Below are 144179 nucleotides of genomic sequence, written 5' to 3'. Positions count from 1 at the left end.
AAGATCACACTGACTGTGACATTCTTTTTGAGATTTGGCCTGTACTTTATCACTTTGTAGATCATTTTTCAGAAATCTAGGTTCCAGGGAAAGAAATAGCTGTAGATAGGTCTTTGGTCCTGTTCAAGGGCAGTTTGTTTTTTAGGCAATACATTCCTTGCAAGAGGGCATGTTATGGAATTAAGATGTATATGCTGTCTGAGAGTAGGACTGGATTTGTCTAAAAGTGGATGGAAAACTGTGGGGGGTGGCATTAATGGAATCCCTCCCAGTATACACCCTGAAAATATAGTTAGTGAGAAGATTGTGTGTGAACTTGGTAGAGGATGTGTTAACAAAGGTCACCATTTATATGTAGATAACTTCCACACTGGTGTGCAGTTTTTCAGGGAATTGGACAAAGTGGACACTGTTGCTTGTGGTACGATCCGTTCTAACCGTAAAGGTTACCCAAGAGAGCTTATTTGTAAAAACCTTGAGAGGGGATAGTGCAGTGTTTTGTGTAGTAATGAACTTCTAGCTTTGAAATAAGTAGACATGAGAGATGTGTACATGCTGACTAACATCCATGATGAAAGTACATCACCTGTGACTGTTTGGGGTCAGGTTGCAGAAGTGTGCAAACCCGTGTACATTTTACACTATATTAGGCACATGAGTGCTTAAGTATCTGCTCATGGAATATAGGGGGCCTTCAATCAAAGCTGGAAGATGCAGAGGTCATCAAATTCCTGGGCTCCTTCGATATCATAATGCTGCAAGAAACATGGGCACTTAGGAATCTTCCGTTAATTGGCTACAAGGAGTTTAATAAACCTGCAGTTAAACACAATATGTTTGGAAGAGCAAAAGGAGGTTTATCAATTTATATCAACTCTATGCTCGAGGCGAAACCGTCTGGAGGACAGATGGGAGATCAGCCCTTTCTATTTGTCTGTTTGGATGACTGGGCAAAAACAAACATGACCCCTGATCCTAGTCAATGTGTACATCAACCCAAAAAAGAAAAAATTGGAAGCCAACATCCTGCTAAAACATCTGCTACATAAAAAAAAATGCATACAACTCTGCCCATTGGGTAGTTTCCGTAGATTTTAATCTTAACTTATTTCACATACCAACTGAGGACCATGTACAATTACCGGTTCCACTGCCCATTCAAAGTCTATCACCCCGGAGAAAGCAAGATAAGGTTGGTGCTAAACTAATTAAGTGCTGTGAGTTAGCAGGCCTCTTTGCACTAAATGGGCAGCTACTGTCTGATACACTTCCGGCCTGGACAAGAGCCACGGAAAGGGTTGTCTCATATATAGATTATACCCTGGTAAATGCCCCCCTATTCAAATTTATGAGAGACTTTAGAGTTCAAGATCAATCAGAAAGCGACTATAATCCACAAATAATTACGATCCGGAGTCAATTGCCCATCCAGGAATAAGCAAACCTCCTCAACGGGGAACTTTGTTCCAAAAATTTAAAGCAACTAAAATGGAATTTGTTTACAATCGCAGCTCAAGCAGAGGAAGCTATTGGGACACTGGAAAATATGGCTAATGATCCACTAAGGGTAGTTGCTATATGGGAGTCATTCACAGAAAGTTCCATCAAGCAATCTTCAGGGAGGGGCAGGGCAAGGGGGGCATACCTGGGACATAGAAAGACTATTCTCATGCCACAGGCAATACGTCTGAGGAAATCAGTAGTAAATAGGCCTCAGAGACAATTACAGAAACATCCAACTGATTAATTAACCTTAAAAACTCTACGGCAAGAAAAGAAACTACTAAAGAGGGACATTTGGCTTTTTAGATAAGCAAAACAGGAGACATCATGGGCAAAACTACACTATGCATCAACATTGACAAACACCAGTCGGTTCTGGAGCCTGATTAATAACATAGAGAAAGGCCCCAGAGCTGCAAATAATGCAAATGTCACAGAGGAGACATGGGTGGGGCATTTGAAATCCTATTTTAAAGAAACATCATCGACAGATACCAGTATAACTCAATGGGAGACAAGCAAGGATAATAGGGAACCTAAGGAGTCCAGTACATTCAGTCCTCTTGAAATAACCAAGATAATAGAAAAATCGCGCCAGGACTGTGCTCCCGGCCCCAATGGCCTACCACAGGCCCTATTTCAACAGTGTGCATCAAGGTGGGCATCCTTTTTCGCTATAATGTTTAATTGTATCTTAATAACAGGTTCTGCCCAAGAAAATTGGAAGGGCTCGAGATCCACCCCATACACAAGGGTGGGGAAGGCTTCCTCACCTTCCAACTATCGTCTAATCGACCTTTTAGATGCAGACCTAAAATATTTTTTCCATAGGAATTCTGCAGCATTTAGAACAGTGGGCCATGGACAAAGGAAGACTCCCTATTAACCAAACAGGCTTTACCAAAAAACAGGGCACGCTAACAAATCTCATGGCATTAAGGGGGTCATTACAACCCTGGCGGACGGTGTTAAAGCGGCGGAAAGAGCACCAACAGGCCGGCAGTAAAAATTTTGGAATTACGACTGTGGCGGAAACCGCCAACAAAGACAGCCACTTTAACACTCCGACCGCCACGGCAGTACAAACAAACAGCGCGGCGGTCACCGCCAACAGACAGGCGGAGGACAATGTACCGCCCACAGTATCACAACCTACCAATCCACCACCTTTTCCGGGGCGGATTCACCGCCGATAAAAAAAACCCTGAAACAGGAATTTCGAAGGGAAAACGCTCACCTCTACACACTCCACGAGGAATTCCGACGCCACGGACCCGGAACTCCAAATCCTACCTGCTATAGTCTTCCTGCTATTGTACCAGGAGCACCAATGCCGGCGGCGAAGACCACGGTGAGTACTGCACCTACGACACAGGGGAGGTGGGAGGGAAAGACAGGGACACACACATGCAACACCCCCACCCCCACCCTCACCCACTACAACACACACACTAATACATATCTATACATTATAGTTACACCCCCTAACCCCCCCGGAAGAATGCAAAGACAAAAGGAAATGAGTGTAACCATTGTAATCTATTAAAATCCAGTAAGCAAAAATATATATACACTATAAAAAAATATATACACCAAGAATAGTAGTCCAGGTATTGCACCATTCATAGTCCGTGGACCACTGGGCCCAAAATGCATGGGCGAGGCCCACACTCGATACCAGATCAAAACAGAGAGAACACTGCAGGGGCATCAGATAGAAATACAACAGGCACCTCAGGGGGACAGGAAGGGGGGGCACCTCAGCCGGATGAGTGCACAACGCCAGATCCACGAGGGGGCTCCATGCCCACTGCTGTATCCTGGGGAGTGCAAAGCCGCAGTCTCTCAAGACAGTGGGTGGGTTGCCCACTGCTGTATCCTGGGGAGTGCAAAGCCACTGTCTCTCAAGTCTCTACAGTGGGTGGGTTGCCCACTGCTGTATCCTGGGGAGTGCAAAGCCACAGTCTCTCAAGTCTCTACAGTGGGTGGGTTGCCCACTGTTCACTTCTGGGGAGTGCAAAGCCACAGTCTCTCAAGTGGATAACAGTCTCCACTGGTTCTGGAGGGGGACTGGTGCCCAGAGTGCTTCATCCTGTTAAAGACAGAGGTCGTGAATGCATGTCTCCACTGGTTCTGGAGGGGGACTGGCGCCCAGAGTGCTTCATCCTGTTAAGGACAGAGGTAGTGGATGCATGTCTCCACTGGTTCTGGAGGGGGACTGGTGCCCAGAGTGCATCACTCACCCCGTGACGGTCCCTGTTGCGTCAGTGCCCCAGCCGCTTATGGGCTAGCGATGCTTGAATTGGCGGTGCCCTGTTCAGCGGTGCTTGTGCTGGCGGTGCCCTGTTCAGCGGTGCTTGTGCTGGCGGTGCCCTGTTCAGCGGTGCTTGAGTTGGTGGTGCCCTGTTCAGCGGTGCTTGAGTTGGCGAAGCCCTGTTCAGCGGTTCTTGAGTTGGTGGTGCCCTGTTCAGAGGTGCTTGTGTTGGCGGTGCCCTGTTCAGCGGTGCTTGTGCTGGCAGTCCTTCATGGCCCAGAGGTGCTTGTGCTGGCGGTCCTTCATGGCCCAGCGGTGCTTGTGCTGGCGGTCCTTCATGGCTCAGCGGTGCTTGTGCTGGCGGTCCTTCATGGCCAGCTGGGCTGTGGCTGGCGGTGGCCTCCTGGCCAGCTGGGCTGTGGCTGGCGGGGGCCTCCTGGGCAGCTGGGCTGTGGCTGGCGGTGGCCTCCTGGACAGCGGGGATGGGACTGGCGGGGCCCTCCTATGCAGCGGGGATGATGGTGGTCTTTTCCGCCGTGCTGCCCTTCCCAGACTTGCCGGGTTTCTTGTGGCCCTTCCCCACCTTGGGAGGTGTCAAAGCTGAGTCCACACTCCCAACGGGACCCCTGTGAGCGGCTTTGGTGGCTGGAGTCTTCCCCCTCTCCCGCCGGGCACTGGCCAACCTCTGGTGCTTCACAGTGGGGGGACTGGCTGTGCTGTGGCTCCGTGACACACTGGCTGTCCTGGTGGTCGGTGCACTCCACATACCTGTGACTACAGGCACCACTGGTCCCGGAGATGTTGTGGCTGAGGTGCTAGTACGGGACCTATGAGATGGACGGGTGGGGGAGGTGTAGGAAAAAGGTCAAGGCTGGACAGGAAAATTATTTTGGACATACTGGGACGGGTAGGTGGAGGGGGTTTGGGAGGGGAGGAAGAGGTGGTGGTAGTAGGAGGTGTACGTTTGGTGACTTTGGGTGCAGGTGCATGCGCTGGAGGCTGTTGTTAGGTGGATGGCTGTTGGGTGGGTGTGTGCCTGCGTTTGTGTATCTTGGGAGGGGGCGTCACAGACACACTGGGAGAGGACACAGGGGACTTGTGAATGGTAGTGGGGGTGGTGACTGCACGTGAGCGGGGTGTGGTGGTGGGTGTGCTGGTGAGGGACGTAGTGGCTGTAGAGGTAGTGCATGCAGGTGTGTGTGTAGACGAGACTGGGAGGGAGGAGGGAGACGACGACGAGGGGGACACAGTGGAGGCAGTGGATGTTGGTATGTCTGCATGTGTGTGATGCTTGCGTGAGTGCCTGTGGGATGTGTGGTGCTTATGTTTGCCTGAGCTTCCCTTGTGTGGTGAGGTGTGTGCAGGCTGGTCTGATGGTGTGCTTGGGATAGGCAGAGGTACAGGGGATTGGGTCTGGGTGGAGGAAGTTGGAGGGGGGAGGCTAGACACAGGGACAATGGCTGCCATCAGTGCTGAGGCCAGAGTTTGAAAGGCTCGGTGAAGGGCCGCCTGACCAGAATGAATGCCCTCCAGGAATGCATTGGTTTGTTGCAACTGCCTTTCTACAACCTGGATGGCATTCAAAATGGTAGACTGCCCAACAGTGAGTGACCTGAGGAGGTCAATGGCCTCCTCACTGAGGGCAGCAGGGGTGACTGGGGCAGGGCCTGAGGTGCCTGGGGCGAAGGTGATGCCCACCCTCCTTGGTGAGCGGGCACGGGGCGAAGGCTGAGGGGCTGCTGGGAGGGCGGTGCTGGTAGGGGGGGTGGCGGCTGAATTCAGAGTCTGTAGTGTGGCCCTCCATGGCCATGTGGGATGCAGCTCCCTCGTGCTCCGGTGCCACTGCTCCTCCGCCTGATGATGCTAATGCACACAAGAACAGGGAGACCACAAAAAGGGAGGGGGGAACAGAAGAAAGACATGTTGAGTGCATGGATTACCACTACCGTTGGCAGACAAGACAGACACAGAAGCCCCCTGCACTACGCTGCGCTCCTGGGCTTTACAGTGCAATTCCTGGGAAATGGCCTACAAGGCTATGGACGACATCTGCACACATAGATGACACAAGGGCATGAATAGCTGTACTTGGCACTCTACAGAGGTGGGGTGGGGGGCCACAGGGCCATGCCTTACGGAGGGGCCTAGCCTACGGAACTCGCCCTGGCCTAGGGTAACCCACAGCCCTCCTCCCCCACCCAGACAACTCTACTGCGTGCAAAGTCAGCAGAATGATAGTGTACTCACCCCCTTGTGGCCGCTGTGATGCCCTCAAGCGCCCATCCAACTCCGGGCAGGCCACCGCCAGGATCCTGAACATCAGTGGGGTCATGGTTCGACGGGCACCCCTCCCACGTTGGGAGGCCATCCCCAGCTGAGCCTCCGCCGTCTTCTTGCTCCAGCGGCGAATGTCTTCCCATCTTTTCCGGCAGTGGGTGCTCCGTCGGTGGTAGACCCACAGGGTCCGGACGTCCTTGGCGATGGCACGCCAAATATCTTTCTTCTGGTGGGCGCTGACCTACATGAAATGTACAGGGAAAGAAGAGAAGCCATTACCAACTGCACCGTCAAAGTGAGTGGCCCCCATCCCTACCCTTGCCATGTGGCACATGCACCCACGTCTTTCATGCACGCAGAACTCTGCCCCCTTCCTACTTACATCTAGCCCTCTCCACACAGGCATAGCCCATACAACATGCTCCCTGTGTACTTACCTGTTTGTCTGGAGGACCGTAGAGTAGCGTGTACTGGGGGAGGACCCCATCGACGAGCTTCTTCAACTCCTCCGATGTGAAGGCAGAGGCCCTTTCCCCAGATGCACGAGCCATTGTCTCTTCCAGACCGAGGTCACAGCAGCACTTGCAGTGTAGGTCCGCTCCTGTCGAAGATCAGGTATCGAGTGATTAAACAGATAGAAAATGGCGGTCACGTCCGCGGTGGTGCATACCATCACCGCCGGCGTACATCGTCATTGGCTCCTGGGACCCATAGGGTCCAATGTTAACCAATGCAGCATTGTGCCGCGGTCTCCGACCTCCTACCGCGGTGGTGTACAATGCCAGCGCAGTTACCTCACATCCCATTGTCCAACTTTAGAGGTCAGGCAGCCGCCATTTCAGAGGCCCACATGGCCTAATTTCCAACTGCGTCACACATACCTAGGCCTAGTCTCAACACACATACAGTTCACATTTTGTGTAAGATTGGTGTTCTGTGTAAACTGTGGGTACGTAACTCTGAGTTGTTTGACTCTGTGGTCGCTGTTGACCTTCATAGGCACCGTCGGCTGGGACATGTGAGGAGATGGCGGAATCCTCCAGTGTACCGACCGCTGGTGGACCTGTCGACAATGGAGGAGCGACATTTGATCATCACCTACAGGTTTGACATGCCACATTCCAGGAACTGTGTACCCAGTTGGAGCCAGACCTGATGTCAGCAATCCGCCATCCCACAGGAATCCCCCCTCAAGTGCAGGTGCTATCAGTGCTCCATTTCCTTGCAAGTGGGTCTTTTCAAACAACTGTGGCCATGGCATCAGGGATGTCCCAGCCTGTTTTCAAACTCATTATCCAGAGTGTTGTCTGCCCTGCTGAAACACATGCGGAGCTACATCGTTTTCCCTCAGGTGGAGGATTTGCCTACAGTTAAAGGTGACTTCTATGCCCTTGGTCATACCCCCAACATCATAGGTGCCATTGATGGGACCCATGTGGCTTTGGTCCCCCCCCCACAGGAGTGAACAGGTGTACAGAAACCGAAAGAGTTATCATTCCATGAATGTACAGATGGTATGTTTGGCAGACCAGTACATCTCCCATGTGAATGCCATGTTCCCTGGCTCAGTGCATGACGCCTACATCCTGCGGAATAGCAGCATCCCTTATGTGATGGGTCAACTCCAGAGGCACTGTGTGTGGCTATTAGGTGAGCCCCTGGAAGTAAGACATTGGGAATGGTTGTCTGGGTTTGTCCCTACAGGTTAGTGTGTGTCTAACAGTTGTCCCTCGCCATTTGCAGGTGACTCTGGCTACCCCAACCTGTCATGGCTACTGACCCCAGTGAGGAATCCCAGGACCAGGGCAGAGGAACGCTACAATGAGGCCCATGGGTGAACTAGGAGGGTGATCGAGCGGACCTTCGGCCTCCTAAAGGCCAGGTTCAGGTGCCTGCATATGACAGGTGGATCCCTATTCTACTCACCAAAGAAGGTGTGCCAGATCATCGTGGCCTGCTGTATGCTTCACAACTTGGCTTTGAGACGACAGGTGCCTTTTCTGCAGGAGGATGGTCCAGATGGCGGTGTTGTGGCAGCTGTGGAGCCTGTGGACAGTGATGAGGATGAAGCAAAGGAAGAAGACATGCAGAACAGGGACTCAGTGATCCAGCAATATTTCCAGTGACACACAGGTGAGAATACATTCCTGCCTACTACATGTACTTTAACACTACTACCTCTCTCCTGTCTGTCGTTTTCACCCAGTGTATGGTCACTGAGTTGTCACTTTCCCTTACGGTTTCACAGATGTGGGTCCCAATGTGTGTCATCTGCTTGGATTCCTCATGGACTAGAGCTGTGTGACATAGGTATGTTGACATTACTATTTCAAGAACATTTTGTCACTGTAATTGCAAATACACTATTTCGAAATCACAGACAGACTCCAGATCTTTTTGTGCTTTAGGTGTGTGTAGGAGGCTGGACTGGCTTGTAGTGAGTACCAAGGGGTACTTGCACCTTGCACCAGGCCCAGTTATCCCTTATTAGTGTATAGGGTGTCTAGCAGCTTAGGCTGATAGATAATGGTAGCTTAGCAGAGCAGCTCAGGCTGAACTAGGAGACGTGTGAAGCTACTACAGTACCACTTAGTGTCATATGCACAATATCATAAGAAAACACAATACACAGTTATACTAAAAATAAAGGTACTTTATTTTTATGACAATATGCCAAAGTATCTTAGAGTGTACCCTCAGTGAGAGGATAGGAAATATACACAAGATATATATACACAATAGCAAAAATATGCAGTATAGTCTTAGAAAACAGTGCAAACAATGTATAGTTACAATAGGATGCAATGGGGAAACATAGGGATAGGGGCAACACAAACCATATACTCCAAAAGTGGAATGCGAACCACGAATGGACCCCAAACCTATGTGACCTTGTAGAGGGTCGCTGGGACTATTAGAAAATAGTGAGAGTTAGAAAAATAACCCTCCCCAAGACCCTGAAAAGTGAGTGCAAAGTGCACTAAAGTTCCCCTAAGGACAAAAGAGTCGTGTTAGAGGAATAATGCAGGAAAGACACAAACCAGCAATGCAACAACTGTGGATTTCCAATCTAGGGTACCTGTGGAACAAGGGGACCAAGTCCAAAAGTCACAAGCAAGTCGGAGATGGGCAGATGCCCAGGAAATGCCAGCTGCGGGTGCAAAGAAGCTTTGACTGGACAGAAGAAGCTGAGGTTTCTGCAGGAACGAAAAGGGCTAGAGACTTCCCCTTTGGTGGACGGATCCCTCTTGCCTTGGAGAGTCGTGCAGAAGTGTTTTCCCGCCGGAAGGATGCCAACAAGCCTTGCTACACGCAAATCGTGCGTTTGGCGTTTTTGGACGCTGCTGGGGCCCAGGAGGGACCAGAAGGTAGCAAATTGGACCTGCAGAGAGAGGGGGCATCGAGCAAGACAAAGAGCCCTCACTGAAGCAGGTAGCACCCGGAGAAGTGCCAGAAACAGGCACTACAAGGATGCGTGAAACGGTGCTCGCCGAAGTTGCACAAAGGAGTCCCACGTTGCCGGAGACCAACTTAGAAAGTCGTGCAATGCAGGTTAGAGTGCCGTGGACCCAGGCTTGGCTGTGCATGAAGGATTTCTGCCGGAAGTGCACAGGGGCCGGAGCAGCTGCAAAGTCGCGGTTCCCAGCAATGCAGCCCAGCGAGGTGAGGCAAGGACTTACCTCCACCAAACTTGGGCTGAAGAGTCACTGGACTGTGGGGGTCACTTGGACAGAGTCGCTGGATTCGAGGGACCTCGCTCGTTGTGCTGAGAGGAGACCCAAGGGACCGGTGATGCAGCTTTTTGGTGCCTGCGGTTGGAGGGGGAAGATTCCGTCGACCCACAGGAGATTTCTTCGGAGCTTCTGGTGCAGAGAGGAGGCAGGCTACCCCCACAGCATGCACAAGCAGGAAAACAGTCGAGAAGGCGGCAGGATCAGCGTTACAGAGTTGCAGTAGTCGTCTTTGCTACTATGTTGCAGGTTTGCAGGCTTCCAGCGCGGTCAGCGGTCGTTTCCTTATCAGAAGGTGAAGAGAGAGATGCAGAGGAACTCGGCTGAGCTCATGCATTCGTTATCTGAAGTTTCCCCAGAGACAGAGACCCTAAATAGCCAGAAAAGAGGGTTTGGCTACCTAGGAGAGAGGATAGGCTACTAACACCTGAAGGAGCCTATCAGAAGGAGTCTCTGACGTCACCTGGTGGCACTGGCCACTCAGAGCAGTCCAGTGTGCCAGCAGCACCTCTGTTTCCAAGATGGCAGAGGTCTGGAGCACACTGGAGAAGCTCTGGACACCTCCCAGGGGAGGTGCAGGTCAGGGGAGTGGTCACTCCCCTTTCCTTTGTCCAGTTTCGCGCCAGAGCAGGGCTAAGGGGTCCCTGAACCGGTGTAGACTGGCTTATGCAGAATTGGGCACATCTGTGCCCAACAAAGCATTTCCAGAGGCTGGGGGAGGCTACTCCTCCCCTGCCTTCACACCATTTTCCAAAGGGAGAGGGTGTCACACCCTCTCTCAGAGGAAGTTCTTTGTTCTGCCATCCTGGGCCAGGCCTGGCTGGACCCCAGGAGGGCAGCTGCCTGTCTGAGGGGTTGGCAGCAGCAGCAGCTGCAGTGAAACCCCAGGAAGGGCAGTCTGGCAGTACCAGGGTCTGTGCTACAGACCACTGGGATCATGGAATTGTACCAACAATGCCAGGATGGCATAGAGGGGGCAATTCCATGATCATAGACATGTTACATGGCCATATTCGGAGTTACCATGGTGAAGCTACATATAGGTAGTGACCTATATGTAGTGCACGCGTGTAATGGTGTCCCCGCACTCACAAAGTTCAGTGAATTGGCTCTGAACAATGTGGGGGCACCTTGGCTAGTGCCAGGGTGCCCTCACACTAAGTAACTTTGCACCTAACCTTTACCAGTAAAAGGTTAGACATTTAGGTGACTTACAAGTTACTTAAGTGCAGTGTAAAATGGCTGTGAAATAACGTGGACGTTATTTCACTCAGGCTGCAGTGGCAGGCCTGTGTAAGAATTGTCAGAGCTCCCTATGGGTGGCAAAAGAAATGCTGCAGCCCATAGGGATCTCCTGGAACCCCAATACCCTGGGTACCTCAGTACCATATACTAGGGAATTATAAGGGTGTTCCAGTAAGCCAATGTAAATTGGTAAAATTGGTCACTAGCCTGTTAGTGACAATTTAAAAGTAATGAGAGAGCATAACCACTGAGGTTCTGGTTAGCAGAGCCTCAGTGAGACAGTTAGGCACCACACAGGGAACATATACATGCACACCTATGAGCACTGGGGCCCTGTGTGACAGGGTCCCAGTGACACATACATATAGGCCACAAACCTATGAGCACTGGGGTCCTGACCAGCAGGATCCCAGTGACACATAACAAACATACTGAAAACATAGTGTTTTCACTATGAGCACTGGGGCCTAGCCATCAGGATCCCAGTGAGACAGTGAAAACAGTGACAAACATCCTGACATACACTCACAAACAGGCCAAAAGTGGGGGTAACAAGGCTAGAAAGAGGCTACCTTCTCACACAACCCCCCCCCAAACGAAGGACAATAAGGCTAACCTTGGCCAGTTGAGACTTTATTGTCTAAGTGGTGATAAGTAGAGAGTAGCTCTGCAATAGACTGGTTACTCCCTTTATCATCCACTATATGGTTACTTCCCTGTGGGGATGTAAACCACCCTGTTTGAAGTTTTTTAGCTAAGCAACAATGTGAAGATGTATTTTCAGAGTTTCTATCAGTAAGTTTTAGTTTAGAGCAGTGGGAATTGTCCACTGAACCTATTTGTAGTGATGGAAATGCCAGACAGGGATGCTGTCTCAGAAAAGCCATAGCTGGGCAAAAACTTTGTCCATCTGGCTGGAAGAGAGAACAGGGATGCTGTTTCTCTTGAGTTGGAGCAGGGCAGGGATGCTGTCCTATGAGCTCCACACTAGGGCAGGGATGCTGTCCTAAGTGTTGTGAGGTAGTGCAGGGTTTCTGAACTAAAGTTTCTCTGGGAGGGTTGGAGGGATGCTCCATGTTAACTAAAATGGTGCTGTTTTTCTCACCAATGTTAGTTATCCCACAGAGAGGTACTTCCACCTCAGGGAGTCCAGCTTTGCCAGCTGATGATTCCCTTGGAACAGGTGCCACCCCAGGAGAGGTTTCTCCCACCACAGGAATAGTATCCTGAATGGTAGGGTGGTTAGGGGATACTGTGATACCCTTTTTACCTGTTGATGGAGAGGGATCCTGAGTTTTCAGGCCTTCTCTCCTTTGCTTTTTCATTTCACTTGAAATGAGAGGGAACAATTCCTCAGGGATGCCCAGCATGGCTGCATGGGCATAAAACTCTACATCAGCCCAACCTGAGGCCTCTAGGTCATTACCTAAGAGACAGTCTACAGGTAAGCTAGGTGATACCACCACCTGCTTAGGGCCAGTAACTCCACCCCAACTAAACTGAATTATAGCTAAGGGAAGAAACTTAGTGGAGTTATGGACATCAATAATCTTATACTGTTGTCCAATGATGTGTTGTTCAGGAGGCACTAGGTTTTCAGTCACCAAAGTGAAACTGGCACCTGTGTCCCTGTAGGCCAAGGCCTCAACACCATTTATTGAAACTGTCTGCCTGTACTTATTCATTGTAAGGGGACAAGCAGCCAGTGTGGAAAGGCCAATACCACTAGGTGTGACAGAAACTGTCTTGGGACTGATTACATCAGTTTCCACTATGGACCCATAAGTGAACCCAACTACACCCTTTGCTTGACTGTTGCCAGCAGTCCCACCACTAGTACCACTACTGCTAGGGGCACTAGAGCTTGATGTATTAGTGGTGGTAGGCTCAGGGGGTTTACCTGGACAGGACTTATCCCCTGGCCTATGGCCTCTATTTTTACACACAAAGCACCAAGGCTTTTTAATGTGTGCAGGTTGGGAAGAAGAGGAAGAATTTGTTTTATCCCCACCCTCTGAAGAGTGTTTAAGATTTGAAGTGGGATCTTTGGTTTTACCCTTATCCCCATGCTTATCTTGAGATTTTTCACCATCTTTCTTCTTATTGCCATCTTTGTCACCCCCTGTATGAACTTTTCTGTTCACCCTTGTTCTGACCCATTTGTCTGCCTTCTTTCCCAATTCTTGGGGAGAGGTCAGATCAGAGTCTACCAGGTACTGGTGCAACAAATCAGACACACAATTATTAAGTATATGCTCTCTCAGGATTGTGTTATACAGGCTTTCATAATCAGTAACTTTACTGCCATGTAACCACCCCTCCAAGGCCTTCACTGAATGGTCAATGAAATCAACCCAGTCTTGTGAAGACTCCTTTTTGGTCTCTCTGAACTTTATCCTGTACTGTTCAGTGGTTAAGCCATAACCATCCAGGAGTGCATTCTTAAGAACTGTAAAATTATTGGCATCATTTTCTTTCACAGTAAGGAGCCTATCCCTACCTTTTCCACTAAATGATAGCCATAGGATAGCAGCCCACTGCTTTTGAGGGACATCCTGTACAACACAGGCCCTCTCAAGTGCAGCAAACCACTTGTTAATGTCATCCCCCTCCTTGTAAGGGGGAACTATCTTGTGCAGATTCCTGGAATCATGCTCTTTTGCAGGATGACTATGGGGAATACTGCTGCTGCCACCATGGGTATCTAAACCCAACTTCTGTCTTTCCTTCTCTAATTCTAAAGACTGTCTATCCAAATCCAGCTGTTGCTTCTTGAGCTTCAGTCTGGTTTGTTCCACTCTCAATCTATTGAGCTCCCTTTCTAACAATCTGTCATCAGGGTGGGTGGGAGGGACATTTCTAGATACAGAGGTATGATGGGAATGAACAGAAGGAGACCTGTCCCTTACAGAGGGCACCCTAACAGCTTGGCTACCAGTATAATGTGAGAGCACACCATCAGTATGGTGTGATTCAACCTCTGTACCAACTATGCTAGACTGTCTAGTAATGGGCAGGCTGTGAAGTTTCTTTCCTGAACCTTTTCCTGGGGGAGTCCCTGGATCAGATTGAGAACCATTAGCTACTTTTTCACCAGATTGGGCACTTATGGCCTTATCCTGTACTCTAAGCATATTAATTAACAGTTCTAAGGAAGGATTCTTCCCTACACTCAAACCTCTCTCTATGCAGAGACTCCTTGCTCCTTTCCAGCTAAGGTGATCATATGCAAGTTTGGACAGTTCAACATTTTTTCCTGTGCCAGACATTTTTTAGAGAGAGTTAAAGTGATAGAAAAAGAGAAAAAAGTTTTCAGAACTTTTTGGAAAGACAGAAAAAAACTTTTTAAACTTTTAAGAACTTTTTGAAAGTTTAGAAGTACTTTTCAGCACTTAGAAAAGAGTGAAAAGAGGAAATGCAAAACTTTTTGGCTATGTGTATATACACTGACCTTGTTTTGTATATTTTTCTCTTATGAAAAGTACAATGACAAGAGTGGTAAGTAGTCTCAAGCACTTATCCCACCACTGCACAACCAATGTAGGAGGCTGGACTGGCTTGTAGTGAGTACCAAGGGGTACTTGCACCTTGCACCAGGCCCAGTTATCCCTTATTAGTGTATAGGGTGTCTAGCAGCTTAGGCTGATAGATAATGGTAGCTTAGCAGAGCAGCTCAGGCTGAACTAGGAGACGTGTGAAGCTACTACAGTACCACTTAGTGTCATATGCACAATATCATAAGAAAACACAATACACAGTTATACTAAAAATAAAGGTACTTTATTTTTATGACAATATGCCAAAGTATCTTAGAGTGTACCCTCAGTGAGAGGATAGGAAATATACACAAGATATATATACACAATAGCAGAAATATGCAGTATAGTCTTAGAAAACAGTGCAAACAATGTATAGTTACAATAGGATGCAATGGGGAAACATAGGGATAGGGGCAACACAAACCATATACTCCAAAAGTGGAATGCGAACCACGAATGGACCCCAAACCTATGTGACCTTGTAGAGGGTCGCTGGGACTATTAGAAAATAGTGAGAGTTAGAAAAATAACCCTCCCCAAGACCCTGAAAAGTGAGTGCAAAGTGCACTAAAGTTCCCCTAAGGACAAAAGAGTCGTGTTAGAGGAATAATGCAGGAAAGACACAAACCAGCAATGCAACAACTGTGGATTTCCAATCTAGGGTACCTGTGGAACAAGGGGACCAAGTCTAAAAGTCACAAGCAAGTCGGAGATGGGCAGATGCCCAGGAAATGCCAGCTGCGGGTGCAAAGAAGCTTCGACTGGACAGAAGAAGCTGAGGTTTCTGCAGGAACGAAAAGGGCTAGAGACTTTCCCTTTGGTGGACGGATCCCTCTTGCCTTGGAGAGTCGTGCAGAAGTGTTTTCCCGCCGGAAGGACGCCAACAAGCCTTGCTACACGCAAATCGTGTGTTTGGCGTTTTTGGATGCTGCTGGGGCCCAGGAGGGACCAGGAGGTCGCAAATTGGACCTACTAAGAGAGGGGACGTCGAGCAAGACAAAGAGCCCTCACTGAAGCAGGTAGCACCCGGAGAAGTGCCAGAAACAGGCACTACAAGGATGCGTGAAACGGTGCTTGCCGAAGTTGCACAAAGGAGTCCCACGTCGCCGGAGACCAACTTAGAAAGTCGTGCAATGCAGGTTAGAGTGCCGTGGACCCAGGCTTGGCTGTGCACGAAGGATTTCCGCCGGAAGTGCACAGGGGCCGGAGCAGCTGCAAAGTCGCGGTTCCCAGCAATGCAGCCCAGCGAGGTGAGGCAAGGACTTACCTCCACCAAACTTGGGCTGAAGAGTCACTGGACTGTGGGGGTCACTTGGACAGAGTCGCTGGATTCGAGGGACCTCGCTCGTTGTGCTGAGAGGAGACCCAAGGGACCGGTGATGCAGCTTTTTGGTGTCTGCGGTTGCAGGGGGAAGATTCCGTCGACCCACGGGAGATTTCTTCGGAGCTTCTGGTGCAGAGAGGAGGCAGGCTACCCCCACAGCATGCACAAGCAGGAAAACAGTCGAGAAGGCGGCAGGATCAGCGTTACAGAGTTGCAGTAGTCGTCTTTGCTACTATGTTGCAGGTTTGCAGGCTTCCAGCGCGGTCAGCGGTCGTTTCCTTATCAGAAGGTGAAGAGAGAGATGCAGAGGAACTCGGCTGAGCTCATGCATTCGTTATCTGAAGTTTCCCCAGAGACAGAGACCCTAAATAGCCAGAAAAGAGGGTTTGGCTACCTAGGAGAGAGGATAGGCTACTAACACCTGAAGGAGCCTATCAGAAGGAGTCTCTGACGTCACCTGGTGGCACTGGCCACTCAGAGCAGTCCAGTGTGCCAGCAGCACCTCTGTTTCCAAGATGGCAGAGGTCTGGAGCACACTGGAGGAGCTCTGGACACCTCCCAGGGGAGGTGCAGGTCAGGGGAGTGGTCACTCCCCTTTCCTTTGTCCAGTTTCGCGCCAGAGCAGGGCTAAGGGGTCCCTGAACCGGTGTAGACTGGCTTATGCAGAATTGGGCACATCTGTGCCCAACAAAGCATTTCCAGAGGCTGGGGGAGGCTACTCCTCCCCTGCCTTCACACCATTTTCCAAAGGGAGAGGGTGTCACACCCTCTCTCAGAGGAAGTTCTTTGTTCTGCCATCCTGGGCCAGGCCTGGCTGGACCCCAGGAGGGCAGCTGCCTGTCTGAGGGGTTGGCAGCAGCAGCAGCTGCAGTGAAACCCCAGGAAGGGCAGTCTGGCAGTACCAGGGTCTGTGCTACAGACCACTGGGATCATGGAATTGTACCAACAATGCCAGGATGGCATAGAGGGGGCAATTCCATGATCATAGACATGTTACATGGCCATATTCGGAGTTACCATGGTGAAGCTACATATAGGTAGTGACCTATATGTAGTGCACGCGTGTAATGGTGTCCCCGCACTCACAAAGTTCAGTGAATTGGCTCTGAACAATGTGGGGGCACCTTGGCTAGTGCCAGGGTGCCCTCACACTAAGTAACTTTGCACCTAACCTTTACCAGGTAAAGGTTAGACATATAGGTGACTTATAAGTTACTTAAGTGCAGTGTAAAATGGCTGTGAAATAACGTGGACGTTATTTCACTCAGGCTGCAGCGGCAGGCCTGTGTAAGAATTGTCAGAGCTCCCTATGGGTGGCAAAAGAAATGCTGCAGCCCATAGGGATCTCCTGGAACCCCAATACCCTGGGTACCTCAGTACCATATACTAGGGAATTATAAGGGTGTTCCAGTAAGCCAATGTAAATTGGTAAAATTGGTCACTAGCCTGTTAGTGACAATTTAAAAGTAATGAGAGAGCATAACCACTGAGGTTCTGGTTAGCAGAGCCTCAGTGAGACAGTTAGGCACCACACAGGGAACATATACATGCACACCTATGAGCACTGGGGCCCTGTGTGACAGGGTCCCAGTGACACATACATATAGGCCACAAACCTATGAGCACTGGGGTCCTGACCAGCAGGATCCCAGTGACACATAACAAACATATTGAAAACATAGTGTTTTCACTATGAGCACTGGGGCCTAGCCATCAGGATCCCAGTGAGACAGTGAAAACAGTGACAAACATCCTGACATACACTCACAAACAGGCCAAAAGTGGGGGTAACAAGGCTAGAAAGAGGCTACCTTCTCACAGTGTGTTTATTTAAATGCAAAATATTGGAGGGGGAAGTTAAATGGTGAGGGGTGATGGCGGAGGAGTGTCCATGGCAGAGTCCAGTCTATTAGTCACACAGGTGCAATTCCCATATGGGCATAGGAAGTGGAGCTGGGGCAGTTTAACTATGGACAGGGTGGTAAAGTGGGACAGTGGGATGACAATCAGGGTGGTCTCATTTCTTGGCGGGGTCTTGGCATCGTGCTCTGTCTTGTTCCTGGACCTCAGGGACCGTTTGCGGGGTGGTTCTCCGTCTGCAGGGGGTGGGGTGCTGGTGTGGTGGTCCTGTGGTGGGGCGTCCTGTCCACTAGCGCCGGCGGAGGTGGTGGGCAGTTCATAGTCCATGCTAGTGTCAGGGGCCCCTTGTAGTGCCACAGTGTCCCTCCTGGTGTTGAGTACTTCCTTCAGCACCCCTACGATGGTGCCCAGGGTGGAGCTGATGGTTCTGAGTTCCTCCCTGAAGCCCAAATACTGTTCCTCCTGCAGGCGCTGGGTCTCCTGAAACTTGGCCAGGACCGTTGCCATCGTCTCCTGGGAGTGGTGGTATGCTCCCATGATGGAGGAGAGGGCCTCGTGGAGAGTGGGTTCCCTTGGCCTGTCCACCCCCTGTCGCACAGCAGCCCTCCCAGTTCCCCTGTGTTCCTGGGCCTCCGTCCCCTGGACCGTGTGCCCACTGCCACTGCCCCCAGGTCCCTGTTGTTGTTGGGGTGATGGGTTATCCTGGGTTCCCTGTAGTGGTGGACACACTGCTGATTGACGTGTCCTGGGGACGGAGGTATGGGCCCGCTGGGTGGGTGCTGTGCTGGTGTTTCCAGAGGGGGGAAGGTCTGTGGTGGCCTGTGCTTGTGTGAGGGGAACCAACTGTCCTGAGGCCCACGATGGTCCGGGCTGGTCATCTAGATCCAGTTGGACAGAGGTGCTGTCATTACTGTGGGCCTCTTCTGTGGGTGGAGTGGACATGTCTGGCCCTCCTGTCTGGTGACGTTGGGTAGTGGTCCTGCAGGCTGGAAAGGCATGATTATTGCATCTGTGTGTGTCATGGTGTGCAATGCGTGGGTGACCGTGTACCCCAGTGCTGGCATTCCTGTGTGGGAGCTTGTGTGATGATGGTTTAGGGGGCTGTATGGGTATGTGCAGTGGGCATGCTTTAGTGATGGGTGTCCATGCTTTGTTGTTGCATGCAGGGCTTGGTGTTGGGATGTGCGGTTTGTGATATTGGTACATTTGTGAGGAGTTGGAGTGATAGGGGTGAGGGCGAGGGTGGGGGTATGTGATTGCATGCAGGTTGGGTGGGGGATGTAATAGTTAAGATTTGACTTACCAGAGTCCATTCCTCCACCAACTCCTGCGAGGCCCTCAGGATGCAGAATCGCCAAGACTTGCTCCTCCCATGTTGTTAGTTGTGGGTGAGGAGGTGGGGGTCCGCAGCCAGTCTGCTGAACCGCCTGGTGGTGTCTTCAGACCACGGAACGCATCTTCCCCCGTAGGTCGTTCCACCTTTTCCTGATGTCCTCCCGATTTCGTAGGTGTTGTCCCACTGCGTTGACCCTGTCGACTATTCTTCGCCATAGCTCCAGCTTCCTTGCAATTGAGGTGTGCTGCACCTGGGATCCAAATAGCTGTGGCTCTACCCGGACGATTTCCTCCACCATGACCCTGAGCTCCTCCTCCGAGAACCTGGGCTGTCTTTGGCGTGCCATGGGGTGGTGTAGGTGATGTGTGGGGTGGTGTGTGTGGTGATAAGTTTAGTGATATGTAGTGGTGTGTTGTGTGAGGTGCGTGGAAGTTGTGTGGGTGATGGTGTTGTGTGCCTGTGGATGCTAGTTTGGTGATGGTGGTGTCTCTCTCTGGCCTTCGTTCGTGAATTTTGGTCGTAGGGGTTTGTGGGTGATGTGGGTGTGAGTTTTATATTGTATTGGGTGTGTGGGAGTGGTGTGTGTATGTGTCTCATGTGAGTGTATTTCGAATTGTCCAATGTGGTAGTGTTTTGTAAGAGTGTGTGTATTTTGAGCGCGGCGGTGTGTACCGCCAATGGAATACCACGGTTGAAAGACCGCCGTGTGGATTTGTGTGTTGTGATAGTGTGGGCGTATTTCTGTTGGCGTGACGGTGGAGGTTTAGTTTTCACCAGTTTATCACTGACCTTTGGTGTGGCGGACTTGTGTGGGTGTCTGAATTTTGGCAGATTCCGGCCAGTGGGTCATAATGACCGTGGCGGAATTCCGCAGCGGTGTGTTGGCGGTCTTCTGCACGGCGGTAAGCGCCTTTTACCGCCAATGTTGTAATGACCACCTAAGTCTGGTAATGAATAGAGCAAGGGCTACAGGGACACCCCTTTACATGTGTTTCATGGACATTAAAGCTGCATTTGACTGTGTCCCCAGAGATAAACTAAGGATAAAACTACAGCAGTGGGGGCTGCCGGGGAATTTATTAAATGCTATTATTATGCTCCATTCCAATACTTGGGTTAAAATCAAATTGGGAGATGGCTCCTACCAGTCCAGGCCTCTTAAAACCACTGTCGGTCTGAAACAGGGCTGTGTACTAGCGCTGCTTCTTTTCAATCTCTATATATCAGATCTATCCCCAGGCCTGGATAAGCAACCAGCCTATCCACCAAGTTTAGGGGGTCGTCAACTATCCTACCTACTCTATGCAGATGACCGGCTGTTGCTCAGTAACTCCAGAGTAGACTTACAGAAACTCTTGAACTACTTAGGAGGATATGCGCTAGCTAATGACTTAGAAATTAACTATGGGAAATCTAACATAATCACCTTTACCCACAAACCGACCTAACGCCATAAGTGGTTCTTGAATGGCCAACATGTTGAGGAAGTAGTAGCATACACATACCTAGGGTTCAGGATTGACTCTAGGGGTACATTTGCAGCCCACAAAGAAGTAATAAGGGAGAAGGCACAAGCCTTAAACCGGGGCTTCGGCAACCTGGCAAAGTCCATCCTTGGGCGGCCCCTAAGACCAATGACAATGATTATGAGAGCGAAATTACTCCCAACCCTCGCATATGGGACAGAAATAATGAGGGGGCGAAGTTAGTCATGCTTGATAAGTTATATGTAAAATCTTATAAACAAGTTTTCCAGCTACCCAGATCAGCCTCCCCGGCCCAAATCAGACTAGAGTTTTCACTAACAAAGCAATCATTGGCAAGGCTGGCAGCTTTTGTTAACAGCTGCTATAAACTCCATTTAGCTCCCACTGGGACTTTAGCAAAAGTCTGGCATGAAATCAATCTTGAGAGGGGTAACAACATTTTTAAGGATTACTGGGGAAAAAGGCATAGACCGGCTTAAACTGGATGATTTGTGGGGCAGCTTACTATCGGCGCCAGCCTTCAGAAAAGGAGTCAACAAATCGGCTATGATCTTAAGCCGGTTATCAGACCTGGAGGCTCTATTGAATTGATCTCATGGATGGTTAGTCCTAAATTCATATGTGCAGGATAAGGAATCCTGTATCCTATCCGTTACATTAGCACGAAAAACTAAGCAAATCCTGTTACAGATGAGGTTGGGAGACCTACCAACTCTGGATTTCCTCCCGAAACGGAAAATAGAGGCAGGATGCCAATTACAGGCTTGTAGACTATGTCATCAGACTAGGGAGACCCTAATCCTTGTGGTTTGCATTTGTCCAGTTTTGGGACGCCAGAGAAGGGAACTGCTGCGAAAAGAATTTAACATCTTGGGAGTTCGGTCCTCTAGGTCGGCTGCCATAACAGCTCTTGACCCAAGTAATGAAAAGTTAAACACCAGATTAATCCTGTTTCTGAAAATGTTTACTGCCATGGCGCCCCCAGCAAGCTAGTACCCCTTAGGTAAAAAAGGTAATTGTCCATTCCTATAACATCAGAATCCATCCCATAGACATTAGTTATTGGTGATGTTGTGGTTTTGCATACCTCAAATGCATCCTTTAGATAATAGGCTGCGTTGTCCAAAAAAGATGCTGAGGCCCCATCCTCATAGTGATTTTTTTTGTTTTTTTATTGTCTCATCCGTTATATTAAAACAACAGGTTTTTAGGTTCCAGAATCGCATTTGGGTTTCCTTTGCCCTATTCATGAGGGTCTTGTTTCAACTTTTGCATTCTACTCACATTTTACTGTTTGTATATTTTTTTAGGTTAATACTTATTTGTATTGTATTTTTTTAGATTTGTTTTTATGGTTTTTAGTAACTAATAAAATATTTTTCTACCTACCTACCTAGGCACATAGATCAGAGGTTGGAATCTTACACAGCCGTTCGTAAGGCTTACATTTGGTATAAGAAGTTGGCTATCCATTTATTCACTTAGCAACCTTTAATGTTTTAGTTGCATTCAAGGATTGCTCTCCAGAGTCAAAGATGATATTTGTTAATTTCAGCAGTCTGTGATAGGCAGACTTGTTGTACTGGAACAGGCATATGTTCCTATTGTTGGAGTGGTGGAGGATGTGGCTAGATTGAAAGATCACCACTTTGCTGACCACATTCCTTCCGCACCCAAAAAAGACTTTCCCAGTAGGAGATGTAGAGTCTATATGCAAAAGGAGGAAAGTCATATGTACTGCCCCCACTATCCTTCTAAACCTGGGCTGTGTGTGCCCGCCTGTTTCAGACAGTACCACTTAAAAATAATTTGTCAGGTCTACCGTGAGTGTAAAAATGAACTGCCTGTTCAGTATTGTTTTATATTTCTTGTTTAGTTTCATGGTTGGTTTTAGTGTCATGTATTTAGTTAGAACTTTTGCGTTTGTAGTTTTGTATTTTCTTTCAACTAGTCTGTGTTTTCTTTTTTGTTAAAAATGTGATCGAGGTATGTGTGGACTGTCGCTGGCCGGAGGTGTGCATGGAATTACGTTTGGCTGGTGGTGCGCATGGACTGGTGCTTGGCTGGCGGTGTGCATGGACTGGCACTTGACTGGCGGAGTGTGTGGACTTCCGCTTGGCTGGCAGTGTGTGTGTGAGCTGGAGATTGGCTGGCAATCCATGAGTGGTGACTTGCCGATGGTCACTACGCACACTACTAGCCAAACCCCAGCCTACACACTATGTCAGCCGGTGTGATTGCTGTGTCAGGCATGTGGGGGTATGAAAGTGATGGGCTCTTGAATTACACTGTCTGTTGATGTGAGTGATGTAATGTCATGGGCCCATGGCTGGTGGCGGGAGTGGTCTTGTGTGTGTCAAGTATGAAAGGTGTGTGAATGGATTGTAAAGCGGGTAGTTGGTGTTGTGACGCAGCTTTACAGTTCATGAGTTGTAAGTCACTGGATCTGTTTATTGACTTTTCAATTATTAACACTGCATTTAAGTTTTTTGAAATCTCTTGTTAATAAAACTTCACTCACCCTCATGCCAAATCCAAACAGTATATGTGTGTACTTGATGAATATATGGTTGTGCAGTACTAACTGCCTTAACTGTCTTTCTCTGCCAAGGTGTACATTGTCTATACATTGCTTCTTTTTGTGAATATTGCAATGTGCTGGACCTGCGGCTGGCTGCGGCTTGTGTGTGTCATGTATGAAAGGAGTGTAAATGGCCTGTAAAGCAGTTGGTGCCATGTTGTGGCTTTACAGCTCATGAGCTGTGAGTCATTGGTTCAGTTTTTTGACCAATCAATTATTAACAGTGCATTTCATTTTTGTGAAATCTCTTATTTATAAAATGTTATATTTTGAACCATTACTCACCCTCTTGCCAAATCCAACCAGTACGTATGTGTACCAGTAAAGAGAGTGAGAAGAGGGAGTTTTGCCCACCTCCCCAAATTACTATCAACAACATCAAGAAGCGAGCACATTGCCACGTCTCTTACTTCTATGATGTCCCAAACACTCAAATAATGAAAATCAATTAAAAGCACGCCATATGGGTGGGTAACCAAATGACGAGTTCATGTACTCCCCGCAGGTGTAAATTCAACTCACAAAATAAACCCACTCCACTGTAATCATGTGTGGAAGCACACCTCTAACACAGTAGGTATATCAGGTGGTACCCCAATGATGAAGCGTGCCACCAACTAGGTTGGCTGGTGAGGAGTCTTTTTAACAAAACCTAAGGGCTTTTCTTTCACAATTTGAGAGTTTGGGACAACACAGAAGTAAGAGACTTGATAGCATGCACAGTTCTTGTCTAGCAAAGATGTACCAACTCTAGATATGTTCACAAACTAGACACCCTGTGGAGTATAGGGTGGTGTGCCTCTGATGGGTGCTGACATGTTTTCTTACCCACAGTGCCTTAAAAACCTCAAAATGTGACTAAAATCAAGTTTCCTTTGCATTTATGTGCCATATTCTTTCAGAAACAGAAATAAACCATACATTTCCTACCACCCAGCATACCCCTTGGTCTCCTGCTAAAAATTACACCTCACTTGTGTGGGTGCCTAAAGCAGAGTCAGCCTAAAAACGTAAAAAGAAAAACACTCCGCTTATGAGCATGCTTTGCTGCCGTTCAATCTCTACAAGTTTTTGGCCCTTCCATGTCTCAGGAACTTGGCCCACCCACACAAGCGGGATATATTTTTTATAGGGAGCCTGAGGGGTACCCTCAGTGGTAGAGTAGTAGGAAATTTGTGTCTCCCCCCCCAATTCCAGAACTCTGCATCACAGAATTGTGAGGAAAATGTGTTTTTAGACACATTTGGAGGTTTTCAATGGATATTGTTTAGAAAATATGGTAAGAACCACACAAGTCATCCAATCCTAGATTCCTCTGGGTGTCTAGTTTAAAAAAATGTACAGGTATTCTAGATTTCCCTAGGTGCCGGCTGAGCTAGAGCCCAAAACCCACAGCTATGCACAATCCAAAAATCAAGTCCCTTTTCAGTGGGAAAATGTGATGTGCTCTGTTAGACTTGGCATTCTTGGCGTGGTCTCTCCTAACTTTTTACTTCTGTTTCCCAGGTTGTTGGTATGTGCCGGACTCTGTTTTTGCTGTTTTTGTTACTCTGGGCACTTCTATCCAGTGCTAACATGCAAGTGCTTCTACGTAAAAATATATGGGTAATTGGCTTTCCATAGCTGGCATATTTGATTTACTAGTAAGTCCTTGGTACAGTGCACTAGAGGTGCCCAGGGTCTGTAACTCAAATGCTACTAGTGGGCCTGCAACACTGATTGTGCCACCCACATAAGTAGCTCTGTAAACATGTCTCAGACCTGCCCCTGCAGTGTCTGTGTGTGCAGTGTGGTAATGTCAATTCAACTTGGCAAGTGTACCCACTTGCCAGGCCTAAACCTTCCCTTTTTATACATGTAAGGCACCCCTAAGGTAGGACCTAGGTAGCCCCCTGGGGAGGGTGCAGTGTATGTTAAAAGTGGGACATGTACTTATGTGTTTTACATGCCCTGTCTGAAATACTGCTAAATTCAGTTTTCACTGTTGCAAGGCCGATCTCTCTCATACGTTAACATGGAGGCTTCCTCTAAATATTATTAAAGCACAGATTACCTTTGGGAGCAGATAGAAATATGGAGTTTGGGTCTCTGAGCTCACAATTTAAAAATACATCTTTTACTGAAGATGAATTCTAGATTGTGTGTTTGAAAATGCCACTTTTAGAAAGTAGGGATTTTCTTGCTTAAACCATTCTGTGACTCTGCCTATTTGTGGATTCCATGTCTGGGCCAGTTTGACAGTTGGGCTGTTTGCACCTCTCTCTAGACAGTGACACAAAGAGGGGCTGGGGTGTAGCCCGCATATCCTGATGAGCCATCTGTGCTGGAGAGGTGGGGAGGAGTGGTCACTCACACCTGAATGGGCTGTGCCTGCCCTCACACAATGCAGTCTCCAATCTCCTGGGGCTGGGGCTTGACCTGGACAATAAAGGATCTTACAGACACTCAAGACTTTGCTATGAAGTTTGCCAACTTCAAAGGCAGAAAAGGGTATAAGTATTGGACCCCAAACCCCAGATTTTAGATTACTTCAAGGATTCAAGAGGAACCTCTGCCTGGAGAAGAGCTGAAGAGCTGAGGAGAAGTGCTGCCCCGGCCTATGACACTGCTGTGTTGAGCTATCCTGCAGTTGCTGCTTCTGCCTGCGCCAGGGGACAGAGACTGGACTTTGTTGTATTCCTACTGAGAAGTGACTCCATGGGCTTGGAAAGAGCTTCCCTCCTGTTTTGAAGCCTCAGGGACAGCAAAGGCTTCACCAACTAGACCTGAGTCTACTTGCTGTGGTCTCTAGTTAGCAAGAGATGTTGCCATTCCAGTTCCTGGACCCCTGGAAGTGAATTCCTGGACAAAAAACTGTCTAATGACGCCGGACGACCCAGTGCGACTTCGCATGGATGCCGCTTCCTGGAACCTCGCCGCCGCTTTCCCTGAGGCCGTGGACCTCATTAAGTGTGATGAATCCAACAGCCCTGTGAGCTGACGCCACTTCCCCGGAACCGCAACGCCTCCTGCCCCAAGGCCGTGGACCTTGTAGAAGTCTGACGACCCTGTAGGCCTCGTGTCGCTGCAGCCCTACTGTGCTGACACCAGAGTGTCGTAAGTCCAGCGTATGTGACGATCCAACGCTCTTGCAGCAGGTGCGGCCCTGTGACATCATGCGACCCTGTGAGGTTTCCCCCCACATCGTGACTCGGCCAGACTTCGCATCTGCTGTAACCAAGGGACCGACTTCGCTTCTGACGCTGCTTTACCTCCACCACTCTGTAGTGAGGATCCAATGCCGCTGCCCGACTCCGCGGTCCTTCTGCCCTGTGGCACTGGAACCGACACTTCATTGGACCCAGCGAAGCCACTCTCCCCGACCCCGTGCACCGGCCTGTTTTCTACTTGTTTCGTAAGGTACTATATCTGGGGGGGTCAAACAGCTCTGTAAATGGCACCATTGGTGTCGCCTTGTAGGAAAACGACTCTGTCACGATGACTCATAGAACCAACTTGCAGTATTTGTGCCTCAAGGCACTGTTTTTTTGCTTTTAAGTGCTAATTTCGCATTTGTAACTGTATATTGTGGATTTTTATTGTATTTGGTCATGTTTATTTAGATAAAATATTTACTATTTTTCTAAACCTGTGTTATGTCATTTTGTAGTGGGTCACTGCATTACGGTGTGTGTTTGTACAAATACTTAACACATTGTCTCTGAGTTAAGCCTGCCTGCTCGTGCAAAGCTACCATGGGGGTGAACGGGGGTTGACTGAGTGAGATTCTCCATTACCCTGAATAGAGTGAGGGTCCTTGCTTGGACGGGGGTAACCTGACTGCCAACCAAAGACCCCATTTCTAACATTGGTGATCAGCGGTGAAGATTTTAACTTCTATTTACACTTGACATACAGTGATTAAGTGTACACTACTATCTTCAATGCAGACCATTACGTGACCACGTGCAGTTTTTTCTTTTTGCTCTACTTTGGACTTCTTCCCTACTTCCATATTTTTGGTGATCCTTGATTGACTTTTGAACTTCATTGGGAACTCGTTTTTCTACCTTTGGAACTTTGCACTTTTGTTGAGTCTTCATCATGTCTCAAACTGCAGATGCGTCAGCTGGAGCTGCTTTTGACTTAGGGAAACTGGAGAGCTACTGAGTGGCTCAGTTGAAGCAGTTCTGCAAAAGTCTTGCCTGTCCCATTAAGGGCTCCACCAGGAAGGAGGAGCTGCAGAAGGCCCTGAGGGCCTGGCTGACAGCCAAAGGAAGCTGAGGGGCACACAGAGGAAGAGCAGGAGGATGAGGAAGAGCAATCCATACACAATGGTATAGTGGGTGGGCCTGTTATGTCCAGGGAGTGGGTCCCACCTAAGGGTCTGACTCCTGAAGAGTTACAGGACAGACAGGCAGAGAGGGCTCACCAGTTGGAGTTGGAAAAGTTAAGGATGGAAGAAAGGAGGATGGCCATAGAAGAGAAGACGTTCCTGCTGGCTCATGAACTCAGCTTGAGGGAGCTGGATCATAGGAGCCAGTCCAGTAGGGATGGTGGCAGCAACATCACAGTGCGGCCTGAGAGGAGGGTGCACATTCCTAAGGACCTTGTGAAGGATTACAAAAGGGAGGATGACATATTCTTGTGGTTTAAGGGGTATGAGTCTGCTCGCCTTATGAATCTGGTCCCTGAAGCTCATTGAGGGGCGGGTCTGTGGAACCACTTTGAGGTAGAGGGGAGGGATACTCTGACATCCTCAGGGGATCCTCAGGAGCTCAGTTACTCTATTATGAAGGACGCCCTACTCACAAGGTATGGTCTCACCACTGATCAGTATACGTTTAGGTCCTATAAAAAAAAGGAATATCAAACATGGTTGGAATATGTTGATTATTTTTGCAAGTCACTGGAGGGTTGGGTGAAGGGCAGTAAGGTGACAATGTATGAGGGGCTTTACAATTTAATTGCTTGGGAGCACTTTTACAGTTTATGTTTTTCAGAGCAGCGTCAGTACCTGATTGACAGCAAGCTGACTGACCTCAGGAAGCTTGCACAGGAAGCGGACCGTTGGGAGAGCACAAGGGTCCAAAATAGGTATGGGGAGACCATGCCAAGAGTGGGCAGGATCCTTCTCAAAAGAAGGAGGGGGAAGGGTAAACAGGGGGAGTTCTTTAAAGGGCCCCAATCTAGTTCCCAGGGTAAAGCTTCCCAGGCCCCCTGAGAAAATAAAAAATGGTTTTCCAAAGGGAAACCTGCGGAGGGGGGTCCCCACAAGTGCTTTGAATGTGACCAGGTGGGTCATGTGAGGGGGGACCCCAAATGCCCCACGAGTACACCGGAACCCACTGGTGCTCAGTCCCAGGGTTTGGCTAGTGTAGTGCTTGGGGAGGAGTTGGTTTCAGGTGGGTGGGAGCCAGCTGAGATTACCCTTGTCTCTCTAGGGGACAGAGAGATGGTCCAGAGAACCCTTGTGCCTGAGAACACTAAGAAGTACAGGCAGTGGGTGACCATTAATGGGCGGAGGGTAGAGGCTCTGAGAGACACAGGAGCCAATGTGACTACAGTGAAGAGTCACCTGGTGTCTGAAGAGCAGATAAATCCTCGTGTACTTCACAAAGTAGTTGCAGTGGACAACTCAGAGTGCCTGTGCAGGGTGGCGCAGGTTCCCTTTCAATGGGAGGAGGTCCTCAGGCTCCTTGAAGGTAGCTGTCACACTTGGAGATGTTGGGTCTGCCTGGGTCGGCATGGGTATCCACCAGGTCAGTGGCAGCCCGTCAGGGTGGTCAGAAGGCCCTGGAGCCTGAAACAGTGGCCCAGGGGACCACCAAAAAGAGGAAGGGCAAGGGGTGTGGGAAACCGGCCCCAGTAGTTGCCACAGTCCGGGAGGAGGCAGAGCCTGAGGGTGACACCCCGGAGCCTACAGGGGAACAGGAGGCTGAGCTGGGGGAGGTTCCTGAGCTGTCACAGTGGCAGCAGGAAGGGGGACGCACGAGGGAGGCATTCTGTGAGGCACAGAGGACATGCCCTACGCTAGTGGGTTTGCGGCAGCCAGGATCTCAACTGATTTATTGGAAGGACAGCCTCCTGTATAGTGAGCCTAGGGTTGCTAAGCCTGGGTCTACCCGTATGCTCTTGGTACCCCAGTGCTTCAGACTCTTCCTACTGGGGCTGGCTCATGATGTGCCTTTAGCTGGACATTTGGGACACGACAAGACCTGTGAACGGCTTGTCATCCACTTTTACTGGCCCCTAATGCGCACTCACTTAGATGCTCATTGTAGGCCTTGCCCAACTTGTCAGGCAAGTGTCAAAAGTGGGGGGGAAATGCAAGGCTCCCCTCCAACCTTTTCCAGTGGTTAGTACCCCGTTTGAAAGGGTCGGTATTGACATTGTGAGGCCTCTGGATCCCAAGACAGCCTTGGGCAACAGGTTCATCCTGGTCTTGGTGGACCATGCCACCCAGTACCCAGAAGCCATTCCTCTGAGATCAATCACTTGCCCTGTGGTGGGTCGTGTGTTGATGGGGGGTTTTATCCGCATGGGTTTCTATAAGGAAGTGGTATCTGTGGGAAGCTGACCTGGTTTTTGGTGGGTACCAAAGGTACTTACACCTTATACCAGGTCCAGTTATCCCTTATTAGTGAAATGTAGTCAGTGTCTAGAAGCCAGGCTGTCTAGAGGTAGCTGAAAGCAGAGCAGCCAAGGAGGAACTAGGAGGCATGCAAAGCTCTTGCAGTACCACTGTAGTCACCCAGTACTCACACACATGAAAGACAATACTCAGTGTTACAAAAATAAAGGTACTTTATTTTAGTGACACAATGCCAAAAATACTTTTTATGCTATACTCCCTTAGGAGGTAAGTAAATCACACAATATATACACTAGTAACCAGAGAGAGGGAGAACAGGAGCCCCTGCTAACCTGGATGAAGGTGCAAAAGAAGAACCACCGGTGAGAAGACAAAGTCAGTATTGCACCTAAGAAGAGCATTGCGGGTTCCTGGTTGGTGCAGAAGATGTCCCACGCCGATGGATGAATATAGTCTGGGTTGAGTCGGTGGATTCTGCAAACAAGCCTTGGCACACGCAAAGCTCGCAGTTAGCAGAAAATGGCGCTGCCCGGGACCAGAAGGGACCTTGTGACCTCTACCCAGGAGGGGGAGACACAAGGGACTCTCAGCAACTCAGAAGACCAGGCAGCACACACAGGACTCCCACAGCATGGGAACAACAAAGGTGCAAATGGAGGCCCATGCAGCATGACACAAAGGATTCCCATGCCGCTGGAGAACTACTCAGGAAGCTGTGCGTCAACAACTCCACTCAGTCTGTCCCCTTAGCTGTAGTGCAACTTAGTTGGGGTGGAGATACTGGCCCACAGCAGGTGGTGGTGCCACCTAGCTTACCTGCAGACTGTCTCTTAGGTAATAACCTAGAGGCCTAAGGTTGGGCTGTGGTAGCATTTGGGACCCATGCATCCACACTGGGTATTCCTGAGGAATTGCTTCCTCTCATTTCAAGTGAAATGAAAAAGCAAAGAAGAGAAGCCTCAGGATGCTCCTCACCCCACAGGTAAAAAGGGTATCAAAGTATCCCTTCCCCACCCTACCACTAAGGATACCATTCCTGTGGTGGGAGAGACCTCTCCTAGGGTGGAACCTGTACCCATAGAGTCCACAGCTACCACAGCTAAACTCCAAGAGGTAAAATTCTCTCTCTGTGAAACCACTAAAACAGACAAGCATAACTGCACTGTTTTGGAAAATTTGGAGCAACCCTCCAGCCCTCCCAGAGAAACTTTAGTGCTGCAACCCTGCAGTACCTCTAAAGACATAGGACAGCAGTCCTGTCCTTATGTGGGGCCTTTAGGACAGCAGCCCTGTTCTGCTCCATCACAAGAGGAACAGCAACCCTGTTTTCTCTTAGAGCCATGGGGACAAACTTTTTGCCCTGCTCTGGCCTTGCTGAGACAGCACCCCTGTCCAGCATTGCATCCTTAGTACAGCAGCCATGTCTTGACATAGGATCACAGGGACAGTCATACTGCCCCACTTTAAAACTTTTTAACCTTACAAATAGGGAATCCCAGAATACGCACTTGCGCTGTTCTCTAGCTAAAAATCTCCAAACAGGGCAGTTCACCTCCGCACAAGGAAGGGAACATACAGTGGATGAAAAATGAAGTAACCACTGTATTGCAGATCTACTCTCCACTTATCACCACTTAGACAATAACATCTCACCGGCCAAGGTTAGCCATGTTGTCGTTTGTTTGGGGGGGCTGTGTGAGAAAGTAGTCTCTTTCTGGCATGGGTACCCCCATTTTTTAGCTGTTTGTCAGTGTTTTTTGACTGTGTCACTGGGATCCTGCTAGTCAGGACCCCAGTGCTTATGGTTTGTGGCCTACTTGTCAGTATGTTTCACTGTTGTTGTCAGTATGCTTGACTGTGTCACTGGGATCCTGTTAACCAGGACCCCAGTGCTTATGCTCTCTCTGGTTCCAAATTTGTCCTTACATACTGGTAACCCAGTATTTCACTCCAAATTGGCACACTGGACCCCCCTTATAAGTCCCTAGTATATAGGTCCTCATTACAACCCTGGCAGTTTGTGATACTGCCAAATTATGACCATGGTAGAAAGATCTCTGATAGACAGCCAATGTACCACACCGACCGCCAGGGCGGAAACAACAAGCAACATGGCGTTAGCCGCATGCAGCGAGGTGGAAGTCAATGTTTCGCCCACCATATTTTGACACCACATTCCGCCACCTTTTCCGGGGCAGTACCAACTACATCAAACGCCTGGAGGAAACAGACCTCAGAAGGTAGCGTAGTGCAGGGGGCTTCTGTGTCTGTTGTGTCTGCCAACAGTAGCGGAAATACATGCACTCAACATGTCTTTCTTCTGTCTTCCCCCCCTTTTTGTGGTCTCCCTGTTCTTGTGTGCATTAGCATCATCAGGCAGAGGAGCAGTGGCACCGAAGCACGAGGGAGCTGCATCCCACATGTCCGTGGAAGGCGAAACTACAGACTTGGAGTTCACCAGTGGGACGGAGGGCGAGGGAAGCTCCACTACGGGGACAGGAGCTGACACCAGCGACACGGACTCGTCCTCTGATGGGAGCTCCTTTGTGGTGGCGGCAACATCGGTGCCCCCCGCATCTACAGGTACAGCCGCCACCCCCCCTACCAGCACCGTCCTCCCAGCAGCCCCTCAGCCTTTGCCCCGTGCCCGCTCACCCAGGAGGGTGGGCATCACGATCGCCCCAGGCACCTCAGGCCCTGCCCCAGTCACCCCTGCTGCCCTCAGTGAGGAGGCCATTGACCTCTTCAGGTCCCTCACTGTTGGGCAGTCTACCATTTTGAATGCCATTCAGGGTGTAGAAAGGCAGTTGCAACAAACAAATGCATTCCTGGAGGGCATTCATTCTGGTCAGGCGGCCCTTCAGCAAGCTTTTCAGACTCTGGCCTCAGCACTGATGGCAGCCATTGTCCCCGTCTCTAGCCTCTCCCCTCCAACTTCCTCCACCCAGACCCAATCCCTTGTACCCTAGCCTATCCCAAGCACACCTTCAGAGCAGCATGCACACACCTCAACACACTAGGGAAGCTCAGGCAGACATAAGCACCAAACATCCCACAGCCACTCACGCAAGAATCACACACATGCAGACACACCAACATCCACTGCCTCCACTGTGTCCCCCTCCTCCTCACCTCCCTCCTCCCTCCCAGTCTTGTCTACACTCACACCTGCAGGCACTACATCTACAGCCACTACTGCCATCACCAGCACACACACCACCACACCCCGCTCACGTGCTGTCACCACCCCCACTACCATCCACACGTCCCCTGTGTCCTCTCCCAGTTTTTCTGTGACGCCACCTCCCAAGATACACAAACTCAGGCACACACCCACCCAACAGACATCCACCTCACAACAGCCACCAGCGCATGCACCTTCACCCAAAGTCACCAAACGAATACCTCCTACAACCACAACCTCTTCCTCCACTCCCAAACCCCCTCCAGCTACCCGTCCCAGTGTCTCCCAAAAACTTTTCCTGTCCAACCTTGACCTCTTTCCCACACCTCCCCCACCCCGTCCGTCTCCTAGGTCCCGACTCTCCAGGTCCCAACCTAGCACCCCAGCCACAACATCTCCGGGACCAGTGGTGCCTGTAGTCACCGGAATCTGGAGTGCACCGACCACCAGGGCAGCCAGTGTGGCATGGAGCCACAGCACGGACAGTCCCCCACCTGTCAAGCATCAGAAGTTGGCCAGTGCCCCGCGGGTGAGAGGGGGAAGACTCCAGCCACCAAAGCCGCTCCCAGGGGTCCCGGTGGGAGTGTGGAGTCAGCTGCGACACCATCAAAGGTGGGGAAGGGCCACAAGAAACCCAGCAAGACAGCAGCACGGCGGAGGAGACTGCCATCATCCCCTCTGACCAGGAGGCCACCGCCATCATCCCCGCTGCCCAGGAGGCCACCACCATCATCCCCGCTGCCCAGGAGGCCACCGCCATCATCCCTGCTGGGACAGAGAGGACCGCCAGCACAAGCCCCGCTGGTCTAAAGAGGACCGCCAGCACAAGCCCCGCTGGGCAGAGAGGACCACCAGCACAAGCCCCGCTGGGCCAGAGAGGACCGCCAGCACAAGCCCCGCTGGGCCAAAGAGGACTGCCAGCATAAGCCCGCTGGGCTAAAGAGGACCGCCAGCACAAGCCCCGCTGGGCCAGAGAGGACCGCCAGCACAAGCCCCACTGGGCTAGAGAGGACCGCCAGCACAGGCCCCGCTGGGACAGAGAGGACCGCCAGAACAAGCCCCGCTGGGACAGAGAGGACCGCCAGCAGCTGAGTCGCTGCAAAGGAGCCCGCCGCCTCAAGCACCGCTGAACAGGGCACCGCCGCCTCAAGCACCGCTGAACAGGGCACCGCCGCCTCAAGCACCACTGAACAGGGCACCGCCGCCTCAAGCACCGCTGAACAGGGCACCGCCGCCACAAGCACCGCTGGCCCATGAGCGCCAAGGGCACTGACACTACTGAGTCAGTCACGAGCAGGATGAAGCACTCTGGGCAACAGGCCCCCTCCAGAACCAGTGGAGTATCACATCCACTACCTCTGTCCTTAGCAGGATGAAGCACTCTGGGCACCAAGCCCCCTCCAGAACCAGTGGAGTACCTCTGTCCTTAGCAGGATGAAGCACTCCGTGCACCAGGCCCCCTCCAGAACCAGTGGAGACTGTTATCCACTTGAGAGACTGTGGCTTTGCACAGTGGCTTTGCACTCCCCAGGATGGAACAGTGGGCAACCCACCCACTGTAGAGACTTGAGAGACTGTGGATTTGCACTCCCCAGGATGGAACAGTGGGCAACCCACCCACTGTAGAGACTTGCGAGACTGTGGCTTTGCACTCCCCAGGATGCAGCAGTGGGCAACCCACCCACTTTAGAGACTTGAGAGACTGTGGCTTTGCACTCCCCAGGATGGAACAGTGGGCAACCCACCCACTGTAGAGACTTGAGAGACTGTGGCTTTGCACTCCCCAGGATGGAACAGTGGGCAAGCCACCCACTGTAGAGACTTGAGAGACTGTGGCTTTGCACTCCCCAGGATGGAACAGTGGGCATGTGGCCCCCTCATGGATTTGGCATTGTGCACTCAACCGGCTGAGGTGCCCCCCCTTTCCCTCCCCCTGAGTTGCCTGTTTTCTTGTTCTCTGATGCTCTCGCCCATACCCGTGTGGGCCCAGTGTTCCACGGACTTCATTGGAGCACTACCTGGACTACTAAGCTTGGTGTATATTTTGTTTATGGTGTATATATATATTTTTGCGTACTTGATTTTAATATATTACAATGGTTACACTAATTTCCTTTTGTCTTTGCATTGTTCCGGGCGGATTGGGGGGTGTAACTATAATGTATAAATATGTATTAGTGTGTGTGTTGCAGTGGGTGAGGGTGGGGGTGTTGCATGTGTGTGTCCCAGTTTTTTCCTGCCCCCCTCCCCTGTGTCGTAGGTGCAGTACTCACCATTGTCTTCGCCGCCGGTGTTCATGCTCCTGGTAGAGGAGCAAGAAGATGAGGGCTGGAAAGATGTGCAGCTCTGGTTCGATGACGTCCGGATTCCTCGTGGGGTGTGCAGAGGGGAGCGTTTTCCCTTCGAAGTCCTGTTTCCGCCGTGTTTTTGTCCGTGGTGAATCCGCCCCGGAAAAGGTGGCAGATTGTTAGGTTGTGATACTGTGGGCGGTACATTGACTTCCGCCTGTCTGTTGGCAGTGACCGCCAAGCTGGTTGTCTGTACCGCCATGGTGGTCGGAGTGTTAAAGTGGCTGTCTTTGTTGGCGGTTTCCGCCACGGTCGTAATTCCATTTTTTTTACTGCCAGCCTGTTGACAATTTTACAGTCGCTTTAACACCAACCGCCAGGGTTGTAATGACCACCTAAGTGTTAAATTCAAAATGTTACATTCTATGTGCATGTTATGTTTTTAGTACCATTCCTATTGTTTTCCAGGGAATGTTTGGATGGCCTTTTATCCTCATGTAATGAGGCAGTGTTTGTTCTGGGACATTGTACTAGAAGGTTCTTGTATTCCTAGAACAGTATGTTTCAATTCATGAAAATTCCATATGAAACGTTGTACTAACCATTCTTGATTCTTTTCCAGGTACCTAGATTTCTTGAGGTCTAATTAGAGGCTAGTTCTACGCCATTCATGTTTCCTCAGTCTAAGTATTATTTCATGTTCTGAGTATCACTGAACTCCAGACTCAACAGAGTGTTATTTCATGTTTCGAGGATCACAGAACTCTAGACTCAACAGAGTGTTATTTCATGTTCCGAGGATCACAGAACTCTAGACTCAACAGAGTGTTATTTCATGTTCCGAGTATCACAGAACTCTAGACTGAATAGAGTGTTATTTCATTTTGCAAGAATCATTGAACCCTAGATTCAACAGAGAGTTTTTATGAATCTAAATGTGGTTTGATTCTGATGTTGTGTTGTTTAACCTTTTTGTTTCCTACAGGTCTCCTTCCCAGCTGTTCCCTTCCTAATCCCCTTTTCCCCACTTGGACTCTCTTAGACTCTGTGACATTCTAATCAGAGTATTGGAGCTGTCTTGTGGTGGACATGTTGGGAACGTGCGCAGAGCCCGAGGATCTGGTGACTCTGACACATATGTACACAAAAAGGGACACAGTCCAGTCCACAATTGTCGTAGGCCAAAGGCCACAGGCCAAAGTCCAAGGCCACACATGTCACTTGCATCAACACGGAGGAACACTGCAGGGGCATCAGTTGGTAAATAGGCAGGCACCTCAGGGGGATGTGGGATGGGGGGCACCTCAGGCAGGTGATGGAACAGGACCATTGGTTCTGGAGGGGGCAACACACCTTGTGCTTGGTCCTGGGGAGTGCTGGCCACAGAGGGGGACTGGTAGTTGACTTTCCCACATGCTCTGGAGGGGGAAACATGCCCTGTGCTTGGTCCTGGGGAGTGCAAGGCCACAGTCTCTCAGGTGGGTGACTTCCCCACTTGCTCTGGAGGGGGCAACATACCCTGTGCTTGGTCCTGGGGAGTGCAAGGCCACAGTCTCTCAGGTGGGTGAATTCCCCACTTGCTCTGGAGGGGGCAACATACCCTGTGCCTGGGGAGTGCAAGGTCACAGTCTCACAAGTGGGTGACTTCCCCACTGGTTCTGGAGGGCGCTTTGTGCCCTGTTCTCTTGATCCTGGGGAGTCTTGGGCCTGTGGGAGTCTTACCCACTGGTTCTGGAGGAGGCCTCGTGCCCTGTGCTCTTGATCCTGGGGAGTCTTGGGCATGTGGGTGTCTTACCCACTGGTTCTGGAGGGGGGCTCGTACCCTGTGCTCTTGATCCTGGGGAGTCTTGGGCATGTGGGTGTCTTTTCTACTGGTTCTGGAGAGGGCCTCGTGCCCTGTGCTCTTGATGCTGGGAAGACTTGGCTATGTGGATGTCTTACCCACTGGTTCTGGAGGGGGCCTCGTTCCTTGTGCTCTTGATGCTGTGGAGTCTTGGGCATGTGGGTGTCTTACCCACTGGTTCTGGTGGAGGCATTGTGTCCTGTGCTCTTGATCCTGGGGAGTGCAAGGTCACAGTCTCTGAGGTGGGTGTAATACCCACTGGATTTGCAGAGGGCAGGCCGCACAGCAGCCCATGGAGGCAGGATTACATACCGTCTGCCGGCGGTGGCGGCTGCTCAGTGGTGGTGCTGCTGCTGGGGGGGAGGCTCCTGCCCATCCCCTCCAACCTCCGATGGCTGCTCACTGGAGGTGGTGGTGCTGCCTGGAGGGAGAGGCTCCTGCCCATTCCCTGCAACCTCGGACGGCTGCTCGCTAGAGGTGGTGGTGCTTCTGAGGGGGGGAAGGCTCCTGCCCATCCCCTGCAACCCCGGACGGCTGCTCACTGGAAGTGGTGGTGCTGCTGGTGGGGGAGGCTCCTGCCCATCCCCTGCAACCTTGGATGGCTGCTCACTGGAGGTGGTGGTGCTGCTGCTCGGGGGGGAGGCTCCTTTACCTTCTTAGCAGCTGCTGGGGCAGGCTTGTTGCTCTTCCACTTATGGCCCACTATACCCCTTCACATCACCATTTCCACACACATGGCCCAGCACACAACCAATACGCCCCCCAGAGGACATCCACCCACCCCCTTACACAAGGCCTTCACATACACCACTCCATGTATCCTTCCCACATGCATCGTGCCCACAGTGTACTCACCTGTTGGTCTGGAGGCCCATACAGCAGTCCGTACTCGGGTAGGACCCCAACCACCAGTCTCTGCAACTCTGCCGAAGTGAAGGCTGGGGCCCTTTCCCCAGTCACACAAGCGTTGGTAGGTTCCAGACACAGGTCACAGCAGCACATGCAGTGTAGGTCCTCTCCTGTTGAAGATCAGGTAGCAAGTGAGGAATGTGATAGAAAATGGTGGTCACGTCCGCGGCGGTGCATACCGTCACCGCCGGCGTAGATCACCATTGGCAAATGTAACCCATAGGGCCCAATGTTAACCAATGAGGAGTTGCACAGCTGTTCCTGACCGCCTCCCGCAACAGCACACAATGTCAGCGGAATTACCTCACCTCCACACAGGACAGGCGGATGCCAGTTCAGGGGGCGGGGGGCAGGCCCTGGATAATTGCTGCGTCACTGGTGACATTAGGACATACTGTACAAATCACACTTACCCATTACAAGTTAACAGCATTAAAAATTCTGTTGTAGCCCCATTGTTCAGTTTGTGACCGGCTCCTCACTCTTTTGCCCCATAGATTACTACCGCTGCGGATGAATAGGAGATGGAGGCATACCCCTGGTACAGACCCCTGGTGGACTTGGCAACAATGGAGGACAGGCACATTATCCTCACCTATAGACTGGACAGGGCCACAGTCACAGAGCTGTGTGCCCAATTGGAGCCTGACCTGATATCTGCTCTGTTACCCCACTGGGATCCCCCCTCTTTTGCAAGTTCAGTGCTCCATTTCCTGGCAACTGGTTGCTTCCAAGTGACAGTGGGCTCGGCAGCAGGAATGTCACAGACAATGTTCCCAATAGTGCTGACAAGGGTGTTGTCTGCCCTGATTAAACACATGTGCAGCTACATTGTATTTCCCCAGGTTGAAGAGTTCTATGCATTGGGACATATTCCCAACATAAGTGGGACGATTGATGGAACACAGATTGCATTTGTCCCTCCCGTCAGAACGAACAGGTGTCCAGATATCGGAAGAGTTTCCACTCTATGAATGTACAGATGGTGTGCTTGGCGGACCAGTACATCTCCCACGTCAATGCTAAGTATCCAGGGTCAGTGCAAGATGCCTTTGTCCTGAGGAATAGCAGCATCCCAAATGTGATAGCCCAACTAGAGAGGCACAGGGTGTAGCTAATAGGTGAGCCCTGGTTCCCAACCAGTATATGTTGGTGTATGGGTATGGTGTGGGCCATATGGGATAGTGTGTGGCTAAATATTGTCCCTCAAAATTTGCAGGTGACTCTGGTAACCCAAACCTATCCTGGCTGCTGACCCCTGTGAGGAATGTCAGGACAAGGGCAGAAGAACATTATAATGAGGCACATGGGCGAACCAAAAGGATCATTGAAAGAACCTTTGGCCTCCTGAAGGCCAGGTTCCAGTGCCTCCATCTAACAGGTGGCTGTGCTACTCACCCAAGAAGGACTTCCAGATAGTAATGGCATGCTGCATGTTGCACAACCTTGCCCTGAGACGCCATGTGCCTTTTCTGCAGGAGGAGGAGGCTGGAGATACCCGTGTGCCAGCAGTGGAATCTGGGAACAGTGAGGATGAGGAGGCAGACGATGAGGGCAACACAACATCAGTGATCAGACAATACTTTCAATGACACCCAGGTAAGACAGTGTTACTTCCCTTTTCAATGACATTTGTTTGAATTTCAGTGGCACTGCCATGCTGTTTTTTCCCACTTCTATGTCCACTTACTGTACCCTTTGGCAATTCATTTTGCAGATGTTGGTGGCCTCACATATTCTCATGGTGTGATCACTGCAGCCAGCTAAAGGTCATTAATCTATGCTCATTTTCTGTACAGTTAAATTGCAATGTTTGTACCTGTTTAAATGAATATATACTTGAAAAAGTTAACATACTCCAAACTTCTTTTTTTCCCAAGGGTGTTTATTGAAGTGCTAAAATATAGAGGGGCAAGTGCAATGAGATGGGGTGATGATGGAGGAAAGTCCAGGGTATTGTTCCAGTCTGTTTGTGGCACAGGTGCATTGTCCAAGGGGACATAGGAAGGGGAGTAATGGCAGTTCAAGGTGGACAGGGTGACAGAGTGGGACACAAGGGTGACAATCAGGAGAGTCTAATTTCCTGGCGGGGGTCTTGGTAAGTGTCTCTTGCTTCTGTCTGGATGGTAGTTAACGTTTGCAGGGTGGTTCTCCTTCTGCAGGGGGAGGGGTGCTGGTGGCCTGTGAGTCCTGTGGTGGGGCCTCCTGTCCACTAGTGGCAGCGCAGGTGGAAGGCTGTTCAAATGTCTGGCTAGTGGCAGAGGCCCACTGTTGTGTGACTGCCTCCCTCATAATATTGGCCATGTCTGCCAGCACCCTTGCATTGCAGATCAGGGTGTTGTTGATGGCCTGCAAGTCCTCCCTGATCCCCTGGTACTGTCCCTCCTGCAGCCGCCTGTTCTCCTGCACATTGTCCAGGAACAGGCCCCTTGTGTCCAGGAAATGTTGATATTCTCACAGGATCTCTGCAATTGCCTCCCAGAGAGTCGGATCCCTTGGCCTGTCCTCCTCCTGGCACACAGCACTCCTCCCAGTTTCCCTGTTGGCCTGCACCTCTGTCCCCCGAACTGTGTGCCCACTGCCACTGACCCCAGGTCCCTGATTGTCATGGGTATGAGGTGTGCCCTGGGGTCCCTGTAGAGGTGGACACACTGCTGGTTGACGTGTCCTGGGGACAGAGGTATGGGTACACTGGGTGGGTGCTGTGGTGGTGTTTCTCGATGGGGGAGGCTCTGTGGTGGTGTGTGACTGGGCCTGGGTAACCGGCTGTCCAGAGGTCCTTGATGGGCCAGGTTGGTCATTCAGATCCTGTTGTCATCACTGTAGGCCTCTTCTGTTGGGACTAGATATTGCTGGCACCTTCTCTCCACTGACATTGGCTGGGGTACCTGTATGGATGTAAATGATGTGTTATGGCTTTTGTGTCTGACATATTGAGCATTCGTGGCTTGCCCTCTCTGGTTGTATTTGCCCTGGCAGCTATTACCTGTGTACGTTGGTGTATGGTAGGATGATTGGTTCTCCATAGTTTGCATGCGTTAGTGATGAGTGTCCAGGCAGGGCTGTGAGTGGTGTCCATGCATTGGTAGAGCATGCAAGGCTTGGCATTGGGATACATGAGATGTGATGGTGGGGTGTGTGGGATGGAGAGGAATGATGGGAGTGAGGGTGGGGGTATGCAGGTAGGTGGGTAGTAGTAGTAGAAAGTTGACTTACCAGAGTCCAGTCCTCCTCCTACTCCGGCCAGGCCCTCAGGATGCAGGATTGCCAAGACTTGCTCCTCCCATGCTGTTAGTTGTGGGGGAGGAGGTGGGGGTCTACCGCCAGTCCTCCATACAGCGAGCTGGTGTCTTGCTGCAATGGAACGTACCTTCCCCTGTAGGTCGTTCCACCGCTTCCTGGTGTCATCCCTAGTTCTGGGGTGCTGTCCCACAGCGTTGACCCTGTCCACAATTCTTCACCATAGCTCCATCTTCCTAGCTATCGATATCTGCTGCACCTGTGCTCCAAATAGCTGTGGCTCTACCCTTATGATTTCACCCACCATGACCCTTAGCTCCTCTTCTGTGAAACGGGGGTGTCTTTGTGGTGCCATTGGTGTTGTGTGAGGTGTGTAGGTGAGGGTGTGTTGGGTAATGTGTTGGGGTGTATGATGTGGGGTGCGTGAGTGGTGTATAGGTGTGAGTAGTGTGTGGCTCTGGTTCTGTCAGTGGTCTTGCTGTCTCTCTGCTGGCAATTGTTTGTAATGGTAAAGGGTTGTGGGTACTGTGGATGTGTGTTATATAGTGGTGTGAGTGGGTGGGTGTGATATGTGCATGGGTGTCATGTGTGTGTTGTTTGAATTGTCCAATGTGGTGTTGTTTTGTTTGTGTGTGTCCATTTTGAGCCCGTCAGTATGTACCGCCAATGGTTTACCGCCTTTGAATGTCGGCCGTAGTGATTCGTGGGTCATAATGTGGTGGGCCTAGTTCTGTTGGCATAACGGTGTGGGTTTTGATACCGCCAGTTTATCACTGACCTTTGGTCTGGCGGATTTGTGTATGTGGCTGAATACTGACGGATTGGTGTATGTGTGTCATAATATGGTGAACGGATATCCGCTGCCGGTTGTGGGTAATGTGGGTGTATGTTTTGTAGTGGTGTGGGTGTGGTGTGTGTATGGGTGTCAGGTGTGTGTCTTTAGTATTGTCCAATGTAGTGTTGTTTTGTCTGTGGGTGTCCATTCTGAGTGTGGCGGTATGTACTGCCAATGGTTTCCCGCCGTTGAATGTCCGCCATGGTGATTCGTGGGTCATAATGTGATGGGCATTGTTCTGTTGGCGTAACGGTGTGGGTTTTGGGACCACCACTTTATCACTGACCTTTGGTCTGGTGGATTTGTGTATGTGGCTGTATTCTGTCAGATTGGTGTGTGTGCCATAATATGGCAAACGAATATTCGCCAGTGCGGCGGTAAGTTGGCGCCCATGAGCGCAACGGTAAGCAGGATTTACTTCAAATGTCATAATGAGGGCCTATGTGTTTGAAAATGCCACTTTTAGAAAGTAGGCATTTTCTTACTTAACCCATTCTGTGACTCTGCCTGTTTGTGGATTCTCTGTCTGGGTCAGTTTGACAGTTGAGCTGTTTGCACCTCTCTCTAGACAGTGACACAAAGGAGGCTGGGGTGTAGCCTGCATATCTTGATGAGCCATCTGTGCTGGAAGGTAGGGGAGGAGTGGTCACTCACACCTGAATGGGCTGTACCTGCCCTCACACAATGAAGTCTCCAATCTCCTGATGTGTGGGGCCTAGCCTGGACAAGAAAGGATCTTTCAGACACTTGAGACTTTGCTTTGAAGTTTGACAGCTTCAAAGGCAGAAAGTTGTATAAGTATTGAACCCAAAACCCCAGACTTTAGATTACTTCAAGGATTCAAGAGGAACCTCTTCCTGGAGAAGAGCTGAGGAGAGGTGCTGCCCTGGCTGTTTTGGGCTATCCTGCAGTTGTCGCTTCTGCCTGTGAAAGGGGACAGAGACTGGACTTTGTTGCATTCCTGCTTGAGAAGTGACTCCAGAGGCTTGGAGTAGAGCTTGCCTCATGTTTTGAAGCCTCAGGGACAGCAAAGACTTCATCAACCAGACTTGAGTCTACTTGCTGTGGACTCTAGCTTGCCAGAGGGTGCCATTCCAGTTCCTGGACCCCTGGAAGTTAATTCCTGGAGAAAAACCAGTCTAATGACACCAGACTATGCCTTGCGACTTTGCAAAAGACGCCTCTGCCGGGAATCACACACCGCTTGCCACGAGGCCGTGGACCTCGCTGAGTGCGATGAATCTGACGACCCTGTGATCTGACGTTGCTACCCCGGAACCATGCCGTGGACCTCGTAGAAGCCCGACGACCCTATAGGGCTCGCGCCACTGCAGCCGCTGATCCCGTCCAACTTCGCTGACACTGAAGTGACATAGCACCAATGTCCATGACTAACTGGCACCCTTGCAGCGCCTGTGGCCCTGTTACATCATCGTGACCCCGTGGGGTTGCCCTGCAGCATCGTGACTCGGCCGGACTTCACCTCTGCCAGAACCAAGGGACCGACTTCGCATCTGACGTCGCTTGACCTCCACCGCCCTGTAGTGATGACCCGACGCAGGTGCGCGACACCGCAATCCTTCTGCCCCATGTCCCTGGAATCGACGCCGCATCTGACCCAGCGAAGCCGCTCTCCCCCACCACGTGCACCGGCTTGTTTTCTACTTGTTTCTTAAGGTACTGTACCTGGGGGTCGAACGACTCTGTAAATGGTGCCATTGACGTCGCATTGTAGGAAATTACTCTGTCATGACGCCACATAATACCAACTTGCAGTATTTGTGCCTCAAGGCACTGTTTTCTTGCTTTTAAGGGCTAAATTCGAGTGTGATTCTTCTTTACCTTGACTGGAGTGAGGAGCCTTGCTTGGACAGGGGGTAACCTGACTGCCAACCAAAGACCCCATTTCTAATATGTCCACGTCACGTTTTGGGATATTTCCTGTTGCTGGCATTAGGCCCACCCACACAAGTGAGGTACCATTTATATTGGGAGAATTGGGGGAATGCTAGTTGGAAGGAATTTTGTGGCTCCCCTCTTATTCAAGAACTTTGCGTCACAGAAATGTGAGGAAAATGTGTTTTTGGATGCATTTTGAGGTTTGAAAGGGATTCTGTTTAGAAGAAATGTGGTAAAAGCCACACAGGTCACCCCATCTTGGTTTCCTCTAGGTGTCTAGTTTTGAAAAATGTATAGGTTTGCTAGTTTTACCTAAGTGCCGTCCTAGCTAAAGCCCAAAAACCACAGCTAGAGACATTACAAAATAGAGTCAGTTTTCAGTGGAAAAATGGGATGTGTCCATGGAGCATTTTGGAGCCTTTCCTGTTGCGGGCATTAGGCCTACGTACATACATGAGGTACCATTTTTATTGGGAGACTTGTGGGAACACAGAATAGCAGAGCAAGTGTTATTACCACTTGTCTTTCACTCCATTCACACCTTCCAAAAGTAAGACCGTGTGTAAGAAAGAAGTTATTTTGAAAATGCCCTGTACTTCACATGCTAGTATGGGTACCCACAAATTCAGAGATGTGCAAATAACCACTGCTTCTAAACTTCATATCTTGTGCCCATTTTATTTTTAGAAATACATAGGTTTCTTTGATACCCAATTTTAACTCTTCATATTTTACCAACTGAATTACTGTATTGCTGGTCCACAATGGAAAACCCATTGCAAGGTGCAGCTCATTTATTGGCTCTGGGTACCTTGTGTTCTTGGTGAACCTACAGGCCCTATATATCCCCGCAATCAGAAGGGTCCGGCAGACCTAATGGAATATTGCTTTTGAACATCTGTGATAGGTGAAAAAGTACCCGATGAAAACAGACAGAAATGGCTGTTTTTTTCAACTCAAATTCCATTTTTTATTTCAACAGTTCCTTTCTATAGGAAAACTTTCAAACTTTGAAGGAGCTACACAAATGCCCCCTTGCTGAATTCAGAATTGTGTCTACTTTTCAGAAATATATAGATTTCCAGGATCCACCATTGATTTCACACCCATTTCTGTCACTAATTGGAAGGAGGTTGAAAGAACAAAAATAGGAAAAATGGGCTATGTCCAAATAAAATGCTAAACTGTGTTGAACATTTTGGTTCTCTGATTCTAGTCTGCCTGTTCCTGAAAGCTGGGAATATGATGATTTTAGCACTGCAAGCCCTTCACTGATGCCATTTGCAGGGAAAAAACAGATGCTTTCTTCTGCAGTACCTTTTCCCATTTGTTTCCAACAAAACATGCTTTAGGAGTATTTTGGCTGATTTCTTGGTCCCCTCTAGAGGAATCCACAAACCCTCAGCATCTTTAGAATCCCCAGGTTATAGGACAAAAGGTACATAAAGTTGGTGTGGATAGCTTATGTGAACAAAAAGTTATGGGGAACTAATCGCAAATTACTCCAAATAGCCAAAAAAAAAGGCTTAGCACGGGGAGGGCGAGGCCTAGCAGCGAAAGGGTTATAGAGAACATGGTTTGTGGTCTGAAATTGTGTGATGCTATTTGTGTTATAAGAATCAAATCAGGCTTTAAAGACTGTTGCCTTCAAGGTCATAAATCATTTATTTGACTTAAAATGTTTATATGCTAAATAAATCGGCCAACACATTTCACATCTTTACAACCTCTATTGTTGCTTCATCATGGTCAAACTTAAACAGTTCGAAAATAATTACAAGGTAAATTGTTTAAAAATGGGAATCATCAGGATTCCCAGGCCAAACCTCACAAAATATTATTACCAATCAGCCACAGGTATGTAGAAACAAGAAATACAATGAAAACCAAGAGGAAGGAAAAAAGGAGAGTACATTCACAATCTTAGTTGCCTGTACATATATAACAATGAAAAAAGTTTATTAGCTTTTACTCCTCTCAGAATTTAAAAAAAAAATAAGGTAAGTGTGATGAAAATTAACAGTGTAATGTGACTCACAAAGGAGAAGAAGGTTTTCTGAAGTATAAGCACAAATCTCTAAGTATGCTGATTGTTAACTTTCACAAGGAGAAAGGAGCTCATAAAAGAGAAAATACCAAAAGTGCACCACCTGATGTTTTGTAAGAAAAAGAAAAGTACCAAGACTATAGTCCTGGTACAAAAGCTGATTCCCTTATAATAAAAGATAAGACTTAATGATTGCCCAGTTATTATACGAGTCAATTTTAACAATTACATTAGTCAGCATATTTCAATCAATCAGATCATTGGTTAATTACAAATTATTCTAATTCACAAGTGTATGTCTTCTCATAACATTTATATGAAAATTCCTAAAAGAGATAAGACATTTCAGAAAGGCTCCCATAACTCCTACCTTACAAAGTAAGTCAAATACTTTCTAATTCTCGTACCTGTATAATTTGATTAAAAGTGTGACTTTAAAATACAAGGATAAGATGCCTCAGGTGAAGGCCATTCAATAGAATATCTAGAAAAATTATAATGAGTATTTTCACTTTACTTAGAAACTGATTTTATCATGGGCATTATTTGAAAAGGTAGGCCTTTATATTTTTAAACAAATGTCAATCAGTATAGCGGTAGGGCTAGTCAAAACTATAATGGGAGAGTCCAACATTTACTTAAAAGTCATAAACTATGCCATAGTGACTCTCAATACCAATTCTGCTGAAAAAAAGAATCACAAATATTAGCTTTGCCCTCTCTGTACCACAGTTTTAAGTTAATGTTGAACAAACTCATACGTTTATTCATGGAATTGGTGGAAATTTATACTGACGTGGTATTTTGTATACCAAAATAAACTAGTGCAACAAATTCTGTTCTCCTTTCTCAACCATTGTAAGCCTGTGGGTTCTAAATGGCATTGTTCAAATGATTTGAAACACTAAAGTTAATGTAAGCTTATTCTCATACCTAAGCTCACAGTTCATTTCAACAAAATGTACATAAACATTCCTAACCATGCTTGCCCACTGAGTTTGATGTTTTTTTAGAGTTTATTCAAGAAAAAAAAGTTGAGGGCACTTGATTTTGATTGTTCGAAGGACTCAACAAGGTTGGCCTTCGCTGAAACTGCTGTGAGGTAAAATTCCACTAACACTTCCTAGGTCAATCAGGATTACTTTAGAAGCATCCAACTACCTTAGAAGTTATTTTCACATCATCAGACATCATCAAGCTCTTGAAGTCATCAGCATAGTTTAGGAACTAAGGCCCTAATAATGACAATGGTGGTGTAAGCCACCTACCGCCGTGGCAACAGCCGCCAAAAGACCGTCGCCACGGCTACTATCCGTCTGGCAAATTGTTACCACAGCCGGGCTTCTGCCACAAGAAGGGCGGAAATCTGTCTGTAGCCATACTGGCAGATGGTGGTAAGGTGGCGCTGCTACCACCAGCACCGCCACACCAGTGGACCACCGCCAGCCGTATCATGACACATGATACGGCCTGCCAGTGTTCTGCTGGCGGGCGCTGCTGGCGGTAGCAGCGCCCTGTCCCGTTCCCTGTCGGAAGACCCCCTGGATGCAGGTAAGTTGAGCTTCTGACGGAGGAGGGGGGCGGGGGGTGTTGTGTGTGTGTGTGTCGGGGGGTTGTATGCGTGAATGTGTGAGTATGTGCGTGAATGCAACTGTGTGTGTAGTGTGTAGTGTTGTTTGTGTGGGTGTATGCATGTGTGAGGATGCGTGTACAAATGGAAATGTGAATGTGTGTCTGTGTGAATGTGTATATGGATGTGTGCGAGAATGTATGGATGAATGCATGAATGAATGCATGTATGCCAGTGTGAGTGAGAGTGTGTATATGTGGTGCGTGTCTGTGAGTGTGTGTGAATGGTGGGGTGAGGGATTGGAAGGGGGGAGCGTGGATGGGGGCGTCTGGGGAGTGTTTGGGGGGTGGGTGAGCCTCCTACCAGTGACAGGGAAGGACTTCCCTGTTACTGGTAGGGCCTACCACCATTGTTTTCATGGCATTGCGAACACCACGAAAACCATGGCGGTAGGCAGGGTCAAAATGCCCTGGATGTACAATAGCGACCACCGGGCTGGAGATTGTTATCTCCAGCCCAGCGGCTGCTACCGCCATGGCGGTAGGAATGGTAAATTGCCAACCCGCCAATGTGATAATGTGGTGGTATGTATTGCCAGCCTGTTGGGGGTACTACTGCCACATTATCACCTACTGCCAGGGTCATAATGACCTCCTAAGTCTCTGATTACTTTTCATTGCATAATTGTTCCCAATGGCTTCAGTATGTTTGGTGGATTACTGCTGAACATCACCATTCTTGTATTGCAAGTTAAATGATTTGTGATGGTTTATAATGATTTCCTAATTCCATCACATGTATACCCCATACATTTTGTCCGAAACCTAAAGCTATAGCAGATTTCTGAATTATTTGTAGATTATTTTCACCAGCCCGTTAAGATATATATATGCTGTTTCTATTATTAAAAACAAAGATTGAACGTCGTTGTCATTAAAAAAAAGAGCAGAAATGACCAATGTCTCATTTCTGTACTACTAAAGAGATCACAATCAAACACAAAAAACATTTTCTAAAGACGGCACTTCTCTATCCCTTTGAATCATTTTGTAGATATAAAGTACATTTTAAGAAACTGTTACATTTATTTTTGAGAGGCTTGAAATACCACATCTGAAATTGTTGCTTAAGTCGTGACAAATCTGCATTTCCAACACGCCCAGGTGGTCTATTACACAGACACTAAAGCCAACTGAACAACTGAATTAATGTGCCCAGGATTCAAATGAAGCTAATTCATGATGGCTGGAATTGCTTAGTGTTACAAGACCACAATTCAGGCCCTAGCAGCTAAGAAGAAGCGAGAGGAAGCAGTACACCAATGTAATAAAACGATATGCTCCAAAAACTTTCAGTGACCTGATACAACACTATGACCCTGAGCAACTCATTAGAGTGACAAGATCAGATATAGGGGCACAATGTGCACAATACGTCACCACATATTGCATCATGACTAATGCCAATCTTTGTGGGTCTTGTCAAGTGATTTCCGAGATTACTCCGGTTTTTCAGTCCATACGTGAAACCACATGTCTCAGAATGCAACACACTTGGCTCGCAGCCAGGAAGGAGTGCATGGGTGGAATTTGACATAGCTGTGACTCAACATTAAATGCTTAGATTACAGGACATTCTCTGACCGACGTAAATTCACACACTTTGTATTCTGCTTTCCACAATTTTGAGTTTTTCCTGCATCCTGCATCCTGCCCCAGACTCAAAGCTATTGTTGTATGAAAACATAGTTGCAAGGGGCACGCCAGCTGCGACCCCTGGCGACCCCTAAATTACATCCATATTCATTTGCCTCAAGTTTAATGTTGTTCTGTTTTATTAGCTGGTCCACATTTAAGACAAATTTGGCAAAGCACGGTATGATTTGCCGTGATGCCCTTTTATGCAGGACAATACCTCTTGTCGGCAGATTCTGATGCCATTTCAGTTACAAAAATTATCTGAGGTACATTCTGAGCCACAGCAGCAAGAAAAAAAAATATGCAGCAGTAAATAAACATTTGCAGTTGGTACCTGACCAAAAGACAAATAACAATTCACAACTTATACATTTACCAAATCTCTATGATAATCAGCAACAACATCTACTTTGTCAGGGGGACAAAAACATCAGGCACCAGCATCAGGACAGGAACAAGTAGCATCAGGAAGAAGAGTAGGGGTGATGGTTTAGAATGTGGACTATATGATACACTAAACATTCTAAGCATAGGTTCAGTATTGAACAGACATAAACAGATAAAGTACCAGAAGGTCAATAGACTATCTGGTAAAACATGAAAGTGACAGATCATAAAGTGAGTCTCTGGAAGTCAGAAACCTGGAACACGGACAAAGACCAACTGACAACTAAATCCCAATAATGGTGACTGAACATTAAATTAAACTTGTTAAATTAAAAGGATTGGCTAAAGCAAGAGATGAGAAAGTTATGACCAATCAGAACATTAACTGATATCAAAATTATACAAATTGTTAGTTCTAAGCTCTTCTATTTGCTGTTATTTCATTGACGAAAACAAAACAAATACAATTGTATCTTGCACATCTTCTTCGGCTTCATCTGTGGACCCTTTGTTTCACACCGATGGAATACAATGTCACAGGAAAGTGGTTACAAAATACAGTAACAATTCTTATTGTTCCATTTCCTTTTCCCTCGGGAAAAAACATACAAGTTAAAAACATAACTACAGACACTGAAGTCAGTCAGACTGCGGAAATGCAATCAGCAAACAGAAAAAAACTAGAAACATTCTATACAAATAGCTTTATACAGTGACCTTGCATTTGCTTCTACTTCAGTCCAGCTGGGGTCACTAAATATACGTTTAATTCTAACATTTATTTTAGTTAAGGGAAAACAGAATAATTTCATCACCTTTAGTTTAGCATGGAAAGCAAAATATAGGCCTTACATATGATGGTGGCCATTTAGTTGGTCACAATTCTCATAAACACAGCATTATAATTAAATTAATTCACACATTGATCTGGAAGAATAATTACGTAAAGACTAAACATTTATCAAGAAAATCTCAGCTCTCACATGACATAACTGCAGTCCTTTTTCTCCCTTGGTGGGTGTCATTTTGGTGAATCATGAAGGCAAATTTCCAAATCTGGCTGGGGAGACTGATTTTCAAGTAATGGCTTGAAAAAATTGGCTATATTTTTTAAGACTTGTTCAATGCAATGTAATGTCTCAAGATGGTATTCATATAAGGTTGCGCAATCGGAGCATCTATGTGTGTTTAGCCAGTCTAAATTTTACCTTTATCTTTCCACAAGGATATCAGTCTTGATTGTGTATTCAGCATTCGCTTAAACAGATGATGTGGCATGTTAGTGATCCAAATCTGTTCCGCTTTCACATTTTTATTTGCTAATCTCGAGGGGGCGTACAAACCATGTGCTTTCATTGCTCTTTGCTTGCCACTGCCTTGGAAATAGAATGTATTCCTTCTTTGAGGATATGATTAAGTTGCATCCCAGTGGCTTTGCATGCTGGGCTGGCATCACAGACTTTTAAGTGCACCTCTCTCGCTGAGTAATTTCAGTGTTAGGTTCTAGCAGCCTGTAAATTAAAGACTTTTGCAGTGGAGTGTAGGCAGGAGTTGGGGAGCATACACTTTTTGTACATGGCACAGATCTCGTTCGTAGACAATTGTTGTGGTGTTTTCTATTTTTTGTTTAAAGCAAAGGCTGTTTTCTAACATTATATTTTTTTTAAAAAGAGAATATGTTCATGTAGTAGTATACAGAGAAGATGTTTGCTAGCATTTTGTCGCACTACTGAGACAGAGATTTAGGAGTGGATTTGTAATTGAATACAATTAATTTGAACATAACACACTTTTTATTATTTGTATAGTGCTTGTTTCGAGTGGTGGATTATAGTATTTTAAACAGTTTATCATAAAAACAAATAACATTCTCTGAGGCCTATTTAAAACTGTTTTTCCACTCTTCTGAGAGATTTTATAAGTAGTGTAAGTGCATAGATTTAATTAAGGGTTTCAGTTTGTTCTTCTACTGTTGAAACTGCAAAAGTGAGCACTTGCAAATACAGTGGTGATATACACGAAGTTGTCGTAGCACCCAACAATAAAAGCATAAAAAGCTTAAAACACTTTGGTGTTCATTCCAACATTGCCGGTAAAAGGTGCATACCGCTGTCAGAAGACCGCCAACATACCGCCGCGGTAAACCGCCACGGTCATTCTGACCCACAACACGGAAACCGCCAAAATACAGACACCCACAAAAGTCCGCCACACCAAAGGCCAGCGAGAAACTGGCGATAACCAAACCGACACCGTCAAGCCAACAAAAATACGCCCACACTATCACTACCCACGCTTCCACGCGGCGGTCTTTCAAACGCGGTATTCCATTGGCGGTACACACCGCCGCGCTCAAAATACACACACACTTACAAAACACAGCCACATTGGATAATTCCAAATACACACACCTGATACACATACGCACACCACTCCCACACACCCAATTAAATATAAAACACACACCCACATCCCCCACAAACCCCCACTCCTAAAAAATCGGGACCACGCACAGAGAAATAGAGAACCGAGCACCCAGACGCGCATATTACCATCACCCAGCACTATTACCACGCACTTCACACAACACACCAATACACATCACCACACTTAGCACCACACAATCCACCCCACACATCACCTACACCACCCCATGGCACCGCAAAGACACCCCAGGTTTTCTGAGGAGGAACTCAGGGTCATGGTGGAGGAAATCATCCGGGTAGAGCCACAGCTATTCGGAACACAGGTGCAGCAGACGTCCATTGCCAGGAAGATGGAGCTATGGAGCAGAATAGTCGACAGGGTCAACGCTGTGGGACAGCACCCAAGAAATCGGGATGACATCAGGAAGCGGTGGAACGACCTATGGGGGAAGGTGCATTCCGTGGTATCCAGACACCGCCTTGCAGTGCAGAGGACTGGCGGCAGACCCCCACCTCCTCCCCTAGAATTTACAACATGGGAGGAGCAGGTCTTGGCGATCCTGCATCCTGAGGGCCTCGGCGGAGTATCTGGAGGAATGGACTCTGGTAAGTCTCATCTTCACTACTTCATCCCCCCCACCCCACCAGCATGCCAACTCATACCCCCACCCTCACCCTCACCCCATCTCTCCTACTCCTTGCAAATGTCTCACCATCACAACCCACCCATCCCAACCCCAAGCCCTGCATGTGACCACAAAGCATGGACACCCATCACCAAAGCATGCCCACTGCACATACCCATCCCCCCCCAAACCACCGTCACAAATGCCCCCCACAGGAACGCAAGCACTGGGGTACACGGGCACCCACCCATTGCACACCATGGCACACACAGATGCAATAATCATGGTTTTATACCCCTGCAGGACCCCAACGCAACGTCACCGCGCAGGAGGGTCCACAAATGTCCACTCCGCCCCCAGAAGAGGCCCACAGTGATGACAGCAGCTCTGTCGACCTGGATCTAGATGACCAGCCCGGCCCATCGGGGACCTCGGGACAGTCGGTTCCCCTCAGACAGCCACAGGCCACAGCAGACCTTCCCCCCTCTGGGAACACCAGCACAGCACCCACCCAGCGGGCCCATACCTCTGTCCCCAGGACACGTCAATCAGCGGTGTGTCCACCACTACAGGGCACCCAGGTTAACCCACCACCCCAACAACAACATGGACCTGGGGGCAGTGGCAGTGGGCACACGGTCCAGGGGACAGAGGCCCAGGGAAACAGGGGAACTGGGAGGGCTGCTGTGCGACGGGGGGGCAGGCCCAGGGAACCCACTCTCCATGAGGCCCTCTCCAACATCATGGGAGCATACCATCATTCCCAGGAGACGATGGCGACAGTACTGGCCAGGATTCAGGAGACCCAGCACCTGCAGGAGGAACAGTATTTGGGGTTCAGGGAGGAACTACGAACCATCAGTTCCGCCCTGGGCCCCATCGTAAGGGTTCTGAATCTGGTAGTCACCACATTGCAGGACACTGTGGCACCACAAAGGGCCCCTGACACTAGCATGGACCAAGAACTGCCTACCACCTCCGCCGGCGCAAGTGGACAGGAGGCCCCGCCACAGGTCCAACAGGCCACCAGCACCCCACCCCCTGCAGAAGGAGAACCACCCCGCAAGCGGTCCCTGAGATCCAGGAAGAAGACAGAGGAAAATGCCAAGACCCCCGCCAGGAAAGGATACCACCCTGATTGTCATCCCACTGTCCCACATTGTCACCCTGTCCATCCTTAAACTGCCCCAGCTCCACTTTCCACAGCCATTTGGACAATGCACCTGTGATATTAATAGTCTGGACTCTGCCATGGACATTCCTCCACCATCACCCCTCACCAATTTGCAACCACCCACCAATATAGAGCACTTTAATAAACACAGTTATTGCACAAAACAATCAGGAGTCTGGCTGTGATTTTGAACAAATGTATTAGACATTACCGTGCCAAAATGCTTATTTACATTGTTATGCCAACATACCAATGTCACACAGCTGTAGTCCATGGGGAAACAAAGCAGATGTCACACAGTGGGGCCCACATCTCTGAAATCGGAAGGGAAAGTCACAACTCAGTTACCATACACTGGGTGAAAACGACAGACAGTAGAGAGGTAGTAGTGTTTAAGTACATGTAGTATGCCGGTGTGTATTCTTACCTGTGTGTCATTGGAAATATTGCTGTATTACTGTGTTCCTGTTGTCTATGTCGTCTTCTTCGGCTTCCTCGTCTTCACTCTCCACAGGCTCCACAGCTGCTACAACACCACCATCTGGACCATCCTCCTGCAGAAAAGGCACCTGTCGTCGCAAAGCCAGGTTGTGAAGCATACAGCAGGCCATGATGATCTGGCACACCTTCTTTGGTGAGTAGAATAGGGATCCACCTGTCATATGGAGGCAGCGGAACCTGGCGTTCAGGAGGCCGAAGGTCCACTCGATCACCCTCCTAGTTCGCCCATGGGCCTCTTTGTAGCGTTCCTCTGCCCTTGTCCTGGGATTCCTCACTGGGGTCAGTAGCCATGACAGGTTGGGGTAACCAGAGTCACCAATTAGCCACACATGGTGCCTCTGGAGTTGCCCCATCATGTAAGGGATGCTGCTATTCCGCATGATGTACGCGTCATGCACTGAGCCAGGGAACTTGGCATTAACATGGGAGATGTACTGGTCTGCCAAACATACCATCTGGACATTCATGGAATGATAACTCTTCCGGTTTCTGTACACCTGCTCACTCCTGTGGGGGGGACCAAAGCCACATGGGTTCCATCAATGGCACCTATGATGTTGGGGATATGTCCAAGGGCATAGAAATCACCCTTCACTGTAGGCAAATCCCCCACCTCAGGGAAAACGATGTAGCTCCGCATGTGTTTCAGCAGGGCAGACAACACTCTGGACAACACCTTGGAAAACATAGGCTGGGACATCCCTGATGATATGGCCACTGTTGTTTGAAATTACCCACTTGCTAGGAAATGGAGCACTGACAGCACCTGCACTTGAGGGGGGATTCCTGTGGGTTGGCGGATAGCTGACATCAGGTCTGGCTCCAGCTGGGCACACAGTTCCTGAATAGTGGCACGGTCAAGCCTGTATGTCAGTATGACATGTCTCTCCTCCATTGTCGACAGGTCCACCAGCGGTCTGTACACCGGAGGATGCCTCCATCTCCTCCCATGTCCCAGCGGACGGTGCCTATGAAGGACAACAGCGAGCACAGAGTCAATCAACCCACAGGTACGTAACCACAGCTTGCACAGAACACGATTCTTAATCCATAGAATGGCTTGTATGAGTGTTGATGAAAGGCCTAGGTATGTGTGACGCAGTAAAAAGTAAGCCATGTGGGCCCATGAAATGGCGGCTGCCTGACCTGTAAAGTGCGACAATGGGATGTGAGGTAACTGTGCTGGCGTTGCATACCGTGGCGGTAGGCGGTCGAAGACCACGGCGCAATGCAGCATTGGTTAACATTGAACCCTATGGGTCTCAGGAGCCAATGACGATGTGCGCCGGTGGTCGCGGTACGCACCGCCGTGGACGTGACCGCCATTTTCTATCTGCTTAATCACTCGATACCTGATCTTCGACAGGAGAGGACCTACACTTCAAGTGCTCCTGTGACCTCGGTCTGGAAGAGACAATGGCTCATGCGACTGGGGAAAGGGCCCCTGCCTTCACTGCGGAGGAGTTGGATAAACTTGTGGATGGGGTCCTCCCCCAGTACCCGCTACTCTACGGTCCTCCAGACCATCAGGTAAGTACACAGGGAGCATGCTGTATGGGCAATGCCTGTGTGGAGTGGATGAAAGATAGGGGGGGGTGAGAATGAGGCGTGCATCAAACGACGGTGAGAGCATGTGCCACATGGCAAGGGAAGGGATGGGGGGCCACTCACATTGAGGGTGCAGAAGGTAATGACTATTCTTCTCCCCCTGTACATTTCATATAGGTCAGCGCCCACCAGAAGATCGATATTTGGCATGCCATCGCCAAGGACGTCCGGACCCTGGGGGTCCACCACAGACAGGGCACCCACTGCCGGAAGAGATGGGAGGACATCCGCCGCTGGAGCAGGAAGATGGCGGAGGCTCAGCTGGGGATGGCCTCCCAACGTGGGAGGGGTGCCAGTCGGACTTTGACCCCCCTGATGTCCCGGATCCTGGCGGTGGCCTACCCCGATTTGGATGGGCGCGTGAGGGCATCACAGTAGACACAAGGGGGTGAGTACACTCTCATTCTGCTGACTTTGCGTGCAGTGAAGGTGTCTGGGTGGTGGAGGAGGGCTGTGGGTATCCCTAGGCCAGGGCGATTTCTGTAGGCTAGGCCCCTCCGTAAGGCATGGCCCTGTGCCCCCGCCCCCCACCTCTGTAGGGTGCCAAGTACAGCTATTCATGGCCCTGTGTCATCTATGTGTGCAGATGTCGTCCATAGGCTTGTAGGCCATGTCCCAGGGATTGAGTAGTCAACCCCAAGTGCACGGCGTAGTGCAGGGGGCTTCTGTGTCTGTCCTGTCCGCCAACGGTGTCGCCAATGCATGCACTCAACATGTCTATATTCTGTTTCCCCCCCCCTTTTTTGTGGTCTTCCTGTTCATGTGTGCATTAGCATCATCAGGTGGAGGAGAAGTGGCATCGGAGCACGAGGGAGCTGCATCCCACATGGCCATGGAGGGCCACGCAACGGACTCCGAATTCACCAGTGGGACGGCGGGCGAGGGGAGCTCCACAGCGATGACTCGGGCAGACATCAGTGACACCAACTCGTCCTCTGAAGGGAGCTCCCTTGTGGTGGCGGCAACATCTGTGCCCCCCCAACAACAGGTACAGCCGCCACCCACTGCACCAGCACCGCCCTCCCAGCAGCCCCTCAGCGTTTGGCCCGTGCCCACTCACCCAGGAAGGTGGGCATCTCCTTCGCCCCAGGCACCTCAGGCCCTGCCCCAGTCACCCCTGCTGCACTCAGTGAGGAGGTCATTGACCTCCTGAGGACGCTCACTGTTGGGCAGTCTACCATTTTGAATGCCATCCAGGGTGTTGAAAGGGAGGTGCACCAGAGTAATGCATACCTGGAGGGCATTCATTCTGGTCAGGCGGCCCTTCAGCGATCGTTCCAGACTCTGGCCTCAGCACTGATGGCAGCCATTGTCCCTGTCTCTAGCCTCCCCCCTCCAACTTCCTCCACCCATACCCTATCACCTGTACCTCTGCCTATCCCAGACACACCATCAGACCAGCCTGCACACACCTCAACACCCAAGGGAAGCTCAGCCAGACATAAGCACCACACATCCCACAGGCAGTCACACAAGCAACATCCACATACAGACATACCAACACCCACTGCCTCCACTGTGTCCCCCTCCTCCACGTCTCCCTCCTCCCTCCCTGTCACCTCTCCGTTCACACCTGCATGCACAACATCTTCAGCCACTACGTCCCTCAGCAGCACACACACCAGAACACCCCGCACACGTGCAGTCACCACCCCCACTGCCATTTACACGTCCCTTGTGTCCTCACCCAGTGTGTCTGTGCCCCCCCCTTCCAAGATACACAAACGCAGGCAGCCACCCACCCAACAGCCATCCACCTCACGACAGCCTCCAGCCCAAGCACTTGCACCCAAAGCCACCAGACTTACAACTCCTACAACCTCTTCCTCCACTCCCATACCCACTACACCTACCCGTCCCACTGCTCCCAAAAAGTTTTTCCTGTCAAAACTCAACCTCTTTCCACCAACTCCCCCACCCCGTCCATGTCATAGGACTACAGTCAGCACCTCAGCCACGACAAAATCGGCCCCTGTCATCACAGTCTGCCATGGACAGTGGAGTGCCCCACCCACCAGGGCAGCCAGTTTGGTGCGAAGCCAAGGCACGGGCAGCCCACCCCCGGAGAAACATCCCAAGATAAGCAGTGGCCGTCGGGAGAGGGTGAAAACACCAGGGACTAAAACCCCTACCAGGGCTCCGGCAGGGAGTGTGGAGACAGCTGGCACACCGCACAAGGTGGGGAAGGGCCACAGGCGATCAGGGAAGGCTGGGAAGGGCAGCACGCCCAACAACACCGCTATCAGCCCAGCTGGCCAGGAGGGCCCCGCCAGCCCCATCTCAGGTGGGCAGGAGGCCACCAACAGCCCCGGCACAGCTGCCCAGGAGGGCCCCGCCAGCCACAGGACAGATGGGCAGGATGGCCCCGCCAGCCACAGGACAGGTGGCAAATGAGCACCCCGCCATGGCCGGGACCGCTGAACTGGGCACCGCCGTCTCAAGCACCGCTGAACTGGGCACCGCCGTCTCAAGCACAGCTGAACTGGGCCCTTCATCTCAAGCACCGCTGAACTGGGCACCGCCGTCTCAAGCACCGCTTGCACTGGGCCCTTCATTTCAAGCACCGCTGAACTCGACACCGCCGTCTCAAGCACCGCTGCACTGGGCCCTTCATCTCAAGCACCGCTGAACTGGGCACCGCCGTCTCAAGCACCGCTGAACTGGGCACCGCCGTCTCAAGCACAGCTGAACTGGGCACCGCCGTCTCAAGCACAGCTGAACTGGGCCCTTCATCTCAAGCACCGCTGAACTGGGCACCACCGTCTCAAGCACCGCTGCACTGGGCCCTTCATCTCAAGCACCGCTGAACTGGGCACCGCCGTCTCAAGCACCGCTGCACTGGGCCCTTCATCTCAAGCACCACTGAACTGGGCACCGCCGTCTCAAGCACCGCTGCACTGGGCCCTTCATCTCAAGCACCGCTGAACTGGGCACCGCCGTCTCAAGCACCGCTGAACTGGGCAGGCTGTCTCAAGCACAGCTGAACTGGGCCCTTCATCTCAAGCACCGCCGAACTGGGCACCGCCGTCTCAAGCACCGCTGCACTGGGCCCTTCATCTCAAGCACCGCTGAACTGGGCACTCCATCTCAAGCACCGCTGCACTGGGCCCTGCATCTCAAGCACCGCTGAACTGGCCACTCCATCGCAGGCACCACTGGCCCATGAGCGGCAGGGGCTGGGCCGCATCTGTGTCGGGCAGGGCTGCACGAGGCACTCTGGGCACCAGGCCCCCTCCAGAACCAGTGGAGACTGTTATCCACTTGTGAGACTGTGGCTTTGCACTCCCCAGGATTGAGCAGTGGGCAGCCCACCCACTGTATAGACTTGTGAGACTGTGGCTTTGCACTCCCCAGGATTGAACAGTGGGCAGCCCACCCACTGTCTGGACTTGTGAGACTGTGGCTTTGCACTCCCCAGGATTGAACAGTGGGCATGGAGGCCCCTCGTGGATCTGGCGTCGTGCACTCATCTGGCTGAGGTGCCCCCCTTCCCCCTGAGGTGCCTGTAGTTTTGCTATCTGATGCCCCTGCAGTGTTCTCTCCGTTAGAGTCAGGTATCCTGTGTGGGCTTTGCCCATGTGATTTGGGCCCAGTGGTCCACGGACAATGCCTGCTACAATGCTCGGACTTGTACATTTCTGTATATAAGAGTTTTTGATGTGTATATATATTTTTTGGCAGTATTGCAATATATTTCAATGTTTAAAATCATTTCCTTTTGTCTTTGCATTCTTCCGGGGGGCTTGGGGGGTGTAACTGTGATGTATTGCTATGCATTGATGTGTGTGTTGTAGTGGGTGAGGGTGTGGGTGGGTGTGTCGCGTATGTGTGTCCCCGTAATTTTTTCCCTCCCCCCTCCCCTGTGTCGTAGGTGCAGTACTCACCATTGTCTTCTGCGCCGGCGTTCGTGCTCCTGGCAGAGGAGCAGGAAGACTATCGCTGGGAGTATGTGGAGTTCGGGTTCCATGCTGTCCTGATTCCTTGTGGGGTGTATGGAGGTGAGCGTTTTCCCTTCGAAATGGCTGTTTCCGCCGTGTTTTTATCGGCGGGGCTACCGCCCCGGAAAAGGTGGCGGATTGGTAGGTTGTGATACTGTGGGCGGTACATTGACTCCCGCCTGTCTGTTGGCGGTGACCGCCACGCTGTTTGTTTGTACTGCCGTGGCGATCGGTGTGTTAAAGTGGCGGTCTCTGTTGGCGTTACCGCCTCGGTCGGAATTCCATTTTTTTTACCGCCAGCCTGTTGGCGGTTTTGCCGCCGTTTTAACACCGACCGCCCGGGTTGGAATGACCGCCTTTGTTATTAAGGAAAGTTCCAATATCAAACCACGATTTGCTTTAGATGTAAATATACCACCAGGCCTTCCTTTGTCTTTATGTTTCATTGATTGCAGGCCTACTTTAATAATGTGAACAGAAAACAGTGTCATAATGCAGTATGTAACCCAGATGGGGAGACATCTCTGTGGCTCCCCCCTCCCCCACTCACTTACTGATTCAATACCTACAGGTGATGGGCCGAGGGCATCATCTGATTAGCTGGCTAGCAGTGCTTTGAGATCCCAGACCGCCCTTGAAAACAAAACATTACGCGTGGCATGGGAAACAGACTCAGGCGATTCGATTGCACTATCACAGTGGAAGGCCGCCCTTTCAGGCCACCTCAACGTGCCTCGCAATTCCCGATTCCGCTTAATCCAATATTACATAGTGCACAGAGCCTACCTCACGCCGGCTCGAGTGAATAGATACTTTGCTCGCAGAGACGCGGCCTGCCCCAGATGCCGCAAAATCAGAGCAGATATACTACACATGCTCTGGTCCTGTCCTGCCTTGGGCTCCCACTGGAGAGCAGTGAAGGAAAACCTATCCGACTGTATAACACTACAAATACCCTTTACGTGGGAAGCATGTATCCTAGGTTTATTTCCCAGAAGCAAGCAACACAGAGCAGAAGTACGCTTCGCAGACTTAGGACTCATTGTAGCAAAGCGATTAGTGACCGCAGATGGAAATCACCAGACCCGCCACCGATACAGGCCTGGAAGCGGTCTTTCGAGGTGTGGGCAGGAGCTGAAAGCACGGGCTGGCACGGAAGGAGGTCTTGGGGTTGAGTTTCCATTGTCCGCTAGCTGGGGGGGAATGTTGCAGCAGCTGCGTGATGAGGGAACACGCCCATCAAAAGAGGGAGTGGAGTAGTGTGAGTAGACGCCCCCTGACAAGAAAACGCACTGCACGGGGAACTGAATATGAAAAATTGGCCAGATATACCCTGACACTGGAATTTAAAGTGACAGCACCTGATTGACCTAATGCCTGACCCAGCCCTCCTGTTAATAAGCTGTTAATAAGCTGATCTGCAACAATGTAACCCCACTCCGACTGGGAAACAGTCATATGAGTGTAATCTGCACAAGTGTCCATTACCGGCAATTGTTAAATGTTAACCTTTTCCCTTATTGCTTCTCCCTTTTCCCCTTACATTCAAAGTTAGCATATATATAAAACTCATATTTTTTTTTCACCTGCAAACATATAAGGGGCTGACAATGATAAAACTCATCAAACAACAGGTATAACATGGTAAGATAACTGTGGATACCATAACAATGGAAATGTATAACTGAATAACTGCAAATGTATGCTAAATAATATATTGCAGCAATGCATCTTATATATATCGACAGTTATGTAATGATATAAGAACGCACACCATGCTATGTGAAATGGAAACAAATGTAGAAACATGAAGCAATGTAAAGATGAAAAATACCAATAAACAGATTTATGGAAAAAAAATAATGCAGTATGTAACCCAGAGTATTATTGTTTTCAAGTGGCATGCTAAGATCAATATTGATGCACTCCAAGTAAGATAGCAAAGCTACTCTGTTTGAAACTTGGCCCTCTCAGGGTAGTGAGGGAGAGCAGTCAAGTCTTAACAGAAGTGAAGGGGGTTAGAAACTCCGATACACTGTGACAATGTAAATAGTATTTTATAACACCAAATCACAATTAGAACTTGCTTAAAAGGTATTATAACTATAAATAACAGGTATGTAAACAGTTCATTTAAATTGAAGATATACAAAGAATTGCCAGCAGTTGATAGCACCTTCTATGGATGAGTTACAAATCCATATATCTTCATGGGTCCTAAGTACTAAGGCCCATATTTATACTTTTTGATGCAAACCTGTGTTAGCGCAGGTTTGCGCCAAAATATATAGCGCCGGCTAGCAGCATTCCAGGATGCCAGCCGGGTGCAATATTTAAGGAATGGCGAAAGCGAGCCTAAGGCCTGGTTAGCATCAAAATACATAACGCTAACTGGGTTGGGGAGGCGTAGGGCAGACTGGAGGTTGAGTGGGAAATCATGGCGCTAGTCAGGTTAGAGTCAAAAATATTACTCTAACCTGACAAGCGTAATTATTTCGACCCCCCCATGGACATGACTCCTGTCTTACTAAAGACAGGTGTCATGCCCCCTAGCCCAATGGCCATGCCAGGTTGATAACAACCACAAGAATACATAAACTGAGATTCAGAAATAGGTATTACATATAGAAACCCTAAACATGAATTGATTCTAAAATTATCTAGTCAGAGTTCTGAATCAGGAATGAGGATTGTTTGAATGAAGTCTTAGGGAAATTCAGAAATGCAAGAAGGTGTCATCTTAGTGAAGGCTTCAGTAGAAGCCTTCCAGAAAAAGAAATGTGTTAGCATGAAGCTTCACACTTGCAAGAATGAAGGAAACAGAGCGATCTGTACCCCTTAATGTCTAAGGGAGTCTGCTTTAGCTTCTATCAGCTTAAGCATTAATAAAAACCTTCAGCATCAATGCTATCTCTTCCCTCCCCATCAGGAACAAATCAGCTCCTCATCCGTTGTGTGCAATTGCAACATCACCTGAATTTCTCATATCACAGAACTCAGAGAGTAACTGCAACCTTGAACATCCCCCGTTCCTGATATGTGATGAATAGGAGACTTCATCTCCTCATTAGGACTTCGGCCCATATTTATACTTTTTGATGCTAGCCGGCGCTGGATTGCGTCAAAAAGTTTACTGCCGGCTAACGCCATTCCTACGCACCATGTGGGCGCCTTATTTAAGGAATGACGTTAGCTGGCGATGCGGACTGGTCAGAGTAAAAAAAAATGACTCAAACTAGGCAGCGCCGGGGTAGGGGAAAATGGGGGTTGTGCGTTAAATTTTGTGATATCAAGTTCATATATTTTGTGGAAATAAAATATCGATGTGTTTATCAATTTGGTTTATTTATTATATTGAATATGTTATGAATTAAGTAGGAGAGAGATGTGTCTTTTACTTCTTGAAGATATAGGTGAAAGCAAACCTACAAAGAGAATGATTATTACTACAACAGTGACAAACAACACTTCTACTAATAAATATCCATGCCTTCATGTGTAATTCGTTTCCATGACTTCTCTAGAATCAGACAGTTGAGTAGAAATTAGCAGCATACAGAGTAGTCTACTTTTGAAAATGGCAAAACAAAGTTAAATCCATGTGCATTGAAATTATGCACAAAATCTTCATGAGACTTCCTTAGCCCTACTCCATCTTCTTCTTAATGACATCCTTATGTTCATTCTGCTGCCTTGGGCCTGGAGACTCTTGCTAATTCTTTAAAACAATGTCCCTTTTATTATTTACAAATCAAAGTTCAGTTCAAATGATCATGTCACTAGGCTTTCAAATCAATTTGTTCAAAGGGAGTGCAAGTTCAAACTCAGTTAATTTGTAGCACAAGTTTACGGAGGCTCAACTGGGATTGCACTCTTGTCTTTCAACTCAAAAGTTTCCCTTTTACTATTGCTATCGGCAAAGTATGGCCATTAAGGGAATGAGAACCCTCGACATGGCGCTCTAGCTAGTTTTGATCACCTGAGCACATGTTGTTCACTTTCACTGTCACTTAGGGCAGAATCCTCAGTATCCTCCGGGACAGTGTTCAGTTCTCGTTCCATAGGCAATCTTAATCTTTCCCTTGCCTTCTCGGCCAACAGTCCTCAGTCTCTACTCGGTGTGACACAGCACTAGGCCCTTTGTCAGGGTCTGAGTCTGGCTCAGGTAGTGGTTCAGGCCAAGACTCTTCATATGTCAGTTCATCAAGACCCCCTTAGGCTGAGGATGTGCTGTCACGGGCTCTTGCAGAGTCTTAGTACTCTGGGACCCTCTTCTTCCTGTCTCTCAGTTGTGGGTTGCACTTCTGGAAAAGGTACTGTCACATCATCAAGAGGATACCCCACTCTGTGAGTGTGGGCCACATGACTCTAGTTGGGAAGATACCCACACTTAGCAACACCATGTATCACTACATAACCTGGTAGGGTTCACACCACCTAGGCTCCACACACAATTTCTGAACGTGTTTCTTCACCGAGACCCGGTCTCCAGGACTGAGGTCATGGCACTGCTCCAGGTGTGAAGAGGTAGTAACAGCTTCAACCTGGTGTGACACAGAATAGACTACATCAGCTAGTCCCTTGCAATAGTCACCATGCAATACGTAACGTTCACAAGCTCATTTGCAGGCACTGCAGGCAGTCTCATGGCTCTCCTCATGATTTTGTCATGCGGTAACAATCCTGTTTTTCTGTCAGGAACACTGTGAAGACTCACCAGCACAAAAGTCAAAGCATCTGTCCACTTCAGAGCTCTTGAGGCAGATACTTTGGCTAATCTGGCATTCAACGTCTCATTCACCTGCTCCATGATACCAGAAGCCTCTGGCAGATAACTGCAATGTAGTCTCTGCTACACTCATAATGCTGCACACAACATTTACAGGACCTAATTATTGAAACAAGTCTCCTTGTCAGACTCCAGTGAAGTCGAGAAACCAGTTCTAGCTATCAACTCCTTCAATAACAATCTGCCAACTGTGAGACTGTCATTTCTTCTGGTTAGGTAGGCCTCCACCCAGTGCAAGAAGATTCACACAATCACCAGGACATATCTCAGCCCATTGCACACAGGCATTTTGATGAAGTCCATCTGCATTCTGTTAAATGTCCCTCCAGATCTTCCTATATGGCTCAATGTCACTGGGGTTCTTTTCCCTAAGTTCATCTGTTGACACACAACACATATATGACACAATTCTTCAGTCACCATTCTGAATCGTTGGTTCAACTAATGTGTGAATAATCTGACCATGGCATGCCTCCCAATATGTGCTGGTCCATTGAAATGTCTTGCCTTTGGGAATAGCATACTGCCATCTACAGAAACCCATATATCATCATCTCTGTTTACGCGTCCTGCTCTGTTCCATCCCTGCTGTTCTGCCTCTGACACTTCTTCCTGCAATCTTTTCAGTTGTTGACAACAAAAGGTTAGAGTAGGTCTCACCTTCAGATTCATTCACATTCTCTCCATTGAAGGTTCATGATGCATAAGCATAATATTGGGCAACATCATCAGCATAACAGTTGCCCACTGTCACATAATTATCACCACTGCAGTTAGCAGGGCACCTCACAACTGTAATTTCTGCAGGCAGGTGTAGTGCTTCAAGCAATCTCATAACATGTTCCCCATTGCCGATCAGGGAGCCAGATTATGTCATAACCCCTCTTTGTGACCATAATTGCCCGAAGTCACGAACGTCACCAAAGTAATAGTGACTATCTGTAAATATAGTCACTCTCAACGGGTCAGAGACACAGCAAGCTCTAGTAAGATCTTTCAATTCAGCCACTTGTGCAGAGCACACCCCTTGAAGCCAGGAAGCTTCAACTACTCCTGATACTATATAAACTGCATAAGCATCTCTCAAGTTTACTCATTGTCTCTCAGAGAAGACCTATCCACGAACAGTATGTAATCAGACTCTACCAGTGGCTCATCCTGTATATCTGGTTATGGCTTGGTGCATAGTTCAGTGACATTGAGGCAATTATGCTCAACCTCCCTATCATCATTTTCATTCTCCAGGAGAGGCATGAGGGTAGCAGGATTCAAAGTAGCACACTTTTTAAGAGTGACATTGTCAGCCAAAAGTATAATCCATTCATATTTCATCAAGTGACTGCTTGTAAGGTGCTGAGTGTGAGTACGTGTCAACAATATCTCAACTGAATGTGGCACAAGAACAGTTAGAGGATGTCACATTGCAATACTTTCACATCATTCATTGCTGACACCAACTGCTGCCATGGCTTTAAGACATCCAGGCATTCCTGTGGCTACTGGATCAAGAGTAGAGGAGAAATATGCCACAGGGTGTATCACATTTTTGCATGTTTGTGTAAGCCCTGTGAGAGGGCAGACCTCTCTCTCTCACTGTAGAAAAAAGTAAAAGCTTTATTGTAATCAGACATACCTAGTGCCAACCGCGACTTTTCTCAGCTCTAGGAAGGCAATCAGGTAGTAGTACCCATGGTATCAGATCAGATACATCCTAGTGTGTCAGCTCTGTGAAGGCTTGGCAATAAGGAAAAGTTGGGTGACAGTGGCCCACCATTCCCCCAAACATCCTGACTTCTCTCTGGGCTTTTAGTGGATTCATTTTAAGAATCATCGTTATTTCTTTCTTGTGACACCTTCCTCGCTCCTTTCTGAAATTGATGTCCGAGATGCAGAACTTCCTTCTGACAATACTGCAGTGTATTTGGGAACACTTTATGGGGAAACATCCTTTTTTATGACTTTTTTTTTACTAAAGTCGTGGTTAACGAAAGCGCAACAACGCTTTTTTTTAACCACGACTCCGTTTTTTTGTGCCTTAACTACGTATGTTCTGAACAACGAACATGCGTGGTTAAGGTACAAAGAAGGGAGTTGGCGAAGGAGGACGACGCAGGTTACAAGGGGTTGTCTAAGGTAAGTGGTGGGTATAGGTTTTGGGGAGGGGGTGGGGGGGTGCGGGGTTTTAGGTTTTGGGGTGGGGTTGGGGGGGTGGGGCGCTTTTGGTTTTGGGGAGGGGGTGGGGGTTAGGGGTTTTCAGGTTTTGTGTGGGGTTGGGGGTGGGGCGTTTTTGGTTTTGGGGAGGGGGTGGGGAGTTTTAGGTTTTGGGGTGGGGTTGGGGGAGTGGGGCGTTTTTGGTTTTGGGGAGGGGGTGGGGGGTTAGGGGGTTTTAGGTTTTGGGGTGGGGTTGGGGGGGTGGGGTGAGGGATGTAGGGTTAATGGTGCCTATTAGTAATGGTTTTATCAGGAATGCCTTTACAACGAAATATCGTTGTTAAGGCATTCGTGGTAAAATCATTAGCAGTAAGAACGAGGTCGGTGTTCCGACCTCATTGTTCAGGTTAGTAGTTGTTTTTAAGTCGGTGTTCCGTCGTATAATCCACTTTATGTCCATTCTCAGCTAAGTGGTTCCACAATGGAATGGTGTCTCGCTTGCAGCTTCCTGAGTATCAGATGCCACTAATAGGTCGTCGATGTACTGGAGCAGGGCAGAATTACACGGCATGATTAGAGCCTCAAGATTCTTTTTGAGGATCTGATTGTAAATCAAGGGACTCTCTGTATACCCTTGTGGGACTCGGCACCATGCCAAGGCGCAGTTCTGGAACCGAAAATAGAAGAAATACTGGCTGTCTTCATGCAAGGGAACAGAGAAAAATTCCTGGCACAGATCAATAACAGTAAACCACTAAATCTCAAATGTACTTCTCCCATTATGTTATTTGGCATTTGCTTATTTGTGACTCCTACAACGTGGGATCTTTTTCCCAAGATGGTTAGGTTTGCAACCGCAACTGTTCTAATAGTAGGGTGGGTAGCACTAGTATCAATCAAAAATGGGCATTCACCTCATCTTTTATGAATGGACCACTCTGGTCTACCTCTAAGATTGCGCCAAGTGCACAATCTTACTCCCCCCTCAGGCCCAGTCATTGTGACTGGTCAGAAATGTAGCCCTCAAAGCATCAAACACAGGAAACTGCTGAAACGGGGTCTGATTTTAGGAGGAATTTTGGTTTAAATTTGGGACTTGATTTGAATTAAATCAGACACCATTTGCATTTTGCTGCTGCATCTGGCCGTGTGGAATCTGCATCACTGTGTCTTGGAACACATTAGAATTTTGCATTCTTGTTCTCAGTACACTCTGTGGCTGTATGAGATTACTGCACTGGGGCTGTGCAAATTCTGAATTCTGAGCCTGGTTCTCATTCACCACCCTGTCAGGATTAAGACAGCATTCCCACTTCCAATGGCCTAACTTCTTGCAATAATGGCAAGGATTTAGGGCCTGATATATACTTTATTAGCACCGCATTTGCGTCATTTTTTTACTCAAAAGCGGCGCAAACTTACAAAACTCAATTATATTTTGTAAGTTTGCGCAGCTTTTGCGCCAAAAAATGACGCAAATGAGGCACTAAAAAAGTATAAATCAGGCCCTTAATCTCTTCATTTGGAACACCACAACATCTACCTCGTTGCTGGAACCAATTTCCTCCTTGCATCATAGGAGCTCCCTGCTGATACACTGCTTGCTTCGAAGCAACATTTCCTACAAAAGGTTGACAATGACTTCCTCTGTGCTGCTTTCATCTGTGCCACCATCAACATCCCCTTCAATCACTTCTGCTTCATTTCCTATTTATCACTACGACACATCTCAGGAACTGATCAACTGACTTATTCTGCCAACAAATCAAATGCTTTTGAATCAACAAGCTAATCTCAGGTCTCGATCCTGTCACAAACCAGGAAACAAAATTTCCCATGTCTTTAGCTTTAGGAGCCTCCATTTTACTGTGCTGCTTTAACACCTGCTGCAATCTCTCATCGGAAGCATGCACCAACTTTTTGGGCTCCTGAGTCGTCCTGTTAATTTTAACCCAATTAATGTGTTTAGCTGGTATTTTCTCTTTCAAAAGGTCATCACATGTTGATACTTTTTCATCACCAATGGTGAACGGGCATTTGTTATTGGTTTTCTTCAAGACTCCCCTTCTGGTCACTCCATAGTCACTTTACATTCTGCCCACAAATCACTCAGTACCACAATGACAGAGAAGGTAGTCAAATCCACCAACAAGACCTGTGAAATCTTCACAAATCACTCAACCTGTTTATACCTTTCATTGCTTTTTTTCTCAGTTTTGAAAAATCATTAGTGAATGGCGCCAGTTCACTCCTACTCCACAACACATGGACATAAACTCCACCAGATACTTTCCATCAGTGGAAAGGTTGAAGTGTCCTCTCTATCCCGTAAAGACGGAGGCAGCGCAGGGTCAAGACTGATTTACATATGGGCAGGTCCAAACTGAGGTGGCATGGTGGGCAAAAAGCGATAGATTGTGGATGCGACTTTGAGTAATGGGTGAGATTAATTCAAGCATTTCATCCTTCACCTTGTTTCTTGCATTCGCCTCCCATATTGCATCAGCACAGCTACACACTCTATTTTTAAACTCTTCTTTGATTTTTTTCCTGTTTCTCTAACATGAGCTGTGTGCTTCCACGCATTAAGTGGTACAAACTGCAGGTATAGGAGTTGGCCTCATTTCATACAATACCTGTCTCAAGTTTTCAATGATTCTTAAAGTAAATGTGCCTTATTGTGGAAACATCAATGCACCCTCTTCCTCTGTGAGCTTATGCCTTTGACTCAGCTAAATACATGTGTGAAGTCTTAAATTTGTGGGGATACAATGACCTAGTGTATCTTTGGATCGTGCTTCTTCTCACTTCTGAACAGGTATTATCACATCTCCGTAAATCAATTTTCACATAGGATTAAATAATTAAATTTTTTAGCTATAATGTCAATAACCAGAAGTAGGGTACAATTTAAAACCAGGAATAAATTCATTCTGCTTGCAAATTTCTTCCATTGTTAAAACCCAATTACAATGCGGCACCCTGAGATGTAGTCAACCAATAACAGTGTAACACCACAGCCAACAGTCCAATCTCAGTGCGGCACACTGTGACATCTTTTTCATTCATTTTCAGCTTTATTTCGGTAAAACAATACCATAAAAGCATACTGGCAACATTCTTACATTTCTAAAAGGAACAAGAACACTTTTTAAGAGAAAGAAAAAGACAAAAAAAAGACACTAAAAACAGATCGAGACCAGGGCTCCCTCAGGGCCATACAATACAAATAGGCAAGTCATGGGTATAAATGTTATTAAAAATCAACAATTAATCAATAAAACACTATAAAACATACAGTACACATCATCATGCAAATCACCATATAAATATTATAACATTTTATAAAATACCCCTAAAATATAGACCTTTATACAAAAAACAGTTAAAAATTGCTATCTCACTAGTAGTAGCATTAACTATGGACTAGCTCAAGAAGTGACCATTATGAAAATAGGATATATGCTTTTGAATGATTATTTGCCTCTAGTAGGTTCAAGTTGCCTCTACAATCTTAGCAATATAGATACCATCATCACGTGAGGGGTTAATTGACTAATCTTTAAGAGATGTTTAACAATCCCTAGGGCCCAACGATTCCTTTCTTTCTTGCGTGCCTATATTACTTAGAGGTCATATACGATCAAGTAATGCAAAAAATCACATTGTTCTAGCAGCAGCTAATATTCACTTAACTACTAGAAACAAGTTATCTGATATTGGTCTTAAAAACAGTAAATAAAAGTCGATTACAGTATTTCATTTGTAAGACCCATAAGAATTACCTCCCGTGCCATCAGGCACTTGTTTGCCTAACTAAGAGGGGATTTTTTGGGAAAAAAGTAGGTAAATATCAGAATCCAGGAGCAAGTTTCATAAATGACAAAGACCATTCTAGGTAACTTAATCAACCTCCCAGTAACTACGGTCCTCCCGGGCATAGACAATGTCCCCTGGGCTAAATATATCCTTGGCTGATTGTGGGTCCCAAGGCCATTGAATTGCAGAGGATGACTCCCAATTATTGATTTCAGGACCATAGGTTAAGTTTGGGAGTTTTGCCTGAATTAAAGCGCCTACAACCCCAGGCCCGCCTTGTCTCTGATGAATGAAATTGCTATTAAGAACCGGCTTAGACCAAAAACAACATATGGTGTCGAGCTGGATCTCAAGAATCTGGCAGCTTCATTGTAGTTCCTGATTCCAACGTTCCTGCAGATGGGTCGGATCCATTTCTTCCTTAGTTTATCGTAGGCAATGCAATTTAAAAGGACATGATCCGTCGTTTCTGGTGTCTCCATATTACATAGCTCGCAGGTCGCCTCATGATTACTCCCATTCAGGAGGCCCCATTTAACGGTAAAAGCCTTGACCTGGAGAATCCCATATCGATACTTCATAAATAAAACTTTTGCTCGTCTAGGTTGAATGGTATCGATCCATTCCTCAGCGCTCGGTAATGGTTTAAAATCCAGAAAACTTAAGGTTAGTCTACCTGAATCCTTGCTATGAAAAGGGCTATTAAAGATGAAGTCCCAAAATACTTGCTTTAGTCGGATCTTTGATTGGGTTGTGAGTATATGCGGTTCATCCCAATAGAATTTCAGCCCTAAATTGTAAAAGCTTTGCCTGATATAATGAAGCCACGGGAGGGAAATGGTCTTGTCCAAGCCCATGATCTCAATTAGTGCTTGCCTGTATTGGATCAGTTCAGGGGTTGTCCAAAGTCTGCACCAGTAGAGCAGGGGCCTCAGGGCTGCCAATTTGCCTATTTGTTTCATATTAGTGTCATAGGCTAAGGGAATCAACGGAGTGGATGGAGGGAGGCCCAATACCCCCCTCATGAAATTATTTTCCTGAGTGGCCAATGGAGTTAGTTTTGTGAATCCCCAGAGTTCTGCGCCATACAGAGCAGCGGCCTGTGCTTTGCACCTATAGATCTCAAATACTGGTGACACAGTGCTCGACCTTGAACATTTGTAATTTTTACTAATTGCCATGGAGCTATGAGTTAAGGAGATAGCAGCTTTGTTGATGTGCGGCGCCCATGACAATTTGGCATCAAGCAGTATCCCTAGGTAGTTGAAATCTTTAACTCGTTCCAGTACCTGCCCTCTAATCCAAATGTTTCTCTTGAGCGCTTTGTGAGGGTTAACAGTTAAGTATTTAGTCTTGTTTGCATTTATTTCTAACCCCTTCAAGCTGCAATACTCACTGAATTTATCTAGTAGAGTTTGCAGGCCCATTGGAGTTTGAGACAATAGGATGGTGTCATCTGCAAAAAGGAGGGCGGGGACTGGATCATCATTCAATCTTGGTGAGTCGTGGTTACTTTGTTTCAGATGATGAACCAGATCATTGATGTATAATGAGAAAAGTGTTGGGGCGAGCACACAGCCCTGTCTCACCCCCCTATTGATAGGTATTGGGTCTGTCAGCTCTCCTTTTGGCCCCCACCGGACCTTTGCGAATGTATTTTCATGTAGCCTCTCCAGCTGGCCCAGGAGGTTCCCTGGCATGCCCTGTTTTCCTAATGCTGCCCATAAGGAGTCTCTCGGCACCAGATCAAAGGCTGCGCGCAGGTCCACAAACGCGATATACAGGTGGCCTTTCTTTAGTCTAGTGTATTTCCATATTATTGTCAATAGCCTAAAGGCCTGGTCGACTGTACTGGTCTGTAGTCTAAAGCCTGCTTGGTATATAGACATCATGCTGTTCTCTTCTATCCAGGTATTGATTCTATTCAGGATCTGTCTAGCATAAATTTTTTGTGTGACGTCTATGAGGCTAATTGGTCTATAGTTCCCTGGGCCTTCCCTGGATCCTTTTTTGTGGATTGGGATTATTTCTGCCCCTGTCCATGTCTCGGGCATTAGGCCTCCCCTTGCTATAGTGTTACTTAGAAGGTTTAGATAAGGTGCCCAGATTTCTATGCTATGTTTGAACATATCCCCCGGAATCTTATCCAGACCGGGGGCTTTTCCTGGCTTGATTGCTTCAATGGCAATCACCGTCTCCTCCAGACTAAACTGTAACTCGGGTAAAATACCCCAAGTAACTGGGGTTTTATGTCTTGAGGGATAAGAGTCGAAGGTGGGGGGGTCAGAGTAAAGATATGTAAAATAGTTAACCCATGTTTTGGGGTCTATGTGATGGTCTGTAGTAAATATCCCCTCTTTACTACCATGGGTAACTATTTTCCAGAAGGTCCTTGCATCATTGCTTTTTGCTGCTACCAGCAGGTCTTGCCATTTTTGGTCCTCCCAGTTGCGTTGGGCAGTAGCCAGCGTTTTCTTATAACTGGCCCTTGCCTGCTGTACGGCTAATTGATTTTTTTGCTTTAGTGCCTCTACCAGTACTCTTTTCCTCTCACTACATTTGATAGTATACCATGGACTGTTAGGGGTGGTTTGGGCCTTCTCCTTTTTGTGCTTATTCTGTAGCTGTTTGGTCAGGACAGGTCTTAACATAGTGCTCAATGAATGGTGGATAGCCGTAATAGGAATGTCACTAGGTTTATTTTCTGCATAAGGCTCCAGGAGATCAGAAAATATGTTGTAAATATTTATCATAGTGACCTGATTGCCTAATATTGCTGGCCATTTTACAACCCTTCTGTTGTTACTGAGGGTGGGTTGTAACTCCACCTTATCATGTTCTATATATTTTGAGTCCAAATCTAAGAAGTGTGCCCTGAATTCAATTATTAGCGGGAAGTGATCGCTATCCCTTCTTTTATCGATTTTAAAGGTCGCTAGTCTTTCCCATGTATTTATACTATGCAGAATGTAATCTATTTTTGAAGTTGAGTTGCCTCTCTGGAAAGTAACCAGATTAAGGCCGACTTCACCCACTCTGCCATTGCATGCCCTCAGTCCATGGTTTAATGTAAGGCTCATGATTTGCAATGCGGCCACTGTGCCTGGGACGGTTTTTTCTATTGTTAGGTAAGGAATTCTTCTCATTCGGTCTTCCTCTTCTGCTAAATGTTCGAATCCTGTTATAGGTTCATAATTACAATTAAGGTCACCCCCTATCATAATTGTCTCACCTACTGTAATTTTTTTGAGCAGGTCGTCTAGTAGAGTTATAACTGGAGACTCCACGTTTGACTTTCTAGGTCTTATATATATATTAAACAAGTGGGTTATTATCTTATTTTTTTTTCCCATTATCAACCATAAAATGTCCTCCGACTCAGTGGCTTGCATGCGTATCTCAACATTTAATGAGATCTTCGCCCATATAACCAACCCCCCAGACGGTCTCCCTCTGGCAGCTGAAGTTGCACTGATAAAGTAGGTTTTATATCCTACTTTGTACGGTGGATCTTTAAACCACGTCTCTTGGAAGAGACAGACATGGTGTCGATCAATATAGTCCTGCCATTCGGGGTCTATAAGCTTATTTTTTAAGCCAGCTACATTCCATGAAATCATGGTGATAGGACCCCTTCCGTTTAGGCTTGTGGCATTGAAAGTATGGCTCGGATAAGTTGTTAAATTTTTCCTACCATACAAGAGCTCCACTGCGCTCCCTGCCCCTATAGCATGAAGATCATTCCCTTCATGGGGCTCCCCTACTATTGGGTCCCCATTGGGTTCCACTTGTGCCTGATCTATCTGGATTAGTCAATCTACTCTCTCAAGGTTTGAATCATAATTTCTCTTTAGCAGTCCCTCATTGTAATTGTGTTTATGCCTTTGTACTCGAAGTTTGGTAATTAATGGATCCAAGCTAAACCTCATGGCATTGGAATTAGGGGCGGGGGTTCTCTGTTCCATGTCAATCAAACCTCTGATTAATCTTCCATTCTTGAGTGTTAATGCAATAACGTCAAGTTGCCCCCTCTCTCCAGGGATTCTTTCTGCCCCCCTAATATCTGATCGAATTATGGATAAACAGTGTCTTTTGACCCTAATCCAATGTATAAGCTTGTTTTTTAAGGAGTCCTCATCTTCTCTGCTGTTTAAGGGCAATTTTGGAACATTTAACAGATGAACAACATTGGTCCTAGTAGGAAACCTATCCTCCTCAGAGTATGGATTCCATATAGTGTTTTTGTTATAATCATTAGATACTTGGGGATAGGAGTTCAGAGTAAGTTCCAAATTTCCTTTTTGGGGTCCTTTTACCAAACGGGGATCTCTTTGTGGTTTCCCTGTTCCTTGGCATAAGTTACTATCATTTCTTCTCTGGGAATTGCGTGAACCAATATGTTCCACATTGACCCCTATCGTGCATCCCTGTGGTTGTTGTACAATCTTAGCTGTAGCTGGGGTAAGGTTAGGATAGTAATCAAATTTTGAGGATATGTGGGTCTACCTTGTAGATGGAGTAATATGGGGGGGACTCCCTTTCGCATTGGGCTCTATAGGTACTCCTACCCCCCTCCTTTTCCACAATATCTGTTAAGGTTCTTACTTCAAGTTTCAAATCCCTAACTTCCTGGATTAATCCGGTGATTAGATCATAAAGGTCTGCTATAGATCTTGTTTTATTTTTTAGAGGGTTCCCTGATTCTGAATTGAGAGGAGTGGTCCTTTCACTATCTAGCTGTACAGTTGGGATAAATGGGTGTAATTCATCCACGGGTTCCCCCTCTTGTGCATTCTGTATGTTACTACTATCGAGTTCTGCCAGGACTGCATATTTATTGGAGCACCTAACTTCGCACTCCTGGATATGGCCCTTCTTCCTACCATTATCAATGGTGCATAGGTGTAAGGGTCTAGTTGCAGCAACCCTAGGGCTATCAATCCTGACATCAGATGGTGCCTCCCCCTCCTGCTGGGAAACGAACTCTATCGCTTTATCTTCCACTGGTCTGGTTTTCTTCGTGTAATAGGAGGTAATCTTTTTATCGGGACCCTCCCGAATGGTGGTCCTACTGCATAGTAGTGACTCTACCTCCTCGATAAGATCGTCTATTTCAGCTATTGTGCAGTTCTCACCCGCATTCCTAAGTTTTTTTACAGAATTCATCTTTCCCCTTGGGGGTTCTGATGCCTTGCGTTTTCCCATGGATTAAGCTGCCTAAATAGTGCTTTGGCTCTGTGAACCAGTCCCCAATATGTAATTATAAAGGAGAGTAGGAGAAGGGCTGGTAGGGATATTTAGTACAATTATCTTCACATATAAGAACGATAGCTATATGTTTTTCACTATCAATATAAGTATAAGCAGACCTCTTGCCAGTATAAAAAGGCAGGGGCCCAGCCTGGCCCCACTCCAATATTTATCGGGTAATGGAAAGAGCGTCGCAACAAAAGGTGGAGAATACGGTCCAAAGGCCCTCTATAAAAGGACCTATTTAGGAATAAGTATCAACACAGTACCTTCAGGCAGCCATACGTGTAGATTGGCATGTCCATGCAACTTTAGATGAATGTCAGGGGGTGGCCCTGCCCTGCCTCTTCCTGGCAATGACGGGCAAGGACGGGCCCGCCCTTGGCCCGGGCTTTGCCCGGGCGCATCCCGCGCGCGTCCCGCGCGGCGGGAGCACGATAAGAAATTTAAAGGGCTCCTGCCCTTGCCACGCCTCTCGGGACATCTCTGGAACTCCTTGCGCTTCCCGCGACGGCGGGAGCGCGATAAGAAATTTAAAGGGCTCCTGCCCTTGCCACGCCTCTCGGGACATCTCTGGAACTCCTTGCGCTTCCCGCGACGGCGGGAGCGCGATAAGAAATGTAAAGGGCTCCTGCCCTTGCCACGCCTCTCGGGACCTCTCTGGACCTCCTTGCGCTTCCCGCGCGGCGGGGAGCGCAATAAGAAATTTAAAGGGCTCCTGCCCTTGCCACGCCTCTCGGGACCTCTCTGGACCTCCTTGCGCTTCCCGCGACGGCGGGAGCGCGATAAGAAATTTAAAGGGCTCCTGCCCTTGCCACGCCTCTCGGGACCTCTCTGGAACTCCTTGCGCTTCCCGCGACGGCGGGAGCGCGATAAGAAATTTAAAGGGCTCCTGCCCTTGCCACGCCTCTCGGGACATCTCTGGACCTCCTTGCGCTTCCCGCGCGGCGGGAGCGCGATAAGAAATTTAAAGGGCTCCTGCCCTTGCCACGCCTCTCGGGACCTCTCTGGACCTCCTTGCGCTTCCCGCGACGGCGGGAGCGCGATAAGAAATTTAAAGGGCTCCTGCCCTTGCCACGCCTCTCGGGACATCTCTGGAACTCCTTGCGCTTCCCGCGACGGCGGGAGCGCGATAAGAAATTTAAAGGGCTCCTGCCCTTGCCACGCCTCTCGGGACCTCTCTGGACCTCCTTGCGCTTCCCGCGACGGCGGGAGCGCGATAAGAAATTTAAAGGGCTCCTGCCCTTGCCACGCCTCTCGGGACCTCTCTGGACCTCCTTGCGCTCCTCGCACTGCCTCACCCTCCCTTACAATTCTTCACAAACTTTGCAATACAAGCACAACAACAATCCCAAGCAACATTTCAACAATTTTGTCTGTTCAACTAAAGAATCAATAGTATTCAATCACCCAAGAAATGGTCTAGAGAGACACTTTCTAGCCTACTCTGACTCACAATTGAGCGAAACTTCAACCAGCTGGAAATCACCCAGATTAGTGTAGGTTAACCCATGTGCAAAAACCTCCACCACACCAACCACATCTTACTCTCACACAAAGGTGTTTGACCCTATTTCAATTGTGTAGCTGATGGTACCTCACAACTAACACCACAACATTTAGCAGACAATTAAAGCAAAGTGTCTTCTACACTGATAACTTATTACTATCCTGGGATCTTAGACTATGTCGACCCTGATAACCACTTCAACGTCTTTGCAATAAGTGCTCAGACATCCACATGACAACTTAAAACATCTCTGAATCAATCCATGCAATCTCAGCAAAACACAAGCTAGACATAAGCAATTTCAACTAGCAACCATATTGATACTCACTCTTCCGTTGCTACAACTTCATTTAAAATCTATGGGATGTAGTAAATCCTAGTTCATTTTAATGGGATACAGGAGTTAGCTTAGACTTTGGTTTGCAGACTCGTGCCCCCGTCACCTAATGGCTTTTACCCTACTTAGCTTGCTCTGTTTTAGCGCATTTATGTAATTAAATCTTTTAAGATGGCTGCCTTATTTTGAGTTAGGCCCATGTTTTAGTTTGCGTTATCAGTGCCACCGCGCTAAGGCATCAATATCAAGCGACAAAGATAAACAAACTGTAAGGGTTCACATGAGGTATTTTCCTCTTCACGCTTTCAAGGGAATTGTTTATATAAATTACCATCCCAAGCATGCCTTGTTATCTATGTTTGTGAACAAAACTATGTCAGGGGTCCAAGCAGATCTGTAAAAATACTCCTCACTTAAACAGATAGTCAGAGGGATTGTGACTGGATGCCATTGCTGCTATCGATGCTGCTCTCCACCTTGACGCTGACCCAGTCTTCGTGTCCCTACGGAGTCTGAGCTACAGACCTCATTCCAATGTAACAAGAGTTGGGGGGCTGTAGGAAGTTGGCTCTGTATATACTATCTCAAAGTAAGAGAAAGTGTGCACAGAGTCCAAGGGTTCCCCTTAGAGGTAAGATAGTGGCAAAATTTGATAATTCTAATGCTCTATTTTGTGGTAGTGTGGTCGAGCAGTAGGCTTATCAGAGAGTGGTGTTAAGCATTTGTTGTACACATACAGGCAATAAATGAGGGACACACACTCAAATACTTAACTCCAGGCCAATAGTTTTTGTACAGAAAAATATATTTTCTTAATTTATTTTAGAACCACAAGATTCAAGATTTGAAGTAAATACACAAAATGCAAGGTACTCCACATAGGTAAGTAAGGAACTTTGAATTAGAGCAGTAACATACACAGTTTTAGTTAAAATGGCAATAAGCTATTTTAAAAGTGGACACTGCAGAAATCAACAGTTCCTAGGGGAGGTAAGTAAGGTTAAGTTTCTGAGGTAAGTAAGACACTTACAAGTTCAGTTTCCTGGGCATAGGCATCCCACCGTTGGGGGTTCAAGGCAACCCCAAAGTCACCGCACCAGCAACACAGGGCCAGTGGTACAGAGGTCAAAGGAGGGCCCAAAACATATAGGCGCCTATGGAGAACACGGGTGCTCCAGTTCCAGTCTGCCAACAGGTAAGTACCTGCGTCTTCGGAGGGCAGACCAGGGGTGTTTTGTAGAGCACTGGGGGGACACAAGTAGGCACACAAAACACATCCTCAGGGGCACAGGGGCAGCCGGGTGCAGTGTGCTTAGCAGGCATCGGGTTTTCAATAGGAATCAATGGAGGGACCCGGGGGTCACTCTAGCGGTGCAGGCAGGGTACAGGGGGGCGTCTCAGGACAGCCACCGAATGGGCTAGGCAGAGAGTTGCCTGATGGTCACTCCTGCACTGGAGTTCGATTCCTTCTGGTCCTGGAAAGTTGCAAAGTTGTTGCTGTTTTTGAACAGTGCTGCTGTTCTCGGGGGTTTCTTGGTCCTTCGGGTTCAGGGCAGTCCTCTGAGGCTTCAGAGGTTGCTGGTCCCTGTCGGATGCATCGCTGTGCTGCTTCTTTGAGTCTGAAGACAGGCCGGTAGGGCTGGGGCCAAGTCAATTGTCGTCACCGTCGTCTCTGCAGGGCTTTCAGGTCAGCAGTCCTTCTTCTTGTTGTAGTTTGCAGGAATGTGATTTCCTGGGTTCCGGGACGCCCCTAAATACTAGATTTATGGGTGTGTTAGGTCTGGAAGGCAGTAGCCAATGGCTACTGTCCTGGAGGGTGGCTACACCCTCTTTGTGCCTCCTCCCTGATGGGAGTGGGGCACATTCCTAATCCTATTGGGGGAATCCTCCAATCTCAAGATGGAGGACTTCTAAAGGCAGGGGTCACCTCAGCTCAGGGCTCCTTAGGGGCAGTCCTGACTGGTGGGTGACACCTCCTTGTTTTTCTAATTATCTCCTCCAGCCTTGCCGCTAAAAGTGGGGACAGTGGCCGGAGGGGCGGGCATCTCCATTAGCTGGGATGCCTTGGGGTGCTGTAACAAAAGGCATGAGCCTTTGAGGTTCACCGCCAGGTGTTACAGTTCCTGCACTTACAATGTCTAAGGTTTGGCTTGGGCACTGTAGGGGCATAGTGCTCATGCACATATGTCCTCACCTGTGGTATAGTGCACTCTGCCTTAGGGCTGTAAGACCTGCTAGAGGGGTGCCTTACCTATGCCACAGGCAGTGTGAGGTGGGCATGGCACTCTGAGGGGAGTGCCATGTCGACTTAGTCATTTTCTCCCCACCAGCACACACAAGCTGTGAGGCAGTGTGCATGTGCTGAGTGAGGGGTCCCCAGGGTGGCATAAGACATGCTGCAGCCCTTACAGACCTTACCTGGCATCAGGGCCCTTGGTATCAGGAGTACCATTTACAAGGGACTTATCTGGGTGCCAGGGCTGTGCCAATTGTGGGAACAAAGGTACAGTTTAGGGAAAGAACACTGGTGCTTGGGCCTGGTTAGCAGGGCCCCAGCACACTTTCAATCATAACTGGCATCAACAAATGGCAAAAAGTCAGGGGGTAACCATGCCAAGGAGGCATTACCTTACAGGTGCTCTTCTCATGGACATGGCATTGGCAGATTAGGTTTAACATACCTGTCTCTGTTTTAGGTTAGAGGTTAGGCTCACTATGCTAGGGTGTTAGGACATATTTCACATATCATGTCATTACATATTATTGCAAGATGGTGGGGGTCTTTGTATTAATGACTCTTGTCTTTACCATTCTGTTTCTTGCACCGTTCATTATCCTAATCATTGCAGCCCATGCAACTTATCGCAAATTGCAGTTTTGCTAACTAAAACCTATTGAAACTTTACTGCATCTTCCTCATAGCCTGTGTTTGATTGAGACATGTTGTTCATGTGAGAAAGGGGTAATCTCTGTTTAACCACAACACTCCCTGAGATGTCACTCTCTTGAGTCCATGCGTAAAGGCTGCCACAAATCACCTTTTACTGTTTGGGTTTTTGGTGAGGTGCTGCTTGTGAGCTGGGAGGGTTGGGACAACAGTTGAGACTTGTTGTAGGACTGGCATAGTCGCCTACAAACATAAGTACTGTCATCCTTAAACCAGCAGCCTAGAGCAAGAGTCAGACTATGACATGGCGCCACCAACGATGGTTTTAAGGCACTAAGGGCCAGATGTAGGTACAAAACAATTTGCGACTTGCGAATTGCGAGTCCTTCCGACTCGCAAATTGCAACTCGCAAACTGGTATGCAGAAAGGTGTCTCAGACACCTTCTGCGACTCGCTATGGGGTCGCAAAGACCCACCTCATGAATATTTATGAGGTGGGTCGCAGTTTGCGACCCCATAGCGAGTCTAGGCACTCACGGGGATGGTGGCCTGCTGGAGACAGCAGACCACCATGTCCGTGACTGCTTTTAAATAAAGCAGTTTTTTTTCTCTTTGCAGCCCGTTTTCCTTAAAGGAAAACGAGCTGCAAAAAGAAAAAATACCGAAACCTTTTTGTTTCGTTTTTTTCAGAGTAGGCAGTGGTCCATAGGACCACTGCCAGCTCTGAAAAAATATTTTTGTGAGCAATCACAAAGGGGAAGGGGTCCCATGGGGACCCCTTCCCTTTTGCGAATGAGTTACCATCCACTTCAAGTGGATGGTAACTGCAAGTTGGTTTGCGACCGCTTTCGCGGTCACAAAGCAAATCTACATTGTGATGCGGTCGCAAACAGGAAGGGAACACCCCTTCCTATTTGCCAGTTGGAATCACATTTTGCGAGTCGGTACCGACTCGCAAAATGTGATTCTGCATCGCGTTCAGCCTTTTGCGCCTCGCAAACTGCGTTTTTAGCAGTTTGCGAGGTGCAAAAGGCTTCCTACATCTGGCCCCAATTTACTGATATCCTGGCTATCACTGTCTTACAGACAACAGGTACCTTAAGGCACCTTAAGTACCATTATAAGGTCTACGGGAATATCATCCTCAGCTGAACAGGGAGCACCTTATTAGGCTGTAGGTTGTTTGAGCTGAAACTTATAAAACGACTTTTCTCTCCATTTTGGTATTCCATCTCTTATACCCATTTTACAATATGGCTAACGCCATAGACATTCCTGAGAATGCTAGACAAGCATTAACATTACCCCTAGTGGGGCGTCATGATGACAGTCGCACTCTGAGAGTGCTCCGGACCCCTCCGTCATCCGCCTTAAGGAGCTCTGCCGTTCCCGTGCTTGCTTTGCCCTCAATCTGCGGCAGAGCCTGGGACGGGCTCCGCCGAGTGAGGCCAGTGCTGGCAGCCTACCCAGACGAGCGAGGCGAGCTGCCGGCGGCCTTTGGCAGCCACCGGGAGTGGTGTGCTGCACCGGCAGCGGTACACCTGAGTCCGGGGGGGCGTTGCCTGCCCCGATCTGCGATTTTGCCGTGGGCGGCAATGAAGAGGACGTGCGGTGCCCCGCCCCTCGGGGCCACGGCCTGTGGCCCGGGGCATGGGGTGAGATCTTGGCGGCGGGGGGGCCTGTGCCGGCCTGAATTTTAAGGCGTGGAAGGAGCGGTTGCCACTGGTGGGGACGGGGGCCCACTGACCCCTGTCCACTCCCCCGTGGGTGCTGGGGCCACGTGCAATTGGCAATGGCCCAGGGGGCCCGCAATTTGGAGACTGGTGCCTTTGACGAGTGGAGCAGTCTGTGGCGGGGTGACCGGGCCCCAGAGGAGAACAAAGACTGGGATAGAAGGCGCATGAAGAGGGGAGCAGGCGGTGGCCGGTGAGACCCGGTCAGTGGTCGGACATGGGCAGGACCCAGCTGAGGGGTCATTGTGCGGAGGAGCCGGAGTGGGCCCGGGTACTGCGGAGGTTGGGACGGTGGGCACCCCGCTTGCCCGCTGGAGGGTGCTGCCCGGAGTCTGGAGGGTGCTGCCCGGAGTCTGGAGTGTGCTGCTGAGGATCCTCCACGGGCCTTTTGGTGACTGGATCGTTGGAGGGGGCCCGGTGACGTCAACGCAGCCCCGACTAGTACCCTCCATGGGGAAGGACAAAGCAAGTAAGCAGCCGCCGGCGTCGCAGCAGCGCATTGATCAATTCGCCAAGCAGGCGGCCTCGAGAGGCAGGAGATCAGGGGCCGGAGGCCTCCACGGTGGGGGGGGGTGAATACGAACCTCCAGGCCATCCACTCGCAGTTGGCAGTGGAGACCAAGGTTGGCGAAGTAAGGGAGGATGTGGGCTTATTGAGACAGGATCTGCGGAAAGCAGTGGGTCAAATCAAAGAAGTCAAAGATCGGGTCTCCCAGGCGGATAATGAGATCGCTGAGCTCGAGGCCAAGGTCGCTCAGGTGCAGACTCGCACGGGTGAACTGCACCATAGGGCAGAAGACGCTGAAAACCGCTCCAGGCGCAACAATCTGCGTTTCGTGGGATTCCCGGAAGGTGTGGAGGTGAGCTCCGTGGTTGACTTCCTGGAGCGCTGGATTAGATCGTGGGTCCCTGATCAGCGGCTCTCCCCCTGGTTTGCCATAGAGCGTGCCCATTAGGGCTTTGGCGCCCCGTCCCCTGCCGGGTGGCCCCCGGTGGCCGATGATTGCAAGGTTCCTCAACTTTAAAGACTGGGATGTCTTTCTTCAGGAGGCGAGAGCCCGCCTGGACCTTTGCTGGGATAACCACAGGATCCTAATATTTCCAGACTATACCACCGAGGTGCAGGCCAGGCGCCGCTCATATGAGGGAGTCGAGCAGAAGCTGCGGGCAATGCAACTGAGGTACATGCTCCTCTTTCCCGCGGGCCTCAAGGTCCTTATGGATGGGAAATCCTTCTTTTTTGACTCACCAGAGGCCGTGGGGAATTGGCTTACTGAGGAACACCGGGTGGGCCGGAGGGACCCCACCCGGCCTGGGGGTGGCCTTCCGGCGACTGGCTCCACTGGCTCCTCTTGTTACGACTCTGTCATCCCATTTCTAGGGGGCGCTGTAAGGGGACTGTCGGAAGCCTGGGAATCACCTTAAACACTTACCTAGAGTCCCTTGCTGACACCTGTTTCTTTCTCTTTTCTCCATGGTACACTTGTGTAGTACTACATTTGCTTCCTGGGACTGCAAATCCCATAATGCACAACCTGGTAGTCAGGAAAGCCCGGATTCTGTTTCCCATTGTTCTCTATGGGAGAAGTCCAGTTGCTCCTTTTACTGGATCCTCTCCTCCAGGACTTGCAAGTGTCTAAAACTACACACACCTGAGACCTCTCCTGTGCAGCCCAGCTTGGAACTGCTTATAAGCAGCCATTTCCTCAAGATCCCCGTTGTGCATTGGAGTTCGATTCCTTTGTGTTACAGACCCTTTGTCGGATGGTGTTCCAGTTTTGTTCCTGTTCTGTTCCAGCTTGATCCTGTTTCCTGTTTCTCTGCCCTGCTCCTGATTGTTCCAGCCAGAGTCTGCTCCCTATCTCTTAGCCTTGTACCTGTTTGTTTCTTCCAGAGCCTGCTCCCTGTTTCTCTGCCCTGCTCCTGCCTTGTTTCAGCCTGAACCTTCTCTCTGTTTCCCAGTCCTGTTTACTGCTCATTTCCTACTCCCTGTTATCCAGCCCTGTCCTTGCCTGTTCCAGCCAGAGCCTGCTCTCAGTTGCCCAGTCCTGTCTCTGTTTGCCCCAGCCAGAAGTTTGCGCCATGTTTTCAAGTCCTAGTCCCGCCTTTGCTTCAGCCTGAGCCTGTTCCTAGTTCTTGCCTCTGCCTCTTAGTTTGTTCCCTTCTGTTTATGTTCTTCTTGGTTATTTGTGTCTGGTAAGTGTTCTATCAGTCTTCACCAGTGTATAAGTATCCTCCTTTGTTCTGGGGTTGGCTCCTGGTTTCCAGGAGGCACTTCCAGCCCCCATCCTTGTCCAGTGTTATACGTTGTCTTTCGTGCCTAACAGTGACAGTGTGCTATTGCTGTTTTCTCAGGAATCGCCACTGTGTTTCCATCTGGACCCACAAGAGCGTGTCCTGTGTATGTAAGTACTTTCCTTGTCTGTGCTCTAGGGTTCAGAGACAGAATCACTTCTGCTGCCTCCTTTCTATGGGGCTGGCAGGGTGACTATCTGTAAGAGCAAACTGCACAGAGGCATTGACATTCCCTGTCACTGTGGGAGGTTCTGCGCCCTGCTCTGTGTACAACCCCAGCATGTTTGTCCATTAGTAATCCGTTTCCTGTTTGTTCACACAAGGGTTGCTCTGCTTTTACTTTCCTGTTTCTTGTGCCCATTCCATAGCTGTCCTTTCCCGTGCATGCCTTTAGCTGCTCTTTTGCCCCAGTACACTACCTCTTTAGGATATTCGGGGGGTGATTCTGACTGCGGCGGACGGCGGTCGCCGCCCGCCAAGCGGTTCCTGCCGAAAGACCGCTCCGCGGTCAAAAGACCGCGGCGGTCATTCTGGCTTTCCCACTGGGCTGGCGGGCGACCGCCGAAAGTCCGCCCGCCAGCCCAGCGGGAAACACCCTTCCCACGAGGAAGCCGGCTCAGAATGGAGCTGGCGGAGTGGGAAGGTGCGACGGGTGCAGTTGCACCCGTCGCGAATTTCAGTGTCTGCAAAGCAGACACTGAAATTCTTTGTGGGGCCCTCTTACGGGGGCCCCTGCAGTGCCCATGCCATTGGCATGGGCACTGCAGGGGCCCCCAGGGGCCCCACGACACCCCATACCGCCATCCTGTTCCTGGCTGGTGAACCGCCAGGAACAGGATGGCGGTATGGGCTGTCAGAATTCCCATGGCGGCGCAGCAAGCTGCGCCACCATGGCGGATTGCCATGGGCAGCGGAAAGTCGGCGGTACACCGCCGGCTTTCCGCTTCTGGCCGCGGCTGTACCGCAGCGGTCAGCCTGTTGGCGGTGCTACTGCCAACCTCCGCCATGGCGGTAATTACCGCCAGGGTCAGAATGACCCCCTCGGTGACCTCAAGGGGTGTCCCAACCGGAGTCCTGATCAGACCCGCCCAAAACCGTGACAGAATGCACTACCCAAACGTTTCAAGCCCCCCAGTCAGTAAAGGCATGCACAGACCTAAAATGCTTTCCTATCATGTTAAGACACCCCTTTCTAAACCTATACATTCTCTGAAGACCTCTAAAAAAGGCCTTAGTTTAAAGGATAGACTTGTAAAAGAAAATCAAAGATTGCAAATTCAGTACTACATTGCGTGGCTTGCTGATCCATCAATGTTCAACTATTATAATATCTGTGATTATGACCCCCAATCCCTGTATGTAGAAGAATTACAAAGTAATAATGAGTTTTTGGAGGTTCTATTACCTCAAACAGGGGAGAATGTTCCTAACAGTGAAAGAGCTCTTGCTACCTCTGCACAAGACACTTACTCTCAAGAAAAACTGGTTAATTCCTTGCCTCATGCTAGTGCATCCCAAGTTCACCTCCAGGACTCTGCCAAAACAAAGAACCCTGACCCTGTTCAAGAAGCCACACTAGGGATTCCCTTGTTTTCTGTTGAGTGCTTCAGCCCATCTAGGCCAGTTTCTCAGAATTCAAAGTGCAGTGCTGACTCTTATAAAGACCTACCAGTCCCTCAGAGCTTTCAAGTCAGCAGGATAAACTCTGTATCAAAGGGATCAGTAAAGACTGTGGGATTCCTTAGTTCAACTCAAAAGGCTTGTGCTCTTCCCAAACTGGATGATAATACACCAATCTCAATCACTAAAAGCTCTGCTAAACCCTTTTCTATTCTGAGTGGGTTTGATAACAATATGGACATACACACACTAAAAGAACAGTTTCGGCAGATTAAAAGGCAGATATTGGACTTCTATGATGAATATGTTGTAACATACACAAGAAATCGTGCACATGGGCTCTTTTCATCAATGTATATTTCACTGTTGCCAGAACCAGACATTCTGTTTATCTGTAAGGCAGAAGAAGTAACAGAGCAGCTGATGGAAACTACTGCAAGGCAATTTGAAAACCTGAAAAAAGAAAATGATCACCAGCTTTGGCTTAAAGAACAGTATGCTACTTTGTGTGCCTCTCCAAAGACTTCTATAAAGCAGATTGTCCCTTCTATTAATAACAGTCAAAAGACAGCTCCAGTTATAAATATATCAGCCTCTTCTTCAGACTCTCTCAGCCTGTAGTTCTCCAGTGAAAATTCCTGTACAGTTGACTGAATCTCTCAAATCTCTGAGAGATTTGACACCTCTTGATTCAAAGGATGGATCAGAGTCTTCAGAAGGAAGTGTCTCAGCCCCTCTATCTATCAGAACAAATAAAGCCAAAGGAAGAAGAGAGTTCTGATGCAGACTCCAATAGCTGCACCTTAAGAAACCAAGATGTGACTTTACTGGAGATTAATGGCAAGTTGTGCAACAGTGTTGAAGAATCTGAATCTAGTGATGACAGTGGTTCCTGCCTTGCCGTGAACAAACCTGCAGATAGTGCTGTTCAAATGGCGCACACACCAGAATTTTCAGATTGTGGGGATACTCCTGCCCTTTCAAACAATATCATAGAATTTTCAGATAATGAAGGGACAGTTCCTGTTTCAAGTGAACTAATGGATTTTTCTGACCGTGAAGAAATACCCGCAATTACTAAGAATGTAATGGACTTCTCAGAAAGTTTAAAAATGTCTTCTGTGTCAAAGCAAACCATGGAGATTTCAGACAAGGAAGAAAACCAGCAATCTGAAACTAAACAGTCTGTCATAAGAAATGAGAGCCTTCACCTAGAACTGGACACAGTTGCAGCCTCTACCACTGACCTGACTTACTGTTCCTTGCCACTGTGTATCCTGTTTCCAGCTCAACGGTTACTGAAGAACAGATCTTTGATCTACAGGTATCTGATCTTGATGTAAAACCAGCCACACCAATGTCACCTGCTGTGTCCCTGAAATTAAAGACTCCTGAAAACCAGCAATCTGAAACTGAAGCTCAAGTACTGAAAGACGTATTATTTCCCACTAAAACTAAAGACTTGAATTTGGATTTTGTATTAGAAGATCTGATGATAAGTACTGTTCTTAGTGTTTTATTGCAAGAAACCATCATCAATTCAAAGGCTAGAGCTGAAAATGTAGGTAACAGTGTAAAGGTGATTTCTGAAGAGACTCCAGTTCTATTTCTTTCCAAAGAACAACCTTTCAATGTTAACAGAGTTGAAGATCAACTATCTGTAGTAGAAACGCCTTGCAAAGAAACCATGTCTGATACCACGAACACACCACAGAGCACTTGCAATGAAGAAATCCCAGTCTTGTCTGAAGATCACACTAAAGAATTAGTTGGTGGAACTTCTACATTTTCAGATGTTAATCCAGTTTCTAAAGACATGAACACTCTTGTTGCTCCTGAATTTGATACTCCAAAGTCATCCAAGATGAAAGAAAGTTCTGACTTTTTCATGTTTACCTCGAGAACAACAGTTACCCATGTCTCCCAAGTCTCTATGCTTTGCAAGCCTCAGACCACAACCATTGCAAATACTGCTGCAGAAACTGACATATCCTGCTTGTCGGAAGGTGTTACAGACCTGACAGTTACTAATACGCCAATTATCTCCTCCAAAGAAGAAAGTACTGAACAGGAAACTAATGTCCTAAAGAATACCGCCCATAATGCCATTCCAGATCTCCTTGCTCCTGAATCCACTTCACCAGAAACCAACTCCTCCCATATCACTCAAACCATAAAGAGGTAAGACATTGGAGCCCATATGGGTATTAATATATGCTGTGCTCATTGGGAGATTCACCAATGGCAGGACTGTAAACATATCCACCAAGGTTGGTGTTGGATTTTCTTGCTGTGGCTTTTCCTCTTCAACTTTTTTCAGCCAAAAGATCGCCTTCTCGTCTTGAGCAGACTGGTGGGAGGGGGTATACTGTTACGACTCTGTCGTCCCATTTCTAGGGGGCGCTGTAAGGGGACTGTCGGAAGCCTGGGAATCACCTTAAACACTTACCTAGAGTCCCTTGCTGACTCCTGTTTGTTTCTCTTTTCTCCATGGTACACTTGTGTAGTACTACATTTGCTTCCTGGGACTGCAAATTCCATAATGCACAGCCTGGTAGTCAGGAAAGCCCAGATTCTGTTTCCCATTGTTTTCTATGGGAGAAGTCCAGTTGCTCCTTTTCACTGGATCCTCTCCTCCAGGACTTGCAAGTGTCTGAAACTACACACACCTGAGACCTCTCCTGTGCAGCCTGGCTTGTAAGCAGACATTTCCTCAAGATCCCCGTTGTGCATTGGAGTTCGATTCCTTTGTGTTACAGACCCTTTGTCGGTTGGTGTTCCAGTTTTGTTCCTGTTCTGTTCCAGCTTGATCCTGTTTCCTGTTTCTCTGCCCTGCTCCTGATTGTTCCAGCCAGAGTCTGCTCCCTATCTCTTAGCCTTGTACCTGTTTGTTTCTTCCAGAGCCTGCTCCCTGTTTCTCTGCCCTGCTCCTGCCTTGTTTCAGCCTGAACCTTCTCTCTGTTTCCCAGTCCTGTTTACTGCTCATTTCCTACTCCCTGTATTCCAGCCCTGTCCTTGCCTGTTCCAGCCAGAGCCTGCTCTCAGTTTCCCAGTCCTGTCTCTGTTTGTTCCAGCCAGAAGTTTGCGCCCTGTTTTCAAGTCCTAGTCCCGCCTTTGCTTCAGCCTGAGCCTGTTCCTAGTTCTTGCCTCTGCCTCTTAGTTTGTTCCTTTCTGTTTCTTCTTGGTTATTTGTGTCTGGTAAGTGTTCTATCAGTCTTCACCAGTGTATAAGTGTCCTCCTTTGTTCTGGGGTTGGCTCCTGGTTTCCAGGAGGCAATTCCAGCCCCCATCCTTGTCCAGTGTTTTATGTTGTCTTTCGTGCCTAACAGTGACAGTGTGCTATTGCTATTTTCTCAGGAATCGCCACTGCGTTTCCAGCTGGACCCACAAGAGCATGTCCTGTGTATGTAAGTACTTTCCTTGTCTGTGCTCTAGGCTCCAGAGACAGAATCACTTCTGCCGCCTCCTTTCTATAGTGCTGGCAGGGTGACTATCTGTAAGAGCAAACTGCACAGAGGCATTGACATTCCCTGTCACTGTGGGAGGTTCTGCGCCCTGCTCTGTGTACAACCCCAGCATGTTTGTCCATTAGTAATCTGTTTCCTGTTTGTTCACACAAGGGTTGCTCTGCTTTTACTTTCCTGTTTCTTGTGCCCGTTCCATAGCTGTCCTTTCCCGTGTATGCCTTTAGCTGCTCTTTTGCCCCAGTACACTACCTCTTTAGGATATTCGGTGACTTCAAGGGGTGTCCCAGCCGGAGTCCTGATCAGACCCGCCCGAAACCGTGACACCTCTGGGGTGCGGGGGGCGCAGGCTTACCAGGTCCCGCTGGAGAAGGAGGAGCAGCCTGCGCTGCGGTTCGGCAGAGGATGGACGGCCGGACATGGCTCTTTCCGGAGGTGGGAGTACACCGGACGGTCCAGAGAAGAAGAGGCCGGCTCCAGATGTGGAGGAGGAGTGCCTTAGCCAATCTCCCTTGCTCTCTTGAGACTGACCTGTACGAACCCTGCATAGCTGGGAGGGCATGGATGAGCGCTTCCTTCCGGGCACGGGCGGCAGACGGCCGCATTGCAGAACTCCGACCCAATGGAGGGGTCCATCACTCCACACCTACTATTGACAGTCTGTTTCTACAGTTTGGGGCGACAGATGCTTCTGGGGTGGAAGTATGAGGAGGGGGGCAGTTGGGGGAGTTCAGGGGTTTGTTCATCTGTAGTTTTTTATGGTTGAGTTTGTGTTATGCTCTCCAGTGTTGGTCTAGTGGGTCACGAGGGGGACGTCAGACGGGTGCACTTCACACACTACTACTGATTTCTTACTCATGCCTGAGCCGGCCAAGCGGGTCCTCTCCTGTAACGTAAATGCGCTCCTGGATCAAATTAAACGATCAGCGGGTTTTTTTGTACCCTCCACCGCATTGCTCCATCTGTGGTCTTACTCCAGGAGACCCATCTGCTTGGTACTCGGGACCCTATGCTCATGAGGGGGGATATGACAGGGTCAACCATGCAGGTTTCTCCAGGGGCTCGCGGGGCTCATCATATTGGGGGAGATTTCAACTCGGTAATGAACCCGAAGTTGGATACCACCGGACCTTTATCCTCAAGTCGTGCTACCAGGGCGTCGGGGTTGCTCAGATGGGTGGAGGGCCTCGGTCTCTGTGATGTGTGGTGGGTATGGCACCCCCACTTGCGACAATACACCCACACATCAGCGACGCACCACACCCATGCCAAGATAGACCTCTTTCTTGTGCCGGCCCTTGATGTACACCGGGTTACGGGGGTGAAGGTGCTCCCCCATGGATAGTGCAATATTAACTTGCACATTAAATCACATCCTAGTAAACTCAAATACAAACTAGTGAGTCTCCTCAAAAAATGTATTTTAGCAGGTACTTCTCCCATTATGTTATTTGGCATTTGTGACTCCTACAACGTGGGATCTTTTGCCCAAGATTTGTGGTTTGTAACCGCAACTGTTCTAATAGTAGGGTGGGTAGCACTAGTATCAATCAAAAATGGGCATTCACCTCATCCTTTATGAATGGACCACTATGGTCTACCTCTAAGATTGCGCCAAGTGCACAATCTTACTCCCCCCTCAGGCACAGTCATTGTGACTGGTCAGAAATGTAGCCCTCAAAGGCATCAAACACAGGAAACTGCTGAAACGGGGTCTGATTTTAGGAGGAATTTTGGTTTAAATTTGGGAAGTGATTTGAATTAAATCAGATACCATTTGCATTTTGCTGCAGCATCTGGCCGTGTGGAATCTGCATCACTGTGTCTTCGAACACATTAGAATTTTGCATTCTCGTTCTCAGTACACTCTGTGGCTGTATGAGGTTACTGCACTGGGGCTGTGCAAATTCTGAATTCTGAGCCTGGTTTTCATTCACCACCCTGTCAGGATTAAGACAGCATTCCCACTTCCAATGGCCTAACTTCTTGCAATAATGGCAAGGATTTAGGGCCTGATGTATACTTTTTTAGCACCGCCTTTGCATCATTTTTTTACGCAAAAGCGGCGCAAACTTACAAAACTCAATTATATTTTGTAAGTTTGTGCAGCTTTTGCGCCAAAAAATGATGCAAATGTGGCGCTAAAAAAGTATAAATCAGGCCCTTAATCTCTTCATTTGGAACACCACAGCATCTACCTCGTTGCTGGAACCAATTTCCTTCTTGCATCATAGGAGCTCCCTGCTGATACAGTCTTTGCATAGAAGCAACATTTCCTACAAAAGGTTGACAATTACTTCCTCTGTGCTGCTTTCATCTGTGCCACCATCAACATCACCTTCAATCACTTCTGCTTAATTTCCAATTCATCACTACAACACATCTCAGGAACTCATCAACTGACTTATTCTGCCAATAAATCAAATGCTGTTGAATCAACAAGCTAATCTCCGGTCTCAATCCTGTCACAAACCAGGAAACAAAATTTCCTATGTCTTTAGCTTCACGAGCCTCCATTTTACTGTGCTGCTTTAACACCTGCTGCAATCTCTCATAGGAAGCATGCACTGACTTTTTGGGCTCCTGAGTCGTCCTGTTAATTTTAATCCAATTAATGTGTTTAGCTGGTATTTTCTCTTTCAAAAAGGTCATCACATGTTGATACTTTTTCATCACCAATGGTGAATGGGCATTGTTATTGGTTTTCTTCAAGACTCCCCTTCTGCTCACTCCATAGTCACTTTACATTCTGCAAATCACTCAGTACCACAATGTCAGAGAAGGTAGTCAAATCCACCAACAAGACCTGTGAAAGCTTCACAATTCACTCAACCTGTTTATACCATTTCATTGTTTTTCTCTCAGTTTTGAAAAATCATTAGTGAATGACGCCAGTTCACTCCTACTCCACAGCATATGGACATAAACTCCACCAGGTACTTTCCATCAGTGGAAAAGTTGAAGTGTCCTCTCTATCCCGTAAAGACGCAGGCAGCGCAGGGTCAAGACTGATTTACATATGGGCAGGTCCAAACTGAGGTGGCATGGTGGGCAAAAAGTGATAAATTGTGGATGTAACTTTGAGTAATGGCTGAGATTAATTCAAGCATTTCATCCTTCACCTTGTTTCTTGCATTCGCCTCCCAGATAGCATCAGCACAGCTACACACTCCACTTTTAAACTCTTCTTTGATTTTTTTTCCTGTTTCTCTAACATGAGCTGTGTGCTTCCAAGCATTAAGTGGTACAAACTGTGGAAGGTATAGGAGTTGGCCTCATTTCATACAATACCTGTCTCAAGTTTTCAATGATTCTTAAAGTAAATGTGCCTTATTGTGGAAACATCAATGCACCTTCTTCCTCCGTGAGCTTATGCCTTTGATTCAGCTAAATACATGTGTGAAGTCTTACATTTGTGGGGATACAATGACCTAGTGTATATTGGGTGGTGCTTCTTCTCACTCCTGAACAGGTATTATCACATCTCCCCAATCAAAATTCACATAGGATTAAATAATTAAATTTTTCAGCAATAATGTCAATAACCACAAGTAGAGTACAATTTAAAACCAGGAATAAATTCATTCTGCTTGCAAATTTCTTCCAATGTTAAAACCCAATTACAATGCGGCACCCTATGATGTAGTCAACCAATAACAGTGTAACACCATAGCCAACATTCCAATCTCAGTGCGGCACACTGTGACATCTTTTTCACTCCTCGCACTGCCTCACCCTCCTTTACAATTCTTTACAAACTTTGCAATACAAGCACAACAACATTGCCAAGCAACATTTCTACAATTTTGTCTGTTCAACTAAAGAATCAATATATTCAATCACCCAAGAAATGGTCTAGAGAGACACTTTCTAGCCTACTCTGACTCACAATTGAGTGAAACTTCAACCAGTTGGAAATCACCCAGATTAGTGTAGTTTAACCCCTCTGCAAAAAACTCCACCACATCAACCACATCTTACTCTCACACAAAGGTGTTTGCCCCTATTTCAATTGTGCAGCTGATGGTAACTCACAACTAACACCACAACATTTAGCAGACAATTAAAGCAAAGTGTCTTCTACACTGATAACTTATTACTATCCTGGGATCTCAGGCTATGTCGACCCTGATAACCACGTTAACGTCTTTGCAATAAGTGCTCAGACATCCACATGACAACTTAAAACATCTCTGAATCAATCCATGCAATCTCAGCAAAACACTAACTAGACATAAGCAATTTCAATTAGCAACCATATTGATACTCACTCTTCCGTTGTTACAGCTTCATTTCAAATCTATGGGATGTAGTAAATCCTAGTTCGTTTTAATGGGATACAGGAGTTAGCTTAGACTTTGGTTTGCAGACTCGTGCCCCGTCACCTAGTGGCTTTTACCCTACTTAGCTTGCTCTGTTTTAGCGCATTTATGTGGCTGCCTTATTTTGAGTTAGGCCCATGTTTTAGTTTGCGTTATCAGTGCCACTGCGGTAAGTCATCAATATCAAGCGACAAAGATAAACAAACTGTAAGTGTTCACATGAGGTATTTTCCTCTTCACGCTTTCAAGGGAATTGTTTATATAAATTACCATCCCAAGCATGCCTTGTTGTCTATGTTTGAGAACAGAACTACGTCAGGGGTCCAAGCAGATCTGTAAAAATACTCCTCACTTAAACAGATAGTCAGAGGGATTGTGACCGGATGCCATCGCTGCAATCGATGCTGCTCGCTACCTTGACGCGGATCCAGTCTTCGTGTCCCTACGGAGTCTGAGCTACAGACCTCATTCCAATGTAACAAGGGTTGAGGGCTGTAGGAAGTTGGCTCTGTATATACTATCTCAAAGTAAGAGATAGTGTGCACAGAGTCCAAGGGTTCCCCTTAGAGGTAAGATAGTGGCAAAATTAGATAATTCTAATGCTCTATTTTGTGGTAGTGTGGTCAAGCAGTAGGCTTATCAGAGAGTAGTGTTAAGCATTTGTTGTACACACACAGGCAATAAATGAGGAACACACACTCAAAGACTTAACTCCAGGCCAATAGTTTTTGTACAGAAAAATATATTTTCTTAATTTATTTTAGAACCACAAGATTCAAGATTTGAAGTAAATACACAAAATGCAAGGTACTCCACATAGATAAGTAAGGAACTTTGAATTAGAGCAGTAACATACACAGTTTTAGTTAAAATGGCAATAAGCTATTTTAAAAGTGGACACTGCAGAAATCAACAGTTCCTAGGGGAAGTAAGTAAGGTTAAGTTTCTGAGATAAGTAAGACACTTACAAGTTCAGGTTCCTGGGCATAGGCATCCCACCGTTGGGGGTTCAAGGCAACCCCAAAGTCACTGCACCAGCAACACAGGGCCAGTGGTGCAGAGGTCAAAGGAGGGCCCAAAACACATAGGCGCCTATGGAGAACAGGGGTGCTCCGGTTCCAGTCTGCCAACAGGTAAGTACCTGCGTCTTCGGAGGGCAGACCAGGGGTGTTTTGTAGAGCACTGGGGGGACACAAGTAGGCACACAAAACACACCCTCAGGGGCACAGGGGCGGCCGGGTGCAGTGTGCTTAGCAGGCATCGGGTTTTCAATAGGAATCAATGGAGGGACCCGGGGTCACTCTAGCGGTGCAGGCAGGGCACAGGGGGGCATCTCGGGCCAGGCCCGAATGGGCTAGGCAGAGGGTTGCCTGATGGTCACTTCTGCACTGGAGTTTGGTTCCTTCTAGTCCTGGAAAGTTGCAAAGTTGTTGCTGTTTTTGAACAGTGCCGCTGTTCTCAGGGGTTTCTTGGTCCTTCGGGTTCAGGGCAGTCCTCTGAGGCTTCAGAGGTCGCTGGTCCCTGTTGGATGCATCGCTGTGCAGGTTCTTTGAGTCTGGAGACTGGCCGGTAGGGCTGGGGTCAAGTCAGTTGTCGTCTCCGTCGTCTCTGCAGGGCTTTCAGGTCAGCAGTCCTTCTTCTTGTTCTAGGTTGCAGGAATCTGATTTCCAGGGTTCCGGGATGCCCCTAAATACTAGATTTATGGGTGTGTTTAGGTCTGGAGGGCAGTAGCCAATGGCTACTGTCCTGGAGGGTGGCTACACCCTCTTTGTGCCTCCTCCCTGAGGAGAGGGGGGCACTTCCCTAATCCTATTGGGGGAATCCTCCAATCTCAAGATGGAGGATTTCTAAAGGCAGGGGTCACCTCAGCTCAGTGCTCCTTAGGGGCAGTCCTGACTGGTGGGTGACTCCTCCTTTGTTTTTCTAATTATCTCCTCCAGCCTTGCCGCCAAAAGTGGGGGCAGTGGCCGGAGGGGCGGGCATCTCCACTAGCTGGGATGCCTTGGGGTGCTGTAACAAAAGGCATGATCCTTTGAGGCTCACCGCCAGGTGTTACAGTTCCTGCACTTACAATGTCTAAGGTTTGGCTTGGGCACTGTAGGGGCATAGTGCTCATGCACATATGTCCTCACCTGTGGTATGGTGCACTCTGCCTTAGGGCTGTAAGGCCTGTTAGAGGGGTGACTTACCTATGCCACAGGCAGTGTGAGGTGGGCATGGCACTCTGAGGGGAGTGCCATGCCGACGTAGTCATTTTCTCCCCACCAGCACACACAAGCTGTGAGGCAGTGTGCATGTGCTGAGTGAGGGGTCCCCAGGGTGGCATAAAACATGCTGCAGCCCTTAGAGACCTTCCCTGGCATCAGGGCCCTTGGTACCAGGGGTACCATTTACAAGGGACTTATCTGGGTGCCAGGGCTGTGCCAATTGTGGGAACAAAGGTACAGTTTAGGGAAAGAACACTGGTGCTTGGGCCTGGTTAGCAGGGCCCAGCACACTTTCAATCATAACTGGCATCAACAAAAGGCAAAAAGTCAGGGGGTAACCATGCCAAGGAGGCATTACCTTACAGGGGCTCTTCTCATGGACATGGCATTGGCAGATTAGGTTTAACATACCTGTCTCTGTTTTAGGTTAGAGGTTAGACTCACTATGCTAGGGTGTTAAGACATATTTCACATCTCATGTCATTACATATTATTGCAAGATGGTGGGGGTCTTTGTATTAATGACTCGTGTCTTTACCATTCTGTTTCTTGCACCATTCATTATCCTAATCATTGCAGCCCATGCAACTTATCGCAAATTGCAGTTTTGCTAACTAAAACCTATTGAAACTTTACTGCATCTTCTTCATAGCCTGTGTTTGATTGAGACATGTTGTTCATGTGAGAAAGGGGTAATCTCTGTTTAACCACGACGCTCCCTGAGATGTCACTCTCTTGAGTCCATGCGTAAAGGCTGCCACAAATCACCTTTTACTGTTTGGGTTTTTGGTGAGGTGCTGCTTGTGAGTCGGGAGGGTTGGGACAACAGTTGAGACTTGTTGTAGGACTGGCATAGTCACCTACAAACATAAGTACTGTCATCCTTAAACCATCAGTCTTGCCTAGAGCAAGAGTCAGACTATGACATGGCACCACCCACGATGGTGTTAAGGCACTAATTTATGGATATCCCAACTATCACTGTCTTACAGACAACAGGTAACTTAAGTACCATTATACGGAGATGTTCATGGTTTTGGGGAAGATCCTTCTCAGCGGTACAGGGAGAACCTAATTAGGCTGTAGGTTGTTTGAGCTGAAACTTATAAAAGGACTTTTCTCTCCATTTTGGTGTTCCGTCTTTTATACCCATTTTACAATATGGCTAACGCCATAGACATTCCTGAGAATGCTAGACAAGCATTAACATTACACCTAGTGGGGCGTCATGATGACGGTCGCACTCTGAGAGTGCTCCGGACCCCTCCTCCATCCGCCTTAAGGAGCTCTGCCGTTCCCGTGCTCGCTTTGCCCTGGCCGGGGCCCCCGCGTGCAGAGAAGTTTACTGAATCTGCGGCAGAGCCTGGGACGGGCTCTCCCGAATGAGGCCAGTGCTGGCAGCCTACTTTGCGGCCCAGACGAGCGAAGGGAGCTGCCGGCGGGCTTTGGCGGCCACTGGGAGTGGTGTGCTGCGCCAGCAGCAGTACACCTGAGTCCGGGGGGGCGTTGCCTGCCCCGATCTGCGATTTCGCCGTGGGCGGTGGCGAAGAGGATGTGCGGTGCCCCGCCCCTCGGTAGAGTTGCGGAGTTCTACAGCAAGTTTTGTGATACCATCACTCCCCATTTGCTTGTCATGTTTGAGGAGGTGGAGAAGACCGGAGGTCTCCCCCCGGGGCTCGACCAGGCAACCATTGTGGTGAGGAGTTGCTCTGCTTACCGCCCCATCTCACTTCTGAATACCGAGATCAAGATACTGTCCACAGTTCTGGCCGCTAGGTTGAGGAGAGTGTTGACCTCACTGATACACCAGGATCAGTGTGGTTTTATACCAGCTCGGAGTACCAGGCATTGTATTAGGTGACTGCACGTGGCTCTGGCCAACTGGGCCCTCTTGACCTCTCTGTTGCCACTCCTCCTCGTGGACTTCGAAAAGGCATTCAACACGGTGGACTGGTCCTACCTTTGGGGGGTGCTAGCGAGTGCTGGGTTTGGTCCACGGTTCCGCGCGCTGATGGAGCTCCTCTACTCTAATCCCACAGCCCGGGTGCAGGTGAATGGGGAGGTGTCGGACCAGTTTCCCATCTGCACGGGAACCCGCCAGGGCTGCCCCCTTCCCCGCTTCCATTCGCGCTAGCGATGGAGTTGTTAGCGATGCTAATAAGAGAGGACCCCCTGATTGATGGTTTGGCTTGGCCCACTGGGAGGGAGGACCGCATCGCGTTATACGCAGACAATGTACTCGTGTTCTTAACTAATCCGGCCAGCAGTGGACCTCGGGTGATGCAGCTCTTGGGGCTGTTCGCCAAGGCCTCAGGTCTAATAATTAACCGCAGTAAATTTCTCTTGGTTCCGCTGAGCCCCACCAGGGACTGTTATGATTGGCAGCGCGCTATTCCCATCCGACACAATAGTTTCCGGTATCTCGGGGTGCACATAGCGCTACTACCCGAGCTGGCATAGTCTCTCAATGTGGTGCTCTTAACTCGAAGAGTCAGAGAGGACCTCCAGCGTTGGCGGTCACAGCCTCTCAACATCCTGGGCCGGATTGTGCTGTATAAAATGATGGTGCTTCCCCGGTTCCTTTATATGCTTCAGAACTTCCCCTACCGCATCCCTAGTTGGTGGTTCAGGGAGATGGAGGTGGTTGCGCAGCAATTCCTCTGGCACAGCTCATGCCCCCGGCTGGCTCTTCGTACCTGTCGGGGTGATGTCTATGAGGGGGTCTGGGGATGTCTAATCTCTATCTTTACCACCTCGCGATGCATCTACTGGTTGTTAATGACCGGTTGGGGGGGTGTTGGTCAGAACCCGCGTATCAGTTGGAACGCTTGACAATGAGCTTTCCTGGTCTGCTTGGGATGCTGTACGGTGCCCCCCTGCCACGTAAAATCCCGGAAGTGATTAGGGTGGTGCTGACATGGTGGGGGGCTGCGCTGCAGGTGATGGGGTGGTGGCGCCGCCTCACTCAACAGACGCCGCTGTGACAGGGACTGGTGCTGGGGGAGGTCTCGGTGCTCCAGGGGTTCCATAAATGGGACCTTACAGGTATTTCGCTGCTGGGTGATGTCTTGGGGGGTTCCCACATGCAGTCCTTCCACAAGCTTCAGCAGCAGTTTGCGCTCACTCAGTCCCAGTTTCATAAATATCTGCAACTCAGACACACCTTGCAAGCGCACATTCAGGCAGGGACTGTTCTGCCTGAGTTTAGCCCACATTCAGGCAGGGACTGTTCTCCCTGAGTTTAGCCCTGTTGAAGCCAAGATAATGATGGGCACGCTGAGTAAAGGGGGGGGTATCGCATATTTATCGCTCATTAGTCATTAACACAGCTCAGACGCTTGACAAGCTCCAAGAGCAGTGGGAGCGGTGGGTGGGTCTGATGGAGAATGGGGACTGGAGGGATGCGTTGAGGGCCCCGCGGACACTGACCATGACCTCCCGTCTCCGGGTGGTGCAGCCCTACATTCTCCACACGGCGTACCTCACTCCTGACAGGTTGCATAGAGCGGGCCGATGGCCCCAGGCTAACTGCCCTCATTGTGCAAGCCCCAATGCAGACTTTTTTCACATGGTGTGAACTTGCCCCCACATAGCCGCTTACTGGCTGGTGGTGGTAAAAGACATCTCCAGAGTTATACAGTTGGAGGTCGAGGTTGCCCCACTACCTATTTTACTGGGAGTTCTTGAGGGGGTAGGTTCCAACAGAGCGGACCGGTCATTTGTGGGGACGGCCTACTTAGTGCGCAAAAGAGATATTGCAGCGAATTGGAAGATGGAGACTGCCCCCGCAATGGCGAAGTGGCGCCGGGGGTAGACTGGTGCGCCCCGCAAGAGAAATTGGTTCATGAAGCGAGGGGCTGTCCAGCCAAGTATACAAGAGTATGGGGAAGTGGATAGAGACTTGGGAAGATTATGCAGTAGGCATTGCTTCATTATAGGGAGGATGTGCACCTTGTCTTTGACTATCATGATGGTTCTTGAATGTATACCTGTGTTATATGCTTTGGACATGTGCAGTTCGGTCTGCTAATTGTAATCATGTAATTTATATTGTTCTATCTAAAACTAATAATAAAAATGGTTTATGAAAAAAATCATAACACACAGTAGCGCATGGCTTAAGAGATGAGGGAGGGGATGTCACATTCATAGTAGAAGCTAGTGAAGCTTACCAAACAGAAACATTCTACTCTTGGGTCACCTTTCCTGAGGAAGACGAAAGATAATTTACATTCCACACATACAGAATTGCAAACGTACCTCAACGGTACCAAGCATACCAGTATCTTGAGATTCCGATTACTTATCAAGAACTGGTTTAATGGCGCCCTACCACATGTAATACAACCTGTGAGATTAGGTCCCTTACGTAATGATGGACCAATGTGACCTATGTTTGCCACATACACACCTCACCCAGGTATACAAAATATGCAGGAAGCCGACCTGCGAAACTTATATCTTGAACTAGTAACACTTTACAGACAACTTGTTCAGTTCGTAATGAGAACTGTGAACACTACACTAGTGCATACACACCACCAGCACCTGCTGGATATCAATTGGCTACTGGGATTAATCCACAAACAGTGCATACTATCATGGGTAAGGTTCCCACACAACAAGAGAAAATCACGTTCTGGAAAGCCCAGAAAACAAATCAGCTGGAAGCTGTGTTCCTGCATACAGGACCACAGGAGAAACATAGAATTCTCACAATGTGCTTGCCCTTCGGGATGGTTCCCTCAGTGGATGACTGCACCACATGAGGTACAATCTTTGCTGCAATTTATACTACCACACATGGTACCCCGCCACTTGCCAATTTACTGGAAGTGTTAAAACAAAATCAGAATGAGCACAGAGCTGCTCCAGCCCTAGATTTGGGGATGAAATTAATGCATAACTTTGACGCAGTCTCCTCAATCATACTCAGTAATATCAAAGGGGAAGCAGTAGCATTGGCTATACGCCAGCGTCTCTGAGAAATTTCACATTTGAATTGGGAGAAAGAGCCACGAAAAATTATTTCCGATACATATACCTGTATAGGACGTGATAGTTTGGGATCCAAGTCGAAGAACCTTAAATTACTGAGTATCACTCCTAAGGAAGGCACTAAGCAAGCATAGGAAGGTTCTAAGAAGCACTGGGATGAGCAAAAACATTTCAAAGATAGACAAAATCAGAGAGCAGATTCTCCACACCCGGAGAACTCTGAAAGGAGATTCACTCGCAGAAATAGAGAAAATATTAAAGCTGCGGACAATATACTGATTCACGTCCCTCTTGTTCCTTTCAGGACGCACTGGATAGATGTAGCAAGAGAGGGGGCAGTCCTGATCCAAATCCTGAAAACGTGAAACAGAAGAAAGACTCACCACAGTCTTCAGACAAAAAATAAGAAAAGTCCCCACACAAAAGCCACAGTTTAAAAAGGTGGCAGCACTGTCAATTAAAAATGCCAATACACTTAAGAACATTGCTGAAGAACAAGACGTTGGCAGTGACACTGTTAGACAGCGCAGCGGGGATCACAATATGTTGCCAGGGCCTGAAAGATCATCTATGTGCGACAGCAACTAGCGATTTTATTGCAGTTGAGACTGTGGGCGGGCGCTATGTCCCACCCAACAGGATTTATGATATAAATATCCAAATTGAGGGAGACATGGAGTGCACCATTGGTGTGGTATTTTGGGATGAACTTAGTTGTGATATCCTGCTGGCAGAAAGGGACTGGCCACCTGAGCACGTCCGTAAGCTCCCACATAGGGAAGATGTAATTTTGCCTTCTTTCTCTGATCTTGTTCCAGAAGTGGTAAAACAAGCCTACACTGTCAATTGGGCTTTAGCAAAGGCACCTGCGTTATACCGTAATCATGTAGGTTGGGACAAGGACTCTCCTTTCAGGTCTACAACCCACCCTCAGCCACAATATCCTGTTAAACACGAAGCAAAAGCTCCAGTGAGGGAGATCCTCAATCAGCTCAAGTACCAGGGAGTAATAGAGCCCTGTTTCTCTGCAATTAATAACCCGTTATTCCCCGTTGCAAAACCAGACCATTCCTACAGAATAGTCTTAGATTACAGACACTTAAACAGTCATACACGTACCTACGCTAAACAAAATTCACATAGCACGGCACTAATTAACAACGTTGGATATTTCCAGCTGGTTCTTCTGCCAAAACTTAACACACGAAAGTCGGGACCTGAGGGCATTCTCATTTGGGTCACAGAAACGTTTTTGCCGTTTGCCCGAAGGCTACAAGAACAGCCCAGGGCTCTTCTCAGCCCGAGTGGCATTAATATTACATGATCTTGATCCTGAGGCGTTGTCCTACGTGGATGACATCTATCTCACAGATGACGCCCTCAACATTCATCTTTTTTTTATTTTTTATATATTCTATTAGTTTACAAGTAAAAATAGAAAAAGAACATACACCTTCAAGAGGTAGCAAACATTATACTTCCCCTGTTCCCTCCCCCCACGTTCGCTCCCAGCATACAATAGGTCAGTCCTTGAGCAGCATGGTCTTTCCAGATGAGAAACCTGATCAGAGTCGGTTATTTGTACATTTATGAATTAGGGTCTTCGTTTGTATCTATTTCAGAGGCTGGCCACGAATGGTCTGAGGCTGCTTCACTTGGATGTTTGAGGCAATCTAACAAGGTGTCCCATTGTCTCGCCATGTCCCAAGACCCACACCCCTGTGCTGCCTCTTGATGAAATATGCTTCCTCTTCCCATTTTATCACTGCATTCTGCCATCTTTGTGTGTGAGAGCCCCTGGCGTCCTTCTAGTGTGTTGTGACCTCTCTTTTGGCCAGAATTAGTGCTAGGTCAAAATATCTATTGGCATGGGGGAATCCCCCTGTAGTGCTACTAAGGGGGACAGTTCTAGCCTTCTATCTGTAACCGCAGTTAGATCCTGAACACCTCCTCCCAGTAAGGCACGATTTTTGGACAGCTCCAGAACATATGCTCTATTCCTGCCTCCGGCTCTGAGCAGCGGGAACACCCTCCACCTCCAGCAGCATACATTTTTGCTATTTTAGCTATTTTATGGGGGGTAAGATACGCTCTGTGATAAATATAAAGGTTAATCAATTTGGAGCGAGCATTCCTAGTAACTGAGTGTATGTGTGTAGTGATTCTGACCCATCTCTGCTCGTCTATAGGTGTCCCCAATTCTGTCTGCCATGTCAGACTGAGTTTATCAAAAGGAAGGGAAGTGTCTTTATGTAAGGCTCTATAAAGGGCTGAAGTCGCTACTCTCTCTCTCCCCTGTGTGCAAATAATCCGGCAGCCATCATGTATGGTCGGCTCATGGGATCCTGCCTTCCATGATCTCTGTATAATACTAATAATTGCATTGTATAAAAGAAACATTCCTGGGGGGACATCAAATTGCTCCCTTCACTCAGAAAAGGTGTGTAATTCCTCTTTATGGAACAGGTCCCCTAGTACTGTAATATTATATGTTGCTAGTTTCATGACCCCAGTTAGGGCCCGCCCCCCGGCATGTGTGTCAAACCTTCTATTGGTATTTCTGGTGCGTATGGGAGCGCGGTTCGTGTGTGCTGTAGACTACGTCCCCAACACACTCGCACAGTATGCAATATTTGTGGGAGTCGCTCTTGTCTCCCTCTTTGGTTCAGTAGCACGTTCAGGAGGGCGTGGAAAGACCGACTCGCATTATGTTGTGTGTCCCTTTCCTCTTGTTCCTCATGTAGTGATCTTGCCAGCCATTGCAACTGACCTGCCCAATAATATATCTCCATGTTTGGCGCTGCCAGTCCCCCTTCCGATGTGGGTTCCTGGAGTGAACCTAAAGCCAGTCTGTGTCTGCCTAACCCCCACATGAAACCAGCCATCATGTGTAGGAAGTTGGCTCTGTATATACTATCTCAAAGTAGGAGATAGTGTGCATAGAGTCCATGGGTTCCCCTTAGAGGTAAGATAGTGGCAAAATTAGATAATTCTAATGCTCTATTTTGTAGTAGTGTGGTCGAGCAGTAGGCTTATCAGAGGGTAGTGTTAAGCAGTTGTTCTACACACACACTGGCAATACATGAGGAACACACACTCAAAGACTTAACTCCAGGTCAATAGTTTTTATTAAATATCTTTTCTTAATTTATTTGGGGTGGGTGGTAGGAATTTTGTGGATTCCTGCAGATTCCGGTAGGTTCTATCACAAAAATGTGGGAAAAATGTGTGATTTCCAGCAAAGTTGGAGGTTTTCATGGCATTGTGGGTAAGAAAATGGTGCGGGGTGCATGTGAAGCACACCACCATGGACTCACCCAGATGTTTCGTTTTCAGATGTGTCTAGGTCTTGTGGATATTTCTACATGGCAGCGCCCCAAAGTCCAAAAAGTGCAGCCCTCACCAAGTGGGACGATTTTGAGAGTTAGCCAAGCTCTCATGGCCCAAATGTAAAACCAAAACCCCAAATGTCATGCTGATCTTCCTAGGAGACATGGAAGCCGGTCTGCCAGGAGCGATGGCAATGCTGGAGCGATTCGGAGATGGATCTGGTTTGCGGATAAATTGGCAGAAATCTTACATCTTCCCCCTAGTGGAAGGGGCACTGAGGGTGAGAAACACACCAGGGCTTAATTGGACCCCTTTTACATTTCGCTATCTTGGAGTCTACGATGTTCAATATCCCTAAGGGAGTCTTCATATTTCTGGAAGTCTTGTTCTAGGGTCTTCAGACCCCCACTTTCTCTGCTATACACTTACCCCTAATCACCGTTTTAAATGTCTCCCACTCAATTGCTCGAGATGATGCCGTTCCCGTGTTATGATCAAAGAAATCCACTATTGCAGCCGATATCAAGTGTTTGAATGCATCATCCTCAAGAATTTCTGCTCTGAAACGCCAATTTGGTATACGTGGTTTTTCTCTTTTCCAAGCCAGCGACAACAACAGGGGATTTTGTTCTGAGATTGTGCGGCATAGGTATTCCGCTGCTTCCACTACGCTGTTTACCTCAGGGGAGGCGATGAATGCGTCTAAACGGACGTGTAGATTGTGTAGTGTGAAATGAAAAGAGTAGTCTCGGTCTTAGGGTGGAGGTGTCTCCAACTATCAATAAACCCCCACTGTCGCTGACATTCAGAGAACAATCTAGCCACTTTAGTAGTTGGGGAACGCAGCAAGGGGGGTGCGAACTATCTAACTCAGGGTCTGCTTTACAGTTAAAGCCTCCCCCTATCAGAGTTGCCTGCATGATGTGGGGTCCCAATTCCCGGGAAAGCTCTGCAAGAAAAGCTCCCTGCTCCTGGTTTGGTGCATAAATGCCCACTATCGTTATATCTCTGCCCTCTAGTCTCCCAGCCACCAGGACATACCGCCCCTCCCTAGCTATAATTTTGTGCTTCTTCTGAAAGGGCACTCCAGGGCAAAACCATATTAGTACACCTCTAGCGAAGGCTGAATATGTTGTTATATATATTTGGCCGCGCCATATGTTCGTGAGGGCCCTAACCTCCTGTTCTAAGAGGTGTGTTTCCTGTATTATGGCCATATGGACCCCTCTTCTTTTAAGCTGGCTGTAGACCTTATATCTTTTACGCATGTTGTTCAGACCTCTGACATTCCAAGTCATTTTTTTGTACGTCAAGGAGGGATCCATAGTGTATGAGTGTGGAAAGCTGTGGTGTCTTCACCCCCCCATAGCTGCGTGGGGCGAACCATCAAGGAGGTGCGTATCATAGTTTCAAATACATCAAATGTCACATTTCTGGGAGCAAACAATCTATACAACATGTAACTATAACACCAATACCCCAATTCCCTCTCCACAGGACCGGTATCTAGAACTATCCCCGTCCATTCTGTGAAAGCAGTGACTAACATTAAGTAGGTAGGGCAACACACCAAGGACCGAGAGCCAACATCTCAGCGTGCCATCTGGCGCCCAATCAGTCCGAGTCATGTTTCATCAGTATTGCTATTTGGCCGCACCTGTGTTTGTCGCAGGCCGTTATACTGTGCGGATAGGAGGAGGACCAATGGGCTATGGATTCCCACAGCGAGCCCTCCTGGGTTGGCCACAGACCCTCCCCCCCATGACCCACATACCGCTGGCAAGTCATCTTTCACTGTTCAATAGAGTAAACTGTTATATTCCCTCTGTGTGATTACTCCTTAAGCTCATCAACACAAAGAATACAGTGCTCAAATGATATCCTCTGAAGATCCCGGCGTTACTTTAGGCATACTGACAGATGTTTCTTGAGATGAAACGGATGCACTTCCAAAATTGGAGTCATGATCGGAGAGGGCCTCGGAGGAGTGAATCGAAACAGGTCTTCCTCCACTCATAACTGCAGCAACGTCCACTGCTTCTCGCATTTCTTGTAGTGCCTGGTGATGTGAGGGTGCTACATTTGCTCCTCGTCTGCTGGACCTGTTGCGCGGCTTGCTGTTTGTGAGGACCACTCCCCGTTTCAAATCTGCAGCCGATGAGTCATGAGATTCTAACCAGTCCCATACCATCTGGGGCGAAGAGAAAAAGTGGGTCTTATTGTTGAGTGATACCCTCAATTTGGCCGGAAAGAGCATAGCATATTGGATTCCTCTCTCACGGAGTTTCCTTTTGGCATCCCTGAAAGAGGCTCTTTGTTTTTGTGTTTCTCTGGTGAAGTCCGGGAAGATCATTATCTGTTGGTTCCCCAGTTTTATTTCCCCTTTTAGTCTTGCTTGGGCCAAAATATAGCCTCTGTCTTTAAAATGGAGCAGTTTGGCAACAATCAGGTGAGGTCTTGCCCCCGGGTAGGAGATCTAGCTGGCACTCTATGAGCCCTTTCAACTGCGAAAAAGGGTGCAAAGCCCTCAGGAGCTATCTCCCTTGGATCCATTGCTCCAGGAAAGTCTCCATACTCGCCGCCCCTTGTTCCACCTTTTCAGGGAGACCCACCAGTTGGATATTGCTCCTACGAGCTCGATTTTTTCAGCGTCCTCTGCTGTTGTTTCCAGTATCTTTACTCGGGATGTGAGGTCTGCCAGGTTCATGGAGAGAGCTTTATGGTCTGGGTCCAATTGTTCAAGGGTTCTTTCATTGGAGACCACCCTATCCGTTAATCTGTGATGGTCGTCCCTAAGCAGGGAGAGATTCACCGTTAGAGTGTCTATTTTGGGTTCTAGGGCCTCCCGGGAGGCTTGGATCACCTGGAGTATAGTGTCCAGGGTGGTCTCGGGGGTTGGGATGCTGCTGCTCGCCCCCATGTTAGTGGTCTGTCCAGGTAGCATATTAGCTCCTATAGCGCCTGAGTCCTGGCCCTCCTTCTTTTTTGGCTTGCCCATCGTGGTAGACGCTATCTCCACTTCCCTCTCAGGGACTAAACGCCACCAGCCACAACAGGCTATTGAACCCTAAATAGTCCAGAAGACAGGCCGTCCAGTTCCAGCCACAGCCTGTTCGTGTCTCTATCAATTGTGGAGGGTATCAGCATGAATGAGTCCAATCTCCCCTTCTTAGTCCTGGGGCCCTGCATGGGAGTGTGATGTAGCCCTATATATCTGTAATTCTGTGTCGCTGTGCCTCACCTCGCCGCCACCATTGAGGATAGCTCGCCGTTGCCAATTTTGCCTGGGCCCAGGACAGCTTCGTTATTTGTGTCTCCTGCAGCGCTCCGCCATGATGCGCAACGTGTTAAGGGGTGATTCCAGCGTGATGTGGGTGTGATCACCCCCCCTTTCGTCTCCACTGTCACCTTATTACTAAGGGGGTCGGAGAGGCACAAATGGTTACCCCGCTGCCTTGTCCGCTTTGTGGGGGCCGGTGTGCGGCAATGGGTCGAGCCTCCCACTCAAATACCCCCAAGCACGGCCCCCACTCACCCCAGAGCAGTCCTCCGATGAACCTCGACTGTATGGGGAGGGAATGAGGCCGTCCCTGCAGCACACAGCACTAGGGCCCCCTCCTCAACGGCGGGTCCAGATCGTGCCCAACTCAGATCTGCGCTCCCGTGCACAGCGCAGTCAAAGCGGCCTCCTCCGTCCGCGACTTGCGGCCGCCATTTTGTCCCAGGGTGGCCGGGAGTCCGGAGACTCCGTGCAGCATTGTGGGGCTCCCCCGGCCCCTAAAAAGTATGGGTGTCGGTGCACCCGCGGCACGAGGCTCCCTGACGCTCCTTAGTTTCGCCTTCAGGGCAGCCAAATCGACAGGATACTTAAGGCCCTCCGATGGCCACCTGGAGCTCCGTCCCAGGCGTGTGGCTTCATCAGCCACAGGCTTTGACCCCCCGCCCTCAACATTCATCTTGCCAGGGTCGAACGGATCATCTTAGAATTCGCATCCCTTGGCTACAAATTAAATTTTAGAAAAACTAAAATAGCCTTTCTCAGCGTAATGTTCCTGGGATACGAGCTATCAAACGAGGGGAAAAGCCTGGCCCTGCACTTTCTAAAGAAATGTGCACAACTTCACCCACCTAATACTCTCAAGAAACTACAGTCTTAACTTGGTTTCTTTAATTTTGGCAGAAATTACATTCCTGACTATGCACAATGTATCAAGCCACTCTATGACTTAATACGCCCTGATTTTTCTAGCAGACACTGAACAGTTGAACACACACGCATCCATAGGGAATTGCAAAAGGACATGCTAGAAGCAAAACACTTGCACACATGTGACAACAAAACAAATTTGGTCATCAGAATAATTGCTGGTGCAACTGGGTTTACTTATGTCAGCTTTAACGAGGGCGACACAGTGTCCATAGCATATAAATTACTGTTATACTCCAATGAAGAACAGCGTTTTGCACCTACAGGAAAAACTGTAACTGCAGTTCAGATGGCTGTCATTAATGAGAGCCCACTTGCCCAAGGGAAACGCATCATTTTAGTTACCCTGGTGCCAGCTTTAGAGGCCGTCACTAAAGCAAGCATTCCTAACGCTAAAGCATTACATCCACGCTGAATTCAGTGGGCACCCTCCCTGACTGCCACCGATGTTGACTACATCTTTGATCCAAAACTTCAGACACAAGAATTTCTCCAATAAAAGCAGGAGTACCCCGCTCCTCTAGACATTTTGCCACTTGACAGATACCATACTATCATTTACACTGATGGTTCAGCACAACCAGCTGTAGGTACCAAACATCAGAATTCAGCCGCCTGCGCAGCTGTGAGTGGAGTGATGAAGGATGGAGTTTTCCACCCTCACAATTCCTACACGCAGACCCTAGGGGACTGCACAACTCAGCTGGCTGAACTCAAAGCCCTTATTCTAGCGCTAGAACACACAGATCTACGATTGCTGACTTTATTTGTCTGTGACTCATACTACTGTGTCCAGTCCTACAATGATTACCTCAATCATTGAAAACTGAACAGGTTTATATATTTCAAAGGGAACACCATAGAACACAAAACGTTGTGGTGGAGGGTGGCTTATCTCAAGGATAAGCTACCTTGTGTCCATGAAGTACATACACTGGGCCACCAATGTGTAGGAGTACACGTTATTGGCAAAACTTTGGCTGATGAAGCAGCCAAATCCACAGTAGCTACAGCTTCCATGGCTGCAGTGACTTGTTCCCAGACAAGATTGGATAATGAAATTCTGACTGCCGTGAAGGCTTCAACTGAAGGCAAGTCTCTTCCAAAAGCATACCCTACAATATATTCGTACCACATCAGTGCACAGAATGTTGCCTACGCAACAATTCCTGGGGTTGGAGATCACGCGATCCCCAACAAAGACCAGAGATTAGGGCCCGTATTTATACTCCGTTTGCGCCGAATTAGCGTCGTTTTTTTCGACGCAAATTCGGCGCAAAACTAACGCCATATTTATACTTTGGCGTTAGACGCGTCTAGCGCCAAAGTATGGGCAAATAGCGTCATTTCTTTGTGTGAACGCCTTCCTTGCGTTAATGAGATGCAAGGAAGGCGTTCCCGTCTAAAAAAATTACGGCGACGCAAATGCGTCGTATTTATACTCCCGGGCAAAAATCACGCCCGGGAGTTGGCGGGTCAAAAAACCCCGCATTTGCGCCACTATTTAACGCCTGGGTCAGGGTAGGCGTTAAGGGGCCTGTGGGCTCAAAATGAGCCCACAGGTGCCCTCCCCTGCCCCCAGGGACCCCCCCTGCCACCCCTGCCCACCCCAGGAGGACACCCAAGGATGGAGGGACCCACCCCAGGGACATTCAGGTAAGTTCAGGTAAGTATAATTTTTTATATTTTTAATTTTTTTTGGTGGCATAGGGGGGCCTTATTTGTGCCCCCCTACATGCCACTATGCCCAATGACCATGCCCAGGGGACATAAGTCCCCTGGGCATGGCCATTGGGCAAGGGGGCATGACTCCTGTCTTTACTAAGACAGGAGTCATTTAAATGGCGTCTGGGCGTCGAAAAAAATGGCGCAAATCGGGTTGAGGCGATTTTTTTGCCTCAACCTGACTTGCCCCATTTTAAGACGCCCTAATGCCATTTTCCCCCTACGCCGGCGCTGCCTGGTCTACGTGTTTTATTTCCACGCACACCAGGCAGCGCCGGTCTGCTAGCGCCGGCTAACGCCATTCCATAAATACGGCGCCCGCATGGCGCTTCAGAATGGCGTTAGACGGCGCTAAATTTTTTGACGCTAAACTGAGTTAGCGCAGTTTAGCGTCAAAAAGTATAAATATGGGCCTAGATCTAATAAAAGTAGCGCATGAGGGTTTCGCTTCTGCTCATGCTAGTATTTCAGCCACAGTAACACTCTTACAGAAACGCTTCTGGTGGCCAGGTCTATACAAACAGACAAAACAATACGTCCTTTGTTGTGACATTTGCCAGCAAATTAAGGGCTCAAACATCAAACGCCCACCACAGACATCCCTCTTAGTGATCCACTCCAACCTGATGGTGCATACAAATACATCTTAGTCGCTGTAGATTCTTGTTCTAGATTCCTTTGGGTATGGCCACAGTGGTAGACTGACGCTCAAACTGTTATAAAAGACTTGCTGAACTTTATCGGTACATATGCGGTTGCAGCATTCCATTCGGACCAGGGCCCGGCATTTGCCTCTACGGCATTGAGGGACACCCTGGGGATGATGGGTGTTGAACTCCATTACTCCTCACCATACCATCCCGAGGGAAATTCGTCGTGGAGAGGCGGAACTGTGATCTAAAGCAGTCCTTAACAGCTAGAGTATTAGGTTCTGGCCGTGGTTGGCTCCATCACCTATGCAGAGCCCTGAATAATCTGCCAAGACGGTCCTTGGGGACACACACTCCCTAAGAGGTTCTCTTTAGGATGCCTATTTATGTCCTAGATCTTGATGGCCCTGGTTTGGTGGCAGCAGACACACCTTTTGACATAAATGAAGGTCTCATTGTTTTACACTTCAGCAATTTCGTGATGATAAATCATCCGCCAGTGCTGCCACATTAGGAATAAGGGATTTACCAACAACTTCCACTGGCTGTATTCCTAAAGTTGGTGATCTGGTTTGTGAGAAGATCACTGTAAAGAAGGAATTCGGCCCATCCTACAGAGCACCGGTCCCAGTCCTGGGAGTACAAGGTACCAGAATTGTCATCCTACTACCGTTGCCTGGTTCCAAAGGAAACAGATTAATTTCCATTGACGACATCAAACTTCACCATGTGGCCGATCCTGCACAGTAGACCAAGAGGTCCCTTGGGTAGTTCACAGTCCCCTCTCACTACCCAATAGAATATACCTCTTCAGAGTAGAAATAACAACATTACTTCGGACTACACAACAATGTCCAACAATGCTACAAATACCTCCTCGACCGTGGGGAGGGCAGAAAATGAGCTTATGCTGATTCCAGTTACCACTTCAATGACAGCACCTGTCCAAGATTTGGCTGTTTTCTACACCAACACTACACAGACTGACATCATCTAATATGAGCCTCCGTGCAAAGTGTATCCATCCACCGGTGATGCACCTGCTCCTGTGTTTGCAGAGACTGCTTCTGGTTATTTCATCGACATTGATGACTTTTCTTCAGACTCATCCACTCCAGTAATTGATAATATTTCAAAAACACGTAAGCTGTACCAATGGCTTAAAAATAACAATTTAATTCACCCATGGAACTATTTATGGTTCTGCTTGACATTTATTGCATTGTTTCTATGGATTGGTTTCGTGACTGTTTTCTTTTTACTCATAAATGGTCATTACCTTTCTGAAGCTTGTACATGAAGTCTTAACTCCATATCATTCCTCACATAAGGTCCGAAGAGACTTGTCCCTTGTGAACATTTCAGATGTACCAATTTCTGATGGGATTGTGTGGGACAACGTTCCATTTGATATATACGGGCCTACTGAGGTCATTCAAATTCCATATGTATTCAAAATGTCTATGAAAGATGCAAATACACCTGGTGTTGTATCTGATGATTGGAATGTCCAGACAGTTGATTCTATGTTAACTGAAATGAGGGACTATTGGGTATTTGAAAGTGATGATGTATATAGACATACAATGAATTATGGGGAAATGTTCTGCTACAGTAACTGGGGACATTACTACCTGCACCGTGCCACTAGACACAGACCAGTACTTAACTACACACCTTGGTAACACTGTTCAACACCACCTGTGGGGAGCCCAAAACGTTATTTAGATAAGTTTACTTATTTTTCTGGCCATCACACAAAAAATTCAGAGTCATACTATTTCAAATTACCTCCATCAAAAATTAGGAAAATTTTGCTAACTGATACAAAGCTGATTTATTCAGATCCCTTTGTTTCCCGTCTTGCAGTTGAAGGTTATGAATACTGGAGGAACACTGTTGATTTAAAAAGTGTATGGGGAACACAAGATTGGCAAATACAGGGTAGGGAAGTTTTATTTAGAGCATGGCTGATTCCTGTGCAAATGATCTTTTTAAATGACACTATTCAACAGACATCCTGTCTGGGGTTAGCAAAAATAAAGGAAATGAACACACCCAGGCCCATATTTTTCACTTTTTCACGCAAACCAGCACCGGCGCTGGTTTGCGTAAACATTTTTTACGCCCGGCTAACGCCGTTCCTACATGCCATGGGGGTGCCTTATTTAAGTAAATAAGACGCACAGGCCTTAAAGTCATTTTTTGGGCGGGAACGCTCACCTTGCATGTCATTAACGCAAGGCAGTTTCCTGCATCCAAAAAATTACGCACACAGAGGAATTTGGACGTCCACAGGCTCAGGCGTCAAAGTTTAAATATGGTACACGGTCTGCGCCGAATGTGCGTCAAAATGTTTGGCGCACATTCGGCGCAAACAGAGTATAAATATGCCCCCCAGTATCCCCACACCAGCAAAGTTTAACGATTGCCAGTTCTTCCTGAATGTCACAGAGGAAGAGCTAGAGGCAAAGGTCTAGGCTGGTACCTATAACTCTTCACTTTCCAGTCCCAGTGGGTGGTTGATTTGACCCACAGACACCAATGGATGTCTGGCATGTTTTTTGAATTCCTCAGGGGGTTTCAAGATTGGCCGGCCAGACCCTCGCTTCGTCTCGGGTCAACACACGGGTACAGTTACAACATGCACTGTGGGTAAGCTGTGTCATCAATGGGTACAGTCTAACACGTTAGCCGCAGTTAAAGAACATCTTAACACTCTTTCTGAAGATGTAGACTTACAGGACATTTTGCTAGGTCCTAGAAAGCCACACTCTAAAAGATTAATCTATGCTATGTATAATGAGATCTGGAAGCTTTCTCAGATAGAAGCTGCTGCGTGTTTAAAGCAAATAGATAAGGAAAACTTAGAAAAGGCTTAGCAGTTGTCGATAATGGCACGAAGACACTGCCCAACAGAATTTATTCCCTAACAAACATAGGTGGTCATCATGACATTGGCGGTGACTGTTAAAGTGCCGGTAATACCGCCAACAGGCTGGCGGTAATTACCGCCAAATTAAGACCATGGCAGTGAGAACTTCCATAAACAGCCAATGTACCACACCAACCGCGATGGCATTAACACCACACACCACGGCGGTAGCCACCAACAGCCAGGCCGAAGACAAGGTACCGCCCACCATATCATGACACTGCAATCCGCCACAATTTCCAGGGGTGGTACAAACGCCATCAAAAGCCTGTCAGAAACGCATCACAGAAGACCAAAGACTCACCAACAGAGACACAGAGAAGATCAACACCGCCATGGAACCGGAACTTCAGGTTTTCCCGATTCTCTTCTACGCCGTGCTCCACCTGGAACACCAATGCTGACAAACACGACGATGGTGATTACAGCTGCCTAGCACACAAGGGAGGGAGGAAAAGGAGGGTGACACACACACACGCACAACACACGCCATTCACACACACACCATGCACACAACCAGCTGTAGACGAAACACAATGGCACAGGACACACGTCATAATAATACAAGGAATACAGTAAGGCAGTGCTGAGAATGTATTGAATGGGAACAGCCACCATATGAACCAATTGGATAACAAAGAGATATGTACAATTGTCCAGAAAGGGCCAAAGCCCAGTCCAAAGTACAAAGGGCAAACATGGCCACAGGGCACAGTCCAAGGCCCAACTTTCCTGACAACATCCGCACAGAACTGTGCAGGGGCATCATTTTGGAAGTGGGCAGGCACCTCAGGGGGAAGAGGGAGGGGGGCACCTCAGCTGAAGTGGGGAACTTTCCCACTGGTTCTGGCGGGGGCTCCATGCCCATTATCTTTTGCTGGGGAGTGCAAGGTCACAGTCTCTCAGGTGGGGTATTTGCACACTGGTTCTGGAGGGGGCACCATGCCCAGTACTCATTGCTGGGGAGTGCAAGGTCACAGTCTCTCAGGTGGGGAACTTGCCCACTGGTTCTGGAGGGGGCTCCATGCCCATTATTCATTGCTGGGGAGTGCAAGGTCACAGTCTCTCAGGTGGGATATTTGCCCACAGGTTCTGGAGGGGGCTCCATGCCCATTACTCATTGCTGGGGAGTGCAAGGTCACAGTCTCTCAGGTGGGGTATTTGCCCACTGGTTCTGGAGGGGGCTCCTTGTACAGTAGTCCCTGAAGGGTGGCCTAAATGCCCTCTGCTGGCGGTGAGGGCTGCATTGTCTCAGCGGAAAGTGAGGGCTTTGTGACAACTGGTGGTGGTGGTGGTGCTGGTACCCTGCCAGCCTCTGCTGGAGGTGAGGGCTCAATCAATCAATCAGGAATTTGTAAAGCACACTACTCACCTGTGAGGGCCTCAAGGCTCTGAGGAGGGGATGAGGGTAAGGGGGGAAGGAGATGCTGCTACTGCTCAAACAGCCAGGTCTTGAGAAGTTTCCTGAAGTTAAGGAGGTCTTTGGTCTGGTGCAGGTGGGTGGGAAGAGTGTTCCACGTTTTGAGGGCGAGGTGCGAGAAAGATCTACCGCCGGTTGTAGTTCTGCGGACGCGTGGGACAGTTGCGAGGGCGAGGTTGGCGGATCAGAGATGCCGGGTCGGGGTGTAGAAGGAGAGTTGTCTGTTGAGGTATTCTGGTCCGGTGTTGTGCAGTGCTTTGTGAGCGTGGATGAGGAGTTTGAAGGTGATTCTTTTGTTGACTGGGAGCCAGTGCAGGTTTTTCAGGTGGTCTGTGATGTGACAGTGGTGGGGGATGTCCAGGATGAGGCGTGCCGAGGCATTCTGGATGCGTTGCAGCATCTTCTGGAGTTTGGCCGTGGTTCCTGTGTAGAGGGCATTGCCGTAGTCCAGCTTGCTGCTTACGAGGGCTTGGGTGACTGTTCTTCTGGTTTCTGTGGGTATCCATTTGTAGATCTTTCGGAGCATGCGGAGGGTGTTGAAGCAGGAGGAGAAGATGGCATTGACTTGCTGGGTCATTGATAGTGAGGGGTCCAAGATGAATCCTAGGTTGCGTGCATGGTCGACGGGAGTCGGAGTGGTTCTGAGAGTGGCAGGCCACCAGGAGTCATCCCATGAGGAGGGGGTGGAGCAAAGATGAGGACTTCCATCTTGGAATTGAGTTTGAGGCAGCTGCTCTTCATTCATTTGACGATGGCCTTCACTCCTTCGTGGCGGCAGGTCTTGGCAGAGTCTTTGGTGAGGGAGAGGATCAGCTGGGTGTCGTCGGCATATGAGATGATGTTGAGGCTGTGGGATCGGGCTATGTTAGCGAGCGGGGCCATGTAGATGTTAGAGAGGGTTGGACTGAGGGACGCACCCTTGGGTACGCCGCAGATGATTTTGGTGGCCTCCGAGCGGAATGACGGGAGGCGGACTCTCTGGGTTCTGCCGGTGAGAAAGGAGGTGACCCAGTCCAGGGCTCTGTCATGGATTTCAGCATTGCTGAGGCGTGAGTGTAGGGTGTGGTGGCAGACGGTGTGGAACACGGTCGAGAGGTCCAGGAGGATGAGGTTCGTGGTTTCGCCGCTGTCCAGTATGGCTCTGATGTCATCAGTGGCGATGATGAGGGCGGTTTTGGTGCTGTGGTTGCTGCCGAATCCAGATTGGGAAGGGTCCAGTGTGCGGTTCTACTCAAGGAAGCGAGTTAGTTGTCTGTTGACAGCCTTCTCAATGACTTTTGCCGGGAAGGGGAGCAGAGAGATAGGCTGGAAGTTTTTGAGGTCCTTTGGGTCCGCTATGGGTTTTTTGAGGGGGGCGTTGATCTCAGCGTGCTTCAAGCTCTCAGGGAAGGTGGCGACCTCGAAGGAGCTGTTGATGATATTCCGTAGTTGGGGTGCAATGACTGAGCTTGCTTTGTTGAGGATGTGGTGAGGGCAGGGGTCAGATGGAGAGCCGGAGTGGATGGTGTTCATGATTTCGATGGTGTTGTTGTCGTTGACGGGGGTCCAGGAGAGCAGGAGGTTGATCAGAGGTGAATCTGTGGTGTTGGTGGTTGCCGGGGGGGGGTCTGGGTGCTAAAGCTGCTGTGTCTCAGCTGGGGAAGGTGCCTCATAGGCAGCCTCTGCAAGAGGTGAGGGCTGCTGTGTCTCAGCTGGGGAAGGTGCTTCCTGGGCAGCCTCTACTGGAGGCAAGGGCTGCTGTGTCTCAGCAGGGGATGAGGGTGCCGTGCCCACTGGTGGTGGTGGTGGTACCACCCTGCCAGCCTCTGCAGGAGGTGAGGGCTGCTGTGTCTCAGCAGGGGAAGGCGCCTCCTGGGCAGCCTCTGTTGGAGGCGAGGGCTGCTGTATCTCAGCTGACGTGAGGGCTTCTTCCTTTTCCTTCCTGGAGGTGAGGGTTTCTTCCCTTTCCTGGCTGGTGGAGTGGGATCCTTCCCCTTCCTGGCTGGTTGAGTGGCATCCTTCCCCTTCCTGGCTGGTGGAGTGGGACCCTTCACTGTCTTGCTTCCATGCTAAGGAGGTGCCTCCACTGTTCCCGTGGACTGTTTGGCTGAGGTGCTGAGCGGTCGTTGGGACCCTGCTCTTACGGGCAGGACAGGGGTGGAAGGGGAAGGGAAGAGGTAAAGTTGTGTAAGGAAAAGCTTCTTAGGGACGGTGGGGTGGGATGAGGGAGGAGGGATGGGAGTGGAGGTTGAGGGAGTGATTGTTGGAAGTGTACGTCTGCTGGACTTGGGTGCAGATGCATGGGCAGTGTGCTGATGTGAGGTGTATGGCTGATGGGTGTCTAAGTGCCTGCATTTGTGTCCTTTAGGAGGGGGGCAGAAAGGGTGGGAGAGGACACAGGGGACGCGTGGATGGATGTTGTGGAGGTGTCTGCTAGTGAGGTGTATGTGCTGCTTGGTGTGGTGACGCTGGTGGTGGATGTTGAAGCAGTGCATGCAGATGTAAAGGTGGACGTGACTGTAAGGGAGGTGGAGGAGGAGGAGAGACAGTGGATGTGGTTGTGTGTGCAACTGTCTGTTGTTTGCATGAGTGCTTGTGGACTGAAGTGTGGTGCCTGTGTTTGACTATGCCACTCTTGTCTGATGTCTTGTGTGCATGCCTGTCTGTATGTGTGCATGGGATGGGTTGGGGTTCAGGAGACTCGGACGGGACGTGGTAGTTGGAGGGGGGACGGTAGGCACAGGGACAATGGCTGCCATCAGAGAGGAGGCCAGAGCCTGAATCGATCTCTATTGGGCCGCCAATTCACTGTGGATGCCCTTCAGGAATGCACTGCATTTCTGCATCTGGGATGCCAGCCCCTGGATGGTATTCACAATGGTTGACTGCCCTACAGGGATGGATCTCAGGAGGTCAATAGCCTCCTCACTCAGGGCAGCAGGGCTCACTAGGGCAGGGTCTGAGGTGCCTGGGGGAAGGAGATGCCCATCCTCCTGGTTGAGCAGGCACTGGCAACTCGCTGAGGGTCTACTGGGAGGGTGGTGCTGGTACGGGGGCTGGCGGCTGTACCTGCAGCTGGGGTGATCCTCCTGGGTCCTGTGGGATGCAGCTCCCTCTGTCGCCTGCTGCTAATCCAGATGATGCTAATGCACACATGAACAGGATGACAGAAGGAGAAGGGGGAGGGAGAGAAAGGGAGCACTGGGTCAATTACTGCACCAACACCACTGTTGGCATACACAGTACCGTCACACACAGGGATCAGGATTGAGCACTATGCATTGCACTGGCATTCAATTGGCTAGATGCCACAGCAAGATGAGGGCCAACCACCACCAACTGCACCCCTCCTGGGACCCACTAAGCCCTGCCTGACATGGAATGCAACCTAGCTAGGTTACCTGTATTGGCTATACACCCATTACCCTTGAGCTGGATCATGCTGCAATGTCTGACCTGGCATTAAGGGGCACCCACTAACTCACACCCACCACCCGAATCCCATGCCACCTACCAATTATTGTTGTAACGCCCACTGTACTCACCCTCTTGTGGCTACTGTGTTGCCCTCAAGCGCCCATCCAGATCTGGGTAGGCCACCACCAGTATGCAGGCTATCAGGTGGGTCAGGTCCCGACGGGCACCCCTTCCTCGTTGGGAGACCATCCCCAGCTGGGCCTCCGCAGTCTTCCATGCTCAGCATCCCAGGTCCTCCAACCTTTTCTGACAGTGGGTGCTCCACCTGCTGTAGACCCCCAGGGTCTGCAAAACCTTGGTGATGGCACGCTACAATCCGTTTTTTTGATAGGCACTGACCTGCAGAGGTGATACAGATGGGAGGACACCATTACACATACAATCCAGCCTGTCACACATATGGCCCACCAATCCCGTTTCCATCTCCATTGGCACACACATTGCCCGGCGCGCACCATGTACCACCCCCGATGACACGATGCTTGCACACACATCTCCATGCATCATGCCCAAGGTGTACTCACCTGTTGGTCTGGAAGCCCATATAGCAGTCCATACTGGGTAGGACCCCATCCACCAGGCACCTCAACTCCAACTCCAACTTCCCCGGTCACACGGGCCATGGTAGGTTCCAGACACAGGTCCCAGTAGCACACGCAGTGTAGGTTTTGTCCTGTGGAAAGTCAGTAATCAAGTGAGGATTTAGATAGAAAATGGCAGTCACGTCGGAGGCGGTGTACACTGCCACCGCCGGCGCTGATCCCCATTGGCCACTGTACTCCATAGAGCCCCATATTAGCCAATGAGGAATTGCACGGCAGTGCAAGACTGCCTTCCGCCACGACACCCAAACTTGTCGGAGTTACCTCACTTTCACTTGTCCTTAGATACAGGATAGGCGGTTGCCATTTCATGGTGGTGGACAACGATCAGATTATCCATAACTGCGTCATTGCCTAGAATTGCACTTACATTTCCATACCCACTGTCCCATCACATCAATGCTGTATGTACACTGAGGTGGTGGTTCCATTTCTCAACTTGTGACAGCCTACTCACTCTTGTGTCCCTTAGATACCTACCGCTGTGGATAAATAGGAGGAAGAGACAACCCCATGTATAGACCCCTTGTGGACTTGGCCACACCGGAAGACAGGCACATAATACTCACCTATAGACTGGACAGGGCCACAGTCACAGAACTGTGTGCCCATTCAGAGCCTGAGCTGATATCAGCTATCTGTCAACCCACTGGGACCCCCCCTCTTGTGCAAGTGCTATCTGTGCTCCATTTTCTGGCAACTGGTTCTTTCTAAGTGACAGTGGGCTTGGCAGCAGGGATGTCACAGCCAATGTTCTAAGTTGTGCTGGCAAGGGTATTGTGTGCCTTGTTGGAAGACATGTGCAGCTACATTACTTTCCCCCAGGAGGAAGATTTAGCCACTGTGAAGGCAGGATTCCATGCAATGGGGCAAATCCCCAACATTGCTGGGCGATTGAATGTACACATATTGCGTTTGTCCCCCCCCCCGACAGAATGAACAGGTGTTCAGGAATCAGAAGAGTTTCCACTCAATTAATGTGCAAACGGTGTGTCTGGCGGACCAGTACATCTCCCACGTCACTGCCAAGTATCCTGCGTCGGTGCATGACGCCTTTTTCCTGAGAAATAGCAGCATCCCAAATGTGATTCCCCAACTACAGAGGCACAGGGTGTGGCTAATAGGTGAGCCAGAGTTCCCACCCACTGTGCAGCGGAAGTGGAGGGCTGGTCAATAGACTGTCTAGTGATAGGGGCACGCTGCTGTGCTGTTGATTCCCTCATGATGTTGGCCAAGTCTGCCAGCACCCCTGCTATGGAGATCATGGTAGTGTTTAGGGCATGCAAGTCCTCCTTGATCTCTTGATGGTGTTCCCCCTGCAGCCACTTGTTCTCCTGCATGTTGTCAAGGATCTGGCCCATCATGTCCTGGGATTGATGGTAGGCCCCCAGGATCTTGGTGAGTGCCTCCTGGAGAGTCGGTTCCCTGGGCCTGTCGTCCCTCTGGCGCACAGCGGTCCTCCCAGTGTCCCTGTTCCCCTGTGCCCCTGTCCCCTGAACGGTGTGCCCACTGCCACTGACCCCAGGTCCCTGATTGTCTTGGGGGCTAGTTGTGGACTGGGGTTCCTGTACAGGTGAGCACACTGTTGATTAATGTGTCCTGGGGACAGAGGTGTGGGGACGCTATGTGGGTGCTGTGGTGTTGGATACTGATGGGGGAGGTTCTGTGGTGAACTGGGAGTAGGCTGGGGTGACCGACTGTCCAGTGGTCGCTGATGGGCCAGGTTTTTGATCCAGATCTAGAAGTCCAGAGTTACTGTCATCACTGGGGGCATCTTCTGTTTGGAGACTGGATAGTCGTGGCACCTCCTCTCCGCTGACATTGGCTGGGGCACCTGCGGGGATTTAAGTGATGTCTTATGCTTCATGCCTGTGACATATTGTACATCCCTAGCTTCCCCTCATTCGTAGCGGTTGCCCTGCCACCTTTGATTGTGTATGGTGATGTATTGTGGGATTGTTAGTCCCCCTATGCTGTGCATGCTTTGGTGATGGGTATCCATCCATGCAGGGCTTGGAGGGCTGTCCATTCATTGGTATAGCATGCAGAACTTGGCATTGGGGTTAGTCAGATGTGTAGGTGCAGTGCATGGGATGGAGTGGAGTGATGTGAGTGAGGGCGAGGGGGTAGGATGGCATGCAGGTATGGGGGTGATAAGTAGTAAGTTTTGACTCACCAGTGTCCAGTCCTCCGGCTACTCCAGTGAGTCCCTCAGGATGCAGGATTGCCAGGACTTGCGCCTCCCATGCTGTGAGCTGTGGGGGAGGAGGTAGGGGTCCACCCCAGTCCTCTGGATGGTGAGCTGGTGCCTTGCTGCCACGTAACGTACCTTCCCCTGTAAGTTGCTCCACCTCTTCCTGATGTCGTCCCTTTTTCTTGGATGCTGTCCCACGGCGTTCATCCTGTTAACAATTCTGTGCTCCAAACAGCTGTGGCTCTACCCTGACAATTTCCTCCACCATGACCCTTAACTCCTCATCAGTGAAACAGGGGTGCCTTAGTGGAGACATGGGTGTTGTGTGGTGTGTGTTGGTGTGAGGTGTGAGTAATGTGGTGGGGTGTATGATGTGGGGTACGTGAGGGATGTCTGGGGTATATGTGGTGTTGGTGTCTAGTTGGTTCAGTGGTCTTGGTGTCAGTCTGGTGGTAATTGTTTTGATTCATAAGGGGTTGTGGGTAATGTGGGTGTGTGTTTTATAGTGCAGTGGGTGGTGTGTGTTTGAGTGTCAGGTGTATGTTTTTGGTATTGGGCAATGTTGTGTGGTTTAGTACTTGGGTGTCCATTCTGAGCGCGCTGTTGTGTACAGCCAATGGTTTAGCGCCATTGAATGTCCGCTGTGGTAATTTGTGTTTCATGATGTAATGGGCGTTGTTTTGTTGGTGTAACGGTATGGGTGATGGTACCAACAGTTTACCACTGACTTTTGGGCTGGTGGATTTGTGTATGTGGCAGTATTCTGTCGGATTGGTGTGTGTGTGTCATAATATGTGGAACGGATATTCGCCACCGCAGCGGTATGTTGGCGGTCATCACCATGGCGGTAAGCGGGATTTGCTGCCAATGTGATGATGAGGGCCATAGTGTCGTCTGCGATTGATATTATTCAGACAGACATGTCCCATTTATATCATGGACAAAGTCAGCTGTGTTCCACCATGCAAGACTGCAGTTAGTCATTCAATGATCTGCACGCAGGTGTCCTGTCACTTCCTTTGCAATGAAGGGGTAGCAAACTTGGCCTGTTTTCTGAAGGGTACTCCTGTCCCTTTGATTTGACCAGCATTTCATGTACTTTCGAATAGGAGTTATGTGGTGCTGAGCGACCAAAGCTGTTGGGGTATGCGACCAGGAATTGCCTACTTAATTTCAGTCTCTAAGGTCGTTACGTGTTGTGGACAAGTTTAATTGCCACCCACAAGAGATATAAAAGTATCAGAAATGTGGCCTCACATTGATACTGTTAATGTAAATTATGACAAGCTGAGCAGACTAAAGGTGCTACTGTTTCAAAAACAAGTCGCATTGACATCAGCTAGAGAGACATATGCTCCCCAGATTGTGAGATCATCACCCAAGATACAATCCCTATTAAATACCAACTTCCCCAAGCACTTTGGAGAGCTGGTATCCAAAATGTTCATCGCCTCGAGCACTACTGAGATTGTTCACTTCTTTAAGGCTGTTGGGTCTGGATTTGTGTCCATCTCCCAGACTGTCTTCGGAGTCATCCCATCGGCCAGTCATTCACTCCTTACAAGTGTGTTTGCGGGCTTTCCTATAATTTTGGCATTGATTGGTAGAATACTGCTGCCATTTCTTCTGATTTGCAGTGGTTGTGTCTTTCCAGCTACACAAAGCAATGGAGCCACTGCCACCAGCTCAACTGTGCTGTGAATGCATGGTTCAGGTCTTCGATGCTTCCTTGCTGGAGGAATTGGAGCAAGACTAAGGCTGATTCGTGAGGCCACTTATGAGCCATCCTTGTTGAACGATTTGGCTCTTTGCAATATGGAGGATGCCACTACTATCAAGCGACTACTATGCACTACTGCTCCGTTGATCCATCTGCCTATCCTATGATCAATCTAACATCTGACAATGTGGCCTCTTTCCTGAGGTCCTTTCCATTAGATGGCTTTGAAGATGCTCTTCAAGATCATGACTATTGTTAGACAATTTGATGAGTGGCTTATCACACCAAATCCAAAGTGTACCTTTATTGCCCTTACTTTGGCCTGCTGTGCTTGTCATGATCGACATTATGGCACTCATTCTGACCCTGGCGGTGTCTCACCGCCAGGGCAGAGGAAGCACCGCCAACAGGCTGGCGGTGCTTCCGGGGCATTCTGACCGCGGCAGTAAAGCAGCGGTCAGAAAAGGGGAACCGGCGGTGTCCCGCCGGTTTTCCCCTGCCCCAGGGAATCCTCCATGGCGGCGCTGCATGCAGCGCCGCCATGGGGATTCCGACCCCCTTCCCGCCAGCCTGGTTCTGGCGGTTTTCACCGCCAGAACCAGGCTGGCGGGAATGGGTGTCGTGGGGGCCCTGGGGGCCCCTGCAGTACCCATCCCACAGGCATGGGCACTGCAGGGGCCCCCTAACAGGGCCCCAACAAGATTTTCAGTGTCTGCCAAGCAGACACTGAAAATCGCGACGGGTGCTACTGCACCCGTCGCACCCCTTCCACTCCGCCGGCTCCATTCGGAGCTGGCATCCTCATGGAAGGGGGTTTCCCGCTGGGCTGGTGGGCGGCCTTCTGGCGGTCGCCCTCCAGCCCAGCGGGAAACTCAGAATTACTGCGGCGGTCTTTTGACCGCGCAGCGGTCTTCTGACGGTGGTACTTTGGCGGGCGGCCTCCGCCGCCTGCCAAAGTCAGAATGAGGCCCTATATCTCTTTGTATGAATTTTAGCTATTGACTTTAACACGTTTTGAAATGTGATTTCTTTTATCTAGTTTTTATGCTTTTAGCTTTTAGTACAGAGCATTTTTAGCATTTGGATTCATTCACCTTCGGTGGCTTCAGGTTATTGCACCATACTTGTTATGGCAATGGGGAGGTTGTAGTGAATCCTAGTTTGTTTTAATGGGATACAGGAGTTAGCTTAGCCTTTGGCTTGCAGACTCATTCCCCCGTCACCCAGTGACTTTTACCCTACTTAGTTTGCTCTGTTTTAGCACATTTATTTAATTAAATCTTTTAAGATGGCCTCCTTATTTTGAGTTAGGCCCATGTTTTAGTTTGCATTATCAGTGCCATTGCGCTAAGGCATCAATATCAAGCGACAAAGATAAACAAACTGTAGGTTTTCACATTAGGTACTTTCCCTCTTCACGCTTTTGATGGAATTGTTTATATAAATTACCGTCCCAAGCATGTCTTTTATCTATTGTTTGGGAACAGACCTAAGTCAGAGGTCCAAGCAGATCTTTATAAATACTCCTCACTTAAACAGATAGTCAGAGGGATTCCAACCAGATGGCATTGTTGCTATCGACGCTGTACATCGCCATGACGCTGACCAGTCTTCGTGTCCCTACGGAGTCTGAGCTAGAGACCTCATTCCAAGGTAACAAGGGTTGGGGGGCTCTTCTCATGGACATGACATTGGCAGATTAGTTTTAACATACCTAGCTCTCTTTTAGGTTAGAGGTTAGGCTCACTATGCTAGAGTATTAGGACATATTTGACATCTCATTACATATTATTGCAAGATGGTGGGGGTTTTGTATTAATGACTCTTGTATTTACCATTCTGTTTCTTGCACTGTTCATTATCCTAATCATTGCAGCCCATGCAACTTATCTCATAGTGCAGTTTTGCTAAATAAAACCTATTGAAACTTTACTGCATCTTCTTCATTGCCTGTGTTTGATTGAGACTTATTGTCCATGTGAGAAAGGGGTAATCTCCGTTTAACCACAACACTCCCTGAGATGTCACACTCTTTTTGAGTCCATACGTAAAGGCTGCCACAAATCACCTTTTACTGTTTGGGTTTGTGGTGAGCTTGTGAACCGGGAGGGTTGAGACAACAGTTGCGACTTGTTGTAGGACTGGCATAGTCGCCTACAAACATAAGTACTGTCATCCTTAAGCCAGCAATCTTGCCTAGAGCAAGAGTCAGACTACGACAGGGATACTGTTGCTCCTCTGAATCAAGACATGAGCTTTAGGATTGGGAATGCACTTTAGCAACACTGGGCTCTCACATGGGTACAATAAATCCCTCTGATATAATAACTGGGCAATCTGACATGCTAACATTTAATAACGTGATTTACAATCTCTCATCCAATGGATCGTTTTAAGTTGACCGAGACATTGAGTGAGTTGACGATAATAAGCAATTTGGATTTTTGTGAAGCCCGTTAGGCCACACAATGAGGACTGGAAATTGGTAATTGATAAGTAATTTTATTTCCAATCAATAACCAGTACAATACATATGCAAAGCAGGGAAATATTAAAAATATACAAGATTACAGCTGGCAAGCTGAAATATCGCAATCGGTTCAGTCTCATCAGATTAACATAAAAGGCAATAGCAACCACAACAATACAGAAACTAAACATTAGAAATAGGTGTTCCATAAACAAACCCTTATTCTCTCACCTAAACATGAAATGATTCTGAAATCATCTAGTCAGCGTTGTAAATCAGGAATGTGGATGGTTTGAATGAAGTCTTAGGAAAATTTGGAAATGCAAGAAGGTGTCAGCATAGAGAAGGCTTCAGTTGAAATCTTCCAGAAAAAGGAATGTGTTAGCATGAAGCTTCACACTTGCAGGAATGAAGGTTCTAGAGAGATCTGTACCCCCTGAGGTCTTAGAGAATCTGCCTTAACTGCTAACAGTGTGAGCATTAATCAAAACAAACAAAAACATCAAAATCAATGGTTTCTCTTCCCTCCTCAACAGGAACCAATCAGCTCCTCATCCATCATGTGCAATTGCAATATCACCTGAATTTCTCATCCCACAGAACTTGGATGATTATTTCAACCTTGAACATCCCCCATTCCTGGTATGTGTTGAATAGTAGACTTCAGCTGCTCATTAGATCTTCATGTCACTTACCAGGATTTCTCTTTTCTGGCCTTAATATCAGTAAAACTAATATATATATAACAAAGCCTTGAAACACACCTGCAGAGAAAGAACACATTATCCAAGCAAAATACATATTAAAGTTAAGGTCTTCAATCAGGCTTACTTTAACCAACTATAAATGTGCATTTAGAATACATGACTATATATGCATGCACATATTTAGCAACATAAATGCTGAACATGAATAAAGAATATGTTTAGTTCTGCAAATAAAACTCACTGTGTAAACATAAACATAAACGATGAATACATGTAACCATTTTAATCAAACATTAGTTTGTGTGTTTATAAAGCATGAAACTTTAAGTGGTTATGTTCCTTTAATGCATTTAAGTATCCATACATGTTAATATTATTAAGGCACACAGTAAATATAGTGCCAAATGTAAGTGCGTATTTGCGCAATGATAACATATAAAGGATAAAGTCTAAATTGCGCTGCTCCACAAGCATTGCCAATGCTTTAATGTGTTACATCCTTCACTCTCACCCTTCCCACTGCACACTCACACAAGCTCACCCTGTCCTCAAACAGACAACCACCGCACTCAGACATACAGGTACACACACACAGGCACCACTTAACCTCATCCCACTGCAGCCACCCTTGCACTTAATCCCATGCACTTGTTTAGGTAACCCCCTGCACTCAAATACTCAAACAAACACAAACACAACCTGCACCTACCTCCAACAGGCACCCCTTGGTTGACCCGGTCCACTGACCACTTACAGACACCCACATCAGGCACGTAATTAATAATCCCTTGTAGGTGCTGTCTCATTCTTCGCCTGCACTCGGACAGGCACTCTCTTGCACTCATGCCCTGCATAAATAGACATCACTTCCCTTGCAAGCAAACATGCTTATCGCTCACCCAACAAGTGAACCTCTCTTTCACTCACACCTTGCCTTTCCCTAAGCTCAACTCCCTCTGGGCACTCCCCTACTCTGCCTTTTGCCTCAATACATGCATTCCCTCTACTGACCCCTAAAGGCATTCCCCGCCGCTTATCCATGGCACATGCATCCTTTGCTCGCCCCCACACACACAACTTCCTCCACACACACACCCTGAACTCTGGCAGCCCCTGCAATAACTCTTTACAGTCAGCCCCTGAACAAACTTCCATCAGACACCTTCTGCATGCAGCCTTTACACGCACAAGGGCATTCATGATCCGCACTCACACAGGAACCCCCTTTACACATACACACACACATACTCTCTCTCTTTTGCTCACTCTTTTCCTCTCTCATCTTCTCTCCCTTTTGCTCCAATTCAATACTGTGGATCATATAAGGTCTACCGACAACTGTGCTGTCAAGCCAGCGTAAAAAGGAATCTTGCCTAACTGTTTGGTTTACACCAAACTCACAAGTTGCTAGATGCTGTCAAATGCGAGTACCTTTTATAGTTCTCTTTCTGTAATGTTCCATTTTGGTACTTGTATTTTCGCTTTTACCAATATACATGTAGGAATACAATATCAGCTATCTTGCACCTGGGTACCTTTTCATAGCAAGTACCCTGACCTTATGGCTGCTACATGAATTAAGTTATTCCTCATTGTTGTACTAAGGCCTACCTCTATGTCTGTCATTGTTTAGTTGCTGATTGAAACATTGTGAATGGATGTGCATTAACAGGCAGATGTTATATTCAAATTCATGGCATACTTGGGAAAAGTTCAGAATTTGGACGCAGTTAGCTGGTTTGGACTTTTGCTCACCATTTGAAAATGTGGAACTAGGTCTAAGTGACTGGGCTAGATAATAAAGCCTCACAGCAGTTCTTTATTGTTGTACAGGAATGCTCCACTGTACCAACCATCACTTGACCTTGATTACTTGGGCAGGTCCCATTGTTGCTTGTCTGCTTGTATCTCCATGCATAATGATTTGACATCCACACTTTTCGGGTATGGTTTGCCACCATCAATCATTATTTGACCCTATGACCTACCCTACACTAAACTTCTACATCTACTATTAAAATGGATGCAAACCATTACCACACAGACATTTCTGCAATCACAGTGATTGTGGTAATCATTGGGTAAGATGAGATAAATAGGTGTATTATACAAAGTATTGCATGGCAGCAAAACATGTGCCCCTATCGCATTGTTCATGAGGATATTGACACTTGTTTTTACCAAAATAACGTATTTTAAATACATAAATCATGTTGATTTCTACAAACACTTTAAGCCTACTGGGGTCTAGGCAGTCTATTATTATGTATATGTTACTATGATTTATGTGAAGGGCACAGAAAGGTTCTGTTGCACTACTGCAATTTATAATATATTTAGTGTACAAATTTTCTGAGTTTAAATTCACAACTAGCACTTCACATAGTGACTCACAATGACTGTGTTCGTGGCTGGCTGGGGTGGAACTATGTCCACCAGCATTCTCCTGTGTTGGCGAGGAGGAGGGGCTGCCCGCATGACCAAATCATCACTTAAAAGTGCTTTGCTTCCCCTGTGATGCGGGACCATACAGTGACTTTGTTTGTGGTTGGCTGTGGTGGGACTACATCTTCCAGCATTTTAGTGTGTTGGCAAGGAGGAGGGGCTGCCCACACAACCAAATCAGTGCCTAAAATCACTTTACTTTCCCCATGGCATGGGACCTCAAAGTAACTTTGTTTCTGGGTGGCTGGGGTGGGCCTGTCTCCCATCATTCTGGTGTGGCGATGAGGAGGGACTGTCCACACAACCAAATCAGTGCTTAAAAGTGGTTTGCCTCCCCATGGCACAGGATGCACCCGGGCAAGTGCTGGTCCAAGAGCGGGCCCATCTGCGTCCATCAAAGCCCGGAAGAGGCTGGGCTGGGCTACCCCTCTTTTATCTGCAAGCCCACAAAATCAATGAGTAAGTGACAAATCTTCCTGTTTCCCTGGTCTAGCTGACCAGAAGGGACCTCATAACAAAATGACCTGAGGTGAAGAAGATGCTCACTCTCGTGGGTGAGCGGGCACGGGCAACTTGCTGAGGGGCTACTGGCAGGGCTGTGCTAGTACGGAGGTGGCGGCTGTACCTGCAGCTGGGGTGGTCACAGAGGTGTCAGCCACAACCAGGGAGCTTGCAGCGGAGGAGGTATCTGAGTCTCTGTTGTCACCTCCTGTCTCCGCAGTGGTGCTCCCCTCGCCCTCCGTCCCACTGGTTCCCTCAGCGTTGGTGAACTCTGACTCCTGGGTCCTGTGGGATGCAGCTCCCTCTGTCAGCAGTGCCCCTGCTCCTCCGCTAGATGATGCTAATGCACACATGGACAGGATGACAGAAGATAAAGGGGGAGAGAGAGAAAGAGGACACAGGGTCAATTACTGCACCAACACCATTGTTGGCATACACAGCACCATCACACACAGGGATCAGGATTGAGCACTATGCATTGTACTGCCATTGCTTTGGCTAGATGCCACAGCAAGATGAGGGCCAACCACCGCCAACTGCATGCCTCCTGGGACCCACTAAGCCATGTCTGACATTGGAACGCAACCTAGCTAGGTTACCTTCTTTTCCCTTTCAACCATTACTCTGGAGCTGGATCATGCTGCAATGTCTGGCCTGGCATTAAGGGGCACCCACTAACTGACCCACACCACCTGGATCCGATGCCACCTACCAATTATTGTAGTAATGCCCACTGTACTCACCCCCTTGTGGCTGCTGTGATGCCCTCAAGGGCCCAACCAGCACTGGGTAGGCCACCGCCAGTATGTGGCCATTGGGGGTCAGGTTACGACAGGCACTCCTTCCTCGTTGGGAGGCCATCCCCAGCTGGGCCTCCGCGGTCTTCCGTGCCCAGCGTCTAAGGTCCTCCCACCGTTTCTGACAGTGGGTGCTTCGCCTGCCATAGACCCACAGGGTCCGCACATCCTTGGCGATGGCATGCCATAATCCCTTCTTTTGATGGGTGCTGACCTGCAGAGGCGAAACAGACGGGAGGACACCATTACACATACATTCCAGACTCTCACACATATGGTCCACCAGTCCTGTTTCCTTCACAATTGGCACACACATTGGCCGCCGCACACCATGTACACCATCACATTACATCACCCCCCAAGTGACACGATGCTTGCACACACATCTCCATGCATCCTTCCCACATGCATTGTGCCCAAGGTGTACTCACCTGTTGGTCTGGAGGCCCATACAGCAGTCCGTAATGGAGTAGGACCCCATCCACCAATCGCTCCAACTCCTCGAAGTGAAGGCAGGGGCCCTTTCCTCGATCACACGCGCGATGGCAGGATCCAGACACTGGTCACAGCAGCACACACAGTGTAGGTGTTCTCCTGTTCAAGGTCAGGAATCAAGTGAGGGTTGAGATAGAAAATGGCGGTCACATCCGTGGCAGTGTACACCGTCACCACCGGCGCGGATCCCCATTGGCCACCCTACTCCATAGAGCCCCATATTATCCAATGAGGAATTGCATGGCGGTACAAGACTGCCTTCCGCCACGACATCCAACATTGGCGGAGTTAGCTCACTTCCACCTGTCCCTACATGCAGGACTTGTGGTCGACGTGTCATGGTGATGGGCATTCATCAGATTAACCTTTACTGCGTCCCTGCCTAGATTTGCACATACCTGTCGTTCTCACTGTCCCATCACATAAATGCAACATGTACACTGAGGTTGTGGTTCCATTGTTCAAATTGTGACAGCCTATTCACTCTTGTGACCCTTAGATACCTACCGCTGCGGATCAACAGGAGGAGAAGACGAACCCCGTGATCAGACCCCTTGTGGACTTGGCAACAATGGAGGACAGGCACAATATACTCACCTATAGACTGGACAGGGCCACAATCACAGAGCTGTGTGCCCAATTGGAGCCTGACCTGATATCAGCTATCCATCATCCCACTTGGATCCCCCCTCTTGTGCAAGTGCTATCAGTGCTCCATTTCCTGGCAACTGGTTCTTTCCAAGTGACAGTGGGATTGGCAGCTGGAATGCCACAGCCAATGTTTTCTATTGTGCTGGCAAGGGTCTTGTCTGCCCTGGTGAAACACTTGTGCAGCTACATTGCTTTTCCCCAGGTGGAAGATTTCACCTCTGTAAAGGCAGGATAATATGCAATGGGCTATATGCCAAATATAATTGGTGCGATTGACAGTACACATATTACGTTAGTCCCCCTGCCAGAATGAACAGGTGTTCAGGAATCGTAAGAGTTTCCAGTCACTGAATGTTCAAATGGTTTGCCTGGCGGACCAGCCTATCTCCCACGTCACTGCCAAGTATCCTGGGTCGGTGCATGACGCCTTCTTCCTGAGGAATAGCAGCATCCCAAATGTGATGGCCCAACAGAGGCACAGGGTGTGGCTAATAGGTGAGCCAGATCCCCCACCCACTGTATGTCATTGAATGCCTTCAGGTGTTCTCCCCATAGGATTGTGAAAGGCTAAATGTTGTCCCTCAATACTTACAGGTGACTTTGGCTACCCAAACCTATCATGGCTGCTGACCCCAGTGAGGAATGCCAGGACAGGGGCTTAGGACTGTTATTACGAGGCACATGGGCAAACCAGAAAAATAATCGAGCAGACCTTCGGCCTCCTGAAGGCCAGGTTCAGGTGCCTCCATCTGACAGGTGGCTGTGCTACTCACCCGGAAAGGTCTGCCAGATAGTAGTGGCATGATGCATGTTGCACAACCTGGCCATCAGACGACATCGGCTTTTTCTGCAGGAGGAGTGGACTGGAGATGACCCTGTGCCAGCAGTGGACGCTGAGGACAGTGAGGATAAGGAGGCAGAGGATGAGGATGAGGACACCAGAACATCACTTATACAACAATACTTCCAATGACAAACAGATGAGACAGTGGAACTGCCAATTACTTTGACTATTGATTTATCTGTGTGCCTGTGGCATGATGGCATTCACTTTCTTTGCATCTCAACTTACTGTCACCTATGGCGTCTCATTTTCCAGATGTTGGTGATATGACAACATTGTCCTGAAGTGATCACTACAGACCGTTCTGGGTCATTATTTGTTATCTATCACAGTGTTCAGATCATTTGCACTCTATGTGACTGTTCCCACAAATGCACATTTAAGACACATAAAACAGTGTTACTCAAATTGTGTTCAAGGGTGTTTATTGTAGTGCTATATAATTGAGGGTAAAGTGCAATGGAATGGGGTGATGGTGGTGGAAAGTCCAGGTTATTGTTCCAGTCAGTTTGTAGCACAGGTCCAGTGTCCAAGGGGCTATAGGAAGGGGAGCAATGGCAGTTCAAAGTGGACAAGGTGACAGGGTGGGGCACAAGGGGGACAATCAGGAGAGTCTCATTTCCTGGTGGTGGTCTTGGTCTTGGCAAGTGTATCTGGCTTCTGTCTGGTTCGCAGGGAATGTTTGCGGGATGGTTCACCTTCTGCAGGGGGAGGGGTGCTGGTGACCTGTGGGCCCTGTGGCGGGGCTTCCTGTCCTCTAGCTGCAGTGGAAGTGGAGGGCTGGTCAATAGACTGGCTATTAGTAGGGGCCAACTGGTGTGCTGTCCATTCCTTTATGATGTTGGCCAAGTCTGCCAGCACCCCTGCTATGGAGATCATGGTAGTGTTGAGGGCCTGCAAGTCCTCCCTGATCTCCTGATGGTGTTCCTCCTGCAGCTGCTTGTTCTCCTGCATGTTGTTCAGGATCTGGCCCATCGTGTCCTGGGATTGTTGGTAGGCACCTAGGACATTGGTGAGGGCCTCCGGAGAGTCGGTTCCCTGGGCCTGTCCTTCGCCTGGTGCACAAAGGTCCTCCCAGTGTCCCTGTTGTCCTGTGCCCCTGTCCCCTGAATGGTGTGCCCACTGCCACTGACCCCACGGCGTTCACCACAATTCTCCGGCATAGATCCATCTTCCTTGCAATGGATATCTACTGTACCTGTGCTCCAAACAGCGGTGGCTCTACCCTGACTATTTCCTCCTCCATGACCCACAACTGGGTCTGTGGAACAGGGGTGCCGCAGCAGGGCCATGGTTGTTGTGTGATGTGTGTGAGTGTGTGGGTGTTGGGTGGTGTGATTGAGTTTGCATAGTGGAGTGCGTGAGGGATGTATGGGTGTGTGTGTATTTGTCACAGTGGTCTTGATGTCTGTCTGGTGGCAATGATTTGTATTCGTAAAGGGCTGTGGGTAATGTGGGTGTGTGTTGTATAGTGGTATGAGTGGTTGTGTGTGGTGTGTGTATGGGTGTCAGGTGTGTTTTGTAAGGAAATGCCTCCTTGGCATGGTTACCCCCTGACTTTTTGCCTTTGCTGATGCCAAGTTATGATTTGAAAGTGTGCTGAGGCCTGTTAATCAGGCCCCAGCACCAGTGTTCTTTCCCTAACCTGTACTGCAGTTTCCACAATTGGCACACCCTGGCATCCAGGTAAGTCCCTTGTAACTGGTACCCCTGGTACCAAGGGCCCTGATGCCAGGGAAGGTCTCTAAGGGCTGCAGCATGTCTTATGCCACCCTGGGGACCCCTCACTCAGCACAGACACACTGCTTGCCAGCTTGTGTGTGCTAGTGGGGATAAAATGACTAAGTCGACATGGCACTCCCCTCAGGGTGCCATGCCAACCTCACACTGCCTATGAAGTATAGATAAGTCACCCCTCTAGCAGGCCTTACAGCCCTAAGGCAGGGTGCACTATACCATAGGTGAGGGCATAAGTGCATGAGCACTATGCCCCTACAGTGTCTAAGCAAAGCCTTAGACATTGTAAGTGCAGGGTAGCCATAAGAGTATATGGTCTGGGAGTCTGTCATGCACGAACTCCACAGCACCATAAATGGCTACACTGAAAACTGTGAAGTTTGGTATCAAACTTCTCAGCACAATAAATGCACAATGATTCCAGTGTACATTTTATTGTAACATACACCCCAGAGGGCACCTTAGAGGTCCCCCCTGAAACCTTAACCGACTACCCGTGTAGGCTGACTAGTTTTAGCAGCCTGCCACACACCAGACATGTTGCTGGCCACATGGGGAGAGTGCCTTTGTCACTCTGTGGCTAGTAACAAAGCCTGTACTGGGTGGAGGCGCTTCTCACCTCCCCCTGCAGGAACTGTAACACCTGGCGGTGAGCCTCAAAGGCTCACCCCCTTTGTTACAGCACCCCAGGTCACTCCAGCTAGTGGAGTTGCCCGCCCCCCTCCGGCCACGGCCCCACTTTTGGCGGCAAGGCCGGAGGAGATAATGAGAAAAACAAGGAGGAGTCACTGGCCAGTCAGGACAGCCCCTAAGGTGTCCTGAGCTGAGGTGACTCTGACTTTTAGAAATCTTCCATCTTGCAGATGGAGGATTCCCCCAATAGGGATAGGAATGTGCCCCCCTCCCCTCAGGGAGGAGGCACAAAGTGGGTGTAGCCACCCTCAGGGCTAGTAGCCATTGGCTACTAACCCCCCAGACCTAAACACGCCCCTAAATTCAGTATTTAGGGGCTCCCCAGAACCTAGGAACCCAGATTCCTGCAACCTAAGAAGAAGAGGATTGCTGAACTGAAAAACCTGCAGAGAAGACGGAGACACCAACTGCTTCGGCCCCATCTCTACCGGCCTGTCTCCCCCCTTCTAAAGACACTGCTCAAGCGACGCGTTCCCAGGGTCCAGCAACCTCTGAAGCCTCAGAGGACTACCCTGCATCTAGAAGGACCAAGAACTCCAGAGGACAGCGGCTCTGTTCCCCAAAGACTGCAACTTTGCAACAAAGAAGCAACTTTGAAACAACACACGTTTCCCGCCTGAAGTGTGAGACTTTGCACTCTGCACCCGACGCCCCCGGCTCGACTTGTGGAGAACAAACACCACAGGGAGGACTCCCCGGCGACTACGAGACCGTGAGTAGCCAGAGTTGACCCCCTGAGCCCCCACAGCGACGCCTGCAGAGGGAATCCCGAGGCTCCCACTGACCGCGACTGCCTGCTTCAAAGACCCGACGCCTGGTAAAGACTCTGCACCCGCAGCCCTCAGGACCTGAAGGATCCGATCTCCAGTGCAGGAGCGAACCCCAGGTGGCCCTCTCCCTTGCCCAGGTGGTGGCTACCCCGAGTAGCCCCCCCCCCTTGCCTGCCTGCATCGCTGAAGAGACCCCTTGGTCTCCCATTGAATCCTATTGCGAACCCAACGCCTGTTTGCACACTGCACCCGGCTGCCCCCGTGCCACTGAGGGTGTACTTTTTGTGCTGACTTGTGTCCACCCCTGTGCCCTACAAAACCCCCCTGGTCTGCCCTCCGAAGACGCGGGTACTTACCTGCTGGCAGACTGGAACCGGGGCACCCCATTCTCCATTGAAGCCTATGCGTTTTGGGCACCACTTTGACCTCTGCACCTGACCGGCCCTGAGCTGCTGGTGTGGTAACTTTGGGGTTGCTCTCAACCCCCAACGGTGGGCTACCTTGGACCCAAACTTGAACCCCGTAGGTGGTTTACTTACCTGCAAAAACTAACAAACACTTACCTCCCCCAGGAGCTGTTGAAAATTGCACTGTCTAGTTTTAAAAAAGTATATTGCCATTTGTGTGAAAACTGTATATGCTATTTTGCTAATTCAAAGTTCCTAAAGTTCCTAAGTGAAATACCTTTCATTTAAAGTATTGTTTGTAAATCTTGAACCTGTGGTTCTTAAAATAAACTAAGAAAATATATTTTTCTATACAAAAACCTATTGGCCTGGAATTGTCTCTGAGTGTGTGTTCCTCATTTATTGCCTGTGTGTGTATAACAAATGCTTAACACTACTCCTCTGATAAGCCTACTGCTCGGCCACACTACCACAAAATAGAGCATTAGAATTATCTCTTTTTGCCACTATCTTACCTCTAAGGGGAACCCTTGGACTCTGTGCATGCTATTTCTTACTTTGAAATAGTACATACAGAGCCAACTTCCTACATGTGTTATTTGAATTGGCCTATGTTGTGTAGTTTGGTATTTGGGAGTCCATTCTGAGCGCCGCAGTGTGTACCGCCAATGGTTTACTGTCGTTGAATGTCTGCCTTGGTGATTCGTGGGTCATAATGTGGTGGGCGTTGTTCTGTTGGCGTAACGGTATGGGTGTTGGGACCACCTCTTTAGCACTGACCTTTGGGCTGGCAGATTTGTGTATGTGGCTGTATTCTTTCGGTTTGGTGTGTGTGTGCCGAACGGTTATCCGCCACCGCAGCGGTATGTTGGCGGCCGTCAGCATGGCGGTAAGCGGAATTTACTGCCAATATCATGATGAGGGGCTAAATGTGAAAACAATGCTGAGAAGTCACTAGCGGTCAAAAGGTTACTTGAGGTTGCGAGGGACCTGTGTAAATCCAAAATCTAGGCCAACCACAATGGAGGGTAGGCTGGTTACAAAACACACGCAGGGTCTGCTGAACAGTACCTTTGATTGGGCAATGTGTTGCTGGCGAGTATAGGATGCTTCTGAATTTTCACAGCACTCTGGGCACTGTGTCGTCATCGGGCTCCTTGGAAGTGAAGGTGATGCAGCGCTGTCAGGCCCCACAGAGCACCGTCAGTGGGCCGCACAGGCTGTAAATCCATCATCATCGGGCAGCCGCTGCGTCGCCATTGGGTATGTGTTGCACTGATGTTTCTGCTGCACTCGGTACAATGCGTCGCTTTTTGGAGCCTTAAGCAGCAGAACACACTTCTGAGGACCAGGGCTGGAGGAGGCACCCCAGGCAAGGGTAGGACTCACAGTTGTCAGAGTTCAACAGCTAACGGAGAGTTGCAGGCAGTCTTTGATGTCCCTGAGACAAAAAAATAATAGGGGGCAAGCCAGCAAGCCCTTGGAGATTCTTGGGTTCAAGGATGTAGTCCAGTCCTTGTCACTGCAGGTAAGAAGCAGCAGGCCAAAACACCAAAGCAAATAGTAGAGTGGCAGTCCCTTTTACTGCAGCAGCAATAGGGCAACACAGCAATGCAGTTGCAGAGGGGCAGTCCCTCCTTGCATCACAGCAGTCCTTCTTCCTGGAAGAGTGTCCTTCTTTCCAGTAGGAGATCTGATTTGCTGTGGTTGGGGTCCAGTAATGATCTCCAAATGTGCCTTTGAAGTTGGGAAGACTTCAAAGGAAGCCTTTGAAAATCACACCATTCCTGCCCTTTTGTGACTGTCTAGAGGGAATGCACAAAACCCAGCTGTCAACAACCCGAGACATATATTCAGAGACAGGCAGAGGCACAACATGGTAAAGTAAGAAAATGCCAACTGTCTTAACTTGTCATTTTCTGTTTTAGAATTTGAAATCTGACTTCACCATAAGTTCTGATTTTAAATTGTTAGTCCAGAGACACCAAACTCTAAATGTCTACCTTTCCCCAATGGGAAATTATACTTAAAGGATGTCTTAAGGTAACTCCAATGCTAGCCTTTGGGAGAGATAGTCCTTGCAATAGTGAAAAATGAATTTAAGAGTTTTTCACTATCTGGACAGGTTAAACTTAAAACTTCATGTCCAACATTTTAGGTACACTGCACCCTGTCCTTGGGGCTAACTAGTGCCTACCTTAGGGGTGGCTTATATGTGATAAAAAGGAAGGTTTGGGCTTGGCAATTAGGTGCACTTGTCAGGTCGAAATTGCAGTTTCAAACTGCATACATGTTTGGAAGGCTACTGTAGAGAGTGGCACAAACAATGCTACAGGCCCATGAGTAGCATTTAATTTACAGTCTCTGGGCACATATAGTGCACTTTACTAGTGACTTACAAGTAAATTAAGTATGCCAATTGTGGGGAAGCCAATGTTACCATGTTTTAGAGTACAGAGCACCTGCACTTTAGCACTGGTCCACAGTGGTAAATTGCCCAGCATCCTAAAAGTCAGCAAAAATGAAGTCAGAAAACAGGAGGTCAGAGGGCAACAAGTTATGGGAATCCGCACTACAGATGCCAGGTCTGACACAGCTTAAAAGTATATTAAAGTATTACCAATGCTGGCCTATGCCTCACAGTAATGAAAAACTACTTTGGGAGTTTTTCATTACAAGGACATGTAAAACTCAAAAGTACATGTCCTGCCTTTTATTATCATAGCACCCTGTCCTATGGGCTACTTAGGGCGTACCTTAGGGGTGACTTATATGTAATAAAAAGGGAGTTTAAGACTTGGCTAGAGGTTTTAAATGCCAGCCAAGTTGAAATGGCAGTGAAACTACACACACAGGCTCTGCAATGGCAGGACCCAAACGTGTTTACAGGGATGCAGGCCCAATAGTAGCATTTAATTTAGAGGACCTGGATATACGGTATACCAGTTTACAAGGGACGTACAAGTAAATTATATATGCCAGTTGTGAATACACCAATGTCACCATGTTTAGGGGAGAAGCACATACACTTTAGCACTGGTTAGAAGTGGTAAGCTGGTCAGAGTAAAAAGATACAACGAAAAACAGGAGGTGAAAGGCAAAAGTTTGGGGTAAGACCACCCTAAGTATGCCAGGTCTAACAAATGGATTATTGTTTTGAATCTTGATTGTTTCTTTTATGGTTTTAGGTAACCAAATAAAGAACACTTAAGTGACTGACTGACGCTTCACTTTAGAAATATGAATTCATGGAGGAATTCTGGTAAAGATTAGCAAAAATGTTTGTTAATTTGCTTTCCATTTATATTTATATTGTTTCAGCCTACGCTCTCTAATGACTTTCATCAACACAATGAAAAACCCTTGCTCTTGAGAAATGAGGAAACAGCATTATACTCCAATATCCACCTCCTATTAGGATTTATGCTCATGTTACCAAAATTCATGCATATAATTTTAAATTAACTACAAATGTTGTCTTCTTAGGTATTTGCCTATAATACATGTACAATTGAGAACACATTTCGTCATGTGTTTGGTAACTTTTGATACGCATGAGCTAGAAACAAAAACATTTTTTGGTAAAATCTGCAGATTATCGATTATGTGTGAAACGAGGCAAATCAATACTAATGCGAAAAACACATCGGCAGAAGAGTCATATAATTCCAGTGGCCGTGGTTATTTTCAGTCTTTATGATAAGTAAACAGGAACTCATTTTCAAGACCATCTATACCATAGGAGCTGCATTTTCACTAATTCCCAGCGACCTAAATAGATCATATACGATCCCAATGATTCCTGTGTCTCTTTGAAAATGCTTAATTTCACTTTGCACACATACCAAGAACATATGCAAAGGATCTCCATTGGGTCAAACAGCATTTTCAGGTAGTGCTGACAAATTAGAGATCAAGATCAGTTATGTATGCAGCATCTACAGTAATATACAATAATTTATTTGTGGTACAAAGGTGAGTTGCTTCTATCCCTATTCGTTCCTCTATTAGAATGTGAAAATATTTTTGCATAAGTAAAGTTGTATTTAAACATTTATTTAATAGACATTGTGGTGTTAATTCAACTGGAAGCTTTCAGTAGAATGTTTTGTGGACATATTTTACAAATGGCTACTATATATTTTATTCGACCGTTCCCATGCGTTTCAGTCCCAATTATATGTTTTGTGTTTTGTTTTGAATGTAAATGTTTTCTTCTAAATGGTGCCTGTGATTATTTCTAAACCAATAAATTTGAATCTGTAAAAGATGTAGCACAGGTGCATTCTGCAACAGCTGCCCTTAATCAAGAAAACCTTGGTGCTTTATATGGCAGGATGCTGCAAATGTGCTAATGACCCACATTGTCTTAGACTTTCAAATCAAATCTCTATCACATTTAAGTTTTATAGCTAATATGTTCCTGGCAGACCTGTTTTTCTCAATGGATCACTCTTGCACTGGGGCTGCCTAATTTCAGTGTAGTGTAACTTCTCCATTGTTTGTAACCACTGGTGTTGAAATATGTAAGATTTAACTGGAGACGTTTTTAAACTAGATTTATGGATGGTTTCAAAGTGGCATATGGTGCTATCAACTTTACCGCTGACTTTAAAAGTACTTACAGTAGTCAAGATAAATAACACTATTTATAAATCCATATCTCTGCAGCAATGACCAGGCATTTATTATGTAGTGCTTCTACAACACCCACCACCTTCCCATCCCAGCTTGAAATGCACTCTCACAATTTTTGGATCATGGTCACAAAAAATAAAGTCACAATCTAAGGTTTTGTTATCTTTTCAGCCGGAACTCATGGACAGCAAATTTGAATGTGGAAGATTTTCATGAGGGTGCACTGTAAAAAATAGACCCAAAGAAAACCCCATATTTAGAAATAAACAACTTGTTTAGATTGACTGTTTTAAGTATTTGTAGGTTTCCAAAACATGTTTCTTGAAAACCTTCACACTAAATGTTGGCTGCAAGCGTTTAATGCTCCTCTGTAATTGAAGCTCTACTGTGCTGTTTAAATGCGTTGGACTTTTTCCCTTTGGCAGGGTCATCTCCAATCTTTTTGCCTCCTTCCTCCTATTTTTTTCTGACCTGCTGTTGTTGACTTTAGGACTCTGGACACTCTACCACTGCTAACCAGTGCTAAAGTGCATATACCCTCCGTGTAAATTGTATTGTTGATTGGTTTATCCATGATAGGCATATTTGATTTACTAGTAAGTCCATAGTAAAGTGCACTAGAGGTGCCCAGGGCCTGTAAATCAAATGCTCTTAGCAGGCCTGCAGCACTGGTTGTGCCACCCACATTAGTAGCCTGTAATCATGTCTCAGACCTGCCACTGCAGTGTCTGTATGTGCAGTTTTAAACTGCCAGTTCGACTTGACAAAGTGTACCCACTTGCCAGGCCTAAGCCTTCCCTTTTTATACATGTAAGGCACCCCCAAGGTAGGCCCTAGGTAGGCTCATGGGCTGGGTGCAGTGCATGTTAAAGGTGGGACATGTACTTATGTGTTTTACATGTCCTGACAGTGAAATACTGCCAAATTCGTTTTTCACTGTTGCAAGGCCTATCTCTCTCATAGGTTAACATTGGGGCTGCCTTTAAATATGATTAAAGCATAGATTCCCTTTGGGAGCATGTAGACATGTGGAGTTTGGGGTCTCTGAACTCACAATTTAAAAATACATCTTTTAGTGAAGTTGTTTTTTGAATTGTGTGTTTGAAAATGCCACTTTTAAAAAGTAGGCATTTTCTTGCATAAACCATTCTGTGACTCTCCTTGTTTGTGGATTACCTGTCTGAGTCAGTTTGACAGTTCGGCTGTTTGCACCTCTCCTCTAGACAGTGACACAAAGGGAGCTGGGATGTAGCCTGCATATCCTCATGGGCCATCTGGGCTGAGGGGAGGGGAGGAATGGTCACTTACACCTGAAAGGGCTGTGCCTGCCCTCGCAATGCAGTCTCCAGCCCCCTGGTGTGTGTCTGGGGCCTGGCCTGGGCAAGGCAGGATCTTGAAAACAACAGAGACTTCTCTTTGAAGTAGGCCTACTTCAAAGGCAGAAAGTGGTGTAGGAAGGGCACCCAAAACACCTGAAAATCAAATCACTTCTGGAACCAAGAAGAACCTCTGCCAAGGAGAAGAACTGGAGAAGCTGGAGGAGGAGTACTGCCCCTTTGCCTGTGACTGTGCTTTGCTGGGTTGGCCTGCAGTGGCTGCTTCTGCCTGAGAGAGGACAAAGACTGTCTTTTGTGTGACTTCCCACTGGTGAGGAATCTTCAAGGGCTTGCACTGAGCTTGCCTCCGGTTGTTGAAGTCTCAGGGACATCAAAGACTTCTCTCTGCCAGCACTTGAGCTTTCTGCTGAGAGTCCTGCATGCCAAGTGGTAGCCTAACCTGTCTCTGGGCCCTTGAAAGGTGCAGCTGGTGGAAAAGGACAGAAATCCACGCAAAGACAGCTGTGCGGGAAAACTTTCGATGCACCACCCGCCTCACAGCTGAGAAACGACGCACCACCAGCCTTGCGGCTAAAATCAAGGCTCCACCTGTATTGCTGCTGGAAGATCGATGCAACGCGGCTGGAGAAACGATGCACAACATCCTCAGCCGCTCCTGTTAACGAGGCAAGCCCCCACGCAGCGCAGTTTCTTGATACCGTATGACCGTATTTCGACGCAATATCACTGGGTGCGGAAAAATCAATGCAAAGCCTGCCCAGACCCAAGGTGCCTGTCCAGATCGAGGCATTGCTCTCTTGTGGAAGAGAAGAAATGATGCATGCTGACCCGACCAGACGAGAAACAACGCATGGTGTCACTTGCGAGTGAGAAATCTACGCATCGCTGCCTTTTCCGATGCACACTTGCCTGTGCGGCTTTATTTTGACACTACCCAGGTACTTTTGTGTGCTAACAGCGTTCTCACTGTTTTCTAAAGGATTTAAGACTCTTTTTCTTTTTAAGTTCATTACTTGACTTGTGTATGTTGGATTTTTGTCGTTTTGGTCTTGTTTTGTTTAGATAAATATTATCTATTTTTCTTAACCTGTGTTGTGTCATTTTGTAGTGTTTTCACTGAGTTACTGTGTGTGTTGGTACAAATACTTTGCACCTTGCTTCTGAAGTTAAGCCTCTTTCAAAGAAAGGGAGCACATTGCCTACACTCCAGCAACAAAGTATGACCCCAAAGCATTATGGTAAATGCAGTCAAATTCGTAGTCCATTCAAAAAGTAATAAAGTCTTTCATCTCCGTAGGTGCAGCAACTGCTGTATATCCCTGTGCACATGTTTCTGGGTTTAGCCTGTCATCAGCAGGGAGCAGCATGGTATAGGGGCTTGCTTGAAATGCCGCCAAATGTCTTCTCAGGTTAAAGGACCACTCATGGCGCACAGGTGCCTCCCAAGGCTTGTCAGACATGGCTCAAGGGAGCCGTCAATAAGACAGTTTCAAAGGAAGGGATCACACTGCCTACACTCCAGCAACAAAGTATGACCCCAAAGCATCATGGTAAATGCAGTCAAATTTGTAGTCTCACGCCTCATAATACCATCTCCAGCACGGTGGGCCGCGGAAAATCGGTGGGACAGGCGAGAATTCGGCAGATTGGCTTCGGCCAAACTGCCGACCTCGTAATATGGCGGTCTTCACCGCTGGTCTGTCGGCAGTGAGACCACCACTGTGGCCCTGGAGGTCTCACCGCCAGCCCGTCAGCAGTGAGACCTCCACCGCAACCCTGGTGGTCTTCGGACTGGCAGGGTCATAATGAGGGCCATTGTCTTCTCATCTCATTAGGGAAGGTGAGGGGCAAGGGCAAAGAGGTCTGTACCTCTCAAGGGAAGAGTCCTCTCAAAGTCCAATCATATCTGCCTTAAATCCAACTTGGGAACGGTACATTAAAGTCTAAAGTGATAGATACTTGGTCCATCCATCACACAACATGAATCAGAAAGTCTAATTGTCCATTCATAGTCCATCAAACAACATGTATCTGTAACATCAGGGAAAATTCCCTTTGCATGGGAACGGCATCCATCCTTTCTCTCCTGCAGGATTTGAAACACATTAGAAATGTTCATGTTCTCAGTCTCTTAGTGTTCCAATTTCAAGGTTACTTTCTCAGGCTCACTATGCGCAAAAAA

This window comes from Pleurodeles waltl, chromosome 8, assembly GCF_031143425.1.
Source record: "Pleurodeles waltl isolate 20211129_DDA chromosome 8, aPleWal1.hap1.20221129, whole genome shotgun sequence".
Lineage (NCBI taxonomy): Eukaryota > Metazoa > Chordata > Amphibia > Caudata > Salamandridae > Pleurodeles > Pleurodeles waltl.
The sequence above is the reverse complement of the archived record's forward strand: the minus strand, read 5'-3'. Positions refer to the sequence as shown.